This window comes from Microcaecilia unicolor, chromosome 2 (assembly GCF_901765095.1).
Source record: "Microcaecilia unicolor chromosome 2, aMicUni1.1, whole genome shotgun sequence".
NCBI lineage: Eukaryota > Metazoa > Chordata > Amphibia > Gymnophiona > Siphonopidae > Microcaecilia > Microcaecilia unicolor.
In genome coordinates, this window is record NC_044032.1 from 203,308,517 (window position 1) to 203,452,695 (window position 144,179).

Consider the following 144,179-nt stretch of genomic DNA (forward strand, 5'->3'; position numbering starts at 1 on the left):
AAGAAGCACACAAGCATCCATGCCTTTCTAAAATATTTGTACAAAAATATCCCTTGTGGAATGGCAATCAAAAACAATACCACAAAAATATATTCATTCCAAAATGCTTACGAATCTAAATATATAAGCTCTTGTAACATGCCGCTAATATAATCATGAGTCCATTTAATTTTTAAGTGCACCACAAAAATGTCTGTGATAACAAAATTGAAGGAAAGCACTACTTAGTTTTCAATCGAAAAAAATCCCCAAATCTTGAGTCACCAACACCGAGGGTTTGAATGAAGACATTGACTGGCTATCCCTTCTTTGATTGGTCAATGATGTACTTAACTTGCTCTGAATCGTGGATTGGGGCTGCAGGTTTCTATGGGGGTCTTTTTCTAAGCCACGGTAGCGTTTTTAGCTTGCGGTAGAAATCAGCTGGTGGTAAAAGCCAAGACGCCCATAGGAATCAGGAAACCAGGCAGTGTCCAAGGGCCTAGAAGCTCTAGGGGGCCCAGAAGCGCTGGCCAGATGCCCTCCGCACACTGCAGTCCTCCCCGGTCCTACCTTTAAAGGTGTGCCGCTGGTTATCTAGTGGCCTCTGCGGGGGAAGGGACATGTTCTTTCCTGCCCATTGTGCTGCTGCTATTCCCCTTGCTCGGCACTGCAGTACTTTAAGAATGTTGGCCGCGACTCCCTGAGGAAATCTCACGAGATTGTCAAGACCCACAAGACTACGGAGAGAAGTCTCGGCCACCATTCTGAAAACACGGCGGTGCCAGGAGGCAGGGGAATAATGGCAGTGCAGTGGGCAGGAAAGAACATTCTCCCCCCCCCCCCCCTGCAGAGACCAGTAGACCACCAGGACCCTTCAGTTAGGACCAGGACAGCGGGGGCTGTGGCAGTAGGAGGGCAGCAGTGTAGCGGTAGAGGATATGATGGGCAGTGGCCGAGCAGGGGGCCCAGACTACCCTCAGTGCCCAGAGGCCCAGACCACTCTCAGTCCACCCCTGATAGGAATTATCGGTGTCTCGGCACTTACCACCAGCTGATTTCTACTGTGAGCTAAAAACTCTACTGTAGCTTAGTAAAAGTCCCGCTATATGCCATGGGTTGTTTTCTTTTTCAGTTATTCAGCTAGACAATTATGGGCTAATACAAAGGCTGTGATATGTTTGAAGAACAATGGTGTACCTAGCGTATTTGACACCCGAGATAGATCATTTTAACATCCCGCTCCTCTATGTGAAAAAATATTTTTAGTAATAATCTAAAAGTCACACAGCAAGGATGTACCTAGGAAAGGCATCCTCTTAAACATTGCAGTGAGCACTACAACATCAATACATCCATTGTAAAACTAAACAAGACAGATTAGTACAGATTGATCCTGCACAGTCAATGCAAACAGAAAACCATGTCTTTTTCACACATACACACACAGAACACAGATACACCCTCATATAGGATAGAAAAAGTAACCACAAAGTAAAAATAGAAATATGTTGACAAAAATTAAACTGGATCCCCCAAAAGCCAGATTCTGCATACAATGCAACACCACAGAAACAGTGATGCATGTCCCCTAGTACCGTGCAAACTATAAAAATAGCAGATGTAAATTTGAAAAAAGATGTAACAAATATCAAGAACCATTTTACAAATTAACACATGGAAATAAAACAAAAATGGAAAATAAGATAATACCATTTTATTGGACTAATACATTGTTCAATTAGCTTTTAGAGGCCAAAACCTCCTTCCTCAGGTCAGTACAGTATACTGCTGTTACAGTATCCTGTCCTGACCTGAGGAAGGAGGTTTTGATCTCTGAAAGTTAGTCAAAAATGCATTAAATTTATTCCAATAGAAAGATCACCTTATTTCTGTTTTCTGTTTATAAACATTTATTAACACAGCTACAATACTACTTTATCCTAAAACAAAAAAACAAAAATCTTTTATCTACCTTTGTTGTCTCTGGTTTCGGCTTTCTTCATTTTCTTTTCACTTTCTTCCTTCCATCCAGTGTCTGCCCTCTTTCTCTGCCCAGTATCTGTATGTTTTCCCTTTCTGTTACAGATGCTTGGGTGCATAGGGGGAGGAATGGCCAGTAGGAAAAAGGAGGTGATGATACCCCTGTATAAGACTCTGGTGAGAGTGAGACCTCATTTAGAATATTGTGTACAATTCTGGAGACCACACCTTCAAAAAGATATAAACAGGATGGAGTCAGTCCAGAGGGCGGCTACTAAAATGGTCAGTGGTCTTTGTCATAAAGCCTATGGGGACAGAATTAAAGATCTCAAAACGTATTCTTTGGCAGAAAGGCCAGAGAGGGGAGATTTGATAGAGACATTCAAATAGCTGTGTGGCTAAATACACAGGAGGCGAGTGGCTTTCAATTGAAAGGAAGCTCTGAAATGAGTGGGCATAGGATGAAGGTGAAAGGGGATAGACTCTGAAGTAACCTGAGCAAATACTTCTAAGGGTGGTAAATTCATGGAAAGACCTCCTGGTGGAAGAGGTGGAGACAAAAACTGATGTGCATTCAAGAAAGCTTGTGTCGAGTACACAGAATCTCTACAGGAAAAGAAGGGATAGTAGATGGCATGGATGGGCAGACTGGATAGACCATCTGGTCTCTATTTATTTATTGGGATTTATCTGTCTTCATTTTTCTCTGTTTCTGAATCCTGAGTGGTGCTCCGGCATAACTTTACTGTCACAAATGATACAGCAACATTATGACCCTATTGGGGTGGGGGAGGGATTTTGGATTTAACTGCTTTTTCAGTTGTAGCTCAAGGCAAGTTACATTTAGGTACAATAGGTATTTTCCTGTTCCCAGGGAGCTGCCCCTTAGAGCCACTGAGCACAAGCCTTCCAACTCAAGCTTTCTACAAACATTTACTGCTGCGATGCTTAGCCGAGATTGGGTGGCAGAGCCAGTGGTGGGAGGCGGGGCTGGTGGTTGGGAGGCGGGGATAGTGCTGGGCAGACTTATACGGTCTATGCCGGGGCTGGTGGTTGGGAGGCGGGGAAAATGCTGGGCAGACTTATACGGTCTGTGCCAGAGCTGGTGGTGGGAGGCGGGGCTGGTGGTTGGGAGGCGGGGATAGTGCTGGGTAAACTTGTACGGTCTGTGCCCTGAAGAGGACACGTACAAATCAAGGTAGGGTATACACAAAAAGTAGCACATATGAGTTTATCTTGTTGGGCAGACTGGATGGACCGTGCAGGTCTTTTTCTGCCGTCATCTACTATGTTACTATGTTACTATGATGCAGTAATCAGTGAGCATGCAAATTACTGCCATGTTAAAAAGTGCACGCTGTCAGAAAACAACAGTTCACGCTGTGGAGTAATCTGCAGCTCATAGTTAAATGTCCCCCTTCCTGTCAGTGTGTAAGTGATGATTGGTTGCTTCAGGAGGGGTCACCTCCATCCACTAAATAAACAAATCCCTCAATCCCTCACCCCCTGAGTTAACCTCATCATCATCCAATCCCGCCACCCCTCCAAGATGACACCCGACCCCCTTAACAAATAACTTTGGTGTCTAGTGGCACCCCTGACCCCATTAAAAAAAATAAAAACAGAAAAAAAAAGCACAAGTGGACCTCTGGGAACAGGACAATGGCAGATCTTTATTGAGAAGGCCCGACATGGGCCATGTTTCGGCGATGAAATGCCTGCATCAGGGGTAGCAAAAACAAAAACTACAGTTGGTTTGGATAATAGAATATACAAACCCGCTGCAAGATTGTACTCTTTCTTGCCACAGAACTAAATGCTCCCACTTTTGTTAAAAGAAATACTCAAGTAAATGGCGTGAGCTCCTTATTCCTGTAGTGTCACTAGTCGCTGTGTATAGCTTTTTTTTTGCGACCCCTGATGCAGGATTTTCATTACCGAAATGCAGCCTGTGTTGGATCTTCTCAATAAACATCTGCCATTGTCCTGTTCTCAGAGGTCCACATGTGCTTTTTACTGTTTTGATCATTTGGTGTGCTTGGAACCCTCTCTTCTATTGACCCATTTAAAAAATAGTCATGGTATCTAGTGGCACCCTGTGAACCCCCAATCCCCCAGCCCCCCAAATGAATATTGTAGCTCTAATGTCTAGTGCACCCCATGATACCCCCTCCTGATCCCACAATCAAATAGCCTGGTGTCTTGTGATACCCACAACTACCCCCCCCCCCCCAGCCCTCTAAACCACTGACCCTGGCACACCATTAGAGGCAGGAGCTATGTTCACTTGCTCCTGCCTCCAGCTCCTGCCTCTCACTGCGTGTGGTCTGTCTGCCAAACAAGAGAATTTTTTAATTATTTGGTAGTCTCCACCCAGACTACCAAATAGAGAAAAGTTCCTTAATTGGCAGACTGACCCTATGCTGTATCTCCAAGAAGCACTGCACATGGTCAGGTACTGCTGGTTTTGAAGATGGTGGCATGGATGGCAGGAACAAGTAGACATTATTCCTGCCTCTTTTGAAGGTATCCCGGGAGGGATCTGGGAGGCCATCCACCTTATAATCGAAAGAGAAAAACGCCTAGATTTCGACCCAAATCGGGAGATAGACGTTTATCTCACAAAAACGAATAAATCGGTACAATCGAAAGCCGATTTTGGACGTTTTCAACTGCACTCCGTCGCGGGTGCGGACAAAGTTGATGGGGGCGTGTCAGAGGTGTGGCGAAGGTGGAACTGGGGCGTGGTTATCGGCCGAGGAGAGATGTACGCGTTAGGGCGATAATCGAAAAAATAAAGGCGTTTTTAGCGAACATTTAGGACACTTTTGTTGGACCCTTTTTTCACACGAACAGGTCCCAAAAAAGTGCTCTAAATGACCAGATGGCCATCGGAGGGAATCGGGGATGACCTCCCCTGACTCCCCCAGTGGTCACTAACCCCCTCCCACCACAAAAAAATGATGTTTCACAACTTTTTATTTTCACCTCCCTGGCAGCAGTATGCAGGTCCCTGGAGCAGTTGTTAGGGGGTGCAGTGGACTTCAGGCAGGTGGACCCAGGCCCATCCCCCCTACCTGTTACAATTGTGCTGCTTAATGCTTAGTCGTCCAACCCCCCCAAACCCACTGTACCCACATGTAGGTGCCCCCCTTCACCCCTTAGGGCTATAATAATGGTGTAGACTTGTGGGCAGTGGGTTTTGAGGGGGATTTGGGGGGCTCAACACACAAGGGAAGGGTGCTATGCACCTGGGAGCTCTTTTACCTTTTTTTTTTTGTTTTTGTAAAAGTGCCTCCTAGGGTGCCCGGTTGGTGTCCTGGCATGTGAGGGGGACCAGTGCACTACGAATCCTGGCCCCTCCCACGAACAAATGCCTTGGATTTATTCGTTTTTGAGCTGGGCGCTTTTATTTTCCATTATCGCTGAAAAACAAAAACGCCCAGCTCACAAATTGTCGAATAAAACATGGACGTCTATTTTTTGTGAAAATACGGTTTGGTCCGCCCCTTCACGGACCCATTCTTGGAGATAAACGCCCATGGAGATAGACGTTTTCGTTCGATTATGCCCCTCCATGTGTACTACTAGACATCAAGGTTTTTTTTTTTGTGGGGCCAGGGGAATTTTGGGGAGTGATAGTAGACATAAAGGAGCTGATATTCAGACCATGGCAGTTAGACCAGCTAACTCCCACGGTCAGCACTAATCCCAGATACTCAATGCCGGACTGTTTCCAGTGACCGGCATCGAATATCCAGTTTGGGGTTTTTTTTTTGTTGTTGTTTTTTTTTTTTACAGTTGTACCCTGCACTTTCCCCACTCATGGTAGGCTCAATGCAGCTTACATGGGGCAATGGAGGGTTAAGTGACTTGCCCAGAGTCACAAGGAGCTGCCTGTGCCTGAAGTGGGAATCAAACTCAGTTCCTCAGGACCAAAGTCCACCACCCTAACCACTAGGCCACTCCTATTTGTTACATTTGTAGCCCACATTTTCCCACCTATTTGCAGGCTCAATGTGGCTTACATAGTACCGGAGAGGCATGCGCCGACTCCGGTATGAACAACTACAAAGTGATGTTGTGGTAAAATAAGGTTCATGTGGAACAGACACATTAGGGAATCGTAGAGTGGAAGAGTTATGTTATGTCCGTTATGTGCTTTGGTTTCGTTGTGTTGTAGAGTTGAGACATTTAAGTTGGATCGGTGGGGTATGCCTTTTTAAACGGGTTAGTTTTTAGAGATTTCCGGAAGTTTAGGTGGTCATACGTTGTTTTCACGGCTTTTGGTAGTGCGTTCCACAGTTGTGTGCTTATGTAGGAAAAACTTGGCCAGTTGAAAGATAACCAGTTACGGCACTAGTCAGACAAATGGCCAAAGATATACCAGGTTTTCACGTTGCCTAATATGGCCATCAAACCCAGTTTAAAAATCAATATCAGCTGATATGGAGGAGTGGCCTAGTGGTTAGGATGGTGGACTTTGGTCCTGAGGAACTGAGTTCAATTCCCACTTCAGGCACAGGCAGCTCCTTGTGACTCTGGGCAAGTCACTTAATCCTCCATTGCCCCAAGTAAGCTGCATTGAGCCTGCCATGAGTGGGAAAGTGTGGGATACAAATGGTAACAAAAAAATAACTGATTATCTGCTAACTGGGGATATTCAAAGGGAGATAACCAGTTATCTCCTGCTGAATATCAGAGGATAGCCAGTTAAGTGCTATTTAAATGGTCAGCAGCTGTTCTGACCAGTTAAATAGCTCTGAATATTTGGGGGAGGGGGTCAGTCATTGGTCAGAATACTAAGAGGAAATTTTAAAACAATCCAGGGACATAAAACTTTTGAAGTTAAGTTGATGCAATACCTTGACACCAGCACAAGTGGTCTTGACAGTGATATGTGTTTCTCATCACATTCTAAACCATAAATTATGCTGCTTTGTAATCCTCTGATCACAGGTCCATCTCTCCCTGTTCCCCCTCCCCCATTGCACTCACTCTTATCTTTTATGTTGCACTGATATATGTCATTGTATGCTCATTTCTGACCTAAAAGAGTAATTGCCTTCAAAAACTAGTAAAAAAAAAAGTATTATTAGTCCAATAAAAAAGCATCATTGTTTTGTTTTGTGTCTGTTTTTTTACCTTTAAAGTGGACTAAAACAGCAGACACAGTATTTTATCTGAGCACACTTTATTAGATTTTGTCCTTTTTCAAATGTGGGTACTGAAATTAAACTATGGGGCCCTTTTACAAAGGCACGAAAGGGCCTACATGCTTCCAGGATGCGTCAAATTGGTATTACCGCCCGGCTATTGTGTGCCCCGGGCGGTAATTCTGAATTTGGCATGCGCCGAAAACATGCAGTAGAAAATATTTTCTATTTTCTACGGTGTGGCGCTTACCCGGCGGAAAATGGCAGTGGGTGTGCGCTGCATGCCTACTGCCCAGGTAACGGGTGAGACCTTACCACTAAGTCAATGAGTGGTGGTAAGGTCTCGGGTCAAAAATGGACATACTTTTTTTATTTTGCCGCCTGTCCATTTTTTGGCCCCTTAAAAAAAACACCCTTTTTCCAGGACGTGGTAAAACCTGGCCCGGCGCATGCCCAAAAGATGCGCTCGCACTGCTGCAGGCCACTTTTTGCCATGGCTTAGTAAAAGGACCCCTACATGAATCAAAAACATCAAACCACAGCAATCTGGTAGCTTTCCATACAATTAAAAAAAAACACACACACATCTGGAAATAAAGGCTAGAGATCACAAGGAAGACTTTCTTGTAATATTTATTTAGATTTTGCTCCCACCTTTTTAATTAGTAGCGCAAGGTGAGTTACATTCAGGTACTCTGAATATTTCTCTGTCTCAGGAGGGCTCACAATCTAAGTTTGTACCTGAGACAATGGAGGGTAAGTGACTTGCCCAAGATCACAAGGAGCAGCAGCAGGATTTGAACCAGCCATCTCTGGATTGCAAGACTGGTGCGCTAACCACCAGGCCACTGAAGGAATTCATACTATAGTCCAACCAGTAGCTCTTTAAATCAGGGTAGTGTTTTTTTTCACCGAACCATTACACCTCTTGGGGAATTTTTAAAAAAGCCTTTGATATAACAGGGCAGCCTTAAGGCAGCAGAAACAGTGATGGTGAAGGTGTATGGTATATGAGAAGGCACAGCTGTTGTGCTCTGTACCATAACCCCACCCCTCGCAGCCTGGGTGTGCTGGGCGGGGAGGAGTGACAAAGCTGAGAGATGAGAATTCACTGTCAGTTTCTCACAAAGGAACTCATATGAAGTAGAGCTGGGAGCAATGTCCTACCTACTTCCATGTGGTGCAGAGAGAAAAGAGTGTTTTCCCATTACCCTTTCATCCTCTTTCCTTTTTGTCCATGCACACCCCGAGCACGGAGTAATGTTTGCTACTTTGCAGGCAATGCAGAAGTTCGTATGAAACAGCTTTCCAGGTCCAGGAGACTCGCTTCCAGCTGAGCTGCTGTAGAGGAAGGTTCACAGCAACTTCTGGGTTCCAGGAGAATGTACTGGGGATGCAATGTTAGGTAAGGCTACGCTACAGACATGGAAATTAAAAAAAAAAAAAGTTGTGAAGGGCAAAGAGACAGGCCGATGCAGAAAGCTAGGAGGAAAATATTTTTTTCACTCAAGGAATAGTTAAGCTGTGGAACTCAATGCCAGAGGATGTGGTAACAGCGGTTATCGTAGCTGGGTTTAAAAAGGTTTGGACAAGTTCCTGGAGGAAAAGTCTAGTCTGCTATGGAGACGGATATGGGGGAAGCCACTGGTTGCCCTGGGATTGGTAGCATTGAATGTTGCTACTATTTTGGGTTTCTACCAGGTACTTGTGATCTGGACTGGCCACCTTTGGAAGCACAATACTGGGCTAGATGGACCATTGGTCTGACCCAGTATGGCTATTCTTATGTTCTTAGAAATGCGCAGCTAGTGAGAGGTCTGCACACAAGTTTCTGGGTGCAGGGTGCAGAAACAGTTTTGCACAGTAGTTAACGCTGCACAAAACCTCACATTAGATACCAGCATGAATGATAATGAGGCTATTAGCTATCTGCCCCCATTGCAGAGAATTGTGCAGAAGGCTTTAAGGTGAGCACAATGCAAGAATGCTAGATCTGAGAAGGTATAGAGAGGATTGTTCAATCTTCTGTAGTAGCATCTGTGAGGATTGAATGCCTGTTTCTTCTTTTTGCTGTGAGCATAACAGTACAGAAGATGGTTCTACACCCAGATCGAAGCAAAAAAAAAAAAAAAACTGATTCTGCGCATGTGCTGCAGTGTTGTTCTGTTCTTAAATATCTACAATTCAAGAAATGTTTGTGATGCTGATAGTTAACATTTCAGCAAATGCACAGCAAATTCTAGAAATGTTAAGTAGTAGTAGTAGTAGTAGTAAATGCTGACACTTTCATTTTATAAGGGGTAAAGGTAATGGGATTTTATATACCGCCATTCTGTGGTACAATCAAAGCAGTTTAGAATTATTATATGCAGGTAATTTTTCTGTCCCTAGTGGGCTCACAATCTAAGGGATCCTTTTACTAAGGTGTGCTAACAGATTTAGCACACTCTAATGATTAGTGTGCACTAAATGATAAGACACCCATAGGAATATAACCATTGTCTTATAATTTAGCACAAGCTAATCATTAGCGTGTGATAAATTCATTAGCACACCTTAGTAAAATGACCCCATATTTTGTCCATGCAGACAGTGCTAGCTACCTTCAGTGCAGAACCCTATGTGCATGAATCCGGCATGCTTGCCCTGATTAGTGCACAAGTTCTGTGTGCGTCAAATTAGCATATAATTTAGCTTCCTGCACTGGCAAGCAAACTTTTTACATTTTAGGTTCTAATACACGGGTTTGTGCATCAGATTGACTAATATTAAGGATTAAGGCTAGACTGAGTTTTAGGCAAAGGTAGGGTAAAAACAGATTAAAAACAAAACCTATACACCCATTTTTTGGCACGTTTGTAAATTACCACATCTTTTGCCCCAAGATTTAATTTCCTGCAGTTTCAGGAAAGGAAACAAAAATGTTTGCCAGAAAAATCTGTGCAAGAATAATCTCTTACAAGAAGATGATGGGACTTTTCCATGAACCTATAAATCCAAGTGGGAAAAAATATCGCCAAGCACATTTGCAAAGCCACATTCTCCCATATGATGATTTTGATGCGTGACTTCTGTGCCCCTTGTGAATGTTGCAGGAAATTAAATCCTTGTGCAAAGGTTACATTATTTCAACACTGTACCAGAAAACTGACAGTCGGGCCTTGTGCACTTTTTATAATTTGCTCTTCTTTTTGGCCGAAACTTAATCCTGGTTCTTAATATATACAGTTTGCATTCTGTCTTGCATTTTCTTTACCTCAAACAGTCTCCTAGTGTTTATTTCTGCTCTTGACTGCATTTGTATAACACTTGTTGCAGTTTTAATGATAAACACCTCAGCCTGACTCAGGCGCTGATGCAGAAAGCTCCTGTGGGCAGAAATGCGCAGTTACCAAGACGTCTACACACACATGACTGGGCACACAATGCCGAAAGAGGGTCAGTGCAAAAGTTAATTCACATGGTAGGCATTGGTGCACAGAATATTAGAATACATGGTAATGAGGCTATTAGTTATTCCGCTGCAATGCAGAGAAACTCACAGATTTTTAAGATGAGCATAATCCCCTTCATTCTAGAAAGTTGTGAACCCAAACTGTCGACTACCATGCAAATTTGCTCACACAACTCACAGAATGAGGTCAGTTGTATGTGTAACTTAACAGATGAATCAGATGCTAATTAGCCTTAACAGCACATTATTGGCTATAATTGGTGATAATTGACACTAATTTGCTGTTATGTCAGAAGCTAATGCTGTCACTAGAGACGATTAGCGCCGAAATAGCACCGACATTTGGGTGCGCAGAATGTTCAGAGGGCAATAACGCTGGGGACATGTGCCCCAAAGATGGCCCCAAGTGGCATTAAATTGTAGTCAACCCTGTATAAATGAGGTCCTTAGCAGTGCCCTCCCAATGCTCAGAAACAGCGCACAAACCTAACCCTGCCCTAACCGCTGGAAATCTAATGCCCAAGCTGGCGTTAGAGTGTCTGACGAGAGATTTCTCATCGGATTCGAAGGTACTACATTCCCGCAGTCTCTGACTTGGCTGCCCTGGTCACTGACTGCGGAGGTAATGGCTCCACATTATCTTGAGGTGGCAGAGGGACAGCACAAAGCACAAGAGCAAGCTGTGACTGGAACTTTCTAGATAGGGGATATATTCTCACCTGGACCTCTTTTGGAAGGCACCTCCTTTTACCCCACCAATTAGTACCGGAGAGCCGTAGAGGGAGGAAGGGGTCAGAACAATAACTTCCCAATGCTCAGCGCTAACACTGTGTATATAATTTGCATGCTATTAGTGTTGAGCATTGCAAAGCCTTTTTTGCATACACTGCCTCTATTTTATGCAAATCTAGTTCATGCATATTCACTGCGGATATCTTGAAAACCTTACTGGCAACGGGTACTCCAGGACCGACTTGGGAAACATTGCCCTATAGCACCAGAGTCCTGAGCATCAGTCCACAAATTACTGGGTGCACAACTCCAAGGAAGAGGCATGGTCATGTCAGGGGTATGTCTGGCAGTTAAAGATTACTAGCATATACGAGTCTAACTGCCTACAGTTAGGCACCAGCATTTATACCAGCCATTTGGCTGGTATGAGTGTTCACGCCTAAAGTCAGGTGCTTAAAAGCAGACTTACAGTACCATTCTACAACTGCAGTTGCCCATGTGAGAAATTTATCTCCTGGTCTGAGGAAGCATAGGAGGGTTAGTTGAGAGGATTACTTGCCATTTTCTTTCCTTATCATCTGTAAGCTAACCTGACGACGACCACCACCACCACCACACAAAGCACCCTGGTAGTCTAGCGGCCCCCTGACCCAACCACCCTCCCCCCTGACATTAAAAAAATAAATACCTAGTAGTCTATTCTATCCCCTCCCCAAATGTCCAGGAGCCTCCCCATCCACCTAAACAAGTCAAAAGGCAGGAGTGATGCCAACTTGCCCTTGCTTCTGGTACCACCATCATTCAAAATGGCAGCGCCTAACCCCTAGCAGTGCATTCTGACACACTGCTAGGAGTCAGTCTACCAAATAAGGCAATATTTGCCTTATTTGGTAAACTAACTGCAAGCAAGACATTCCATCATATCACCAGAGGCAGCTTATTGCCTTATTTGATAAAACAGTAATTAAACTCTGGAATTTGTTGCCAGAGAATGTGGTAGGGGCGGTTAGCTTAGCGGAGTTTAAAAAAGGTTTGGAAGGCTTCCTAAAGGAAAAGTCCATAGACCATTATTAAATGGACTTGGGGAAAATCCACTATTTTTGGGATAAGCAATATAAAATGTTTTGTACTTTTTTGGGATCTTGCCAGGTATTTGTGACCTGGATTGGCCACTGTTGGAAACAGGATGCTGGGCTTGATGGACCTTTGGTCTGTCCCAGTATTGCAATACTTATGTTCTTATGCACCTATGACAGAAGGCCCTGTTATGTGTCAGGTGCTACCATGTTGAATGATGGTGATGCCAGAGGCAGAAGTGAGTGGACATGGCTTCTGCCTTTTACTTTTTGAGGAAGGTGGGAAGGGTCTGAGGGTTTGGGGAAGGGATGAGCTACACCAGACTACCAAGAATGTATATTTTTTTATGTCTGGGGAAAGGGCGGTGTTTGTGTTTTATCATTTGCCAATAGTAGTGCTCACTCTTTTGAGGGAGTCACACTATTTGTAAAAAGGACACCCATTGCACATGAGTGAACTATCATGCAGGTGCTCATGGTGTATACTCTTGCAGAAAGACTGTGCCCTCTGCACTTCTATAAATGGCACGGAAATTTAGGTGCTGGGATAATGTATTCTAGAAGAATGAAATGTATTGGAATAATTGTTTTTCTGCTAACTAGGTTGTTGTATTGATTGTTGCTGATTTTTGTTATTTGCTATGTTTTAATGTTTTTTCTAATTGATTATATGTATGTTTTTTAGTTATCCACATTGGGTAAAGGCGGGATACAAATAATATAAATAAATAAAAATAAATGTACGGTAAGAATTCTGTAACAGCAATCTAAGCGGAACTGCTATTATAGAATACTAGTGATGATTTGTAGTCTTGCACCCAACTTGAGGCACGATCACCTCGCTGTTGGCAGTAAGGCACATAGGACTACATTCTATATAATGCCTGAAAAAATTAGTGCTGAAAATATTTCCACTTAGGCGTAATCTGTGAACCGTGCCTAGATTTAGGTGTGGTTTATAGAATACGCCTAGCCAGTTGATAAAATATGCCTAGCGGCTATGCCTGCGCCTAACTCAAGGTGCATCCATTTATGCCAAGTAAAACTTGGTATAAATACCGACACCTAAGTTAGGCACGGAGCAGGTGTATTTGATAATTGTGTACATAGATTTTCAGATTGCCCACGCCCATAGCTGTGCCCCCTTTATGGCAATACACATTAGAATTTACGCACAACACTTTACAGAATACACCTTGCAAGTTGTGCATGTAAATTCTAATTAATGTCAATTAGTATCAATAAGTGGCAATTATCGGCACTGATTGTCATATTAAGTCATTAAATTGCATGTGCAAATCCAGAATATGACCAGATTTGCGCTAACAATTTTGGTCGTGCTATATAGAATCCAGGGGACAACCCCCTAGTATTCTATAACATGTGCACATAACACCTAGACGTGACCCTGACCCACATATGCCCTTCCCATGGCCTTACCCCCTAGAAAATTGTGTGCGACAGAAAATGAGGGTGCAGCTTCTAGAATAGTGACTAAGGTCAGTAGCACGCACAACTGCAAAATGGCACCAGTTAACACCAACTAATACCAATTTAAGCCAATAATAGGCTAACTCCAAATAACAGCCAATTATTAAACTAAGTTGTGTGCACAACTGACCTTATTCTGTAAATTGGGTGCTCAACTTTGCACGCTTAGGGGTCCCTTTACTAAGCTGCAGGAAAAAGGGCTCTGCGCTGGCGGCAGCAGCAGCCCTTTTTCCCGCCCGCCAGGGCTCCTTTTCCCACAGCCAGTAAAAAATGGCCACGCAATAAGATAACTCTCACCGCGTGGCCATGCGGTGGAGAGCCCTTACCACCACCACTGAGGTGGCGATAAGGGCTGTGGCACTAACCCGGTGGTACGATTACTGCCAGGTTACCACCGTGCTAGTCATTTCCAGGGGTTTTCTTTTTCCACTGGAAATGGCACACACTCGGTGCGGGACTACCACCAATGGCCACATTGGGCTGGCAGTAGCCCTGAAAGAGTGAGCCCACGTTGGGCTTAGTGCCGCTCTGTAAAAGGGCCCCTAAGCTTATAATTGGACACCCATGTTTATAGAATTAGGGGATTAGTATGCCTTCTTTCAAAAAAAAAAAAAAAAGTGCGCACTCAGTGACATTGCTCCCACGACAATAAAATGGCCAAACATAAACGAATAAAACAAACATTCCTGGAAATGGCGCAGGAAACGATCAAAACCCAAACTTTTCTGGCTGCCGATCGCTACTACTGCACTCTGCACTTTTCTGACAGGGCACACTTTTTATCATTGTAGTAATTTGCATGGTTACTGCATCTAAGCAGTAAACATTTATGGGATGCTTGCATTAGAAGCCACCCGTTCAATGACTAACACATGGCTTTCTGCATGGACCCCCCCCCCCCCCCCCCTTCAGGCAGTGGACCTAAACGTGCTTTTAAGTATTTAAATTTACACAACACTTCGAAAGCTAATCAAGAAATGTATTAAGTTATGTCCAATAAAAAAGGTATCATCTTATTTTCTTTTCCATGTTTTAATTTTGTTTGATTTCTATTGATTACCTTTAAGAGTGGACTAACACGGCTAACACACCTCTTTACTGAATTTGCAGTAAACCAATAGCTTTACGCATTTATGCTGGTCAGCCGTTGGCATAACTTGGTAGCACATAGCCCATGGCTTAAAAGGACCCTAATAAATTAATAAAAGTGTGCTTTTGTTTTTTATTTTTGTTGTTTTTTTGTGATAAGACACCACCTTCTTCTTGATACTTTGACACCCTTTGGGGTTGGTGGTCTCTTTGTATATATTTTTGCTTCACCAGAAATTTGTTTGTTTTTAAAATGACCCAATCATCTGCATTCGTAGCTGTGGTGTCAGTGTTTTCCAAAACACATGATAATAAAAACATCATTTGGAGGTTATTCTCTTCTATCCTGGACTTGGTTTTCTATATTTCCTTAGAGTTTTGTCCTCAGTAGTAGACTCTAAATAGGAGCATAAAACTGAACAACTGAGTGCCAGCACAGATGTTCTGTAGAAGTAGGTACATTTTTCACAAGGGAGAAACCTGATGAACAGAAAGACCATTTTAATGACCCTAACGAATGCATCCTACACTTAGGGGCCCTTTTACTAAGCTGCATAGGCTCCTATGCGCGACCAACGCATGTCAATTTGGAATTACCACCCGGCTACCGCGTGGCCTGGGCGGTAATTTCATTTTTATTACACGCGTCCACTACATGCACCAGAAACGGACGATGCTACCGGGTGGTAAAAGACATTTGACACGCGTAGACCATTACCAGCCAGTTAACGCGTGAGACCTTACCGCTAAGGGGTCCTTTTACCAAGCCGCACTGAAAAATGGCCTGCGCTAGTGTAAGAGCATGTTTTGGATGTGTGCAGATCCATTTTTTTAGCACACCTGTAAAAATGCCTTTTTTAAAAATTTTGACCAAAAATGGAAGTGCGGCAAAATGAAAATTGGTGTGCGTCCATTTTGGGTCTGAGACCTTACTGCCACACATTGACTTAGCGGTAAGGTCTCACGTGTTAACCAGGCAGTAATGCCTTTTACCGCCCGGTAGCGCCGGGCACCAGAAAATAAAAATGATTTTCTGGCGCACATAGTGGACGCACGTAAAAAAATTAAATTGCCACACGGGCCATGCGGTTGCCAGGCAGTAATTCCAAATTGATGTGCATTGGTTGCGCTTAGGCACCTACGTGGCTTAGTAACAAGGTCCCCTAAGTCTATGAGTGGCGGTAAGGTCTCAGACCCAAAATGGTCGCGCGCCAATTTTCATTTTGCCACACATCCATTTTTGGTCAAAAATTTTAAAAGGCATTTTTACAGGTGCACTGAAAAATGGATCTGTGCGTGTCCAAAACACAAGCTTACATTAGCGCAGGCCATTTTTCAGCACACCTTAGTAAAAGGACCCCTTATTTTTGGTAAGTTGTCTATTCACAGTCCCGAAAGAATGTTTAGTTCACATATCTCATTTCATTTATTAACCACCGTTATGGCAAACACAGTCATTCACAATACTAAAATTTAAAAACAGATATCCTCTAATAAAATCTCTCTAATACAGTCATATCAAACACTCAGACACAAAGAGCCATGGTACAGACCAAGCCCTACTACACCCTTTAAAATTCGACGGCGCTTTCTTCACCTTTTATCTTACATAAACTCAGGTGAAAAGCATCGTCTTTAGCTGCTTCCAGAAAGAGGGCAGATTTTCAAAGGTGACTTATTGCCTATTTCAGGAGCTGCCACAGAAAAGGCTCCATTTCTCCACTAGCAACTAGTACATTTCATTAGTTTCAGGAAGTGTTGCCTTCATGTGAGACTGCGCCTGGCTTTTGTTTGACAATTTCACTTCCAAAACTTTTATAGACAGATATATATATATATATATATATATATATGTAGAAAATGGGAATGATTCACCTCATTTCAATTTTGGTTCTGGTTTTTTTTTTCAGGTTTGCTTCGATAGCTTTTACTTTGATGATCATTCCTCATGGAATAGGTAAGCCAGAAGGATTTTTTTTTTTCTGACAGAACAGATATTTTATTTTACATTTTCTCTTCCTCAGATATGAGTTCCAAATGCTTTATATTCCCCATGGAAAGTACAGCCAGTAGATGAAAGGATGAGAGGAGGAAAGAATTGCGTTAACTGAGAGTTTCTTTTTGTTGTTGGTGTGGTTGTTAGAGAGTTTTGTTCATACGGGGGGTTGAGAAATTCTACATTGCAGACATTATTGTAGAAATGTGTTTTCTTCTTTACAGGCAGTGAACAGGAGGATAGCCAGAGATTAGATATTACACCCAGGATGATGCAGCCCCAAAACCACAGCACTTCTTTAGAAGCTTTTAATGAGCTGCTAAGCACTTCTGAAAGCAGGAAACCGCTATTCTCCGGGGCATTTGTGCCATTCACTGGACTCACAGAGAGTAGGTAACAGAGCACAAGCTCATGCAAAGCTGCAAAGGCAATGTTTTAGAATCTGTTGCACAGTCAGGGGGTTCATAAAAAGAAATGTTTCTTTCTTTCTTTAATACATGTAGTTAAGGACATAAGAATAGTCATACTGGGTCAGACCAATGGTCCATCTAGCCCAGTATCCTGTTTCCAACAATGGCCAAGCCAGGTCACAAGTACCTGGCAGAAGCACAAATAGTAGCAACATTCCATGATACCGATCCCAGGGCGAGCAGTAGCTTCCCCCATGCCTAACTCAATAGCAGAATATAGACTTTTCCTCCAGGAACTTGTCCGAACCTTTTTTTAAACCCAGATACACTAACCGCTGCTACCACATCCTCTGGCAACGAGTTCCAGAGCGTAACTATTTATTGAATGAAAAAATATTTCCTCCTATTTGGTTTAAAAGTATTTCCATGGAACTTCATTGAGTGTCCCCTAATCTTTGTACTTTTTGAAAGAGTAAAAAAATCGATTCACTTTTACCCATTCTATACCACTCAGGATTTTGTAGACCTCAATCATATCTCCCCTCAGCCATCTCTTTTCCGAGCTGAAGAGCCCTAACCTCTTTAGCCTTTCCTCAAATGAGAGGCGTTCCATCCTCTTTATTATTTTGGTTGCTCTTCTTTGAACCTTTTCTAATTCCACTGTATTTTTAAGATACAACAACCAGAATTGATAGCAATATTCAAGGTGAATGATACAGAGGCATTATAGTATTCTTGGCCTTATTTAGCATGCCTTTCCTAATAATTCCTAGCATCCTGTTTGCTTTTTTGGCTGCCGCTGCACACTGACCACAAAGTTTCAACCTATTGTCTACAATGACATCTAGATCTTTTTCTTGGCTGCTAATTGCCAAGGTGGACCCTAGCATCAGGTAACTATGATTGAACTATTCTACCATTTGGATGCCCAGTCTTCCTACAAATTTTCATAGTTTGCATGTGTTTTAACAACTTTGAATAGTTTTGTGTCATCTGCAAATTTAATTACCTCAATTGTCATTCCAATTTCCAAATCATTATAAAAATGTTAAATAGCACTGGTCCCAGTACTGATCCCTGCAGTACTCCACTATTCACCTTCTTCCACTGAGAAAAATGGGCATTTAACCCTACCCTCTGTTTTCTGTCCAATAACCAATTCTTATTCCACAACAGAACATTGCCTCTTATCCCATGACTGTTTAATTTTCACAGGACTCTCTCAGTAAAACATTAGCCAGATTAGAGGCCCACTGAATTTCGGTTTTGGTTTCAGTGCAGAAATCTGCCCCTCCTCCCAGGCTGCCCACCACTCCACCCTCCCCAATCTCCTCCCCACCCCCACAGTAGGCCCTCCCCAGGCCTACTTTCTAAAGGCCCTGGTGGTGTAGGGGTGTTTGTGCAGGGCCGGTCCTAGGGTTTCTGGCGCCCTCCTGCAGCCTATTAGTCAGCGCCCCTACCCATCCAGGGGCGGGATTACTATGGCTCCGCCCCTACAGTAGTCACACCCCTTTTACTAGCCATGGCATCATTGAAAATATTGCACCTGTCTTCCCTTCCCTCCCCTCCATCTATGTCCAACAATTCTCTCCCTGCCCTCCCCTCCATCCACCCATGTCCAGCAACTCCCCTGCCCTCCATCCATCTATCCATCCAAATCCAGCAATTCTCCTCTCCCCGGCTGCCCCCCCTCCATCTATCCATCCATCCATATCCAGCAATTCTCCTCTTTCTCCCCTGCCCTCCCCTCCATGTCCAGCAATTTCTCCTCTCTCCCTAGGCCCTGTCCTCCCATCCATGTCCATTTTTGTCCACCGATGCTCCTCTCTCCCCTTCCCTCCTCCATCCATCCATATCCAGCAATTCTCCTCCCTCTCCTCCCCTCCATGTCCAGCAATTTCTCCTGTCTCCCTGGGCCCTGCCCTCCCATCCATGTCCATCGATCAATGCTCCTCTCTCCCCTGCCCTCCCGCTTCCATGTCCACCTGCCCGCCCTCTTCTCTGGTTTAAATCTTGTGTTTAAATTCACCTCCGACGTCGCAGCAGCTGCGCAGCGTCAGTGAAAGCGCTGCTGCCGATGTCTCCCAGCCTTCCCTTTGCTCGTTCGTTCCCTCAGTGTCCCGCCTTCTTCTGACTTCATTTCCTTGCAAGGGCGGGACACTGAGAAGGGAATGAACGAGCGAAGGGAAAGCTAGAGACGTCGGGCAGCAGCGCTTTCACTGATGCTGCGCAGCTGCTGCGACGTCGGAGGTAAATTTAAATACAAGATTTAAATGCCCTAGGGCAACGCGGGTACCGGAGCAGGAAACCGAAGGCAGGGCTGCTGTCGGGGTCCGGGAGCTGAGGTAAGCGGCGAGGGTCAACATGGCGCGGCGGCGCCCTCCAGAGGTCGGCGCCCTCCTGCTATGCTTACCTCGCTTACTGGGTTGGACCGGCCCTGTGTCTGTGGGGCAGGAGCATCCTGAATTACAAGGTAGGCCCAGGGAAGGCTAACCATGGGGGGGGGGGGGGGGGGGGGAAGCAAGTCTAGGAGGGTGGAGTGGTGTATAGCTCAGGAAGGGGGATGTGTTTTCTGTCAGGATGAGGGGGGAGGCTGACCTGCAGCAATTGTGGCAGCTGCAGGGGGCAGGGCCACATTTACAGTAACAGTTCCAGCCAGAACCAAAACAGTTGGTTTTGGTCCGCCTCTAATCTAAGTCTGCATCTCAAACACATAGTATCTGGATGACACATCAACCAAGCTGAACATTTGCTGTCAGTTTGAGCCCCAGCCCTCACATTCATCCCTTTCAACTGACCAGTGTTGATGTGCGCATATTGACAGGGCTTAGTTGATCCCACAATTCTGCTACTGCAGAGCTTGAATCATGCTAAGGAATAATGGGAAATGGCTTACCCAGAAGGCTGCCTGCTACCAGTGTTTAATCTTCTACTCCCTGCCTGCTGCTACTATCACCCACTCATGAACCAGTCATCTCCTCTAAAAGGTTATAGGGCTCTGTGTTTCTTCTTTGAGCCATCCATGGGGTAATCCTATAACCTGAGTGGCAAATACACATATAAATGGTTAGAACACCAGTGTATATGTGCACATACACATGTAAATGTCAAAATACTGCTTGAACAATATTCTGTAAATATATGCATACCTTACATAGTGGATATTTTTCAGGTGGGGCTATCCAGAGGTGAAACTCACAATTACACATGTACTAGGGCAGTGTTTCCCCAAGTCCAGTCCTGGACTACCCCTTGCCAGTCAGATTTTCAGGATATCCACAATTAATATGTGTGAAAACGATTTGCATATGATGGAGGCAGTTTATGCAAATCAAGTTCATGCATATTCATTGAGGATATCCTGAAAACCTGACTGGCAAGGGGTAGTCCAGGACTGGATTTGGGGAAACACTATACTAGGAAATTCTATATATGGTGCCTAGTATTATACACTATTGCTGCACAAAAAAATCAGCGCAGAAAAGCGTTATAACAGAATCAAGACGTTGAAATGGCCCAAAAACAGCAGATCCGCACAGAGCTACACTTACATTACCTGTTATAGAGTAGTGCCTAAGTGTTTCCACAGTGATCTGAAAAGGCAGTGCAATGATGGGAGGGACATGGACGGGTTAGGAGCGTTCTCTTAAAATGTGCGCAGCAGGGGCGTAGCTACGTGGGGCCATGAGGGCCTGGGCCCCGCAGATTTGGCCCTGGACCCCCATGCCGATGACCATCTCGACCCTCCCCCCTCCCGCCGCCAACCCGCCGTCGCCGTCTGCTACCTTTGCTGGCAGAGGATCCCAACCCTCACCAGCCGAGGTCCTCTTCTTCCTTTGTTCTGTTTCTGAGTCTGACGTCCTGCACGTCAGACTCAGAAACAGAATGAAGGAAGAAGAGGACCTCGGCTGGTGGGGGTTGTGGTCCCCCGCCAGCAAAGATAGGTGACGGCGACGGCAGGTTGGCGGCGGGAGGGGGGAGGGTCGAGAGGGTCATCGGCAGGGGGGTCCAGAGGGTCGGCGGCGGGGGGGTCAATGTTGGTGCAGGTGGTGGCTGCGGGGGGGGGTGTCGGCAATGGCGGGGGGGTCGGCGGCGCCAGGGGGGGCTAAAATGTGCCCCCTCACCTCGGGCTCTGGACTCCCTTCCCGCCGAAGTCTAGCTACACCCCTGGTGTGCAGTTATAGAATTCCAGGGATCAGCACCCAACTTGCACGCTAGGATTTACTCCTGGTTTTAGTTGGTGTAAATGCTTTGGGTGCGGATTCCGATGCTACGTGGTAATCTATAAAGGGGATCCATTCCGGAGCTGATTTTTTTTCAATGCCAGTTTTTCAGTGCCATATACTGAATCCAGTCTGTAATGTATAGAATACTATAAGCTATGGGGGAGATTTTATATATATGGCGCCTGAAAAATCAATGCGGAATAAAATGACTCCTCAGCATATTCCCTAAGGATGCCTAAATATTATAGAAGAGGCTTAAATTTCTGCGAGGTATATAGAATACACTGAGTGGCTCTCCACATGACCAAATTTAGTCACGGCCATTTACTCCAAGTAAAACCTGGTGAAAATGCCTGCTCCTAAATTATGCATGGAGCAGTTATATTCTATAACCATGTGCATAGATTTTTGGAATGTCCACAACATGTCCATTTCCCCGCCCATAGCCACGCCCCTTTTTGGATGTGCGCATTAGAATTTAAGCGCAGTGTGTTACAGAATACGCTTAGCGAGTTATGTGCTTAAATTCTAATTATTGCCAATTAGTGCTCATAATTGTTTGTTAAGCACTATTATCAATGCTGATTGGCTTGTTAAGCCAATCAAGTTACATGCATTCTTATAGACTACGCTTGGATTTTGGCACAGAATGCTGGGCACATTATATGGAATTCGGGAATATCTCTAGTATTTAATTAAATGGTCAAACACTTATGTCTGAGTGGGAGCTATAATAAATATTTCAAACAATCGCTCTACACTCTATTAAATTGAAAAGATACTGTGACATGCGTCAAAGAGGTCCGCACCCTGATGCAGCTGGGATTCAATACCCTGCGAAACATGGTCTGTGTAGGCAGCGGATCTGGAGACTCAGTATAAAAACTAAGGGCGCTGTTTACTAAGCTGTGCTGTAGGCACGCTAGCATTTTTAGCACGCGCTAAAAATGCTAGCGCATCTTAGTAAACAGGGCCCTAAGTTATTTAAATAGTTGTAATAGAGGTTGAAATAAATGAAAGTAGTGCAAAGTAGAGAAAATGAAGCCTGCTAAAAAAAGTATTTCTGACCGATGAAGAGGTGTGCAAGTCATGAGTTGTATATTCATGTGAAATGAGTCACCGCTGAGGTCATTGATAAATAACTACAAATTGTGAATAGAGTGCAGAGTGAGTGTTTGAAGTATCTCTAGTATTTAAGCATGATCTTCTGCTCCAGCTCTATGACTAGCGTAAGTGCTCATGCATATCTGCTTTCATGCGTATAGACAGGGTTTTGCTAATATTCTGTAAGGGAAAGTGGACAGGTGCTGGAGCCGACTAAACTACAGCCATTTAAGTGTGATATTCAGCACTTAGAGCCAGATGCACAAAACCTAACGAGCCCACAACTTGCGTTTTAAACTGGTTCCAGGCAGTTTAAAACGCAAGTAGTTTACCGGGGCATGCACCAAGGGCATTTTTCCTGTCATGGTAGCAGGCAACGAAAACGGAATGCAAATTGTCTAAAGGCTATTATAATGAGCTGCAGTACTGTTGCAGCTCATTATAATGAGATGCACTACCATTTTTCCGATTCCCTTACCGTGGAAACCCTAACGTGAGGTCTGCACCTCTCGTTAGGGCTCCTGTGAGGGAATCGGAAAGGAAAAGAGCCCCAAAAAAATTAAAAAAGGAAGAAAAAAAAGCAGCGAGCACACGTGAGGGGCATCCTTTAAGGACGTACTCTGCCTGCGCTTGTGAGGGACATCTTTTCGCCGTTTTTTTAAAAATTATTTTTGTCTCCCCTGCGCTGCTCACCTTCTGTAGCAGCGAGGAGAAGGGATTAGGGAATCGGGGACCTGCGACTCGAGTCGATCCGGAGTTCGGGACGTCCCTTTCCATTATGCTCCTCTTCCAGGTCTCTTCAGCCAATCAGAGTGCATGTAGCTGACACCAGCAAGCTAGATGCGCTTTGATTGGCTGAAGAGACCCAAGAAGAGGAGCATAACCGAAAGGGACGTCCCCGATTCTCCGACTGGCTACTGAGGTAATGGTGAATGCAACGGAGCTACAACGAGTAGCTCATTTGCATTCCCTTTCCTTAGTGAATTCCCGTTCCCTACCGATTCGCTATGGAATCGGTAGGGAACGGGAATTACCGACAACTTTAATGCATCTTCCTCTTAGTTGTCTATGGAACACCACATAAAGATACAACTTACTTTTATATGGTCCTATTTATGCAGTTACCCTGGCCAGTTAATTGTTGAATATCTTTTAATTGGATTTTGCTCACACCTTTTTCAGAAGTAGCTCAAGGTGAGTTACATTCAGGTATACTGGGTAATTCTCTGTCCCTGGAGGGCTCATAATCTAAGTTTGTACCTGAGGAAATGGAGGGTTAAGTGACTTGCCCGAGATCACCAGGAGCAGTAGGGGGATCTGAAACTCCGGATGTCAAGACCAGTACTCCAACCACTAGGCCACTCCTTGTATACTGGCCAACTACCAACTCACTCCCAAAATAGCTGGGTTTGAATTAGGCGCAAATCAGTTAAGTGCCGCTGAAAATGACCGGTTAGCCCCGAACAGGTGATTTAACCAGCCAGGAGACGTTTCTGGTCAGTTAAATTGCTTTGAATATCGACAGAGTTCCAAAGTAAAGCGGCATTATAACAGAAATCTACATCAAAAGACCTCTTGTAATGAAGTCATTTTAGCAACAGGAGAAATAACTTAAATAAACAAAACAAAACAGGAGTCCAATGGCCAATGTGTCATGTCTCTTACCTCAACGCAAGCGGCGTCCTCGGGCTGCGCAGGGTCCCCTCTACACGCACACTTCACTGGCACTGCCTGAGCCATGTGTGTGTAGTCCTCTCTGGGTTTGTTCAGAGAGCAGTGGTTGCATTCTCCTTAATTGCTTTGCTTCCATGCACCTGTTTCTGCTCTCTCTCTCTCTCTCTCTCTCTCTCTCTCTCTCTCTCTCTCTCTCTCTCTCTCTCTCTCTCTCTGCCTGGCTTCCAGGCTCCTTGATTGCTTTGCTTCCACCTACCTGGGACTGCTTTCCTCTGCCTGGCTTCCCTTGCTTCTCTCCTATTGGTCTTCTGGTTCCTCCTTCTCCTGCTCTTGTACTATGGCTGTGCCCCTTCTCCCTGCTGATGTCAGACGCTAGCACTTTATCAGCTGAGCTCTCCCTGGACTCCATGCTCCAGCTTCTACTTTGGTAGGTGTTTCTAACTCTGTAGTCTGCTTCTTATCTACTGGTCCCTCGTTGCTGACTTTGCCTGTACCTGGATTACCCTTCTGCATCCCGCCTACCTACTGACTTTCGCCTGTACCTGGATTACTCTCCTGCCTGCTGCCTGCCTACTGATTTTCACCTGCATCTGAATTACTCTCTTGCCTGCTGCCTGCCTACTGACTTGCCTGTACCTGGATTACTCTCTTGCCTGCCGCCTGCCTACTGACTGCCGCTTGTACCTGGCTTACTCTCTTGACCTGCTGCTTGCCTGGCCGATACATTCATCACCCCGCTTCCAGGCCGCCCGCACCTAGGGGCTCAACCTCTGGGGAATGGCGGTCAGCACAGGTGAAACCCGGGGTTGTCCAGTCGACAAGCAGAACCTGGTCCGAGTACCAAGCTCAGCAGTTCTCTACTTGGTACAAGAACTCACAAGTTGCAGAAATGTAAGAATCAAAATAATGAAATTTCTGTTACAGATATGTCTATATATAGTACTTTACAGAATGGGGGCACAGTCCTATAAAGTGCTGAACTATTCTATAACGGCAAATGTGTGTGCCAAAGTCATAGAATATTAGGGTAAGTGGAGAATGACGCAGCCATATTTACATAAGTACATAAGTACATAAGTAGTGCCATACTGGGAAAGACCAAAGGTCCATCTAGCCCAGCATCCTGTCACCGACAGTGGCCAATCCAGGTCAAGGGCACCTGGCACGCTCCCCAAACGTAAAAACATTCCAGACAAGTTATACCTAAAAATGCGGAATTTTTCCAAGTCCATTTACTAGCGGTCTATGGACTTGTCCTTTAGGAATCTATCTAACCCCTTTTTAAACTCCGTCAAGCTAACCGCCCGTACCACGTTCTCCGGCAACGAATTCCAGAGTCTAATTACACGTTGGGTGAAGAAAAATTTTCTCCGATTCGTTTTAAATTTACCACACTGTAGCTTCAACTCATGCCCTCTAGTCCTAGTATTTTTGGATAGCGTGAACAGTCGCTTCACATCCACCCGATCCATTCCACTCATTATTTTATACACTTCTATCATATCTCCCCTCAGCCGTCTCTTCTCCAAGCTGAAAAGCCCTATCCTTCTCAGCCTCTCTTCATAGGAAAGTCGTCCCATCCCCACTATCATTTTCATCGCCCTTCGCTGTACCTTTTCCAATTCTACTATATCTTTTTTGAGATACGGAGACCAGTACTGAACACAATACTCCAGGTGCGGTCGCACCATGGAGCGATACAACGGCATTATAACATCCGCACACCTGGACTCCATACCCTTCCTAATAACACCCAACATTCTATTCGCTTTCCTAGCCGCAGCAGCACACTGAGCAGAAGGTTTCAGCGTATCATCGACGACGACACCCAGATCCCTTTCTTGATCCGTAACTCCTAACGCGGAACCTTGCAAGACGTAGCTATAATTCGGGTTCCTCTTACCCACATGCATCACTTTGCACTTGTCAACATTGAACTTCATCTGCCACTTGCACGCCCATTCTCCCAGTCTCGCAAGGTCCTCCTGTAATCGTTCACATTCCTCCTGCGACTTGACGACCCTGAATAATTTTGTGTCATCGGCGAATTTAATTACCTCACTAGTTATTCCCATCTCTAGGTCATTTATAAATACATTAAAAAGCAACGGACCCAGCACAGACCCCTGCGGGACCCCACTAACTACCCTCCTCCACTGAGAATACTGGCCACGCAATCCTACTCTCTGCTTCCTATCTTTCAACCAGTTCTTAATCCATAATAATACCCTACCTCCGATTCCATGACTCTGCAATTTCTTCAGGAGTCTTTCGTGCGGCACTTTGTCAAACGCCTTCTGAAAATCCAGATATACAATATCAACCGGCTCCCCATTGTCCACATGTTTGCTTACCCCCTCAAAAAAATGCATTAGATTGGTGAGGCAAGACTTCCCTTCACTAAATCCGTGCTGACTTTGTCTCATCAGTCCATGTTTTTGTATATGCTCTGCAATTTTATTCTTAATAATAGCCTCCACCATCTTGCCCGGCACCGACGTCAGACTCACCAGTCTATAATTTCCCGGATCTCCTCTGGAACCCTTCTTAAAAATCGGAGTAACATTGGCTACCCTCCAGTCTTCCGGTACTACACTCGATTTTAGGGACAGATTGCATATTTCTAACAGTAGCTCCGCAAGTTCATTTTTTAGTTCTATTAATACTCTGGGATGAATACCATCAGGTCCCGGTGATTTACTACTCTTCAGCTTGCTGAACTGACCCATTACATCCTCCAAGGTTACAGAGAATTTGTTTAGTTTCTCTGACTCCCCCGCTTCAAATATTCTTTCCGGCACCGGTGTCCCCCCCAAATCCTCCTCGGTGAAGACCGAAGCAAAGAATTCATTTAATTTCTCCGCTACGGCTTTGTCCTCCTTGATCGCCCCTTTAACACCATTTTCGTCCAGCGGCCCAACCGACTCTTTGGCCGGTTTCCTGCTTTTAATGTATCTAAAAAAATTTTAGGCATCACATCTCTAGAAGGAATAAATGCACACTCCTAAATGTTGACACTAACAAGTGTAATTTAAAGTTATGTGCATGCTTTTCTTGCAGTTACACAAGAAGGACTAGATTCTATATATGGCACAAAAAAATTAGCGTTAACCCCTGAACTCTATATAGCGTGCTTAGAGTTCCATGCTGAAATCCATGCATATTCTCTATAACAACGTGCATAACTTAATTGGCTTAATAAGCCTTTTAGCATTTTTAATAGCACTTAGGGGCCCTTTTACTATGGCGCGTAGGCGCCTACGCATGTCCAACGCTTGTCAAATTAGCACTACCGCCCAGCTACTACGTGCTCCAGGTGGTAATTCCATTTTTGGTGCGCCCAAAACATGCGGTAGAAAATATTTTCTATTTTCTACTGTGTGGTGCTAACCCAGAGGTAATCAGTAGTTTACACACATTATACACTTACTACCTGGTTAGTGCATGAGACCTTATCCCTAAGTCAATAGGTAGTGGTAAGGTCTCAGGCCAAAAATGGACACGCGCTGGTTTTAATTTTGCCACATGTCCATTTTCTGGCGCACAAAAAAAAATGCCTTTTTTCCAGGCGCGCTGAGGAAATGGACCAGCGCACATCCATAACACGCGCCTACACCAGCGCAGGCCACTTTTAGGCGCACCTTAGTAAAAGGGCCCCTTAAGGAGCAATAAAGAGCACTAATTGACAATAATTAGAATTTAAGCGCACAACTCGCTTAGCCTATTCTGTAAAGCAGTGCACCTAACTTCTAACACACACAGGCAAAAAGGGCATGACTGTGGGTGGGGAAATGGGCATTTCATGGGTGTTCCAAAATGGACACCCACTGTTATAGAATATGGCCCTCCGCAGCTAAATCTACGTACTGGGATTTAAGCCAATGTTTTCATTGTTGTAAATGGAGGCACATGGATTTAGGTGCTACGATTTCCACCTAAGCGTATTCTATATACCATGCCTAAATCTTATAGAATACGCTTAGGCGGAAATGTTTTCAACACAGATTTTTTAGGCACTATACATAGAATCCCCCCTAAGCACTCCCCCCTTCAATCTGTTCAGAATTCCTTGGCATGTCTTATTTGCCGCCAGAGCCGATATGCTCACATCAGCCCTCTCCTGAAGTCACTTCACTGGCTTCCGATCTGTTACCGCACACAATTCAAGCTTTTCCTACTAACCTACAAATGCTCTCACTCTGCTGCCCCTCCTTACCTCTCAACCCTTATCTCCTCCTACATTCCTACCCGGAACCTCCGCTCACTGGACAAATCCCTCCTTTCTGCTCCCTTCTCCACCTTGGGTAACTCCAGACTCCGCCCTTTCTGCCTCGATTCACCCTTTGCCTGGAATAGACTTCCTGAACTGATACATCAGGCCCCATCCCTACCCATCTTCAAATCCTTGCTCAAAGCCCATCTTTTCGACTCTGTTTTTGGCACTTAACCTAACCATTACTCCTCTATTCAATACCACTACCAATCTGTCCGTATTATGCATTTGCATACCTTAATTGTCTTTAGCTGTTTAGATCTAACAGTCTGTCCCTATGAACTTTTGTGTAATCAGATGTACTATGCTGTCCTAATTTGATTGTCTCTGTTGTTGTCCTTTAGATTGTAAGCTCTTTTGAGCAGGTACTCTCTCTCTCTTCATATTTGACTGTACAGTGCTGCGTAAGTCTGGTAGCGGTTTAGAAATGTTGAGTAGTAGTATTAGTAAGCACTATACCATAAATGGCACTCTGAGTTGGGCGTCATTTATAGAATAGCATTTGCTGTGGGAATCCATGCTGAATTTCAGGTACAAGGATTTACACCAACTGAAACCTGGTGCAAATTCTCATACCTAAATTAAGCGTGGATCGGCCTTGTTTGGTAACACTGTGCGCAAATTCCAGGAACACCTTGACCTGCCCATGCCCCTCCCATTGCCAAACCCCCTTTTCAGATCCATGTGTAAAATTTTGCGTGCGCATCTTTATAGAATAGCGACTATAAAGATGTGTGCGTAAATTCCACTTATTGCCAATTAGCACCGATAATCAATTTTTACCGGCCAAACTGGGCAATCAAATGGCAGATGATGTTTAATATGAGCAAGTGCAAAGTGATACGTGTGGGAAAGAGGAACCTGAACTATAGCAACATGATGCAAGGTTCCACATTAGGAGTCGCCAACCAGAAAAAGGATCTAAGTGTCATCGTTGATAATACGTTGAAACTCTCTAATCAGTGTGCAGGACGGCTAAGAAAGCAAAGAGAATGTTAGGTATTATTAGGAAAGGAACGAAAAACAAAAATGAGAATGTTATAATGCCTTTGTATTGCTCCATGGTGCCACCTCACCTTGAATACTGAGTGCAATTCTGGTCACTGCATCTCAAAAAACATATAACGGAATTAGAAAAGGTACAAAGAAGGGTGACGAAAAAAGATGAGACAACTTCCCTATGAGGTAAGGCTAAAGAGGCTAGGGCTCCAGCCAGTGCCATAGCGAGGGCGGCTGACAACCGGGGCAGGTCGTCGCTGTGCACCCCCCCCCCCCCAGAGCGCATTCTTACTAGCATAGGAAAACGGGGAGCGGGCAAGAGGGACGATCAGCCCCGACTGCACGTAGCTGGGAGCTGTGTCGACTTCGCTGGTTCCCTGCTCTCTCTGCCCCGGAACAGGAGATAACCTGTTTCGGGGCAGAGGGAGCAGGGAACAAGTGGAGCCGACACCCCCCCAGCGGCGTGCACCTGGGGTGGACTGCCCCCCCCCCCCTTCCTACGCCACTGGCTCCAGCTTAGAGAAGAGACAGCTGAGGGGGGAAATGATGAACATCTATAAAAATACTGAGTGGAGTGGAATGGGTAGATTGGAATCGCTTGTTTACTCTTTCCAAAAATACTGGGACTAGGGGGCACACAATGAAGCTACTAAGTACTAAGTACTAAGTAGTAAATTTAAAACAAATCAGAGAAAATATTTCTTCACTCAACAAGTAATTAAACTCTGGAATTTCTTGCCAAAGAATGTGGTAAAAGCAGTTAGCTTAGCAGGTTTAAGAAGGTTTGGATAATTTCCTAAAAGAAATGTCCAGAAGCCATTATTAAGATGGACTTGGGAAAATCCATTGCTTATTTTTAGGATAAGCAGCATAAAATCTCTTTTACTCTTTTGGGATCCTGCCAGGTAGTTGTGACCTGGATTGGCCACTGTTGGAAACTGGATACTGGGCTTGATAGGCCTTTGGTCTATCCCAGTATGTTCTTATTATCGTCACTAATTGGCTTGTTAAATAATTATATTGCATGCACAATTTTTAGCGCCATATATATAGAATTAGGAGGTAATGCACCTAGGTGCTACCTTATTGAATAGCACCTTGCAGTTATGTATGTAACTGCTGTTTACCCCAATTATGACACATAACTTCTGTTTTAGCACTTAAAGTTACGTGCTAAATTGGCGTCTAATTTTTGGTGTACTATATAGAATAAGGGAGTGAGTGACAGAGCTGTTACAGGTCAGTTCTGCATAAATGGTTCACTATCTGAAGGTATGCACTTTAGCTTTTTTTCTTATTCTGAGGGGGGGGGGGGGGAAGACGTTTGGGCCAGTGTGGAAAGATGTTTAGCCTTGTAAAATCGGTTACTAGAAAAATATAAAAATTTTCTTCTCATTTTGCAGGATATTTGAAGATAGCCTCTAATAAGCAGCTATCACCAAAATGAATTTCCTCCTTCATGTGGAAAGAAAATAGTGTGTAGCATGATAAGGAATCTGCAGTGTGTCATAGGGTGACTTTTAGCTAAATCCATATAGATTTCATTACCTCATTTTTATGTTGTGAATTACAAGCTGTTCTTTGATTTTTGCGAGCACAAGGGCATTTCTTTTCATTCGTAGCAAAATTAGCTCCAGGTTTGCCACACAAGAAGATGTGAAGTGTAGAATTTGAGAGTTATTCCTTGACCAGTTTACTAATCCCAGGCAGTTTGCCTTTAATCCTTATCCAAACAAAAGGAGCTTAACTGAACAAACACTCCTAACAGGCAGCTAATTTATTACCCCCCTAGGACCATACAATTAGACCTTCTAGCCTTTGGGGAGGAGGGGGAAATCGAGAATGCTTGTCAAACATGCACTTCTGTCTTGCAAATGGTAATGGCTGATTTAGGGCTTTTATTACAACAGGCAGCAAATTAAACAGAAACTGCTGTCAAAATGGAGGAACTTGTATTCTTGGAAGTTTTTGTGCCTGTCCAAAACATTTCACCGGTCGACACTGTGAGCACGATGAAAGGAGAAAGTAAGTGAGGGCTTGGGATACAAGAGACCCCTTTTCACAATTAAAAAAAATAGACCCCTCAATGCACGATTGTTCATTTTTTTTTGCTCTCTGCTAGGAACTGCAGCAGCTACATCAAGCATGGAGATTGGATACACAAAGGTTGTCAGTTGTGTAGGTGCGGTTATGGGACCCTGCACTGTTTTTCAGCACCTGCACAGGAGAACTGCGGTAAGAAAATTGTCCTTTGAGTTAGACCGAGTTTTCTTCCAAAACAGGAGTTGTAGCAAGTGTGTTGGTCAAAGAGGAAGCTAAAGTCTTTACCCACTTTGATAGATGCCTTCTCTGAGACCTACAAAACTCCAGTTGTAATATATAACTTTTTAAGACTCCTTAATTTCTGTCTTACATCATAGTTGAAATAATTTTCTGTTAAAGGGGTCCTTTTACTAAGCTGCAGAAATCAGTAACACATGCTTACTGTAGGTTAAAATCCACTACTACAGGGTGCACTCAGGTGTCCTGTAGTAGTTTTCAGATTGGTGGACAGTTCCCACGTACTAAAAAATAGAAAGTATTTTATAGCGCTGGGGTGTGTTTGGGGGCAGAGAGTAGGCGACCCAGCGCTATTCGGTTAGCCCAGCTGAATTGCCGTGCACTAACCAATTAGTGCATGGTTAGCCTGTGAGCCCTTACTGCCTAGTAAATAGATGGCGGTAAGGGCTCTTTCGCTAATGGCCGTGCGCTAATTGGGAAATTAGCACGTGGCCATTAATGGGGGAAATAGAAAATGCATGCGGGAAACCCATGCTCTAGTCATACTGCAAGCCAGTTTTTAGCACAGCTTAGTAAAAGGACCCCTGTTCTTTCATAAACAATATCCTTTAGAAAGTAATTTTATAGCAACCTATCTAACTGATGTGTCTCATAGATGCATAACTTACAATTTTCAAACTGAAAGTATGGACATACAGTACCTTTCCTTTGAAAAATAACCCATCAGCATCACAAACACAAATACACATTTGCACCTGCAATTTAGTATACACAAAATTTTCAAAACAATTTATATTCACCCCCTCTCAGCAGCACTCAAAACCTCAATAACTGTCCCTCCCTGGTGGCACCCAAATCCCCCATGCCGCCCCCAGCAGGGAGGCCCCTCACATGAGGACAAAAGCCCAAACATGGCAGCCTCCACCAAGATAAACTGCACACCACCAGGATCAGGCCATTCAAAATTTGATCACCCTCTCCAGCAGGCACCTGTCCAACTCCTTCCCCTGACCCAGAAGTCCCTGCTGTTTAGTGGAGTGAGGGCAATGCACACTCACTCCCACCTCATGTCAGCAGCTCTTCAAAATGGCTTCCGAGACCTTTAGTGCTAACATTGTGATATTACCACTAGGGATCAGACTTCCATAGACACCTGGAAAGCCTGGGGACTGGGTTAGGGAGTAGATGATGAGGAGGGGCCTGCTGAGAGGGGTGAATTAAAGTGACTGGTCTTGGTAGAGGGTTAATTTAAAGAAAGCTGCCACATATTGAGCTCTTGTCCACATTTGGGTAGGGGGCTGCATGAAGTACTGTCCCAGAGGGTTTCGATGCTGCCAGAGATGTTGGGTGTTGTGGAAGGTTGGGTGCTGACAGAGAGTAGGGAAATCTGGAATACGGTTGGCACTGTCTATTGTGTGGGGGGGAGTAAATAACCCATGTTAACAGCACTAGTGAGTGCTGTCAGTAAATAACCCCCTTAAATTTATAATTTCTAGTTTATAGTTTATTAAAATTTGCTATACTACTTGACTTTACCAAATCATGGTGGTTTACAATTCAATACAAAATCTTAAAATAAATACAGATAAGTACACCATTAAAAACAGGAACACATCAAGCAAATAATTTAATCCTACTATCAATCCAGATTCTTGCAGGTCCCTTCAGCAATTCCCCCTGTCCCCCTGGCCCTGCAGCCCACACACACACACACACACACACACACACACACACACACATCTTTAACAAATATATAAAAAAGGAAAACACTGAATCCAACCTGCATATTTTTCAGTTCAAGTTTTAGATCCCAATAAAGCTACAACTATATTAAATTAATTTGCAGGTGTAGATGACAGTGCTGTGTTTGTGAAAATGGGTTTTCTGATGGTACAGTATTTGGAAACATCCATATGAAAAGTATACAGACAGAGCTTTTCTGCTTGAACACTTTTAAAATGTATTCCCTTCTGTTAGAGCCAGGAACTATTTATCATATTACAGTAGGTTTTTTGTTTGTGCCAGATGGTTAAAAGGAATCTATCCCCTTCCTTCTCCTGTACTTAGAGTGTAATATGTTTTCCAGTCTGTAACCTCTCTCTGAGATGATGGCAAGATGTGGGCCCCTGAGAGTTGATAAGTGCTATCAAATGTTCTCCAATGGTCATTAATGGAAGACCAAAGCACTCTAAAATGTCTTTGATTGACTTTGTGTCTGAGTTGGCTTCCTAGTTTCTCCTTTCATTAGACTAGCTCCATATTTGAAACTTGACACCCTTTTATCAGTAATATCTGGATTGTGGGAGAGCAGTGCACAGACCAGGGACAAGGAACCCATGTTTGTGAAAACTGGAGAAGAAGGGGCAAGGAAGAACACAGGGAAAGGAAAACAAACAAAAGCAAACAGTGAATGCTTCTTATCATCCAAAATCAGACACAGCCTCAGTGAAACAGAAAGTAGTTTTAAAGTATACAATTTTTAGTCCATCACCTTTCAGTGAGTAAAGCTGCCACCGAGGCCTTATGATCACTGCTTTCTTAAATAGTAGTATTTATAAACAAGAATTAATTATATTGGGCCCAGTATTCAGAAAATGCAGGTCTACTAAAAATTTAGCCTCCTAAATTTGTGTCCTATTTTCAGCCAAACTTATGAGCATAAGTTTTTAGCTGAAAATTCACCTATATCTAGGAGCTTCGTGACCTAAGTTGCACATGCAAATCCAGTGTATTCTGGATTTCTGCACGCAACTTAATTTGTTAACAAGCCAATCGGTGCCGATAAATGCCACTTAACAAGCAATTATTGACACTAATTGGCATTAATTTGAATTTACACACAGAACTGTTTTAGCGCTTTCTATAACGTGATGCTCATAAATTCTAAGTTGCATAGTTGAAAAGAGGATATGACCATGAAAACGTAAAGAGCGGGTCGTGGGCATTTCTAAAATCTATGCGTGTTGTTATAGAATATACCCGACCCGCGTGCAATTTAGGGGTCAGTATTTACATCAAGTTTTACTTGGTGTAACTACCTGCAACTAAATTTAGTCGTGCAGATGGGTGCTCAGTGTATTCTATAAACCGCATGGAAATTTAGGGTTATTCTTAAAGTACGTCTAAATTTAGGCATATTTTATAGAATACGCCTAGTCATATTTATTTTGGCACCAAATTTTTAGGCGTCATATATAAAATCTAGTCCTATGCTCATAAATTTAGGCCTGCTATTTGTTTGTGTCAATTCATGAGCCTAATTTAGCGCTAAAATCACTGCTAAGCTCCTAACTTCTTTACCCCCTTCAATCTGCCACCAACTTTTTATGCTCATAGTCCTGGTATTCAACCAGTGGTGCTAAGCCCAGAAATTAGGAAAGGGGATGGAATTTGATATACCACCTTTCTGTGGTTTCAATCAAAGTGGTTTACATATTATATACAGATACTCATTTTCTATCTGGGGCAATGGAGGGTTCGATGACTTGCCCAGAGTCACAAGGAGCTGCAGTGGGAATAAAACCCAGTTACTACTACTACTACTTAACACTTCTAAAGCGCTACTAGGGTTACGCAGCGCTGTACAGTGTATGGGCTCAGGAAGTTTATTCCAAGCATAGGGAGAGGCGGGCAGAAAGGGCGGAGCCTGGAATTGGCGGTGGTGGAGAAGGGTACAGAGAGGAAGGATTTGTCTTGTGAGCGGAGGTTTCGGGTTGGAGCGTAAGGGGAGATGAGGGTAGAGAGGTAATGAGGGGCAGCAGATTGAGAGCATTTATAGGTTAGTAGGAGAAGCTTGAACTGTATGCGGTACCTGATCGGAAGCCTGTGAAGTGACTTGAGGAGAAGGGTGATATGAGCATATCGGTCCAGGCAGAAAATAAGATGTGCAGTAGAGCTGAAGGGGGGATAGATGGCTAAGTGGGAGGCCAGTGAGGAGTAGGTTGCAGTAGTCAAGGCGAGAGGTAATGAGAGAGTGGACGAGAGTTCGGGTGGTATGCTCAGAGAGGAAAGGGCGAATTTTGCTGATGTTATAGAGAAAGAAGCGACAGGTCTTGGCTATCTGCTGGATATGCGCAGAGAAGGAGAGGGAGGAGTCGAAGATGACTCCGAGGTTGCGGGCAGATGAGACAGGGAGGATGAGGGTGCCATCGACTGAGATAGAGAGTGGAGGGAGAGGAGAAGTGGGTTTGGGTGGAAAGACAATAAGCTCTGTCTTGGCCATGTTCAGCTTCAGGTGGCTGTTCCCCAGTTTCTCAGGCCACTGCACTAACCATTAGGATACATGTAATGCCAGGCCATGTCAACATCACTGGCATTGAATTTCTGGGTTTGCAGAGCCAGCTAACATAGCCAGTTAAGTGTGATATTTAGCACTTAAGTGTGATATTCAGCTATAGCTTACTGCATAAAGCTAGAACCAAGTTTTATTTGCTCCTCTTTGACCGAGTGCTAACTCTGCCCCTGGAATGCCCCCAAAATAGCTGGTTTAGAGGTCTGCATTAATAGGTTATTTTCAGTGGCGTAAACTGGTTAAGTGCCTCGAAAACTATCAGTTAGCCCCCCCCCCCCCCCCCCGACAGACAATTTAACTGGCCAGGAGCCATTTCTAGCTGGTTAAATCACGTTGAATATCCACCCCTTAGTGAAATTTAGAGTAAAAATGTATGCCCTCAGCCCTAGTAAATTTTCAATGAGACTAATTTATGAGCATAACTCTCAAAGGGGTCCTTTTACGAAGCTGCAGCAAAGGGAGGCCTGAGTTTGTGTCGGCACGTGTTTTTGATGTGCACCGAGGCCCTCTTTTTCTGCAGTGGGTAAAAGGCAGGTTTCCCTTTTCTTAAAGAAATGGCTATGCTGCAAGTGAACCACTTGCTGCTTGGCCATTTTGGGGGAGAGCGCTTACCGCCACCCATTGAGGTGGCAATAAGTGCTCCCGCACTAACCCAGTGATAACCAGGCAGCAGAATTACCATCAGGCAGGGGCGTAGCTACTATGGGGCCATAGGGGTCTGGGCCCCCGTAGATTTGGCCCTGGACCCCCCCTGCCACGACCCTCTCGAAACCCCCTTCATGCCGCCAACCCTCCCCCGCCAACGCCGTGTACCTTTGCTGGTGGGGGCCCCAAACCCCGCCAGCCAAAGTTCTCTCCTTGGCCGCGCGGCATTGCTTGCTGAATGATCTGATCAAGTTTCTGTGCGTGCGTCTGACATCCTGCATGGGAAAGGGGGGTCGAGAGGGTTGCGGCAGTGGCGGGGCGGTTGGGGTGAAAGTTGGTGGTGGCGGCGGGCGGGTGGGTCAGCAGCGCCGGAGAGGGGCTAAAATGTGCCCCCTCACCTCGCACTCTGGACCCCCTCCCGTTGAAGTCTGGCTACGCCCCTACCATTGGGTACACACCTGCGCTACAAAAATTGAAATATTTATGCAGAGCCGGAAATGGCGATCAGTGGGGGAGGGAACTACTGCTGGGCTGCTGTGCTAGCCCAGCAGTACTTCCCTTTTAACGAGCGGTAAGCCCGTATTGGGCTTACTGCTACTTCATAAAAGGGCCCCAAAGTTAGGAGCATAAATCCATCGAATATCAGGCCCGTTATTTTTTTTTTTAATAGAAGAGTGAATGTTACACATTATAAACATTTCATCATGTCTCTGAAATGGGTCTTTTTCATTTGATGAGTCTATCATGAAAGGGTTATGCATACCAAAATGAAGCATATTTTACTTGTTTTAAAGCAAACTTGGTGTCTCAATTGAACAGAAACTAGGCGTCTCTTTGAGGTGCCAAGCTGGGAGGATACGAGTCTTGTGCAATGGAAAAACAGGCTTTTAGGGTCACAGGCCCAGAAAGTTGGAATTGTGTCTCCCCCCCCCCCCCCCCCCCCCCCCCCCCACCAGGAACTAAAAACTCAACAGCCATTATTATCTTTTAGGAAGGGACTGAAAACGATATTTATTCAAGGCCATAGGGTTTTGAATTGATGTATATTTTATGCCTTCTATCCACTTTCTGCCAGATTCTGTCTAAGTCGCTCAAAGGTTAGCGCACAATTCTGGGTGTGGATCACAGATGTGTATACAAATTACTTGACCAATTAGGTGCTAACAATCAATTATTGGCGTTAACAGGCACTTCGGGGGGTCTTTTACTAAGCCACAGTAGCGCTTTTAGCTCACGGTAGATATCAGCTGGTGGTCAATGCCAAGACGCCCATAGGAATATAATGGGTGTCTCAGCATTTACCATCAGCTGATTTCTACTGTGAGCTAAAAATGCTACTGCGGCTTAGTAAAAGACTCCCTTCATTGGCAGTTATTAGTACTTGTGTTAATCAGCCCTGTGCGCTATTCTATATCAAATGCACCTAAATTTCATAGCACACAACTCTAAAAGGTAGTGTGGCCATGAGAGGGGCATGGGCAGGTCAGGAGCGTTCCCAGAAATTAGGTGCAATGTTATAGAATACCTGTACTTGCACACCCAACTGCCATTAGTTGGGTGCAAAGATTTACACCAGCCTTTAACAAGCATAATTGCTTGCACCCAAAGATTGGCACGAAATGCGAGCTAAGCTAGTATATTATAAAGGCCATTCCATACAGATCACCCCTTATAGAATACTAGCTTAGCATGGATCATCCCGGTGACCAACTGTGGGCACCATTTATTAAATCTACCCATTTCTACATTCCTTGATTCTTGCTTTGTTGATTTATATTTATTGTAAAATCATTTTGAATGGATATTTTTTTTCATAACAATGGTATAAAAAGTTTTAGAAATAGATAAATAATCATCACAAAGTCATTGTATAGCTTCATGCATTGTGTTCTAGAAAAATCAATCCAGACAGTCCCTCCTTTTTTTTTTTTTTTTTTTTTTTTTTTTAGATTTGGACCAACATTATGGCATAAACAGGGACTTCTGCTATATGTACTGGTGGAAGTGAGAAGTCAGAATTCAGGGTAGTATTATATGCAGATAAGGAAGGGGATTTTTCCTTTATAGTAAGCACTTTGTCTTAGGAAACTAAGAAGGACTAAATATCTTTGAACCATCTCCTCAGCTGAGATCCTACGTGCCTCTCCTTTAGGTGTGTTCTGAAAGGTTGAATCAGGTCTTCTGGAGTTGATTCACAGTAATTGTGTGGTTCACAAAAAACTGGACAATCGCTAGATATGATAAAATGAGTCACTTCCACCAGAGAGGACCAAGGTTCCATCTCCTACGTAACAGCTAAGCAAACAGCAAAAATCAGTCTGCTAGGGAATGGGGCCAAAAGCAGCAAAGACAAAATGGAATATCATGTCTTTTGAAAGAAAACAAAAGAAAAACATAAAGGGTGAAAGAAAATGTTCCAAGGCAATCAAACAAAAAAGAAGTCCATGCTTCTGAAAACACTATTCTTCAGTAAGTAATCAAACAGGTGTACAGTCTTGACCTGCCAAAGGTGTAGACAGTAATGACTCAACACGGACCATGTTTCAGCATAAAGCCTTCCTCAGGGGTCACCTTATATAAAATACAAGTGAATCGTGACTCTACAAAGCGCCAGACTGAAGATAGATAAGATATCAGAGTGCACCAAAGTGAACTGTAAATTAATATGTGACTGACAAGCTGTGTCTTTAGGTTAAACGGCAAGCACACCTGTTTGAATATGGACTTCCTTTTTGTCTGATTGCCTTGGAACATTTTCTTCCACCCTTTTTGTTTTCCTTTGACTTTCTGTGGAGGTTGTGTCTCTCCCCCCCCCCCTTTTTTTTTGGGGGGGGGTTTTGATATCATATCTTCTACCACTAATAACCTTCTTTTCTGGGGCTTCATTTTGCTATAGATCCAAAAGAGAAAGAAGAATATAGAATGGTGTATTCTCCTGCATCCCGTTTATGTCCAGCAGCATGTCTTCTCATGGCCACTTTATTCCTTGCTCATGGACTTATTAACCACGAATGCTGATAGTAAATCTTCTTCACAACTCAAATGACTTGATTTGGACCACATGAAGGTTTGTCATATGAAGTTCTAATGCATAAGAAGCAAAGTGTTGCAGCTGCTCAGGATGCAAAGTGCCCGCTGAGCTGCTTGTCCTGAAGGACTGCCTCTTCCAGTGGAAGTACAGAGTAATTATTTTATTCTTCTATCTTAAATATTTAAAATCTAAATTGTATCTATTCAGTATTTTATTTGTGCATGTGATATGGATTTTTTTTGCCATTTTCAATAAAGCTCCTGTTTTAAGGGGAATTCGTTAGCTGGAATAAATCAAGACCCTCTTTAAGAAATCTTGACACATTATGACAAGAATGCTTTAGAGGCTGTGTCTGTCCATCTGTCTGTCTGTCTGCGGTCTCATGTCAGAGGGAAAGTGACAGAGGGCAGGAGCTTGTGCTTTGGTGCGATGTAAGATGCTGCTTTACCATTTCCGAGTTTCATGCCGTAGAAGCCAACTTTCCAAAATGATTGGGGATACCAAGCTCAATGAAATTACCATCCCTGGACTCAGTGAAGGTTCGATATTGGGGGTTCTCATATACCCACTGTACCCACAGAGCTGGCACCTATGTTTCTTGCTGGTCAGTTTGGTGACTCTGGTCACAAGAATGCTGTATATAGTCTCTTGGGGGTATTCTTCTTGTGTTTATTAGTCTCCTGTAGACACACAGTTTCTTACTTGGGTTCTGATTAAATCTAATCTTGAAAGGTCAACCTTGCTCAATATGTGCAAAGTTTCCTTAAACCTAAAGGATATTTATGGAGAGGAAGGTTTGAATTTGGATGTTAAAATATAGATCATCAAAGGAGTCAATATTCAGCCTGCAGTAGTCAGTGTTTTTTTGGCTGCAGAATCTTTAAATATTCAATGCCAGGTCATGTCTGGGCACAGGTATTGAATATCCGGTAATACATAGGCAGATAACATTTATCTTTCTAAGTGCGGTATTCGAAACTTGGATATGTTAAACCAAATAAAGATAGGACTGTGTTTTATCCAGTCCTATTTATCTGGTTAATTGGCATTTAATTGGATAAGTGCAGGGCCGGCAGAAAGCGGTAAGCATGGTGTGCAGGGCAGGGGGGGGGGGGCGCCAACATTTGGGGGCACCTGGCTTTAGCCCTCCCCAGCTGCCCTTCTCTTTTTCACTGCCGGTGCTCTGCTTTTAGTCAAATGGTCAGGTGTGCTGGCACTGTGTACTCCTCTGAGTCACAAAATTAACTACTTCCGGTTTCTTGAAACCGGAAGTAGTTAATCTGTGGCTCAGAGGAGTGCGCATTGCCGGCGCGACAGACCCATTTGACTAGAGGCAGAGCTGGAGGTGGGAGAGAGAATGGAACTGGAGCTGAAAAGGGGGGCAGGTGGGAGAAGGGGGAAGGGAGAAGAGAGAGAAAGGAGATGCTGGACTGGGCTGAGCTTGACAGGGGCAGGGTGGGGATAACTTATAGTTTGCAGGGGGGCACCAGAGACCCTAGCACCAGCCCTGGATAAGTGCTGACTCTGTGTGTGTGTGTGTCCCCCCCCCCCCCCCCCCCCCCGGACCACCCACAAAATAGCCAGCGCTAACCGGTTCCATTCAGTGGCGCTATCTGGTTTAGTGCTGTTGTGCACAAGCCCTCTGAAAGGTAATTGTAAACCTGGGTGATGTGGCTGGGGTACAGCACTGGATTCGTTCTCTAAGTTTTTATTAATGACACCTGTTAATGTAAGTGTCTCCTAGGGAGCCAAGCCAGACCCAACCATCATGAATGGATCTATTACTGGGTTCTTGAAGACGTATGTGGAAGGCTATACAGAAGGAAGGGTAATGTCTTATGTGCAGATTGATATAGGCTTTTATAAAGATGCAGAATTGCTATCCATTTAAGGGATCCTTTTACTAAGCTGCAGTAATAAATGACTTTAGCGCACCCTGATACTGGTCATTCCCGCACGCTAAGGCCTTTTTAACCATGGCCATACAAGTCCCAATTTTCTATTTATTTTCTTTAATGGCCATGCACTGATGTTGCCACTAAAATGCGAGCATACGCTGCCCTGCTGCCACCGGTACCCGCCTCTTCCCTTTACTGCGGCTGCCTGAGCCTCTGACGAAACATGACGTTACTTCAGAGAGGCGGCTGCAGTAAAGGGAATAGGTGTTTGCCAGCAGAAGAAGGACAACGTATGGCAATTGCTACCAGGTTTGGAACGTCACCGTGATGAGGTAAAATGCTGCTAAACCGTGCCCCAAGATGCTACTCCTGAAGAGTGCCGTTTGAGGCCCCCACCTCAGGTGGCCTAATGGTCGGGCCACTCCTGGCTCCCATTGTAACCCAGCAGTAACCGGGCAGCAAGTGGTGATGCCCGATTACAGCTGGGTTAGCGTTGCGCTATAAAATAAAATAAAAATTTCTGGTGCAGCAGAAATGGCGTGCACTCGAGACAGAACTATGCTGGTGGTTGAATTGGTCCAGCGGTAGATGTACTAACTGGTTTGCGCAGTAACACCAACTCTCTACTCCTTATATGCTCCCTAAAAAAGATCCCAAAATATACTTACCGCGCGGTTAGCACATGCACATGCAAAAACTAACATGTTCCATTTTTTTGCAACCCACGTCAGGCCATTTTTGCTGCATTAGACATGTGTTAGCATCTAAAGCAGATTAGTAAAAGGATCCTTAAGTTATGTGCACAAATCCTGTACATGCATAACTATCTGGATTGAGCAGAAGCTTTTCTGAGGTGGGTCTGGAGAGAAGTTTGCACTTATTTACACACTTTTGAAACTTTGTCCTTATGCGAGTAAATAGACCCAGAAACTTTGTGCTTGCTAAAGAGTAGCTGTAAGCACTTAAACTCCTTGGGATAACTGACAAAATGGAAATGCATGCATGCCCTTGCTTTAAACATTTGCCAAAGCGCACACAGGGAGACATATTTATTTAGTTGGATTTTGCTCTCACCTTTTCAGTGGTAGCTCAAAGTGAATTACATTCAGGTACATTGGATATTTCCCTGTCTGACTAACTGTCGCTGGGAAAAGGTGACTAAGGTCTCAGATCCAAAATTTTGCTAATGACTGATTTTTCATGTCATGGGTCCATAAGCAGTCTGAAAAAGTTACATGTTTGAACTGCCATAACTTATTTATTTTTTCACATAAAAGGATGGGATTTGGACTGTTGCACTTAGGGAGTAGAAATCCAAGAGAGGCGTATGTGTTAGGCGGTGAGAGTCTGCTAGGTACGGATGGGGAGAGGGATCTTGGGGTGATAGTATCTGAGGATCTGAAGGTGATGAAACAGTGTGACAAGGCGGTGGCCGTAGCTAGAAGGTTACTAAGCTGTATAGAGAGAGGTGTGACCAGCAGAAGAAAAGAGGTGTTGATGCCCCTGTACAAGTCGTTGGTGAGGCCCCACCTGGAGTATTGTGTTCAGTTTTGGAGGCCTTATCTTGCTAAGGATGTAAAAAGAATTGAAGCGGTGCAAAGAAAAGCTACGAGGATGGTATGGGATTTGCGTTACAAGACGTATAAGGAGAGACTTGCGGACCTGAACATGTATACCCTGGAGGAAAGAAGAAACAGGGGTGATATGATACAGACATTCAAATATTTGAAAGGTATTAATCCGCAAACGAACCTTTTCCGGAGATGGGAAGGCAGTAGAACGAGACGGCATGAAATGAGATTGAAGGGGGGCAGACTCAAGAAGAATGTCAGGAAGTATTTTTTCACGGAGAGGGTGGTGGATGCTTGGAATGCCCTCCTGCGGGAGATGGTGGAGATGAAAACGGTAACGGAATTCAAACATGCGTGGGATAAACATAAAGGAATCCTGTGCAGAAGGAAGGGATCCTCAGGAGCTTAGCCTAGAATGGGTGGCAGAGCTGGTGGTTGGGAGGCGGGGCTAGTGCTGGGCAGACTTATACGGTCTGTGCTGGGACTGGTGGTTGGGAGGCGGGACTAGTGCTGGGCAGACTTATACGGTCTGTGCCAGAGCCGGTGGTGGGAGGTAGGGATAGTGCTGGGCAGACTTATACGGTCTGTGCCAGAGCTGGTGGTAGAAGGTGGGACTGGTAGTTGGGAGGCAGGGATAGGGCTGGTCAGACTTATATGGTCAGTGCACTGAAGAGGACAGTACAAATAAAAAAGTAGCACATATGAATTTATCTTCTTGGGCAGACTGGATGGACCGTGCAGGTCTTTTTCTGCCATCATCTACTATGTTTACTATGTTTAAATTGTTCTAACAGAATTCATTAAAATCTCATCTTTTGACTTGAGTCACCTTTTCCCAGAAATGGTCACAAATAGGAGCAAACATTTATGTGTGTATGAGGCTATAAAATGACTTCCTTAATATCAACAAGTTGTGCAGTTGGCCATGTCAGTTAATCCATCTTACCTTTGAAAGCTAGAGAAACAATATATTAAGTTAGCCCAATTTTTTAAAAAGTACCTTCTTTTTTTATATATATTTTGTTTTATTTCTATTTATTATCAAAAAGTTGTCACCACCAGGACTCATGTTTTGGCTGAGCTATGATTAAAAAAACAAAATTCCAGCTCTTGGAGTTGCAAATTAATTATTTGTTATGCATGTACCACTTTCAGACCACGGTGTCATATGTAAATGAACCAGTAGGAACATGGGTATCACTTGTAGGAGACAGAATAAAGGCATCAATGGATTGCACTAAGAAGCATTCATGTTTTTATTCCATCAATTAGGGTCCTGAGGGAAACTGGAGTCTTTGTTGGCTGTGATGCCTTTTAATGGGCCATGAAAAGGATGTGATGTATGCATGGCAAATCTAAATTAAAAAAATCTTTGTGTCATGGTCTATGAATAGATGATGCAACCTACCAAGGGGCTGAGGTATCAAGTCTTCTCATGCTAAAGGAAGCAATAAATGTACAATATTTTCTTAGTGCTTTAAATTGCATTTCTTTTCCTTTAAAAAGGTTAACATTTTTTTGAACATTTGCTATCTTTTCAGACAGCTAAGTTGGGGAACGGAATTTCAACCAGAATTAGATCATCTGGTTCCTATATGGAATTTTGTCGCAATATAAAAACATTTTTATGTTTTAAGTTTTTTGTAATTCCTGGGTATAGAGACCAGAATCTTACTGAAAGGCTAATGTGGATTATAAATTTTGGTATTAGTGGAGGAGTAGCCTAGTGGTTAGTGTAATGAACTTTAGTCCTGGGGGACTGGGTTCAATTCCTACTGCAGCTCCTTGTGACTCTGGACATGTCAGTTAACCTTCCATTGCCCCAGGTACCTTTAAGTACTATGTAAACCATTTTGAATGTAGTGGCAACCACCCCATTTCCACTACTACTACTACTACTACTGCTACTACTACTACTACTACTACTCCTCCTCCTCCTCCCTCTGCCCCGGAACAGGTTACTTCCTGTTCCGGGCCAGAGTGGGAGCATGGAACAAATGAAGGACAGGCGTGCGCAGCACCACCCCAGCGGCGTGCACCCGGGGGGGTTCTTTTGCGGGGGGGTGTCCTTTAGCCGGGGGGGTTGCTGCACCCGGGGGGCGGGGCGCATCGGCGATCCGCCCCGGGTGTCATCCCCCCTAGGAACGCCACTGCATGGAAGAGGCAGTAAGGGCTCCCGCACTACCCCACTACTCGATTACCGCTGAGAAAGCCCCTGGCACTAGAAAATAAAAATGTATTTTTAGCATCAGAGTTAGTACACGGCAGAGGCCAGGACTACCGTTAGGCTTCTGCAGTCTAGCAGTAGACCCGATTTCCAGAGCGTCAATGCAGTAGTAGCCCTGCTGCCCTTGGGTAAAAGGGTCCCTTAGTTTTTGTTTTTTTTAAAGTTTACTTTCTTTTATTGATTTTCAATACAAAGGTAAGACAAGAGCTCTCAACCTAATGACAAGCAACAATTTACAATACAAGGCAAAATAGGAACTCACAGTCAAGAAACAGGAAACAATTCCAAAATTAGGATAGAGAAAGGAGGGCGGGAAAAGGAAGAGGAAAAAAAAAGGAGGAGGATAAACAGCAGAACATGAAGCATGCATAAGCCATAAGATACACCAAGTTTAGTAATCATCACTTTACATCGTTAAAATAGGATACAAGTGGAAGCCATTTTTCCCTATACAAGGCAAAACGAGATGATTTCTTTGCAAGGTATGTTTCGTATTTATAAGCTTGAAACAACAAGTTTCACCATTTTTGGTAAGTGACTTGATATAAAGACTTCCAATGCGAAAAGATTACTTTCAAGCCGAAGATATCGTGGTGTTAACAAGGATACATTCATTGGGATTCAGTAAGCTTTTAAAGCACTGATCTTTAAGTATCACAAATTTAAAAGTTATTGAGCCAGGAAGGTGGAAAATGTCTACCAGTTGTGACCAAATTTCTTTCCAATCATTTTGAATACACACACAGTCAAATATAAGGTGCTTAATATTACCTATTTGAGATTGACAGGACCAGCAAAAGCTAGAGTTAGAGGGAACAATAACATGCATCCTATAAGGTGTCCACAAAGTTCTATGCAGAAAGAAACACAAAAACTGTATCGTTGAAGAAGAGTTAGAGCATCTGAAGAGGGAATTCCATAACTGCTCCCGTAATTTATCTGAAATAAGCTGCTGAATGTCTTCCTCCCAGCATTTACGTAAACTTATACATTTAGTAGGAGATTTACTTAGTAAAATATTTATAAATGTGGGAAGCAGCGTGGCCAGAATGTTGAAGCCTCAAATTGAAATCAATAAGCTCTGGGGTTTGAGACAGTAGCTGAATTTGTAATTTACTTTTTTTTAACATGGAGCTAATCTGTAGCCATTGATAAAATTGAGTGTCTGGTAGCAAAAATTACGCTTTCAAATCTGAGAAAGATTTCCATGTCTGGTTACTCGAATCAAATCTTTCAGGGTCCAAATTCCTATACGTTGCCACTGAGCCCAAGAGACTTGTTTTTTTTATCAATTTTAAAGTTGGGATTATTCCATATAGGCACAGATGACGTAACAGACCAAGGAATACCTAAAGATTTATCCAAAGATAACATTAATTTATGGGTAGTGTTAATGATCGGGTTGGAGATAACGTTTTTAAGACGGTGAATGCCAATTAAATGGGAATGCACTAGCGGAATCATACTAGGGGAATCATACTCATAGTATGTGTGATTTTAGGGACTATCATCATCTTGATGGTATCTAGCCTTCCCCACCAAGTGAGATTTAATGGGAACCATGCTACTAAAGAGGACTCAATCTGTGCAAGTATTTTGTCAGAGTTAATTTTAATAGTGGTAACAAGATCCCTGTTAAAGAAGACACCAAGATATTTAATAGAGGAGAATACCCATTTAAGGAGGCAAGGGTCCCTTAGTTTTTAGTTTATAATGTAAATCTGATGTGGTCACCAGGGAAGATTTGTTATTCCTTATTTTTCTTTTGGACATTATTCTAATCATTTACATGCATAATCAGAACATAAATGTTAGCACCCACTCTATAGAGTTACCTACTAAGGAAATCAACTCTGTTGCCATTTAACTTTCAAAAGGACAACTATGATACAATGAGGAAAATGGTAAGAAGATAACCTAAAAAGAGCAGCTGCAAAGATTAAGGGCCCAATATTCAGACCATGGGAGTTAGCCTGGCTAACGCCCGCGGTTGGCGCTGAGCTGGGATATTCAATGTTTGGCCGTTGCTGGTGACCAGCATTGAATATTCAGTTTATTTTTGGCCAAGCTGATATTCAGTGCTGACCAGTTAAGTTTGAATTGGCCAAAGATAGGACTAGCATTCACGCCGCCAAATATGGCCACCAAAATTGTACTGAAAATTGGCAGATAGACGGTTATATCGTGCAATATAACTGGCATATTTTCAGCGGGTCATTGCCAGCTATGTCCTGCTGAAACTTCAAGAATACATTTAACTAGTCAGGTGCCAATCCTGCCCAGTTAAATGCTTTTGAATATCGGGGGGGGGGGGGGGAGTTTAAATCATGTGTGGACGTTGTTTAAAAATACCATCTTGGAACCCAAGACCAGATGTATTCCAGATATTTAAAAAGGTGGAAGGAATCAAATGACTGCTGGCATGATTAAAAGGTGAGGTGAAAGAGGCTACTAAAGCCAAAAGAACATCTTTCAAAAAATGGGAAAAGGAATTCAATAAAGAAAACAGGAAGCAGCATAAGCACTGGCAAGTTAGATGCAAATTATTTGATAAGGAAAGCAAAAAGAGAATGTGAAAAGAAGCTTGCTGTAGAGGCAAAAACTCACAATAAATTCTTTTTCAGGTATATTAGAAATTGGAAGCCTGCAAGGGAGTTAGTTGGACTTTTAGATCATCACAGTCAAAAAGGGGCATTCAAGGAGAACAAGGCAATAGTGGAGACTAAATAAATTCTTTGCTTTGATACATGCTCTGGTCAATTGAGAGAGAATCTGATTCTTCACCTTGCTCAACAACTTTCATCTGCAGAAGTGTTATTCTGACACATTGAATAAGTTGTATGTCCAAGCTGAAAAGTTTACATTCAAACAGGACAGTTTTATGAGCACAGTTATCTGTAATACATTTTCAATTTATACTCCAATGGGATGTGCCTAAAAGGCAAGTTTTATTTAAATTTGTGATTGAAGTGTTGATATGGAGTTGATATTGGATGCAGGAGCAACAGTTCAAAATACTTTCACTTTGATGCTATGATTGACAACTGGGAGCATTGGTGAAATTGGCTGAATTTTAACCATAGGCTCTGTCTCTAAGGATCATTTTCTATTATTTAGGTAGAAGTGTCAGTTTTTTGTGATTTGATATTTTTTTGATGGCAAGAATAAACAAGTAGGATAAAGGTGAGCCCGCTCATGTAGTATATCTAGATTTTCATAAAGCATTTGACAAATTCTCATATGAGAGACTCTTGAGGTAATGAAAAAAACCATGTCCTATTGTGGACCAGGAACGGTTAACAGATAGAAAACAGACAGTAGGGTTAAATGGCCAATTCTCTCAGGGAGTCTTTTACCAAAGATTATCTTGAGTTATCTGCAGCAGGGCCCACGGGAATAAAATGGGCCCTGCTACAGATAACTCAAGCTAATCTTTAGTAAAAGACCCCCTCAATGGAGGAAAGTGAATGCGTTTTAATATATTTGTAAATGATCTGGAAATAGGAACGACAAGTGAGGTGAGAAATGCAGGAGGACCCTAGAAGACTGGACATCCAAATGGCAGATGAAATTTAATCTGGGTAAGTGCAAAATTCTGCACATTGGGAAGAATAATCCAAATTATAGCTGTATAATGCTAGCTTCCATTAGGAGTCACAACCTAGGAAAAGATTTGTGTCCTCATGGACAACACATGAAATTTTTTGCTCAGTGTACAGCAGCAACCAGAAAAACCAGAATGTTAGAAATTATTAGGAAAGGTATAGAGAATAAAACAAAATATCATCATGCCTCTATATCGCTCCATGGTGTTACTGTACCTTGAATATTGTGTGCGATTCTGGACAGCACATCTCAAAATAAAAGATACAGCAGAATTAGCATGCAAAATGAGAGAAGGGCATACAGTTAGCTTAGCAGGGTTTAAAAAAGGTTTGGATGGCTTCCTAAAGGAAAATTCCATAGACCATTATTAAAATGGACGGGGGAAATCCACTGCTTATTTCTAGGATAAGCAGCATAAAATGTACTTTTTTGGGATCTTGCCAGGTACTTGTGACCTGAATTGGCCACTGTTAGAAACAGGATGCTGGGCTTGATAGACCTTCGGTCTGCCCCAGTATGACAATACTAATGTACTTATGTAGTTATGCAAAATGGCACCTAGGGACAGGGCCGATCTTAGGCATGGGCGACAGGGGCGGTCGCACAGGGCCTTGCGCTTCCAGGGGCCCCATGGTAGCCGTTCCCTGCTATTGCCATCTCCTGGAATGCACAGCGATCTGACTGCTTTGCATCTCCTCCCCCAAGCTGCAGGGTGCCCTCCCAGCATATACCTGAAGCCACACTGGTAGTCTAGTGGATTCTTCAGGGCAGGAAAGGTCCCCAGTCTTTTCTGCCTGCTGCCGCCAACCCTTTTGCTGCCGCATCACTTTTTAAAAATGGCTGCTGAGACTTCCAGTGGTGGTCTCGCGAGACTTCCATTGAAGTCTTGCAAGACCACCATTGGAAGTCTCGGCAGCCATTTTAAAGATCTGGCAAGTGGAAGTCCCCGGGCTGTCCCAGCTACACTGGTTAACTGCCTGTGTAATAGTGCTTTCTTCAGATGCCCTTCTCCCCCTGATTCCAACTTGCTAACTATATCTACAGTGCTCTCCTGTGATGGTACTTTACAGGCTTCCTTTCTGGATGCTTCCACAAGTGTGCTATGATTCTATAGGTGTTCTAGTCCATTCATCAAGCCCTTTGCCTGGGTTGTCCATAACTTAAAGAATACTATAAGTTACACGCATATGTCTGGAATGTGGGTTCATACTTTTATGCCAGCTCTATCGCTGGCGTATGTGTTCATGCCTAAGGGCATAAGCACATGCCTACCCAGTGGTGCCAGTATTCTATAAAGGAAACTAGGTGCCTACTTTCCTTTATAGAACAAGCTCCAAACAGGTGTCTTCTAAGCGCCTACATATATAGGTGCATTGTTATAGAATTAATCCTTTATGGGGGAATTCAGTGAATGGTGCCCAAAATTAGGCTCTGTTATGATCTGCACTAAGGAGCCCTTTTACTAAGCTGCGGTAGGGCTACCACCCACTAAATCGACACAACAGCCAGGGTAGCATGGGTGCCTGGTGATAATTCTGAGGTTGGCATGTGCTGTTTCCCGTGGTAGAAAATAATCTTCTATTTTACTACTACTACTATTTAGCATTTCTATAGCGCTACAAGGCATACGCAGCGCTGCACAAACATAGAAGAAAGACAGTCCCTGCTCAAAGAGCTTACAATCTAATAGACAAAAAATAAATAAAGTAAGCAAATCAAATCAATTAATGTGAACGGGAAGGAAGAGAGGAGGGTAGGTGGAGGCGAGTGGTTACAAGTGGTTACGAGTCAAAAGCAATGTTAAAGAGGTGGGCTTTCAGTCTAGATTTAAAGGTGGCCAAGGATGGGGCAAGACGTAGGGGCTCAGGAAGTTTATTCCAGGCGTAGGGTGCAGCGAGACAGCGGGGGGCATTTCTGGAGGTAATTGGTAGCGCAGCCACATTGCTGCACACTGCCTGATTACCACATGAGTAGCGTGTGAGCCCTTACTGCCAAGCAAATAGGTGATGGTAAGGGCTCAGGCAGTAAATAGCCATGTGCTACTTTTAATATTAGTACACAGCCATGTACTGCTCCATTTTAAAAAAAGGGTCTTTTTACCCACCACGGTAAAAAAAATGGCCCAGTGTGCATCAATTTCATGCGCCTTTACTAGCGCAGGCCACTTTTTGCCACAGTTTAGCAAAAGGGTCCCTAAGATTGTATTCAGTAAAGGCAGTCTGCGCAGATCGCACTTTACAGAATACTATCTTAGCATGGATCTCATGCCTAACTTTGGACGCAAGCACTTACACCTGCTGAACCCTGGTGTAAATGCTGTTGCACAACTAATGGTGGTTTGGCACGTAGTTGAGGTCTAAATTCCATGCCCCTCCCCTGGCCACACCCCCTTTTGAGTTGCATGCCATACAATGCAGGCACGCATATTATAGAATAGGGTGGAGGGCAGCTCCATGTATAAAACTCCAAATGAGTGACAATTATTGATTGTTAATAGCTTATTAACTAATTAGTTTGTGCACAGATCTGAGATCTGTACCCAGATTTGCATGCCTAACCTTGAATGACCTATAAAGAATCAAGGGGATAATAAGTACACTATCATTCAAACTGGTCATCTAGATTGATCAGTTATCTGGCAATAAAATGTTTCACCAATTTGGCTAAGAAAGCCGTATTTCCACTGATCTACCAACAGCACACATTTTCTGAGCCCTCCACAGAACCTTTCTTCAAAACAGGAGGTAATAAACCAGATTTCAAGGATGAGAGTGGAAGGAGGGAACCTCTTTACATGCCTGTAAAGCACCATCACAGTAAGTCAATCAAGTACACCCTCCGATGGGTCACTCAGAAAGTTCCATGGGCATGGATCCAGAACACAGTTTGCTTAGAAGTTCTGTGAATTTTTTTTTCTTTCTTGTCGTGAGTGCACCAAATTTTGGATACTTGAGTGTCTTGGCTATCTATGCATTTGCTTGAATTTTACCTCCTTAGAAGTGATGAGTCTACACCAAGCCACACTAGAATTCTTGTAACGGCATCAAGAAAGGAAACATTGCCATGTTATAGGTGCTAATTAATAAAATGATAATGACACATATGTTTGGAAAATGTATTGATTGCCAAGCAGGAAATAGTAATTTTATATATTTTTTAATCAGAGCTTTGTATTTTATAGAGTCAGGTACTAAAGAAATATATTTAACTATAATAGTTAGAAATAACTCCATGATTCCAGTTGTAGAGTTTCTCAGACCAAGTCATACACTTTTCAAGTACTTCACTGAACACAGTCACATCCTAAGCACCAAGAAAGCAGGACTTTTAAGAAAAAGGAAATTATTTAGTGCACACCATTCAAACTATAACTTTCAATGGTCTCTTCCTGATGAAACTACTGAAATTTGCATTAAAAGTTTCCATTTAGTCAAAGCGTATTTGCCAAGAAACACATTTCGTCTGCTAAATATTTGCTGGCAGAAACAGCTATTTGTTATTCAAAAGTGACTTCTCAGTAAATATTTGTCAACAAGGCTGTGTTTTCTTGGCAAATCCTACATTTTTGTGGTAAGATGCTAGGTAGGCTTTTCAGATAGCATGTGACTATGACTAGTGTTAAATCAATATTGATATATTCAGTTTAATAATCTGTTAATCCTTGCACTTAGTACTATTGTATTAAAACAATTGTATTCTCTTTCTCTGTTTGCTTAATTAAGTTGTAAGCCACATTGAACTCAACATGTTTTGGGATAATGTGGGATATAAGTGTCACAATTAATTAAATAAATAAATGATGTTGTTTTTTAACTAATCTGCCCCTCCCCCTTTTACAACAAAGAAGGAGGGTGGGACCTAACACAGGGTGAAGCAATGGCACCACTATGGAGGATTGAACATTCACACTGCTGGTTGGACCCAGGGCCAGGCTGGCTTGGAAATTGGAGGAGAGGCTACTCAGCAAGAAATCAAGATGGGAGGAGCAGTTAGCAAACAGGACTCAACTCAGGAGAGGATCATGGCTGCTGGGCTGCTGGGGGAGGGGGGAGCTCAGCTGTGCCAGTAAAACAGACTAGTTTTCCTTCATTGCTGTGCTGCGCTGTGCAAACCAATGTGCCTACCAAGTACTGTGGCTGTTGTCCCCTACAATTGTACCTCCCTAGGTGGTTGCCTAGCCTGTCTAGTGGTAGGGGTAGTGCCAGGATCTAAACTCCATTACTGAGCTGCTAGCCTGTAATATGTGTAGTACAAGCAAAAGCTCCTCCAAAAAGTGCCAGGGGACTTCAACCTAAGGCTGCCAACTGGATCCATAGTTGCAAGACAGAGATAATCCAGTCCTGGGTTTACCCTGTTGCATGGAGAGACTTGTAGTTCTGATTTCCCCACTGTATGCCCTAAGAACAGCTAGACTACAAGTCCCAGCATGCACTGGGGTAAACCCAGGACTAGATCAATCTTGTCCTGTGAATATTTATTTATTTATTAGGATTTATTTACCGCCTTTTTGAAGGAATTCACTCAAGGTGGTGTACAACAAGAATAAGACAAAGATGCAATATACAACTACAACAGTAAAAATATTCAAATAACAGAACAAAATATGGCGTGGAGGGGCATAATTGAACGAAAAACGTCTATCTCCATGGGCGTTTATCTCCGAGAACGGGTCCATGAAGGGGCGGACCGAACCGTATTTTCGAAAAAAATAGACGTCCATGTTTTATTCGACAATTTGTGAGCTGGGCGTTTTTGTTTTTCAGTGATAATGGAAAATGAAAGCACCCAGCTCAAAAACGAATAAATCCAAGGCATTTGTTCGTGGGAGGGGCCAGGATTCGTAGTGCACTGGTCCCCCTCACATGCCAGGACACCAACCGGGCACCCTAGGGGGCACTTTTACAAAAACAAAAAAAAAGGTAAAAGAGCTCCCAGGTGCATAGCACCCTTCCCTTGTGTGTTGAGCCCCCCAAATCCCCCTCAAACCCCACTGCCCACAATACACCATTACTATAGCCCTAAGGGGTGAAGGGGGGCACCTACATGTGGGTACAGTGGGTTTGGGGGGGTTGGACGACTATGCATTAAGCAGCACAATTGTAACAAGTAGGGGGGATGGGCCTGGGTCCACCTGCCTGAAGTCCACTGCACCCCCTAACAACTGCTCCAGGGACCTGCATACTGCTGCCAGGGAGGTGGGTATGACATTTGAGGGTGAAAATAAAAAGTTGTGAAACATCATTTTTTTGTGGTGGGAGGGGGTTAGTGACCACTGGGGGAGTCAGGGGAGGTCATCCCCGATTCCCTCTGGTTGTAATCTGGTCATTTAGGGCACTTTTTGGGGCCTTATTCGTGAAAAAACAGGGTCCAGGAAAAGTGCCCTAAATTGTAGCTACAAACGCATACTTTTTTTCCATTATCGGCGAAAGGCGCCCATCTCTTCTCGGCCGATAACCACGCCCCAGTTCCACCTTCGCCACGCCTCCGACACGCCCCCGTCAACTTTGTACGCTTCCGCGATGGAGTGCAGTTGAAAACGTCCAAAATCGGCTTTCCATTATACCGATTTATTCGTTTTTGTGAGATAAACGTCTATCTCCCGATTTGGGTCGAAATCTAGGCGTTTTTCTCTTTCAATTCTAAGGTGGATAGTATGCTACATTACAATGTCAACACAATACAATACACAATAAAAGATTATAATAGACAATATGGATCCAGTTGGGAGCCTAGCTTTAATCCTCACTCCCCCCCCCCCCCCCCCCAAAAAAAAATTAATTTAAGAATCAGGCAAAAGTTCAACTTTTCTAATGTATTTGTGTTCTCATGAGTTTTATTATATGATGATGATGATGATAATTCCTTCATGTCTAATCAGTGGCATAGCTACGGGGGAGGGCCACAGGGGCCTGAGAGTGGAGGAGTGGCCTAGTGGTTAGTGCAGCAGACCTTGATCCTAGGGAACTGGGTTCAATTCCCACTGCAGGTCCTTGTGACTGTGGGCAAGTCACTTAACCCTCCTTTGCCCCAGGTACAAAATAAGTACCTGTATATGTGTAAACCACTTTGAATGTAGTTGCAAAATATCACAGAAAGGCAGTATATCAAGTCCCATTTCCCTCAAACTGGCTCTGGGGTCCCCAGTTTACCTGGCAGGGGTCCCCAACCTCCACCAGCCAAGGCATCTGTCCCAGCCTGGTCTTATATTGCTGGCACCCTCTCCTGTTTTTCAGCACCATGCATGCTCATTTTAATGAAACTGAGCTTAGGGTTTGCTGCAGGAGGAGTGCCCCTGTTTGGCCTGCTGCCCGCTGAGCAATGGAGAGGAATGCTGGAGGCCCTCTTTTGCATGCATTTGCATGATCATTGCGCCCAGAGCTGGTAACCTCGTTGTTTGATGCGCTGATCAGCTCTGAGCATTCGGCGGGAGCAGATGAGGGTGCCAATAGCCCCTAACACCCGCATTTGCTTCTGAGCATCGCGACCTTACTGTGTGTTACCGTGATATTTAGAACCTTAGAATCTTGAAACTTAGGATCTTGAATAGATATGTATGTACTGGAGTGTAAATTTTAAGGGCCTGCGACGTTAGCTTCAGAACGTTTAGTACAGGAACAGTGCTGGGCAAGACCTTTACGGTCTGTGCCTTGAGAAAGACAAGGGCAAATCAAACTCGGGTATACATATAAAGTATCACATACCATGTAAAATGAGTTTATCTTGTTGGGCAGACTGGATGGCCGTTCAGGTCTTTATCTGCTGTCATTTACTATTTAACCATGTTACTTGAAACTTACAATCCAAAATAGGCACCAGATCCTCTTTTTTTTAGCCCAGTAAAGTAGGATACAGGTCACACATGGCACCATTTGGTTATTCTGGAACAAATTGCATGGAGTGAGAGATCTGATGACCTGTGGAGCTGTGAAGAGTGTGATAAATAGATCTCTCTGGTCTTGGTGCCTCCCCTCTGTGCAGAGGAAGGAATCTGTGGAAACAGATGCAGGGTTGGTAGGGTGTGCCAGGGTTGCAGGTTTAGTTGTGTGTGAGGAGAGAGAAGCTACAGAGTAAACCTGACTATTTGCTGTAAACACTCTGGAATAAAGCCTTTGTGTCTGCTATTACAAAAATCACTGTTCTAATTAAGGAAGGGGGAGGGCAGGCGATCCCTCTCTTTTATCTGCTTTGAACAGTTAGATAAGGTGGGACTTTGTGCATTCCTTTGCTGCTCCCTTTTTGTTTCTGGTTTTCACCCTTGCACAGATCCTGGGAATTGTTAATACCGTCATTACATTTTGATATGCGTTGTAAATGTTGATCTGTAAAGCACAGGAGCCAACTTTTGAAAATGATTGGGGGTGGTGAACTCATGAACTCAACACAAATTGCCTGCAAAAAAAAAAAAAAAAAAGTTACTGCTGGTTGTGAGTGGCCAGTCTGTACAGAAATGTCAAGAACAGGGCAGGTAATGTGGGCATGAGGAAAACTCATATGGCCGAATTAAAAACTAGGGTCCTGCTAGCCTTGCTTCCCCCTTGCCCCCTCCAGCCTGTCCACATCATACTCTCTCTCTCTCTCCCTTTAGTCCATCCACATTAGGGTTACCATATTTTGTCCCCCAAAAGGAGGACACATGCCCCGCCCTCCTTTCACACCCCAGTCCGCCCCCTTTCACACCCACCCCGTCCCCTTTCATGCCCTCACTCCACCCCCTGTCACATTTTCCCCTCCCCCCTGTCACACACCCCATCACTCACTCCCCCTCCCTGTCACCCCCCTCCCCTTACCTTACTAGTGCCCTGGTAGTCTAGTGACCTCTTCGGGGCAGGAAAAAGCCCCCTCTTTCCTGCCCGGAGCGCTGCCCTGCATGCATCCTTCCTGTTCGTGATCTCGGCGCCGATTCAAAATGGCCACCGAGAGTTGAAGTCTCGCGAGGTCACTTCAACTCTCGGCAGCCATTTTGAATTGGCGCCAAAATCATGAACAGGAAGGATGCATGCAGGGCAGTGCTCCGGGCAGGAAAGAGGGGGCTCTTTCCTGCCCCGAAGAGGTCACTAGACCACCAGGGCAGTAGTAAGTATGGGGAGGGGAGGCTAGCAATCTGCCCATTTGTCCAGAAATCCACGCCCCCTCCCCCCCCCCCAACTACTTCAGGCATATTCTGGGATTGGCTCCCAATTCCCTGCACTCTTGGTACTCATAAATTCTAGGCAAATGGCAGCCCTCTGCCTGCAGAGTCCACATGAGATTTTCTGCACATACCTACCATGTGCCCTGGAAACCCAGCAAGGATTACAGCATAAAGTGTCAGACATGCTGAGTGAGAGAGCATGTTCCAGCAGCCCAAGGTGCCTGGCCTGTGTGCATGACACTACTCCAGTGGCCAAGGAACAAGTATCCAGCTCAGGGAGTCAAGTTGAGATCTGAGAGGTGGCTGCAGAGCTTTTACCAAGAGGGAAGCGAGGATTCGGCAATTCAGTAGGAAGAAAGCCACGGAGTCAAACCAGGAAACACATAGCATCTGTGAGGCAATATATGCCCCTTGCTCTCCCCATACTCTACCAATGATCTCCTGTCACCTCTTCCTACTGCTGCTGCTGTGCTACTTCTTTAGGTCCTGGTTTACCATTTCTACCTCCTGTGAGATATAATGGGGAAATAATATTTTTTTATTTTTTGTGAAGAGTGTCAATAGTGCTACTCTCCATTCCCCCTCAGTTTAATCTGTGGCCACAGCCCCTCTCAGTATCAGAGCTGCTATGGGGGGGAGACACACACACACATACCACATACTATAGCAGGACATGTTTATCCATTCCTACCCTAGCTAAGACAATGTTCAAGCACCTTTCTGATCTCATTTGCAACTTTTAAAGAAAGTTAGCCCCTTATTTTCTTTCTCCTTTTACTCTATCTTATCTAACTATATGTTCCATCTTTGCTTACACCATATGCTGTCTATTAAAATGTTTTATTATAAATATTTTTATTAGCATTACCAAACAGTCATAACAGATAATAAGAGTGTACCACAGTATATAAAGCAAATGAGCCACAAGACATCAAGTAGAAAAACTGTTCCATCAAACTGCAAAGAAGAGGGGGGAAGGGTTTGTTCTTAAACCCCCCCCCCCCAAACCAGCCACCGAATTAGTCAATACAGAGAGTAAAACAAACCTCATTCCCCCCCACCATCCACCAACATGCAGCATCATTAAAGGACAGACTTTTAAATGTCCCGTTGGGTATATATGCTAATCTCAACTGAATTCTATTATTCTATCTCACTGTATTTCCAAATGTAAGCCACATTGAACCCGTCTCAATCTAACCTCCAAGTTTACAACAGTAACTAGGAGGCTGGAAAATAAAAGAACAGGTACCAGCTGCCACTACACAACTGAACCAGTCCAATTAGCAATATTATATCTCTGTCCCAGTGATACTTAGGTTTGCTCAGTTGTGGGAAGAAGCTAATAATTTTCAAATTGTTGGGCTTATGGCTCAAATCTATCCTCTTTCTCTACTTTTTCTTGACTCTCTTTTCTTAGTCTCACCCCTCCTGCCACTTCCATCCATCTCTTCACCCTCTAGTGCTTGTACCCCTCCACCATGATCCTCTGTCTTCTCAGAGTTTCTTTCTCAGCCTATTTCCCCTATCAGCTAATGCTCAGAACTCCTGCACTAAAGTCAACAGTGCACACCCCATACCACTGGAACAGCCAATGATCGAAGGAAATGATATTCAAATTATATGCATGCTGTAAAAGCGAAAGCAAGGAGGAATGTGCTTGGCACCTGCGCAGAAGCGTTTCACAGTAAGCGCACCTCTTGTGTGTATGAGTCAGGCAAATCCAAAAGTGAAGTACACATCAGTGCCGCTCTTTTACACCTTTAAATATAGGCTTTTCAATTTTTAACTTGGAAGGTTTATATTTAAGCACAAAAAAAAAAAAGCTGCAATGTGTGCTTTCACTTTCGAGTTTGCTCGGACTCGTAAACATTTCTTTTTCAGTACAGGCACTTAGAGGCTTGCACAGGCTTTCTTCCACTTCCAAAAAAAAAAAAAAAAAAATCAAACCCAGCAGGTTTTAAACTGAAAATCTCCAGTGCCAGTCTGAGCTGGTGGTAGGTTTCCAGCAGTAAGAGCTGGGTTTGTTTGTGTGCTGTTCTCTGAGCATTGGGAGAGCAGAGCAAATGACCTCAATAATCTCAGTTTAACTACGTTTTAATACAATTTGCAGCCATCTCTGGTATGCACGTTGTTTCCTGCGCTAAAGCCTTCTGAGTATTCTGCACAGATTAATATGCATGCTATTCTGGCACTAACCGGCCTTAACGCTGGTGCTAGGTTTTGAGAATTGACCCCTTTAAGTCCAGCAAAATTCATCTCACCCTCCTCTTCAATTCACTGCTTCTATTTTTTCAGCCAACCCCTTATCCACTTCTCTTTGTGCCCCACCCCCAGCTTGCATTCACTTCAGCTATGTTCTCCCTTTCACAGCCCATATCTCTTCTCTCAGCCTCTCTTGCCCTCACAACCCATGTCTTCCAGCTCTCGCTACCTGAATCTATTCTTCTTCCTCTCCCTCTGTCCGCCATCAGACTCTTTTTTCCTCCTTTCTCAGCCATGATTTCCTCACAGCAGTATTGTATCTCCTAGCCAGTACTCTCTTTTACAGCTTGCATCCCTTCTCCCAGCTCCTCTGCCTGCAGCTCTCTCACACTCCTCATAGGTACTCTGGCCCTATCTAAGTCCATCCTTTCTTTCCTCTGCCTCTTATCAACTTCTCATTTAGACCTGCCAAGGGAGACTCTGGCTTTGGCAGGTTATCTCTTGCACTCCTGCTGCAGAAGCTGAAACTCCCATTGAGGAGCAGAGCAAAGCACGGTTCTGCCCATCTTTCTTTCCTCTGTCTTCCACATGGTCCAGCATCTTTCCTTCTTAACACTCTCCTGTGGCCTGCCCCCTCCTCTCACTACCGGGTCCAGCCCCCTCTTTACTGGTTAAACCTAGCCAGCTCTCCCTTTCTGTTGCAAGGTCTAGCTAAGCTGACCATGAAGAGAGAAGATTTGCTGACCCCCCCCCCCCCCCCCCCAAGTTAACATAAAAAAATTTACTAGATCTCAAGGAACTGAGAGTCCCAGCTGGCCAAAACCCTCTCTGAGTGTAGAAGGAGCCATATGACAGCTAAAGTACTTCTCCACCCTGGTGAATATAGACCCTGCTGCAATCCAAGCAATGCACCTTCTCCAATACCTCCACTCCAGTTAGCATCCCTCCTATACTTTGTGCCTTCTCTTCCACCACCCCTAAGATCCTTCAAGTAGCTCTAAGCTGAAATGACCACCTTCTTCACTAAGATCAGTCAAGGGGCTTCAAGTTCCATGTCCCCTATCCCCCATACCTGAAATCAGTGCACTGCCAGAGAGCATTTGGTAAGTCAAATGGAGATCTGTCCTGCCCCTAACACCATTTTTGCTTATTCTTATGTTGTATGCAGGGGAACTGTGGGATGGGCAGGACTGATCTAAGGGGAGGGAAGAGAGGCTATCATTGCTTGGAGATACATGGGTGTTTCAGGGAAGGAAGAGTGAAGTGTGTAGGTCACAGCCTACATTCTTTTCTGCAGAATGGAGAGACTGGTGGTGGTGGGATGAAGTGGCTTCAGACATATGAATCTTTATGCAGAAAGCACACTGGAAGAGGCTCTGCCTCATTATTCTGGACAGTAATGTAATCCCAAAAGCAATAATGCAGATGCCTAGCCATCACTTGTAAAAGCACATTAATGCACAGATCAAGGACTGGTGGCACCTAGAACAAATGCCAACACCCTGTGACAAAGACCATACATCAGGAAAAAAATTCACCTCCTGCTACCATGGTTTGGTGACACCAAGGTCTCACCCTCCCTCAAAAATACAAATTGAAAAATGCATAAGCACACTTACCATACAGACGCATTTTCAATTTCCACTAAAATGCTATATTCCAACCCCCCCCCCCCCCCCCCCCCCCCCCCCCCGTTCTACGGAGAAAACTGAATAATTTATCAGCTCTGAACCCTGGCCACTTCTCTCAGACACTCACTCATTCAATTCAGTCATTGCTTCTGTTAATAAAGATAGTCTAGTTGATAACTTTTTAAATTACAGTGCCCATAATATCAAATTCTAAACAGTATCTCCAGGAGATGGGGAAGTATTTTAACAATAAGGTGTAACACTATCCTATTCAACAATTCTGTAAATGCTCAACACTGCCATCCAGTGTTCCATGTTGGCATTTACCAATAATGTTAATGAATATTATTCAACATTTTTAAATAACACTTTTTGTAGGCATATTTACTCAGCAAAACATATAATGTTATCTTCTTCACTCATGGGAGCTAACATAAAAACCTAACATACTAAAGCACGTAATGGACATAACTCAACCCTTCCGCAGTACGACTCCCATTTGTGGCTGTGCCACATGAACTTTATCTTACCATAGCACTACTTTGTATTTGTTCTCAACGGAGTCTGCAAACACCTCTCCAGTACCATGTAAGCCACATTGAGCCTACAAATATGCGGGAAAATTTGGGATTCAAATGTTATAAATAAATATATTTAGAAATAATATATTTCAGCTTTTCCTTCAGGGTGCTACCATTATACCTAATAGTAAAATCATTCAATAACACATTGTCCAGTTGTTATTCTACAATGGTTCTGCTCCAAGGTATGCTGGTCCATCTACAATCAAGCAAAGACAAAAGACAAACAACAATCAATAACACAGAGAGAAGGGTAGAGGAAGGTCTATTCTTTTCTTTCACAGCAACAGAAAAAAAAGGATCCAAATACCATATAAAAATAAAGAACAATTCTAAATACAAACTATAGTAAGTGCATAGGAAATACAGGAGTCACGCAATAACTTATTCTCAAAAATGAGGAGGAAAAGACTTCATCAAGACCAAGATCAGCAATATCGGAGCTCAAATCTGTTGTAGCCACCTATGTGATTGGTCAAAAAGTCATCATCAGTCTAGAAAAACCTCCCAAAAATGGTTAGGTAGATCTAGTAAATATCAAAACTTTAATTATTCTTCATAATGTCTATCAAACAAAAGAACATCAAAAAATAATTAAAAAATAATTTAAAATAGCACTTAGCTTGCACAACACAAAATAACATTGCCGTATGTGGGGTTGTCATCTTCACAGGATCAAAGTCTTTAAAGAACCTGATCTGCAGACGTTTTCAGGCAATTCATTGAGTAGCACCAAGACTGTTTCATAAAGTAGACAAAGGTCCCACTCGAGCTCTACTTCCTCTACTTCACCCTTGTGGCTGTACCAATCTTGGTGTGGCTTGTACCCACCCAGTCATTTCTTTCGGTAATACTTCTAAGTCTATGTGCACTTGAGAAGTTCCATCCTTGTGGCAGATGCGAACTTCAAGCACACTAGTACTTCTTCCCCATTTCTACATGGAGGGGCATAATTGAGAGGGGCACCCAAGTTTTCCTGAGGACATCCTCGCCAAACGTCCCGGTGAAGGGGCGGAGAAACCCGTATTATCGAAACAAGATGGGCATCCATCTTTCGTTTCGATAATATGGTCGGGGATGACCAAATCTTGAAATTTTGATTGTCCTTAGAGATGGTCATCCCTAGACTTGGTCATTTCTGATTTTCAGTGATGATGGAAACCGAGGATGCCTATCTCAGAAACGACCAAATCCAAACCATTTGGTCGTGGGAGGAGCCAGCATTCATAGTGCACTGGTCCCCCTCACATGCCAGGACACCAACCAGGCACCCTAGGGGGCACTGCAGTGGACTTCAGAAATTGCTCCCAGGTGCATAGCTCCCTTACCTTGTGTGCTGAGCCCCCAACCCCCCACCCAAAACCTACTCCCCACAACTGTACACCACTACCATAGCCCTTATGGGTAAAGGGGGGCACCTAGATATGGGTACAGTGGGTTTCTGGTGGGTTTTGAAGGGCTCACATTTACTACCACAAGTGTAACAGGTGGGGGGGGGATGGGCCTGGGTCCGCCTGCCTGAAGTGCACTGCAGTACCCACTAAAACTGCTCCAGGGACCTGCATACTGCTGTCATGGAGCTGGGTATGACATTTGAGGCTGGCATAGAGGCTGGCAAAAAATATTTTTTTAAGTTTTTTTTTTTTAGGGTGTAAGGGGGTTAGTGACCACTTGGGGAGTAAGAGGAGGTCATCCCCGATTCCCTCCAGTGGTCATGTGGTCAGTTCAGGCACCTTTTCATGGCTTGGTCGTAACACAAAAAAGGACCAAGTAAAGTCATCCAAGTGCTTGTCAGGGTCACCCTTTTTTTTTATTATGGGTCGAGGACACCCATGTGTTAGACACGCCCAAGTCCCGCCTTCGCTATGCCTCCAACACGCCCCTGGGAACTTTGGTTGTCCCCGCGACGGAAAGCAGAAGGGGACGCCCAAAATCGGCTTTCGATTATACCCATTTGGGCAACCCTGTGAGAAGGATGCTCATCTTCTGATTTGTGTCGAAAGATGGGCGTCCTTCTTTTTCGAAAATAAGTCTGATAGTAGTGTAGGTCCTGCACTTGGATATGGCTTTTGGTAGAACGTTTGAAAAATTTGTCACTGTAGACTTTCTGCAGCAACCTTTGACAAAGCCATTCATGCCCACGTGTCTCTATGTAATACATAAGCTTCAAGGACAAATATAGATGCCTCATGTTAAAACACTCCTAGACATATGGGTTTTTTTACCATAAATTTGGACCTTGATCACTAAGGGGTCCTTTTACCAAGCCATGGGTAAAAGGCCTTTAAAAAATGGCCATGTGGTAATTTAACTATTTGCAATGTGGCTAATTCTCGGAGGATCCCTTACTGACACCTATTTAGGAGGCAGTAAGGGCACCTGTGCTAACCCAGTGGTATCTGGGCAGCACATGGTGCAGCCCGATTACCTCCAGGTAAGCTCCTGGTGCTACTCTCCCCCCAAAATATTCCAGCGTGCCAGAAATGGTGTGCAGTGGAGGAATGCACTACCACTGGGCTCCTGTAGTAGCCTGGCAGTAGTGCCGGATCGTCGTACGGCAAACCCACAGTGGGTTTGCTGCACTTTAGTAAAAGGGCCCCCAAGTAAATTTCTTCTGACTCAGCCTTCCTGGAGCACACTATAGTCAGACTCTCAGCTTGTGTGAAATTTTAGCAAATCCTCTCTTTCCCAAATTAACAAGATGCTGGATGGTCTTAATCCTTTATATGTTCTATTTTGAGCCACTACTTGCTGACCTTTCATCCCAAGACAAAGAATTAGATCTATCCTCTGGTTCACAGATACCGTGGCAAATGCTAATGACAGTTTGCATTGCCAGTAATATGTTTAAACAATTTTATTGAATAAAACAATTCAACAGAACAGCAAAATAATTGGCATGTTTAACAAATGGGACATATCAACAAAGTAAGCATCATTTTTTGTATAAACCTTACAAACAATAATACCCACTGCTCCACCCCACTCCCCAGGCCCAAATTACTCCTTCCCTTCTTCACCCTTCCACAGAATAGTACCCAAATATCCACAAAGGCTCTATATTCTTATGACCCTCTGAACCATAATCAAAAAAAGTAACATGCTACCCCACCCCACCCCTCCCCTCACACCTTCATTAAATGAAAAAAAACATCATGCATAAACCAGAACTAGATAGAACATAGGATTATAGGCTATTAATGATCAAGCCTTGACCCCTTGGGTGGAGAGTTTGCAAATAAGGCTCCCAGATCAACAAAAATTGCTTTTTACATTTGAGAAAGCCCCTTGCATCGCTAGCTTCCCAGATAACTAACAAATGTAATTGGCTTCTCCAGTTCCAACAATTCGGGGGCTCAGAAGATGTCCAATATTGGAGAATACATTTACGCGCCACCAAATACTTTTTATAAAATAGCATGGTATGTCCCTTTTGCCTACCTCTGTATCCCCTAAACTTACCTAATAAGAAATGTTCCACTGTGCCCGATACCCCACCCCCAACAACAGATATTATACATCTTCTAAGTTTTGCACAAAAACCCTGTACCTTAGTGCAAAGCCAAAATGAGTGGTAAAAGAAATTGCCATCCTGCCCTCATTTAGGGCATAAAGAAGTCTGTATTCTCCCCATATGATGCAATTGTACTTGAACAAAGTAAGCTTGGTGGATAACCCTAAAATAGCATTCCTGAAGTCTCAAATTAGTAGTGAGACCTGGAGTACTTCGTAGACTTTTTGAGATCTCCCAGTCAGGTAGGGGGGTACCCAAGTCCCTTTCCCAGTAATGTTTCAAATCCTCTAAATTCTTTGGGGGTTCCCATTGACTCAGAGCCTATTGCAGGCCCAAAACTGATACAATTTCAGATATATCATTTTAAAAATCCATGTATATGGTCACCTATTCTCTGAATAGCCCACTGTCTAAGAAGGTGAAGTAGGGTTTGATCTGACAATAAGCAAATCTATTCCCCTAGGTCACCCCTATACAAGACTGTAACTCCTCAAAGGAGTTGAGGTCTCATGCCCTAACAATCAAATGTTCCAACAAATAGATTCCCTTTTGATCCCGCAATGCAAATGTATTATTGTCTAACCCTGGCTCAAAAGCCACATTCCCCTTAAGAAAATTTGGTCCAGTACAGAAGGATCCTCTCTCAAATGTTTAACAAGGACACTCAACACAGTCCGCAGTGAGCCAAGCAACTTGCTCTGGTTAAAATCCCAAGGAAGCTGAATAGACTGGTTATGCAACAGAGAGAAGAATACACTCTCTTGAGGTCTAAAGGGGTGTGAAATGGAACGTGGAAGAATCAATCTCTTAAATGTCTCAACAAACATGCCTGATTATATAACTTGACATTAGGAAGTCCAAACTCCCCTTGTTGCCATCCCCCCATCAGAAAAGAGAATCACATATTTGGTTTATTGTGAGCCCAACAATAATGAGATATAAGATTATTAAGACTTTTAGATCCCTCTGTAATAGACGCAAAGGTAGTGTCTGCAAAAACTAAAACCTATAAAATTTGGAAAGATCAACATTTTCACCAAGGCTATCTTGCCTAACAGCATGAGGGGTAGGTCTCTCTAGCTCTCCAGTTGACACCAAATAGAGTCCATCAGAATAGGGACATTCAACCAATATAATGCTGAAACATCCACCACCAACTGAATACCTAAGGACTTAAAGAAGCGTTCCGCCTAGTGCAGAGGAAACCCTGGGCCACAGGATCTCCACAAGTGTGCAGAAGATGGCAGAGCTTCTGATTTAGTTAAGTTTAATCAGAATTCTGCATAATCGCCATATTCTTTAAACATCTCCAAAAGCACCAGAAGAAATTCTCGATGATCAAGAAGATGAACCAGCAGGTCGTCAGCAATGCTGCCACCTTAAAACAAACCTACCCCACCAACACTCCATGAATGGCCAGATTAGCTATGATGTCCCATAGCAAAGGATCTAATGTCAAAACAAAAAAAAACAAAGAGGTAAGTGGACAGCCCTGCCTCGTCCCACACAAAATTAAAAACTCAGGCGAGTCTATGTCATTGACCAATAACCTAGCTTGAGGAGCCACATACAAGGCCCTTATACCCAACACAAAGGGGCCAGCAAAGCCATATTTAGCTAATGAGTCAAAAGTAAAATCCCAATGAACCCAATCAAAGGCTTTTTCTGCATCAAAACTGATTAGAAGGGAATAAAGGTCCTTCCAATTTCGAAACTCCAACATAGCCAAAATTATCTGAAGATTCATAGCTACCGAATGACCTCAAACAAAACCGACCTAGGACTCATGGAGAAGGGATGAAAGATGTCGAGCTAGACGATTCGCCAGAATCTTGGCCAACAACTTCACCTCATAATTGGGATAGTAAGATTCCACAGAGTAGGGTCCTGCCCCCGGCTTAGGTAATACAACAATTTGTGCTATATTAAGTGGTGCTGATAGGGATTCAGAAGCTACTACCTCATTAAACATATTCGTGAGAAAGAGGGTACTATCTCTTCCCCTAATAATTTATAAAATTCCGCTGGAAAGCCATCCACACCAGGTGCCTTCAATAGAAGACTGTGTTGGATCGCTGAATGTACTTCATCAGCTTGAATAGGCTTATTCAAAAAAATCTCTATCTGGCTGGGTTAAGGCAGGCAGAGAGAGACATTATCTAAACATAAACTGTTGGACAGCCCTTCATCAGGCAGGGCAGCAAAACATTGCCTATAATAAGAATAAAAATATCACAAATATCCTCATTGCTAGTAATACAACCTCTCAACCCATCATACATGGTTAAGATTGACGGCCCCCTCTCACCGATACCATATGAGCTAACCATCGACCTGCCTTATTGCCATAGTGATACAACATATATGTATAGTAAGGTTAGGACTTGACCATTCGTTGGTGCAGAAGTTCATTCAATGTCTAAAGATTTAGAACCTGCTGTTTATGTTTGATCGAGTGTGTAGCCCCAGTCACTGATAGACAAATCGCAAGCGACTCCCCAATCTCAGTTTTTCCCTATATCTAGTCTTCCAGACATGAAAAGAGTAGCTGATGATCCCCCCGTAATACCGCTTTCACAGCTTCACAATAGAGGACTGACTGAGGCTTACGTACAGCAATGTGGGTTTTATAATTCCACAAACATGTAAGTAGTCTGTCTTTGAAACGGGATCTTTGTAAAGGTCCAAGAGAAAGACCCAGTGTTGGCTAGAATGCGTAGCCACCCTAAGGTTCCAATCCATCCACATCCAAGCATGGTCAGAGATGACATAAGTCCCTATTTCAACCTTGACCACGGAGCCAATAGTTAGAAACTAACAAGTAATCAATACACGACTGCATGGAATGTGCCCTAGACAAGTGGATGTAATCCCTTTCCAAAGGGTGTAGCACCCGCCACATATCTATAAGATCTAAAACTGTGCACAAATTGGGCAGGCCCCGACTGGTGCTATTGGGGACAGAAATAGTGAGAGAGGATTTATCTTGAGAGGGATCCCACACAGAATAAAAATCATCCCCCACAATTATAGGTTTGGCATTATGGTTAAGAAGTAAAGTAGTCACTGCTTGGTAAAACTTGAGATCAAATTGGTTGGGTGCATAAACATTACAAAAAAATATCCTGCTGCCCCTTTGCTTCCCCATATAAGATATATCTGCCAGCAAAGTCAATAAAGAAAGTACAAATTTGTGCTGCTATCCCTTTCCTAAACAAAATGGCCACTCCTCCCTTTTTGCCCTGGGCCACCATCGCCACACAATCGCCCACCCACCAGGTCCTGAGCTTAGCATGTTCATTATCATTAAGATGCATTTCTTGCAAAAAAGCAATATCAATTCTGTTGCGCTGTAAATGCTATAATATTTTAGTGTAACAATTTTCACTGTAATGAACCAATAGAAGACACAATCCCAGCAACATATTTAAGATCCACTGCCGAAGAGGTCATTGCAGCCAGCCACCCCCCAGGAACATTAGGACTCCAATATTAGGCTCTCCACCACTGATCAGCCTCACGGCTCGGCTCACTCCCAACCAAAAGATAAAGCAACTTCAGTCAATGCAGCTATCACAAAGGTAACGGTCCAACCATCCCTCCCCTTCATTAATCTAGAGCATACGCTTATCTCCCAAGCCTCTACCACTGTCGCAAAATATGCTCGCTGAGCATGTGGGAAGAATATGGGATGACCTCTTTAGCATACAATTGTATGTTCATTGTGCTCAGAGTCAGCAAGCTTGTTGTTTCACATGCTCAGCATTCAGCACTCTTATATGCGAGCACTAGTCTGGCGCTAATGGCCTCAAGCACTCACATTTGCTTCTGAGCATCAGGCCATAAGTGAGTTGAGTCCTGAGGTTACCTATTTAATTCTAAGTCTTCCTTTCCCCACATTTAAAAACAATTTCACAGCAAATTCTCACCAATGAAGATCTCTCCCTCTCTGGAAGTCTTCTCACAGCACCTCTTCTGGAGGTGCTGACCACATAAATCATTTTTTCAAAATATGCCTTCGTTCTGTGCATGATTTTATGCATAGACCACACCATTGCAGGTTTTATGCCAACCCCCCCCCCCCCCCCCCCCCATACCTACCTCTGCTAATGTGTGCGGAAAACAGCAGCACTGAATGTGGAAGCTGCATTCACTTCACACTCATCCACAGCATACGCAGCCTGTACTTTCTCCTTAGACCCCCAACCAACACTTCTCCCTTTCCTCCTCCAAAAGACCCTAGCATACAGTGTTTTACCTCAGCCTCTAACTCTGTTTGCCTATGATACTTAAATGCTTCCTCCATGTTGCTGACACTATTTGCTCTTGTGTGCCATACAGGCGTAGCCAGACTTCGGCGGGAGAGGGGTCCAGAGCCCGAGGTGAGGGGACAAATTTTAGCCCTCCCACTGCCACCACCACCACCAACAACAACAACAAATTTGACCCCCCCCCCCCACCGCCGATGTCCTCTCGACCCCCCCTTCCGCTGCCAACACGCCGTCGCCTACCTTTGCTACAACGTGCCAGACGTAAGACTCAGAAACAGAATGAAGCCTTGCACCGGAAGAAGAGGACCTCGGCTGGTGGGGGCTGGGGCCCCCCGCCAGCAAAGGACGGCGACGGCGGGTTGGCGGTGGGAGGGGGGTCGAGAGGGTCATCGGCAGGGGGGTCCAGGGCCAAATCTATGGGGGCCTAGGCCCCCATGGCCCCACATAGCTACACCACTGGTGCCATATGGGCTAGCATGATGCTGCCTCTTTCTTTTGTCTCACATGGGCACACATATGGTTGATGAACCTCCCCTTCTTTCAGGTGAGCAATTATGCATCTGATGATAGCACCCCTTCATCCATGCTGCGTGCGCCAATGTGCATCTGATTATAGCCCCCCTTCCTACTTGTCACATATGCAAATTTGCAGCTAGTGATGCCACCTCTTCCCGCAGTCAATATATTGCTAAAAGTCATATTGTTGGGGCCCCCACAGCGCAGGGCCTTGGACAGCCATCTTGATTCCCACCAAGGAAAGCCCTGGCTGTACCTTAAGTGGTGTAATAAAAAATAAGATTATATTTATCTTACATATCGGTCTTGCAATCCAGAGGTGGCCGGTTCAAATCCCACTGCTGCTCCTTGTGATCTTGGGCAAGTCACTTAACCCTCCATTGCCTCAGGTGCAAGCTTAGATTGTGAACCCTCCTGGGACAGAGAAATATCCAGTGTACCTAAATGAAACTCACCTTGAGCTACTACTGAAAAAGGTGTGAGCAAAATCTAATAAAATAAATAAATCATTGTATAAATGTATAAAATACACTACTTGATGCTGAAGTGCAATTTCAAATATAATGGTACTGAATGCAATTGCGCTGCAATAAATTGGGAAAGCATTTGTTTTCATGATGCAATATTAAATTTATCTGAAGAGACTATTTCTGACACTGTTATCCTAGTCGGAACAGTTCGCAATGCATTATAATCAAGCACTGATAGCTAGATTAGCAGGTCGAAAGAACAACATGCTTCCTTAAGTCACCCTGTAATGGAATCTCAAAATGTGATTGACGCACAGTTCCAGGTTTCATTCCACTGAGGGGTTAACGCATTAAGGTTTATAGAGTTCATGCAAGTAACAACAAAATGGGTAATGAGTATTTCACAGAATACCTCTCCGCTTCTAACAAGTCATGGAATGTCTACTATTAATGCTACTTTGCAGAGTGTCATTTCATGCTCATCCCAGATGGTATGCTGCAAAGTTCATGGAATGAGAAGGGTCTTAGCCTGCTGCTAATTCTGTTTGATAGTCTTGATATGATGAAAGATTTACATTACCGCATACCAAATTAAAAAGGGGCGTGAAGACAATGCATTTTCACTGTGCTTCCTGCTGCCCTGCACCATTCTTTTGCAGCAGGAAAATCAAGACACACAGCTCTAACACACAACACCTACCTACTTCCAGCAGTCTTTGCATTCATAAAGGAAAGAATTAATTTTTAAGGTAAGTTTCTTCTGATTTCATTTTGAGTTAATTCTTTTTCATTTTTAGTGAACTTTGGTAGCAGCATTACAAGACAGAAGAAGAGAGGTGTGGTAGCCATGTTAGTCCACTCTTAAAGGTTATCAATAGAAATCAAACAAAATAAAAGATGGAAAAGAAAATAAGATGATACCTTTTTTATTGGACATAACTTAATACATGTCTTGATTAGCTTTGTTAGACTGTCAATGAAATGCTTGGATGTTTCACTTATAAATATACTGTCATCTACCACATTTGTTTATTTCCGACCTGACGAAGAAGGGCAACCTTCGAAAGCTAATCAAGAAATGTATTAAGTCCAATAAAAAAGGTATCATCTTATTATCTTTTCCATGTTTTATTTTGTTTGATTTCTATTGATAACCAACAAGGCAGAAGAAATCATTTCCTAGTATGCTGGGGTCAGCTTCAGGATACTATCATGACCTGCAGTTAATGGATTAAAGTAATATGAAAAGTTGGAGATAAAATACAAAGCTACAGTACCTGCTTAAACTCTGCAGGTCATGTTTTAGATGTAGTCTTACATAGTAGATGATGACAGATAAGGACCTGCATGGTCCATCCAGTCCGCCCAACAAGATAAACGCTTAGTATATGATATGATAGCATGCATACTTGATCTTAAACTGTCCTTGCCATTTTCAGAGGACAGACTGTAGAAATTTGCCTGGTACTGGCTTAACTTTCAACTACTGGAGTTGCCATTGAAACCCACTGCAGCCCAACTAGATTGATCTAGCCATAATCCAGGCACAGACTGTAGAAGTCTGCCTGGTACTAGCCTTATTTTTCAACTACTGGACTGGTTGCTTAAGCATGGCTAAGTTCTTTTGGTTCCATGCTCTTTCCATATAGGAATTCTTTATGCCTTTCCCATGAATTTGTGAATTCAGTTACCATTTTCATCTCCACCACCTCCTGCGGGAGGGTATTCCAGGTGTCCACCATCTTCTCCATAAAAAAGCACTTCCTAACATTACTCTTAAGTTGATCCCCCTGTAACCTCAATTCATGTTCTCTAGTTCTACCTCATACTCTTCTCTGGAAAAGGTTTGTTTGCATATTAATACCTTTCAAATATTTAAACATCTGTATCATATCACCTCTATCCCTTCTTTCCTCTAGGGTATACATATTCAGGTCCTTAAGTCTGTTCTCATAGGTCTTTTGACAGAAACCCCAAATCATTTTTGTCACTTTTCTCTGAACCGTTGCAAGTTATATCCTTAGCATGATATGGCCTCCAAAACTGAACACAATACTCCAAATGAGACCTCACCAACACTTTCTTTCTTCTGCTGGTTAGACCTCTCTCTTTGCAGCCTAGCATCCTTCTGCTACTGAAAAGAATATAGAATCCTGATTTCATAACTTAGTTGCCAAAGTAGATTGCTTGATACTTTTCTAGATGACTAAAGTGTTTGAGTTGCACAAAATGATCCAGGATATGATTTAGCAGATACATTTTCTGATAAGACATGATATATTTATTTTATTACAGTACTAGCTAACAAACCCAGATTTGTACAGGTTGTAGTAAGCCAAGTCAATGATAAATTTGGGCCTGATTGCTAGCAGCCACAGCCATGTCCGTTGCCACAGCCCCTGGATAAAATAAAATGCCAGCAGTGGTGTATTAGTTTATTTGATATCCGGCAGGGCTGCCGAGAGGGCGGGGGCAGAGGGGGACAAGAGGGGGGGGGGCAGCACTGGCAAGGCTTCCAGAGGCAGGCAGAAGGTTCTGCTCCCTCGGTCTGTCTCTCTCCTGCTCCTGTGTGTTGGGACCCAGGTGATTGCATGAATGCAAAAACCTGGGTCCAGGCACACAGGAACAGGAGAGTGACAAATCAAGGGAGGAATAAACACAGGAAGGAAAGGGAATGGGGACAGCAATGGCCTGAGTGGGGGGCGGCAGTGGTCAAGATGGGGAAGGTTGCAGCAGCGGTGACTGTGGCTCAAGTGGGAGGGCAGCAGTCTGGCTCTGTCTCTCAGCGGCCCTGATATCCAGTGAAAGCAGCTACCATGTTGCTTCTTTGCATAAGTGAGACCTACTTTTTTTATGCTGGCCTAACATGTGCATTGAAACATAGGAAGCAACTCTGTGAGTGCCAGTGGGTGCTGAGCGCAATGTGTTTGACAACCCCAGTCATTTCGAAATGTTGGCACATATGTATTGAAGCTTTACACAAAGCTGCTGAATTTTTCCATGTTGTGAATAACTTTACTGCCTATCCCAGGCCACCTCAAATCCCAGCCTTGAGGTCTATACATAACTTTTATGCATAGGACCTGCAACGGTGTGATCTACCCTTAAAATTATGCATAGAATGGAGGCAAAGTTTTAAAAATGATTTATGCTGGTCGGCATTGAAACTGACTGCATAGGTCAGCAATTCCCAGTCCAGTTCTCAGGGCACATCTAGTCTCATCGGGTTTTCAGACTATCCAAAATGAATATGCATGAGAGCGATTTGCATGCACTGAAATGGCTGGTATAAGTCTTTTTAAATAGCAGGCCTTATGTGTAGCAGAGCTGCCAAGTTTCACAATTCCAGGCAGGAGACTTTTTGTCCAGTCCCTGGTTTTAAACGCGCACTCCAAAGCAGTGCATTTGCAATCCTGGACTCTAGCCATTGAAGTAAGTGCTGCAGGTCCCATAACACACCAGGATGAGATTGTCAGACGTCCAAGACTGGCCTAAAATCTATCTCCTGGAGCTGGGTAACCTGGAAGCTCTGGTGTAGTTATATAGCACTTACTGTATTTTGATTGCGTGGTAGAGTTCTAAAACCTGGAACTGTTGATCAAAGGAAAAAGCAGTGGAAGTGGATCATTTAAGTATATTACAAAGTTTAATCAGGAACAAAAAAATATACATTTATTATTTATTTATATTGGAGTACTTATTACATCACATTGTATTACAGTACTTGACAATAGTGTATTCATGTAGAGCTTCAGAGCAGACGGTGTTGCATATTTTTGTAGTTGAGGCCATGATGAAGCATTTTTGCCATTACTAATTCTGAACAACTAACTTAGATTTGGCTATAAGAAAGGCACTGGCTTTACAGGTTCAGACCAAAAATATTTGAATGACTGCCCTCCTGCCTGTTTCATGGTTATAGCCAAGCTTTGACATATGGGAACCTAGAGCCATTTAAACTGAAATGGAAAGTCAGGGGAGATGATCAGAATGTATGGAATGAAAACATCCTGACCTCCTGAGGTGGCTTTAGTAATATCAGACATCTGCTTCTTGGCAGGCAATCATGTTCCATTACAAAGTATTGGTGGGTCCAGATTCCTATGAACCATGTCCATAGTTCCTGTCTCTTCCCCATCCTATCTGTGTCCCCCACAAGCACTGCTCCTCTCTTCCAACTGTTCTCCTCCAACCCCGTGACCTCATTTGCTCAGTTTCCACAAGCCCCCCAAGATGCCTCAGCTCCCAGAGTCATGTGTCGGTCTGTCAGCTGCACAGTCCCTTTACCACTTCTCAGCAGCAGTGCTGTCTATTCCCTGTTTCATTCCTGTAGATCTCTGCCCTTATCCTCTAGTGTCTCAGAGGCCACCAAGGCTTTGCATACAGTACAGCCACTAGACATATCATGCATAGACCCATCTTAACTCCCAGCCTACACAAGCAGGACTATGGGCATAAGCAAACACCCTAGGGAAGAAACAGCACCCATCCAGCCAAAATGCATCTGAGTTAAGATGGGTCCATGCATGGTGCTTGTCAGACCCTAGGGTGTCTGATAAATAAACCAGTAGACCTTATGATATTCTAATAATAATAATAATAGTCCAAGTTCTACCCTATGCATTTTTTATGGGAAAATTACCAAATTTATCCCCTTCCTATGCCCCCAAATCACTCAACAGCTTTGAAAAGTGGAGGTCTGATATCCCCCCAAGAACGTACAGTAGTGAGTCCCAGCCTTTTTACTATGGCGGAATCCCTAAAATACTTTTTCATACTCCGAGGGATCCTCAATTTCTAAACATACATATGTTCATACAAATTGTGGGGCCCTTTTACTAAGGTGCATAGGCGCCTACGCGCATCCAACATGCATCAAATTGGAACTACTCCCCAGCTACCGCGTGCCCCGGACAGTAATTCCATTTTTGACGCATATCCAAAACACGCAGTAGAAATTTTCTACACGTGGCGCTTACCCGGGAGTAATCGGCAGTGTACGTGTGCTGACGATTACTGCCTGGTTAACGCATGAGACCTTACCACTAAGTCAATGGGTGGTGGTAAGGTCTCAGGCCGAAAATGGACGTGCACGGTTTTTAATTTTGCCACACGTCCATTTTCAGCCCCCCCCCCCCCCCCCCCCCCCACACACACACACACACAAACACAAAAAAAGACTATTTTTGCATGCACGCTGATACCCCTGAAGAGAGTTCAAGGAACCAGTTTGGGAATCACTGATGTCCAGCATGCATACATATAACAGTATATTATAGTGGTTATTTTAAAGCCTTATTCACAATTTAAACCAGCATTTAGATGTGTATATTGCATACATGTCTAAATGCATTTAGACATGTAAATGCATTTAGATTTTAGAAATCTGGGATATACACGTCTAAAACGTAAGTACGTGCATATTGCAAGGGGGCATTATACAAGCATGTTATGGCTGGGGCTAAAAAAATACATGTGCATTCCCTATTTCCGAAGGAAAATGCACATTTACCTCCCAAGAGATCAATGGCAATATTTACATCTGCTCCTGGGGACAACTATGTTCTATAAAAGTGCTTGATTTTTGCACGTTTACTGGCGGTTTAGAGGAGGTTACCGCCTAATTCCACAGGGGTCCTTTTACTAAGGTGCTCTGAAAAATGGCCTGCAGTAGTGTAGATCCATTTTTCAGCATGCCTGCAAAAAATACCTTTCTTTTATTTTTGCCGAAAATGGACATGCGTCTGAGACCTTACTGCCAGCCATTGACCTAGCGGAAAGGTCTTTCACATTAACCGGGTGGTAATTACCTATGCAAGTAAAATGCCACTTGTTGCACGTAGTTACTGTGGGATCTGTAATTTTAGCAGAGGATCAGTTGGCGGTATTAAATTTAGGTTTGGGGTTTGTGCCAACCGAGAGGCAACAGCCTTTTAACACTCATATAGCATTATACAAATTTTTTAGAAAGCTTCAATTGAAGATTTATTTTTTGGAGAACACCCCATCCATTGATATCTCTATCTGTAAACCGTCATCCAAGTGGTACTCATTAGGAGCCATGAACACCTGTGGTGTCGACATTCAAGGATTTGATATTACAAAATGTAAACAATACAGAAGCATATAGAGGGGCATAATCAAATGGGGCACCCACGTTTTCCTGAGGGCGTCCTCGCAGGGCGTCCTGTGAAGGGGCGGGGAAACCCTATTATCGAAACAAGATGGGTGGCGATCTTTCGTTTCGATAATACGGTCAGGAACGACTAGGGTTACCATTTTGTGTCCTCTGAAAAAGAGGACACATGCCACGCCCCCGCCTGCACCCGCCACGCCCACTGCCACGCCCCTTTTGGATCGTAATTCCGCCCCCTTTCCCCTCCCCTCTTCACATAGTCCCCTCCCCCGCACCCCCCCATCACATACTCCCCTCCCCCTGTCACATGCTCCCCTCCCCTTCCTTACCATCTTCCCTGGTGGTCTAGTGACGTCTTCGGGGCAGGAAAGAGTCCCCTCTTTCCTGCCCGGAGCGCTGCCTGCCCTTGCCTACATCCTTCTCGGTCTCGGCTGAGGATTCAAAATGGCCGCCGAGAGTTGAAGCGGCCTCGCGAGACTTCAACTCTCGGTGGCCATTTTGAATCACCAGCAGAGACCGAGAAGGAGGATGGGCAAGGCAGAGCTCCGGGCAGGAAAGAGGGGGCTCTTTCCTGCCCCGAAAGACGTCACTAGACCACCAGGGAAGATGGTAAGGAAGGTGAGGGGAGACCCACGGCGCCGATGGATCGCGCAACTGCACGCACGCGCGCCCTCCCGCACGCACGTTTGTCCAGAAATCCGGACAAACGTGCATGCAGGCAAAACCCGCCGGACGCCCCGGACATGCCCTCAAAAAGAGGACATGTCCGGGGAAATCCGGACAAATGGTAACCCTAGGAACGACCAAATCTCAACATTTAGGTCAACCTTAGAGATGGTCATCCCTAGAGATGGTCGTCCATGATTTTTGGCGATAATGGAAACCAAGGATGCCCATCTCAGAAATGACCAAATGCAAGCCATTTGGTCGTGGGAGGAGCCAGCATTCGTAGTGCATTGATCCCCCTCACATGCCAGGATACCAACCGGGCACCCTAGGGGGCACTGCAGTGGACTTCGGAAAAAGCTCCCAGGTGCATAATTCCCTTACCTTGTGTGCTGAGCCCCACAACCCCCCCCCCCCAAAGCCCACTCCCCACAACTGTACACCACTACCATAGCCCTTAGGGATGATGGGGGGCATCTATATGTGGGTACAGTGGGTTTGTGGTGGGTTTTGGAGGGCTTACATTTACCACCACAAGTTTAACAGGTGGGGGGGGGATGGGCTTGGGTCCACCTGCCTGAAGTGCACTGCAATACCCACTAAAACTGCTCTAGGGGCCTGCATACTGCTGTCATAGAGCTGGGTATGATATTTAAGGCTGGCATAGAGGCTGGAAAAAATATTTAATTTTTTTTAGGGTGGGAGGGAGTTAGTGACCACTGGGGGAGTAGGGTGAGGTCATCCCCGATTCCCTCCGGTGGTCATCTGGTCATTTAGGGTACATTTTTGTGACTCGGTCATTAAAAAAAAAGGACCAAGTAAAGTCGGCCAAGTGTTCATCAGGGACGCTCTTCTTTTTTCCATTATCGGCCGAGGACGCCCATGTGTTAAGCACGCCCCAGTACCGCCTTCACTATGCTTCCGACACGTCCCCGTGACGGAAAGCAGTTGAGGACGCCCAAAATCAGCTTTCGATTATGCCGATTTGGGCGACCTTGGAAGAAGGACGCCCATCTCCCGATTTGTGTCGAAAGATGGGCGCCCTTCTCTTTCAAAAATAAGCCTGATAATGGTTTACAGAAATGCTGCAGCAATCTTACACAGTCACTATGTGAATTAAAACACATAGTGACTGTGAATTCACTGTGAATTAAAACACTCTAACGTATTATGAATCATATGAGCGGACAAAGGAAGGATGATAGTGGTGCAATCTAGGCAAAGTTACAATGCACTCAAGGCAGTGTACAGTAAGAATAGATCAATCATGAGCAATAGGCAATTACAGTAGTCAAAATATTCAAATAACAATACAAAGTATGGCATAGTATACTACTTACAATGTCAACACAATACGTAATAGAACATTATCATTGATAGTGAAGGGTAAAGCAAAGATGTAACATATAGATAGGTAAGAGAGTAAGAAGAGTTAAAAAAATAGGTGACTGATTTAGAGAAAGTTTCACATGAGATCAGAGAGATGGTTAAATATTATCTCAGCTACGGTAGGAGTGGATAAACATGTCCTGCTGCAGTATGTGCAGCCCAAGTCACTCCTTGTGTATGTGAGTGAGACTAACACTTTAGTTACTTCTTCCATTAAAGGCCTGGTTGAACAGTCAAGCTTTCACCTGACTCCTATAGAGATAGTCTTGTGTTAAGTGGAGCCTTTCAGGCAGTGCATTCCAGAGTGTGGGGGCTACTCCAGGTATCGCATCGTGTAATGTCTTTTGGAGAGGGTGTGGTTAGTGATAGTCCTTGAGAGGACCTTAGTGTCCTTGGCAATGTGTGGAGGATCATCCTATTCTTCAGGTACTCAGGGCCATTTCTTTTCAGGGCCTTGAAGATCAGACATAGAGTTTTAAATTTAGCCCTGTATTGTACTGGTAACCAATGAAGTTTTTGCAAAAATGGTGTAATGTGGTCACGTCGCTTGTAACCTTCTTTGAGTCTTGCTGCTGCATTCTGAATCAACTGGAGCTGGTGCAGGCCCTTTGTAGTCAGACCACTGTATAGTGCATTGCAGTAATCCAATCTTGATGTTCTCATAGCATGGGATAAGATTTCGCTTCTCGATGTAAGGAGAGAGGCAGCATAGCTGTCGCAAATAGTAGAAGCAACTCTTGAAGGTTGCTTGGATTTGGGGAGGCAGAGTAAGTGTTGAGTCTAAGTGTATTCCAAGGTTCCTGACTTGTGATTTGAGGGGGAGTTTGTACTTCCCAAAAATGGATTTTGATGTCAGGTATGTAGCCACTTGTGTTAGGTACCCAGAGAAGCTCTTATTAATTATTATTTATCTCTTATTAATGCATAAGCAAATATTGTTGTGCGTGTTCTATCATACCAACATGTATGTATATGTTGATGTGTTGACCCTGTTGATATTTTAGATGTCGATGGGCTAGAGGCAGTGAGGAGCAGGGTGAATGGCTCATTAAATCAGTTATGGTTCCTTTGATTGCTCCGTTACTTGGATAACTGTGGTAATTCTAGAGCTAATACATGCTAATGAGAACTGACCTCCCGGGATGCATGCATTTATCAGACCAAAACCAATCTGTGCTCGCCCCACCACTTTAGGTGACCTCAGCCAATTGCACATCCCCATGATGGCTACCACATCCAAGGAAAGCATCAGGCATGCAAATTACCCACTCCCGACGTGGAGAGGTAGGAACAAAAAATAACAATACAGGAATCTTTCAAGGCCCTGTAACTGGAATGAGTACACTTTTTAATCTAGAGTAGTGCTCTGGAAGTCCTAAAGGAGGTGTTCCATCCCCTTTATCATTTTTGTTGCCCTTTTCTGAATCTTTTCTAGTTGCACTCTGTCCTTTTTGAGACAGAGCAAACAGAAATGCACAAGTCCAACCAGCATCTGAAACTGAACATGGCTAAGACTGAGCTCCTTGTCTTTTCACCCAAACCCTCTTCTCCTCTTCCCCCACTGTCCATCTCTGTTGACAACGCCCTCATCCTCCCCGTCGCTTCAGCCCGCAATCTCGGAGTCATCTTTGACTCCTCCCTCTCCTTCTCTGCCCATATCCAGCAGACAGCTAAGACCTGTCACTTCTTCCTCTATAATATTAGCAAAATTCGCCCATTCCTCTCTGAACAGACCACCCAAACCCTCATCCACTCGCTCGTCACCTCTCGTCTTGACTATTGCAACCTTCTTCTCACTGGCCTCCTGCTTAACCATCTATCCCCCCTTCAATCTGTCCAAAATTCTGCCGCACGTCTTATCTACCGCGTGAACCGATACTCTCATATCACCCCTCTCCTCAAGTCACTTCACTGGCTCCCGATCTGCTAACGTATACAGTTCAAGCTTCTCCTTTTAACCTTCAAATGCACTCAATCTGCAGCCCCCCATTACCTCTCTACCCTCCTCTCCCCGTATGTTCCCACCTGTAACCTCCGCTCTCAGGACAAATCACTCCTATCTGTACCCTTCTCCACCACCACTAACTCCAGACTCCGCCCATTCTGCCTCGCATCACCATATGCCTGGAACAGCCTTCCCGAGCCCATACGTCATGCGCCCTCCCTGCCCATCTTCAAGTCCTTACTCAAAACCCATCTCTTCTCCCTTGCTTTTGGCGCATAACCACCTTCCCCACTCATGATACCTACACTGACTACATAGTTTGTAACCTTTAGATTGTAAGCTCTCATGAGCAGGGACGGTCCTTCCCCATGTTAAACTTGTACAGCGCTGCGTAACCCTGGCAGCGCTTTAGAAATGCTAAGTAGTAGTAGTACAAAGTACTCAAGGAAACAGGCCTCTACAAAAGTCCAAAACAAAAACCAGAGAAGTAGAGGATAACACACATGCTTCACCACAGGGAATGTCAAAAGAAGTTCTTAATTAGGCACTCTCTGTAGTGAAGGTATGTGTTATCCTCTACTCCTCTGGTTTTTCTAAAGTACTCAAGGTACACACACCAGGAATATATACAAAGGCATAACGACATTATCAGTTTTGTTCTCCATCCCTTTTTAGATAATTTTATTTTGGCATTTATAACCTGCTTAACCATCAAGTTCAAGGAAGAGAACTATCACACATTATAAGCAAGTACTTTCTCTGTCCTTAGAGGGCTCATAATCTTGGTTTTTGTACCTGAGGCAATGGAGGGTTAAGTGACTTGCCCAAGGTCACAATGAGCTGAAGTGGGAATTGAACCCAGGACACCTAGGATCAAAGCCTGCTGCACTAAACATTAGGCAACACCTCCACTCCATACTTGCTACCCTTCTGAGATTTATTTATTTATTTATTTTTCCTCTTTTTCTTTTTAAACAGCCATGGCATACTAGATTGAAAATTTCAACCTATTATCCATAATGACTCACACCAATCAATATTTAGCCTGCAGCGGTCAGTGATTTTTTAAAATGCTGATTGACAAGGGCAGAATTAACCTTGGATATTCAGCACCAGGCCATGAGTGGGCACCAGCACTGAATATTCTGGGCTAATTGTAACTACACTGGCCGCCATAGCATATGCAGGTCCCAGCCAATGTTTAGCTGGAACCCAAATAAAACACTTATAATGGCCTCAGCTGAATATCGGCCAGGACCTCTGCCCCTGTGATACTCTCCCATCCCAATCCCCCTCCCTCCCCACTGAAGATGACACAAGTCAGGGCCCGAGCCCCCCACCCCACCACACTCTACCCCCATAGACCCTCCCAGGCCTACCTAGAAAGTTCCTGGTGTTCTAGGGAGGTCATAGGAAAAGGATCAATGCCCACTTCTTCCTGTCCATTGTGGGTCAAGCTTCAAAATAGCTACTGCAACCCCTAGCAGCTGTCTCGTGGTACTCGCAGGTCCATTAAAATATTTTGTGATACTTTGCCTCTTAGCACACGCTACCTCACACATTAGATATATTTTTAAAAATATTTTTTCAAGGGGGCACGCCATGGGTGGAGAATATGTAACGCCTATTTTTAAAAAAGGATCCAGAGGAGATGTGGGAAATTATAGACCGGTGAGTCTGACGTCGGTGCCGAGCAAAATGGTAGAGACTATTATTAAGAACAAAATTACAGAGCATATTCAAAAGCATGGATTAATGAGACAAAGTCAACATGGATTTAGTGAAGGGAAATCTTGCCTCACCATTTCTTTGAAGGGGTGAACAAACATGTGGATAAAGCTGAGCCGGTTGATATTGTGAATCTGGATTTTCAGAAGGCATTTGACAAAGTGCCTCATGAAAGACTGTACAGGAAATTGGAGAATCATGGGATAGGAGGTAGTGTTCTATTGTGGATTAAAAACTGGTTAAAAGATAGAAAACAGAGAGTAGGGTTAAATGGTCAGTATTCTCAATGGAGAAGGGTAGTTAGTGGGGCTACCCAGGGGTCTGTGCTCAGACCGCTGCTTTTTAACATGTTTATAAATGACCTAGAGATGGAAGTAACTAGTGAGGTAATTAAATTTGCTGATGACACAAAGTTATTCAAAGTCGTTAAATCACGGGAGGATAGTGAAAAATTACAAGAGGACCTTACAAGACTGGGAGACTGGGCGTCTAAATGGAAGATGACGTTTAATGTGAGCAAGTGCAAAGTGATGCATGTGGGAAAGAGGAACCCGAATTATAGCTACGTCATGCAAGGTTCCACGTTAGGAGTCACTGACCAAGAAAGAGATCTAGGTGTTGTCGTTGATGATATGTTGAAACCTTCTGCTCAGTGTGCTGCTGCAGCTAAGAAAGCAAATAGAACGTTAGGTATTATTAGGAAAGGAATGGAAAACAAAAATGAGGATGTTATAATGCCTTTGTATTGCTCCATGGTGCGACCGCACCTTGAATATTGTGTTCAATTCTGGTCGCCGTATCTCAAAAAAGATATAGTGGAATTAGAAAAGGTGCAAAGAAGGGCGACGAAAATGATAAAGGGGATGGAACGACTTCCCTATGAGGAAAGGCTAAAGCGGCTAGGGCTCTTCAGCTTGGAGAAAAGGCAGCTGAAGGGAGATATGATAGAGGTCTATAAAATAATGAGTGGAGTTGAATGGGTAGATGTGAAGCATCTGTTTACGCTTTCCAAAAATACTAGGACTAGGGGGCATGCGATGAAACTACAATGTAGTAAATTTAAAAGAAATCAGAAAAAGGTTTTCTTCACTCAACGTGTAATTAAACTCTGGAATTTGTTGCCAGAGAATGTGGTAAAGGCGGTTAGCTTAGCGGAGTTTAAAAAAGGTTTGGACGGCTTCCTAAAGGAAAAGTCCATAGACCGTTATTAAATGGACTTGGGGAAAATCCTCTATTTCTGGGATAAGCAGTATAAAATGTTTTGTACTTTTTTGGGATCTTGCTAGGTATTTGCTACCTGGATTGGCCACTGTTGGAAACAGGATGCTGGGCTTGATGAACCTTTGGTCTTTCCCAGTATGGCAATACTTATGTACTTATGTAATAGGCCTGGAAGCATTAACCAGCTAATGCATTCACACTGGTGCACGCTTAAATAGGAGGCAATAGGTGCTTCTCAGTTAACTTTTTTTTTTCAGGTACCACGTGCTAATGCATTGCAAACATTAGTGCACAACCTGAAAAAAATTGGAAAAATGCCTTTTATGCTGCTGCATTAGAAATGGGCTCGAAATGCAGGAAACTCTTGTGTGTCCATTTGTGCTGGATGCACTTTGTGAAGGTGCAATGACAATACCTTGAGCAATCCTAGCTCTTGTTTGTTCTAGTCTAATATTCAAGACTCAGAAGTCCCTGATAGGGACTTTGTGAAAGAATGAACCAGCCAAAGTAAAGGTCCTGAAAGACTGACTCAGTCACCTATATAAAAAAGCTGATAGAAGAGCTCAGTTAAATCTGTGTTTAACCCAAAAGGACAGGAAAACCCCTGAAATGTCAGATTTCTTTCTAGTGTTGTTTAATTTCAGCATTTTCCCGACTGTTTACAGCTACTATGCATAAGCCTTATTTGTCCTGTTTGTCCTGATTAGGTTGTAAGCTCTGTCAAGCAGGGACTGTCTCTTCATGTTCAAGTGTACAGTGCTGTGTACATCTAGTAGTGTTAGCAATGATAAGTAGTAGTAGTAGTAGCAAGCCAACCTTGAACCTGTGATCTTTGGGTTGGAAAGCAGCTTCTTGCCAAAAGGAGCTACCTTCCAGCAGGAACTAGTTTGATACTTAAAAGTCTGCAGTAGCCAGCCCATCCTTCAGTGTCTTGTATTTCTGGTAATCTTGGTCAAGCAGGAACAACTCTGAGAAAGCTGGAGTATTTCTGCCCCACTTCTGAATATGTTTCCTGATGCTTCAGTGTTATTCTTGTCCACTTGTGCCCTAAATAAAATTATAAAAACAAAATGAAGCAAAGCAAAAATTTATAAAAACAGAGAGGTCCTTTTACTAAGCGGCGCTAAAAAGTCGCCAGTGCTGTCCCCAGTGCGGGTCTTTCCCGCATGCTGAGGCAACTTTTGGTGTGGTGGTAAAATGGCCCCGTTTTCCATTTTTCCTATTAATGACCATACACTAATTTCCCCACTGCCACCTATTTTGTAGGTGGTAAGGATTCATGCGCTAACCATGTGCTAATCGGTTAGCCCGTGGCATTGTAGCTGTGCTAATTGATTAGCACAGAACATGCCTACTCTCTGCCCCCATACACACCCCCAGAAGCATGTGCCGATCCCAAAACTACTGTAGGGTGACTAAGCGTGTCCCACGGTTGTGCTTTTTAACCTGTGGTAAGCATGCATTAGTGCTTACCGCAGCTTAATAAAAGGGCCCCATAATGATGCAAAATGATAAAGCCTGTAAATTACACAGGAAACCAACTAAAAACCTTTTTTTTTTTTGCCTGCAGATCCCTAGTACACGGTATTATGTAAGCCACAATGAGCCTGCAAAAAGGTGGGAAAATGTGGGGTACAAATGTAACAAATAAATAAATTTAAAAAAAAAATATATATATACTAGTATTCTAAACAATTAGAATTGTTAAATTTACTTATGCGCTAACCCCATTAATGTTGCGTTTACCACAAATTGTATATTCTTCTTACGACTTTGTAATTATTTATATTGTTACTATGTAAGCCGCATTGAGCCTGCCATATGTGGGAAAGCGCGGGGTATAAATGTAATTAATTAATTAATTACGCATGTAATACAAATGCAGATGTTAGAGTCTATTTTATAGAATTCCCCCTTAGGTCTGTATTGCCTTAGGTACAAGTTTGTGACCTTATTTGCTAACTTGTGTTAACATGCTAATGTGATTTAACAGATGTTAAGTAATGCATACCCCATTATTCTCACTGGGACAGTGGTTCCCAAAACTGGTCCTGGAGGCACCCCAGCCAATCAGATTTTCAGGCTATCCACAATGAATATTCATGAAACAGATTTGCATGTACTGCCTCCACCTCACCAATTTGCTTCGTTTCTTTGAAGGCATGAATAAACATGTAGATAAAGGTGAGCAGGTTGATGTAGTGTATCTAGATTTTCAGAAAGCTTTTGACAAAGTTCCTCATGAGAGACTCCTGAGAAAATTAAAGAGACATGGGATAGGAGGCAATGCTCTGTTGTGGATTAAGAATTGGGTATTGGACAGAAAACAAAGGGTAAGGTTAAGTGTTCATTTCTCTCAATCAGGGGTGTAGCTACATGGGGCCACAGGGGTCTGGGCCCCCGTAGATTTGGCCCTGGACCCCCTACCAATGACCCTCTTGACCCCCCCTCCCGCCGCCATCCCGCCGTCAACCCGCCGTCACCGTCTGCTACCTTTGCTGGTGGGGGACCCCAACCCCCTCCAGCTGAGGTCCTCTTCTTCCTTCATTGTTTCTGACGTCCTGCATGTACAACGTGCAGGACGTCAGACTCACAGAAACAGACCAAAGCCCTGCAGATCGCAAGGCTTGGTTCTGTTTCTGTGAGTCTGACGTCCTGCACATACAACGTGCAGGACGTCAGACTCAGAAACAGAACGAAGGAAGAAGAGGACCTCAGCTGGTGGGGGTTGGGGTCCCCCGCCAGCAAAGGTAGGCGACGGCTATGGCGGGGGAGGGTTGGCGATGGGAGGGGGGGTCGAGAGGGTCATTGGCAGGGGGGGGTCAAACTTTGACTGTCAAAGTTTGTGGTGTGGTGGTGGTGGCGGCGGCGGGGGGGTGTCGGCAATGGCGGGGGGGGTGTCGGCAATGGCAGGGGGTCAGCGACGCCGGGAGGGGTGTCGGCAATGGCAGGGGTCAGTGACGCTGGGGGGGGGGCTAAAATGTGCCCCTTCACCTCGGGCTCCGGACCCTCCTCCCACCAAAGTCTGGCTACGCCCCTGCTCTCAATGGAAGAGGGTGAATAGTGGAGTGTCACAGGGATCTGTACTGGGACCAACGCTATTTAACATATTTATAAATGATCTGGAAATTGGAACCATGAGTGAGGTGATTAAATTTGCAGATGACACAAAACTATTCAAGGTTGTTAAAACAAATGCAGACTGTGAAAAATTGCAAGAAGACTCAGTATCTAAATGGCAGATGTAACTTGATGTGGATAAATGCAAAGTGATGCAGATTGGGATTAATAATCCGATTCATAGTTACCTGATGCTAGGGTCCACCTTGGAGATCAGCACCCAAGAAAAAGATCTAGATGTCATAGACAAAGCCAAAAAAGCAAACAGGATGCTAGGAATTATTAGGAAAGGGATGGTAAATAAGACCAAGAATATTATAATGCTTCTGTATCACTCTTTGGTGCGAACTCACCTTGATTATTACATTCAGTTTTGGTCACTATATCTCAAAAGAGATGTGGAGGGGCATAATCGAAAGGGGCGCCCAAAATTTCCTGAGAACGTCCTCGCAGAACGTCCCGGCAAAGGGGCGGGGAAACCCGTATTATCGAAACAAGATGGGCGTCCATCTTTCGTTTCGATAATACGGTCAGGGACGCCAAAATCGCGAAATTTAGGTCGACCTTAGAAATGGTCGTCCTTAGAGGTGGTCGTCCCCGATATTCGCCAATAATGGAAACGGAGTATGCCTATCTGAGAAACGACCAAATGCAAGCCCTTTGGTCATGGGAGGAGCCAGCATTCGTAGTGCACTGGTCCCCCTCACATGCCCGGACACCAACCGGGCACCCTAGGGGGCACTGCAGTGGACTTCACAAATTGCTCCCAGGTGCATAGCTCCCTTATCTTGTGTGCTGAGCCCCCCCAAATTCCACTCCCTACAACTGTACACCACTACCATAGCCCTTAGGGATGAAGGGGGGCACCTAGATGTGGATACAGTGGGTTTGTGGTGGGTTTTGAAGGGCTCACATTTACCACCAGAAGTGTAACAGGTAGGGGAGGGGATGGGACTGGGTCCACCTGCCTGAAGTGCACTGCACCCACTAAAACTACTCCAGGGACCTGCATACTGCTGTCATGGAGCTGGGTATGACATTTGAGGCTGGCATAGAGGCTGGAAAAAATATTTTAAAAAAAATCTTTTGAGGATGGGAGGGGGTTAGTGACCACTTGGGGAGTAAGGGGAGGTCATCCCAGATTCCCTCCGGTAGTCATCGGGTCATTTAGGGCACATTTTTTGGCTTGGTCATAAGAAAAAAAGGACCAGTTAAAGTCGTCCGTCAGGAACACCCTTCTTTTTTCCATTATCGGTCGAGGATGCCCATGTGTTAGGCACACCTCAGTCCTGCCTTCGCTACACCTCTGACATGCCCCCGAGAACTTTGGTCGTCCCCGCGACGGAAAACAGTTGGGGACGCCCAAAATCAGCTTTCGATTATGCTGATTTGGGCGACCCTGGGAGAAACACGCCCATCTTCCGATTTGTGTCGAAAGATGGGTGCCCTCCTCTTTCGAAAATAAGCCTTCTAGTGGAATTAGAAAAGGTTCAAAGGAGAACAACCAAAATGATATAGGAAATGGAACTCCTCTCATATGAGAAAAGGCTAAAGAGGTTAGGGCTCTTCTGTTTGGAAAGGAGACAGTTGAGGGGAGATATGATTGAGGTCTGCAAAATCCAGAGTGGTGTAGAATGAGTAGAAGTGAATCAATTTTTTACTCATTCAAAAAGTACAAAGACTGGGGACACTCAATGAAGATACATGGAAATAATTTTAAAACAAATAGGAGGAAATATTTTTCACTCAACAAATGGTTAAGCTCTGGAACTCTTTGTTGAATGATGTAGTAACAGTGGTTAGCATACTTTGGTTTTAAAAAAATTGGACAAGTTCCTGGAGGAAAAGTCTATAGTCTGCTATTGAGACAGATATGGAAACGCCACTGCTTGCCCTTGGATTGGTAGCACGGAATGTTGCTTCTATTTGGGTTTCTGCCAGGTACTTGTGACCTAGATTGGCCACTGTCACAGGATACTGAGCTAGATAGACCATTGGTCTGACTCAGTATGGCTATTCTTATGTTCAAAGGTAGAAAAATGTTTATTTTACATTTTACATTTTTAATTTGCAAGTTACCTTTGGAAAATGAAATTACGTGCAAAATCAAAACCTCCACCAATTCAAAAATAACGTCTCTAATTTCTTTTTTTCAACCCGATTATGACATCAGGGGAGAGGAGGAGCAGAGGCCCCACTGCCTCATGGGAGCAGCAGTCACAAGAGCCAGAATGAGCTCAGCCATGCCCCATCCTATAACCCAGAAATGAAATCAACTGCAAAATATTTTTGTTTATATTTTGTTACTGTTCTCTCTAAATGCACCTTTTGTATTTGCATTAGCAATGTTTCACACCGTCAAAGGGGTTTTTAAAGCTATACTCAACACATGTTTGTAAAGTCTAAATATCAGACATATCATTTTGTATGTCATAGCCAATAACAGATTGTACAATTTTTTTCTCCACAGAAAATGAATAATAAGAATATACGCTATGAAATGCTTATTATTGAAACCAGTGACCTGAAACGCTTTTGGGAACAGCAAATTGAAAAACAAACTGAACAAACAGAAGAAGAAAAATCTAGGCAGCAGAAAAGTGCACTGGAAAAGTGAGTACTTCATCTCCCTCCAGTCCTCTAAAATACCTTACCATGAGCAATGATCATTACTTAAGGGATGGTCTCTACATCAGCAGGGTTTGCAGCAAGATAATTACCTACCCCTGAAGTTAGATGTTCTGCACCAAATGTGAGCGCAATTATCTTTACAGTAGAGCCCAGTGCCAAAGGGAATAGTGCTTTTAGATAAAAAAAGATTTGGCTTTAATAATTTTAAGCACTGTTTCTGTAGCATGCATCAGCAGGCTTCTGCTCTCAGACAATGCTCACGGGATCTCAACCCTGATCGACCAACAGAAACTTTCCATTTTATGATACAGCTCCAAACTACCAGCACTTTTATACTTTTGTGATCACAAGGGCCGGCTTTAAGGGGTGGCAAGCAGGGTGCCTGCCCTGGACCCCAATGCCATAGAGGTGCCCCATGATAGCCTCAAACTGAAAAAGGCATAGCCTGCAGGTAGGCTTTGGAGTCTTCCTCAATTTCTGCCCTGGCCAAAAAAAGTAACCCCCTAGAGTTTTTTGCAATTTTCTCAGCAATTGCTTTGAATTTCAACAAGAAATTGTATGTACGTAGAGTAGAAGTCCTAAATCTGGACTGCTCGGGGATGGGGTCAGTCCGAAATTCTGGATTTTCTGGATTCTCAGGCAATACTTTTAAAATTCAAATTTAAGGAAGAATAAAGAGCTGACCAGGCAAATTTTGTTGATCATGTTGATTTATTCAATAACAAATACAAAAAACAGGAAAAATACTATAAAATCTCAATTAAAAATAATGGGTTCAGTATATAATGTTTATTTGCTCATTTCCACATCTTCTGCTGTACTGCTTGTCAATGGAATACTGGTTTGATCGACTTTCCTTTAATACTTTTGTATATCAGCTTACTTATGAATTTGTAATTTCTTTGTGATAAGAATATTCTGCACCATATGCACATACTTAATGTCTTGAAGGCTAAAGTTATAGCGTCCATGTGGTCCATGTTGATGGTTGTGACTGCTGACTGCTCGATGCCAACTGGCATCCGTGTGGTCCATGTTATCACTTGTGACCACAGGCTGCCTCTGGCATTCACCGAGCATTTCCCCTCTGACCCATCTCACCCCTTCCAATGCAAAGACTTCAGGAAAGGTGAAAGTGAGACAGAGCCACATGCAGGACCAGGTGTGAGGAGAAAGATGCCGTACCGGGGAGGGAGGGAGGGAGGGAGGAGGGAAGGAAGGGGGAGGCGTATCCACGGGGGCCTTGAAGACCAAGAAAATCAAGTGGAGGGGAGGGAGTCTGGATTCTTGTGCAGTCCAACATTAAATGCAAAAATTATTTTAAAACATTTTAACCATGGGAATCCCTCACCCCCACCCAGAAACACACTAACATCACCGAGTGCATCCCCGCCCAGAAGTCTTCCAACATTAAATATAAAACTTTCTCTTTTAACCCTTGGTACCTCAGCTCCACCCAGAAACCCACCAACATTAAATACAAAACTTTTTTTTTTTTTTAACCCTGGGCACCCTCACCCCCACCCAAAAATCCACCAATATCAAATACAGTAATATACCTAAGTAATACTAAGATTGAGTTAAAAAAATTATTGAGTATAAGAAAGTTTTTAAAATTGAGTAAAATTCATAGGAAAAATGTGGATCAATGACGATTTGCACATCGCTGCTTTATGAAGATGCAATCAGAAACGTTGACGCAGTGCATTCTGACCATCTCAGGAAAATGAATTGAGATTAGTATAGCGTTATAAACACTGCTATAAATTATAAACCCTGCTATATTATAATTACTGTAAATTAACATCTTTGGGAGTTTGAGCCTACTCTGCTAGTGTACAATATAAAAGTACTGAGTGCCTGGGACTGACTGTGCTTTTATTTGTCCCTGCCTTTAAGAGGAGTTGAATGCCAGGGAATGGGAGTCATAGGAGAGTGGCTTATGGTTTGGGAGAGGTTGAGGGTGAGTACAGAAGATTGCAATGAACTACTAGATGGGGGAGTTAGGAAGTTGAAGGAGATGGAGGACAGTGGGAGACGAGGATTAGAAAGGAGAATGAGAGAGAAAATCTAACTGGGTCTATGGATCGGTAGTGATCCTGCTTGTTCTGTTCTCCCAATAGTAGATATACTGGTGCTCTGGGCCTGATGTATGTGGGAGTTAGAGCTGTTATGGTAAGTTTGCTGGTTAGGTTCTGCTTAAATTTTTGCAGTCTTTTGTGTTATTTTGCAAAGTGTCTGGTAGTAGAAAGAGAGTTACTGATCCTGAGATGACACCATAATTTGATTAGCTGTAAAAGAGAAACACCTTAGTTCCACCGTTGAGGAACGTATCATGTGCATTAGAGAACTGGAGATGCAGGGATTTTTTTTTTCAATTGAGATTTTTTTTATTATACAATGCCATAGTTTATATGGTTATCTAACTATTTTTACTGCTGTATTTGTCTATTGCTTATGTTTGATTTATTCTTACTGTATACTGCTATGAGTGAATTCCTTCAAAAAGGTGATAAATAGATCCTAATAAATTACATATTGGCACAGCAAAAACCCCTCAACTAACATGATTCCTTCTATGCACCTGCCTACAAACCCCACCCCAGAAGATCACAGGCATAACCACGCCACCCTTCCCAATTTAGCCCTGCCCCTCCCCCTAAGGAAATCCCTTCCTTAAACGTCCATCAAAGCAGCAGCTAGACCGAGTTATCCCTCTGCCCAGGGGCATAGCTATGGGTGGGCCTGGGTGGCCCTGAGTCCCCCATGGCCACAAACAGACACAGGAGCCAGCACAGTGTGTGCATACTCATGACCAGGTAAAATAAAGGTTTTTATGTGTAGTGCTGGAACAGACTTCCCGAGCCCATACGCCATGCGCCCTCCCTGCCCATCTTCAAGTCCTAACTCAAAGCCCATCTCTTCTCCCTTGCCTTTGGCACCTAACCACCTTCCCCATTCATGTTACCTACACTGACTACATAGTTTGTAACCTCTAGATTGTAAGCTACTTAGTTATAACCTTTAGATTGTAAGCTACCTACACTGACTACATAGTTTGTAACCTTTAGATTGTAAGCTCTTTCGAGCAGGGACTGTCCTTCCCCATGTTAAACTTGTACAGCGCTGCGTAACCCTGGCAGCGCTATAGAAATGCTAAGTAGTAGTAGTAGTAGTGGTGGGCTTCTGGGTGGGGGTGGACTCTTCACTGCCTGGGGGGGGGGAGGTACCTGTATTTGATATTGGTGGGTTTCTGAGTGGAGGTGAAGGTACCCATGGTTAAAATTTGTTTTAAATAAGTTTTGTATTTAATGTTGTTTGGTTTCTGGGTTGGGATGGGCTCAGTGTTGTTGGTGGGTTTCTGGGTGAAGGTGAGGTACCAAGGATTAAAATTTAAAAAAAAAAAAAAGAGAAAATTTTATATTGAATATTGGCGGGCGGAGATGGGGTCAGTGATGTTGGTGGTTTTCTGGGTGGAGATGATGGTACCCAGGGTTAAAATACAAAAAACCCCCAGTTTTGTATTTAATATTGGTGATCTTCTGGGCGGGGATGGGCTCAGTGATGATGGTGGGTTTCTGAGTGGGGGTGACAGTGCCCAGGGTTAAAATAAAAAAATAAAAGAAAAAGTTTTATATTTAAGAAATGTTAAGTAGTAGTAATGTTTGTGGGTTTCTGGGCAGGGATGGGCTCAGTGGTTATATATTTCGTTGTTGGTAGGTTTTTTGGTGGGGTTGGTCTCTGCAGTGCTCAGGTTAAAAAAAAAATAGTTTGCTCCTTTCTAAGGAGAAGGGGGTGAAAGGAACACTGTCAGGACCACCGGGGACTCGGACTGGTGACTGATCTCAGAAGGGAGAGAAAGCAGTAGAGCCAGAGGAAGGAAAAATAAGTCTTCACAGCTATACCTGTTTGATTAATGTAGCTTAATAAGGCATATATATTTATTATAAAACAAAGTTGAAGGATATGTGCCAAATTGTGGTCATTTTATATTGTCAGCATCAGAAGGGAGAGAAAGCAGTAGACTTCAAAGGTATTTACCTGTTTTATGAATACAGCTTAATCGGGCATTTGCATTTGTTATAAAGTAAAGTTTGAAGGATATATATACAATTGCTGTAATTATATTGCAGGATCCTGTCATATGTGTTGAGATGTTTGGCATTATAGTAGACTTATGCCTTGTCAAGTTTAAAATATAGGATAATGTAACTATATTTAAAAATATTGGGTTTTCAATTAAATGTGGTTTATGTTGATGCAGTGCAGCTGTTTGGCAGACTACTTAGAAATCCATCAGCAAGTGTATTCTAAGGCATTATTTTGTAGTATCCCAAGAAACACTACTCATACCTATATACAAAGTGCCCACCCATATTAGCTCTGGGCCCACCCCAAATGTCAGATCTGGCTACGTCACTGTATCACTCCAAGATCCATCTCCCTGTCTGTGCACATCAGCCTCTCACCGCCTAACATATACATCTCCCTTGGATTTCCACTCCCTAAGTGCATCACATTGCACTTCTTTGCATTCAATTTTAATTGCCAAACATTAACCATTCTTCCAACTTTTGCAGATCCTTTTTCATGTTTTCCACTCCCTTTGGGGTGTCCACTCTGTTACAAATCTTGGTATCATCCGCAAAAAGGCAAACCTTACCTTCTAACCCTTCGGCAATGTCGTTCACAAATATATTGAACAGAATCGGCCCCAGCACCAATCCTTGAGGCAATCCACTACTCACCTTTCCTTCCTCCGAGTGAATTCCATTAACCACCACCCTCTGGCATATGTCTGTCAACCAGTTCCTAATCCAGTTCATTTGGATCCTAACTTCAGCCTGTCAAGTTTATTCAAGAGCCTCCTATGAGGAACCGTGTCAAAGGCTTTGCTGAAATCTAAGTAGATTACATAGATTTCAGCAAAGCCTTACATCTAGTGCACATCCTCGATCAAATTCTCTGGTAACCCAGTCAAATAATTCAATCACGATTTACCTTTGGTAAAAACCATGTTGTCTTGGATCTTGTAACCCATTGGATTCCAGGATATTTACTATCCTTTCCTTCAGCATCGCTTCCATTACTTTTCTACTCACCGAGTGATGCTTACCAGCCTGTAATTTCCAGCTTATTCTCTGTCACCACTTTTGTGAAGAGGCACCACATCCGCTCTTCTCCAATCCCACAGAACCTCTGCTGTCTCCAAGGATTTATTAGATAAATCTTTAATCTCTCTGAGCTCCCTCAGTATCCTGGGATGAATCCTGTCCAGTCCCATTGCTTTGTCCACCTTCAAATTTTCAAGTTGTTCAAAAACACTTTCTTCTGTGAACAGTGCTATATCCACTCCATTCTCATATGTACCTTTGCCAGTCAATTGTGGTCCTTCTCCAGGATTTTCTTTCGTGAACACAGAGCAGAAGTATTTGTTTAGCACATTTGCTTTTTCCTCATCATTATCCACATAGCGGTTCACAGTACCTTTCAGTCTCACAATTCCATTTTTAGTCTTCCTCCTTTCGCTAATGTACCTGAAAAAATTCTTGCCGCCCCTCCTTACATTTATAGCCATTTGTTCTTCCGCAAGCGCTGTTGCCAGATGCATCTCTCTCTTGGCTTCTTTCAGTTTCATCCGGTATTCCTCCTCGTGTTCCTTTTCTTGAGTTTTTTTTTGTATTTCTGGAACGCCAACTCTTTAGCCTTTATTTTCTCAGCCACTTGCCTGGAGAACCATATCGGTTTCCGTTTTCTCTTGCTTTTATTTACTCTCCTTATATTAAGGTCAGTAGCTATATTTATAGCTCCTTCAGCCTGGACCACTACCTTTCCACTTCTTGTATGTCCTCCCAGCCCATCAGCTCTTTCTTCAGGTATTCCCCCATTTTACTAAAGTCAGCTTGTTTGAAATCCAGGACTTTGAGTTTTGAGTGGCTGCCCTCCACTTTAGCTGTTATATCAAACCAAACTGTTTGATGATCACTGCTGCCCAGGTGGGCACCCACTTGGACATTAGACACACCTTCCCCATTTGTGAGCACCAGATCCAGTGTCAGTCCTTCCCTCGTGGGTTCCATCACCATTTGTCTGAACAGAGCACTTTGAAAAGCATACACGATCTCTCTCTCTCCGCAGATGGAACTTTCCAATCCGCATCCAACAGGTTGAAATCCCCCAGCAACAGCACCTCTCTTTTCTTTCCCAACTTCTGGATATCTGTAACCAGATCTTTATCTAGTTCCTCTGTGTTGGAGGTCTGTAGACAACACCCATTTGGACAGAGGTTCCATCATCTCTTTTCAAGGTGATCCATATTGCTTCTTCCTTTCCCCAGGCTCCTTGTATTTCAGTCGCTGTGATATCATTTCTCACATACAGAACTACTCCTCCACCTTTACAACCATCTGTATCCTTCCTAAATAGATTGTAGCCCGGTATGTTTGCATCCCATTCATAGGAGCCATTGAATCATGTCTCTGTGACAGCAACAATATCTAAGTCTGCCTCTAACACCAAGGCTTGCAGATCATGAACTTCGTTGCTTAAACTGTGATCATTTGTGGTCATCGCTTTCCAGCTACATTTCAGTGGTAGTCTCATCTTCTGTTTAGTTTTTCTTTAGTCTCACTTCCTGCTGTGTTGGTAAGAAGTGATTTACTAATATTGTTGTTTTCATTGCTTTCTTTGCTATTGTCATATCTTGTCTTTAGCTGGGGGTGACCACTGGAAATGACCTGCTTCCATATGCCAGCCCCACCTTCTAGTTTAAATGCCTAGAAACATATTGTCTGAATTTCTCACAAGGATTCTTTTTCCTGCATAGGTACAAAGGTGCACTGAAAAATGACCTGCGGTAGTATAGGCATGGGTTTTAGGCACACGCAGAATCATTTTTCAGTGCTCCTGTAAAAAGATCCTTCCCCCCCCCCCCCCCCCCCCCCCCCCCGAAAATGGATGTGCGGTAAAATCAAAATTGCCGCACATCCATTTTGGGTATGAGACCTTACCGCCAGCCATAGACCTAGTGGTAAAGAATTTGGGTGGTAATGGCCTACGTGCGTCAGATGCCACTTGGCGTGCATCCACTACGCGTGCCAGAAAATAATAAATATTTTACAGACGCCCGCTAAAATTGAAATTACCACAAGGGCCACACGGTAGCCAGGCGGTAACTCTAATTTGGCACACGTTGGCTGCGTGTAGGTGCCTACTTGGCTTAGTAAAAGGGGCCCATAGTGAGGTGGAGCCCATTGTTACAATATAGTCTTGTTTTTCCATGTATTGCCCCATCCTCCTATGTACCTAAAACCTTCTTGATGACACCAGACTTTGAGCCACCTATTGAAATTCTTAGTATTTTGTTAACATTTCTCTCCCTTTCCAAATGTAGGTAGTACTTCAGAAAAAGCTACTGTTTGTACCAAAGGTTTTAACCCCTCCCCCAGTTTCTGAAAAGCTGTGCGTTACAAGTGGGGTATTATTGGCCAGGTCATTTGTTCCCAGGTAGATGATAACATCAGTGTGTTAGACTCTAGTTTCTTCTCTGATTATAGTCACTATTTGCCTGGTACTCCTGGCAGCGGCAGAGACTGGAAGGCATGTTACTTTGCTGGGCTCCTTGAACTGTGTTCCAAAGTTAATGCCTCTGATTATGGAATCCCCTAGCAGCAACAGCTTTCCGGTATGAGATTCTTTATTAGTGCTTTGGGGTGTCTTTTCTCTTGGGACACCTTCATTGCTTTTTGTTCCGCCTCAGTTCTATTTTCTGGAGCATCACAGTGCTGTAATAGAGCAAAATAATTCTGTAGGTGCAACAATTGTGAGGGCGGATGTGCTTGACTTGAACCATAAGGGTCATCCTCATGCTTGCAGGAAATATCCAGTTGTACCTGTGTGGCAGTAAGTTCCAACTGACAAGGTCTATCCTCCCTAGCATCCAAACCACTTACAGGCATGTTAAGTAGTGCAGTATCCACAGAAGGTCTCATCTGAGACAATATAGGAAAAACCCACTCCCAGAAGGGTCACACTACCGCACACTCCCACCATATATGCATAAACTCCACATCTATGCCAACAGCCAGCATCCCCACTCTCCAGCATTCTACTACACTGCACAGAAGTATAATACCATCACATCAGCTCCTTGTAACCGTTCTATACTATAGTGGTAGCCATTTCCAAGGTCTTCCCCCTCTGCCAAAACCACAGACCCTCCGCAAATCCTCCGTCTGTGCCTTCATGTACTGCAATTTCACCACCCTACACTATTTAAACATTTATAGATCTGGGATGTCACTCCTTTCTGCAATTGAAGTCCCAACAATTGTTCAAAAGCTGTCCTAAATTCACTTGCTTATTTTAAGTGAGCTGTGGTTGAATATTGGGCTGGGATCCACATAAAAAAAGTATTTTCCCTTCCCGATATGCAGCACCCTCTCCTGACATCAGCACCTTCCTATCTCCACTTCTCACCTCTCAATCAGAATAAACCCCCCCTCCCCAGGGCCTACCTGACCTCCCTGGTAGTCCACTCCTGCCCCCAATGCCTCGCTGAACCCCCTTGCTTCTGTCCCTAACAGTAGCGTATTCAAAATGGCTGCTGCAACCTCTCATGGTACTGTGAGCTGCCGCGAGAGGTCATGGCAGAAGTGAGGGGGGTTTGCTCCTGCCCCCAATGCCCGCTGGACCACCATGGAGGTCAGGTAGGCCCTGGGGGTCCTATCCTGACTGGGAGGTGGGGAGTGGGAAGTAGGATGCTGCCCATGTGGGGCTATTATTGGAGGGATGCTGTTGGGGGCAGAAATCACAACCACATATTGGTGAGCTGGGAAGGGGGAAAAGAGTTTTTTAATGTGGGTCCCAGCCCGATATTCAGCTGAGGCCCACATAACTTTCCATGTGGGCTTGGCTGAATACTGACTGGGCCCACATATGGCAGCCAGCCCGCCCTCTTTTAGCCACCTATATTCAGTGCCAATGCCCGGACATGGCCCGGCACTGAATATTGGGGGCTAAACTAGCCGATGATGGTAGGCATTAAAAAAAATGCTCACTGCCACTGACTGAATATTGGGAGGTAGTTTAAATATATTGATGATGGTCCAAAGAACCTGGTGAATTTATATTATACGTATGTAAGTACTTAAGCACCACCATACCGGGAAAAGACCAAGGGTCCATCAAGCCCAGCATCCGGTCTCCGACAATGGCCAATCCAGGCTTCAAGAACCCGGCAACCCCCCCCCCCCCCAAAAAAAAAAAAAAAAAACTTAATTCTTAATGTTCAATGGACGTTTGCCTCAGGAATCTGTCCAAACCCCCTTTAAATTCCGTAAGGCCAGCTGCTGTCACTACATTTTCCAGCAATGAGTTCCAGAATCTGTCTACACGCTGAGTAAAGAAAAACTTTCTCCTGTTTGTTTGTTTTAAATCTACCATATTCTAGCTTCATCTTGTGTCCACTGATTTTGTTGTTGTTTGAAAGTGTAAACAAATGCTTCACATCTGTCCAGTCTATTCCGCTCATTATCTTGTAGACTTCTATCATATCATCCCTCAGCCGCCTTTTCTCCAAGCTGAAGAGCCCTAACCTTCTCAGCCTTTCCTCATAGGGAAGTCGTTCCATTCCCTTTATCATTTTCGTCGCCCTTCTCTGCACCTTCTCTAATTCCTTTATATCTTTTTTGAGATGCGGCAACCAAAAATGGACACTATTCTAGGTGCGGTCGCACCATGGAGCGATACAACAGCATTATAACATCCTTGTGTTTGTTTTCCATCCCTTTCCTAATAATACTCAACATTCTGTGTGCTTTCTTAGCCGTCGCAGCACACTGAGCAGATGTTTTTAATGTCTTATCAACAATGACTCCCAGATCCCTTTCTAGGTCTGTGACTCCTAACGTGGAACCTTGCATGACATAGCTGTAATTCGGGTTCCTTTTACCCACATGCATCACTTTGCACTTATCAACATTGAACTTCATCTGCCACTTGGACGCTCAATCTCCCAGTCTCGCGAGGTCCTCCTGTAATCTTTCACACTCCTCCTGCGACTTGACGACCCTGAATAATTTTGTGTCATCTGCAAATTTAATTACCTCACTAGTTACTCCCATCTCTAGGTCATTTATAAATATGTTAAAAAGCAGCGGTCTCAGCAAAGACCCCTGTGGGACCCCACTAACTACCCTTCTCCACTGAGAATACTGACCATTCAGTCCTACTCTCTGCTTCCTATCTTTCAACCAGTTCTTAATCCATAGTGATACCTTACCTCCGATCCCATGACTCTCCAGTTTCCTCTGGAGTCTTTCATGAGGCACTTTGTCAAACGCCTTTTGAAAATCAAGCTACACAATATCCACCAGCTCCCATTGTCCACATGTTTGTTCACCCCCTCAAAAAAATGCAGTAGATTGGTAAGGCAAGACTTCCCTTCACTAAATCCATGCTGACTTTGTCTTATCAGCCCATGTTTTTGTATGTGCTCTGTAATTTTATTCTTAATAATAGCCTCTACCATTTTGACCGGTACCGACGTCAGATTCACCGGTCTATAATTTCCCGGATCTCCTCTGGAACCTTTTTTTAAAAATCGGCGTAACATTGGCTACCCTCCAGTCTTCCGATACCACACTTGATTTAAGGGATAGATTGCATATTACTAACAGTAGCTCTACAAGTTCATTTTTCAGTTCTATTAATACTCTGGGATGAATGCCATCAGGTATTGTACTAAAGACCGGTCAAAACCATTAACTTTAGAATCAAGGAACACTTTGAGCTGCAAAGTTCTTATGAACTGCTCAAAGTCTATATGAAATTGAAAAAGATCAAAGGGACTAAATGGTACAAAAGATAAGAAGTTTTATGTTAAACTGCACCTGCTGTACACCGCCTTGGGTGAATCTTTTCATAAAGGGCACTTAGAGAAGATAAGGCCACAGGGGAGAGATTAAATGAATTTTTTGCTTCGGTTTTCACTGAGGAAGATGTGGAAGAGATACCAGTGCCAGAAATGGTATTCAATGCTGATGAGTCAGAGAAACTGAAACAAATCTCTGTAAACTTGGAAGATATAATGGGACAGTTTGACAAATTGAAGAGTAGCAAAACACCTGGACTTGATGGAATAGATCCCAAAGTACTGATAAAATTGAAAAATGAACTTGCAGAGCTATTAGTAATATGTAATTTATCTTTAAAATCAAGCATATACCGGAGGATTGGAGGGTGGACAATGTAACACCAATTTTTAAAAAGGGTTCCAGAGGTAGGTGATCCGGGAAATTATAGACCAGTAAGCCTGACGTCAGTGCTAGGCAAAATGGTAGAGACTATTATAAAGAACAAAATTACAGAGCATATACATAAGTATGGATTAATGAGACAAAGCCAACATGGACTTAGTTAAGGGAAATGCAGTCTCACCAATCTACTACATTTCTTTGAAGGGGTGGATACAGGTGAGCTGGTCAATATTGTGTATGCGGATTTTCAAAAGGCATTTGACAAAGTACCTCATGAAAGACACCTGAGGAAATTAGAAAGTCATGGGATTGGAGATAATATATTAAGGATTAAAAACTGGTCAAATAGAAAACAGTGAGTAGGACCCTGTGTACCCATCCCCCCCTTTCCAGTATTATCCCATCCATGTCTCTATTTCCCCCATATATCCATCTCCCCCCTTTCCAGCATTCTGTCCATCGTCCATCATCCCCCTTTCCAGGATTGCTCCTTTATTTTTCTATCTCACCCCTTTTCCAGCATTGTCCCCTGTATCCTTATCTCCCCACCTTTAAAGCATTGCTCCTCTGTGTCCCTATCTCACTCCTTTTCCAGCATTGTACCCTATATCTCCATCTCCACCCTTTCCAGTAGTATCCGTGTCTCTATATTCCCCCTTTCCAGCACTGCCTTTTTGCATTCCACTGTCCTTACCCTCTCCCTGTTCACCACTGACCTTCTGCATCCTTGTACCTCCCTGCCCAGCATTTATTTTCTATGCCCTTATCTGTCCCCTTGTTTAGCTTCTCCTCTTACTGTGTTCCCCAATCCCCACTCCACCTCAGGACCACATATCTCCCCAGCCTGCTCCTGTGGTCCGGCATCTATCACCTTCTCTTTCTCCCTTCTCCACACCCCATTCTTCCTTCCATCCACTCTCTCCCATCCCCGCAGTCCTCCGTAGTACTTTGGCAATGGTGTTTAACACAGTCAACCTTCTGCCAGCATCAGGGCCTTTTCTCAGGTACATCTCACCTATGTGGAAAACAAGAAGTTTCATCAGAGTAGGCAGGACGCACCTGAGAAGAGGCCCCCGATGCCGGCAGAAGGTTGACTGTGTAAATCGCCGGTGCCAAAGTACTACATAGGACCGCATATTATATACAGGTACTTATTTTGTCCCTGGGCAATGGAGGGTTGGGTGACTTGCCTACAGTCACAAGGAGCCACAGTGGGACTTAAACCTAGTTCCCCAGGTTCTCAGGCTACTGCATTAACCATTAGGCTACAGTGGGTGGCTGGGAGGGAGAAGTAGAAAATGGATGGGGCTAAGGGCTGTGGGTGGTGGGGAAGGAGCAGAAGATAGATGGGGCTAGGGGTCATGTGTGGGGTGAGGGGAACAGATCAGAATATGGATGGGGCTAGTGGTATCGGGAGGGGAAAGGAGAACAGAGCAGAAACTGGATGGGACTAGGGGTGGGGAAGAAGAGGAATAGAGCAGAAGATGGCTAAGGGGAGGACAGATCAGAAGATTGATATGACTAGGGTGGGGTAGATTGAGAGAAAATGGGAACAGAGCAGAAGATGACTGGGACTTGGTGATTGAATGATAGAGTGTTGGGGAGCAGAGCAGGGAATTATGGATAGGAGAGATGGATTGTGAATTTTGAATGGATAGTGAATGCTTGGCAGATTTAGGTATGAGTGGGGGTATATTGATAGGTTGAGAGAATGAGCAATGGTGTGAAATGAGGGATAAGAGAATAGGGGCAAGAAAAAGGGGTGACGTGGGGAAAATTGAGATATAGTGTGAATGACCTGGAAGACTGGAAAGAGGATGAGAGACATTGAAAAGGAATGGGGGTACTGGGGAGAGGTTGTGGGAGGAAATGGATCGATATCTGAAAGGGTTGAGTAAGAGTTGAAATGAGGTTAAAAAGATGGTTAAAGAGAGGAAAAGATATATAAGAATGGACTTGAAGGCAAGGGAAGGAAGGAAGGAGAGACAGGGATGGAGCTGGGACGGATAGGGTAATGAGATGCAGTGAAGGGTAGATGAGGGCTAAAAGTGTGAATGCATGGGATGGGAATAGGGGACTAAGGAAGTGGGTGAATGATGGGGGAGGGGTTTAGGAGACTGGGGAAGAGAGAGACAGAGGGGGCAATAGAAGTTCTGGATATGGAATGAGAGGGAGATGGTAAAAGTCAGTAGGTAGATGAGAAATGAAAAGGAGACTAACGACTAGAGGGTGAGAGAAAGGGAGATAAATGCAGAGAAGAGAAAAATGGGGGAAAAAAACATAAAACAAAAGATTAGTGCCAGACAGATATAGAGAAGGAAAGGATGAAGACAAGAGGTGAAAGACGAAATAGAAAGGCCAACCTGGAAAAGAATTTAGGAGAAGACTGACACGTGTAAAGTGGAAGAGATTGGAACCAGCCCAATTTTATTTATTTATTTGTATCCCACATTTTCCCACCTATTTGCAGGCTCAATGTGGCTTACATAGTACTGTAGAGGCGTTCGCCAAGTCCAGTAATGAAACAAATACAGGCAGTATTGTTGTTGAATAAGGAACATGTGTTTCAGTTACAATGGGGATCAAGGAGGGGAATGATTAGGTAGTGTCCATTATGAGCTTTGGTTATGTTGTGTTGCAGAGTGCAGGCATTTATGTTGGGTCAGCGGGGTATGCCTTTTTGAACAGGTAGGTTTTTAATGATTTCCTGAAGTTTAAGTGGTCGCAGGCTGTCTTCACAACTTTTGGCAGTACATTTCATAATTGTGGAGGAGTGGCCTAGTGGTTAGAGTGGTGGACTTTGGTCCTGGGGACCTGGGTTTGAATCCCACTGCAGGCATAGGCAGCTCCTTGTGACTCTGGGCAAGTCACTTAACCCTCCATTGCCCCAGGTACAAATAAATACCTAAGCCACATTGAGCCTGCCATGAGTGGGAAAGCATGGGGTACAAATAAAAAAAAAATTGTGTATTTATATAGGAGAAGCTGGATGCATAGGTTGCTTTGTATTTAAGTACTTTGCAGAAAAATGAAATACTCAAACAACAAAGGTAGAAAAGAAAAAAATATATTTTTATTTAATACTTTTTAAGGATTGAGATGTGCCTGCTTTGTGAAATGTACATTTTTTTCTATTTTTGTATTTTGCAGAGTACAGAAGAAAATACATTTCTGTTTCTCTTTTACCAGTATTTGAACTGCTTATAAAGTCTGGCTTTTTTTGGGGGGGGGGGTCTCCATTTCAGTTTTTATCTGCATGTTTTTTGTGGTTCCCTATTTTCTATCAAAAGTTCATACATTGAAGAACCCACTGATTTAAATCATAATGTCTGTTTGAAACACTTTAATACAACATGAGCAAAAGACCTCAAACACCCAAATGCTTACTATTATTTCAGCATTGGACACTCGGGTTGTGTGTCTCACCATCGGTCAGAAAAACCTTGTGATTGTTTAATTTTTATTTATTTTTTTCTCTTAATTTATATTTTTGAAAAATCTGGTTTATTTACTTATCATATTTAAAATACAATCCTTAACTTGATTTAAATATACAATCTTCAATGCAGCATTCGATGTAGCATACTCCTTTTGAGCAGCATTTCAAACTCAAATGAATGAAAGAGTCAAGCACTTAACTGACACTCGACAATGGCCAGACCCGTTTCACATTAACAGCTTCCTCAGGGGTTGTGCCTCAACAACTTGATAACAACCAGAGGTTTCATTCTTGCAAATGAAAACTTGCGACTGAGCTTGCTGCTGTTGCATTAACCTGTGTCTTCACGGTATTTCATAGGTTTGAGGGCTGATATGAAGTGTTAAGTTTTCTGTATAGGTTTTGAGTGTCTTTTTGCAGGGTTTTGTGCTATTTCATAAAGTGTCTGGCCCTATTTGAAAGTAGGCTTTGGGGTAAGGGCCACCAAAGGCAGACCTAGTTGTCACCCAAAATAATGATGCTCAACACCAGTGGTCTTCACATCTTGTATGTAGAGTAATGATGCAAACAAAAACCTGTCTGCTTTAAACATGTGTCTGGCAGTGGAAGGAACACATGCTGTTCCTGGCATGATGATCACAATTTGAATATTTTTGTATGGTAAGTTTTAAGGGGGATAAAATATTAAGGCGCCCCTTTACCAAGCTGCGGGGGAAAAGGACTTGAGTTGATGGTGAGGGCCATTTTTCCTGCACATCAGGGCCCTTTTTACTGCAGAGGATAAAAAGACCCCAGGCAGGCCATACGGTAAGAGAACTCTTACCACATGGCCATGCAACAGGGAGCCCTTTACTCCCACACTAAACCAATGGTAACCAGGTAGCATGCGGCGATGCCCGATTACCGCTGGGTTACCGCTGTGTAAGCCATTTCCGGAAATGGTGTGCGCTCGGGGCGGAACTACCACCGGTGGTCGCATTGGGCTGGCAGTAGTCCCAAAACAGCGAGTGGTAAGCCCACATTGGCAGGCCCCTTAACCGGCTATTATAACCACATAAATAGGACCACATAAAACGCAGTCCTATCTTCATGCGGTTCATCCTAGCCAGTTAAGAGCTGAATAGCGGAGGAGTGACCTAGTGGTTAGGTTGGTGGACGCTGGTCCTGGGGAACTGGGGAACTGAGTTTGATTCCCACTTCAGGCACGGGCAGCTCCTTGTGACTCTGGGCAAGTCACTTAACCCTCCATTGCCCCAGGTACAAATAAGTACCTGTATATATAAGCCGCATTGAGTCTGCCATGAGTGGGAAAGTGCGGGGTACAAATGTAACAAAAAAAAATAACAAAATATCACACTTAACCAGCTATGTTTTATCCAGCCGCATATGCCTGGATATTCAGTGCTGCTGCCTGGACATGGCCTGGCATTGAATATCTGGGAATAAAGCTGGCAGTGGTCAGCAAAACATTGACTGCTGCCGTCTAAATATTGGGCCCAATATGTCTGCTACTGGAGAAGGATTAGGTTGGTCATACTGAGATGAAACCAGAATCAGATTTTATTTTGTATGGTGAATTCTATGGGGAAATACTCTAGTTCAGCTCTGTACCCATTGTTGCATGAGGAAGGCTCCTGTGGATGGAATGTTAGAGGGGGCATAATGAGAGAAATTTCCCATGGTGCTGGCTCATTTGAGTTTAAAAAAATATGTCTTCACTGTTTTGATATGTTGGCTTCATATTCATTATTTTAGCCTGGAGTGTGTGTTTTTTTGTTTTGTTTTTTTTGGAATAACTATAATATGTATGAGATTCGTGTATGCAAATGATATGCTAAAGTGTCAAGCCCCACCCATTGCCCCTCAAATGAATCAGTCAGATTAAGCCCATGCTGTCCTTCCTATTTCCCCCTTTGGTGTCCAGAATCTCTCTCCTTCCTTATTCACCCCATGGTGTCCAACATTGCCCCCATCTCCCCTCCCCCTCCCCCAAAGTGTTCAGCTGCTTTTTTTCCCTGTCATAGCTCCTCCATGGCAGCACCAGCATCTCAGTCAGCTTGCCAATACTGCACTCATTTGTCACAGAACTTTGAGTTTCTGGGCATGATTAAGGCCCAGGATGTTTGGAGGGAGTGGGACCCATCAGGCCCTGAACAAGTGCAGAAGCTCAAGGTCCCATGCCTTGCATAACAATTGTATTGGCAACCTATATAAGTACGCAACTCTGGAATGCACTACCAAAAGCCGTAAAGACAACGTACGACCACCTCAGCTTCCGGAAATCATTAAAGACCAACTTATTCGAAAAGGCATACCCTACTGATTGAACTTAAAGGCTTAACTCAGCAATACAACAAACAAAAACCTATAATGAGCACTACATAACCCCTCTTCTCTACGATTCCCTACTGTGTTTCTAACATATTTATTTCACTGACTATAACATTATTCTTTATTTGTTTCATCACCGGAGGTAGATACCACCTCACAGTATTATGTAAGCCACATTGAGCCTGCAAATAGGTGGGAAAATGTGGGATACAAATGTAACAAATAAATAAATAAACCTGACTGACATGCTGGTGCCACCACAGAGGTGGGGAGGGAAGGGAAGCTGCTGAACACCTTGGAGGGAGGGTGGGGAGATGCCACAATTGAATCTTCCCCCTCATTCCAAATTGTAGGTGGATCCTTAGTCTGCCAAGTGGTCAGACTGGCTCTGTTGATAGACCACAATATCTTCTCCCAGTAGAAGGATGAATCAACTTTAACCATATTGTGGGTTACATTAGAATTTTGCCATACCTTTCTACTAAATATTTTTAATCCATGTTCATCCAAATTTAGATGATATGGATAAATGAAGACAAATGGATCAATTTGCTGCCAAACATTAGAAAGAAATTCTGAAAGAAGCAAGCAAACAACCTGTTTACATGGGATACTATCCTGTAATATAAAGAGCCATGAACTTTAAACAGATGTAACTTCAACACTGATGTATTACGCTGCTTGAATTTTAAATTTTATTTTAGATTCTTATATACTGTGAAGGTGTTTTTCTTGATTACTATCCCTATAGGCATTAAATACATGTTCTATTTTCTAGAATTGTTCAAGTATCTATACCTTACCATCAATTTTCCACTAACTCTTTCCTTGTCATGTTCCGCAATAAAAAGCACTGATGGATTTGTAACAACACACATAAAATTATGACACTGGTTGTTTTCAAGCATAAAATCATGATGAATATATAGATTTTATGGTTACAAAGTGTTGTTGCTTTACTTGTCATTCAACAAATGTTGGCATTTTATAACAGAAAACAGGTACTGCATAATTCGATCCTTTATCAGATTGTCATAGGCTGGGTTATCTCACATTCAGAGCAGGGCAAAAACAACACACATTTCTATATCATTATTACATAGAAACATAGTGTGACACTTAGGGGGTCCCCAGAGGGTATGGGCCCTATGTGTTCCCCAAAACCCCTAGGAGTCAGCCCAAGATCAAGCCGAAGCCCTAGCAAAATCGAAGCACTAAGCATGGGAGGAGCCCTAAAGAAATGGATACCAAACCAGCTCATACATCCAGTTTTACCTAGACATGTCCTCTTTTGAGGACACAGCCAGGCAACCAAGCAGGTTTTGCCAGCCTGCCAGTTTATTCACTGAAGTAAAAAGGGCCTCAGCACTTGGTAAAAGGACCCCAAAAAGCATTGATCAGAAGTTGTGTCAGGGGAATACAAGGAGAGCATTTGCACCAAGGCTGGTCTACCCTTCACAATAGTTAGAAGGATAGTCTCAATCACGGGTAGCATCCTTTCTAGCAGAAAGAGCTCCTAGGGTGTAGATTCCTGCAAGATCTGCAGGCTCTCTCAGAGCTTTCCCCTATTGTACTCAAATGTATATCTACAACCTCTTGAGCATAGGCGCCCCGTATAAGAGGCTTTGAGCCCAACCGTGACCTTCCCCACCTGCCTCCTCCTCCTCCTCCTCCTAGAATTCAGTCCCGGATCAGCCATTAACAAGATTGTATCTTCTGCTGGTGCCTACCCCCCATTGAGCCCGCTCACTTCTTTTCTCAGCAGAGCCTGGGGCTGTGACTGTGAGCCTGAGTGTTGCAGCATGCGGCTCTTTTCAGTCAGTCAGGAACCAAGCCAGGGAGGGAGGTGGAGGATTGAGCAAGCTGGTAAGTGTTGGAGGGAGGAGGAGCGGGAGGAGTATTTGGGTCTCATTTGCTTTGCTTTGCTGAACAGGAGAGGGTGGTTGTAAACGAGAGTCCTAGGAGGAGATTTAGCAATGCATTAACACATGGTACTGCCTGGTCACCCGATTATGAAAATATATAGATGCTTCATTCAGCAATTCTTAAGACTTTTTTTGTGAAATAGGAAATGATAGTGACTGGTGAGGGAGGAGAAACAGAGGGGTGATGATGCAGTGGATGATGAAGGGAGGAGAGAAAGATGGGGAGAGATGTTGGATGGTGATGTGGAGCAAGACAGTGGGGCAGTGTTGGATTGGGGCAGAGAGAGAGGTTTTATAAGTTAAAATAAAAATAAATATTTTGTTTCATTCAGATCTCTTTTGTTCGAACATAACTAAATGGGCTATAAGCCCCTAATGCAGTCCATTGGTTTTCTTATATTTTGTTCTTGTGATGACTTATACTGTGCCAAAATTGAAAACTCTTATCTCTAACTGGTCATTAATAAAAGGAGCTCATTGTGAACACTATCCACCCTAAAAGGTTGTTTTGTGGCTGTACATGAGGAATTGTGATAGTATGATCCCTTGTTTCAAATTGTTGACGGTCTGTGTTTTCCGTATGGGTGGCATATTGGTGTATTAAGGTCTTCCCAGTGTAATATTTACAGTGCTGCCTTTTCATGCATAATGTTCTTGCTCTTTGAGTCCTCGGAGTTAGTGCTGTTATGGTACAGTAAGGTTCTGAGTGTGTTTTTGCACGTTTGTGCATAATGTTTGTGGTTGAGGGATTGTGTGTTGGCCTTACTGAAATGGATGGAAATAGCAATGTTTAATAATTGATAACATTTTTCAATAGTATACATTGGTTAATATATGCTTTGAGCAACCACTTTATTCTTTGGCATACTACTACTACTACTTAACATTTCTAGAGCACTACTAGGGTTACACAGCGCTGTACAGATTACAAAAAAGGACAGTCCCTGCTCCAAGGAGCTTACAATCTAAAGGGAGAAATGTCAAGTAGGGGCAGTCCAGATTTCCTGAATAGAGGTATGATGGTTAGGTGCCGAAGGCAACATTGAAGAGGTGGGCTTTGAGCAAGGCTTTAAAGATGGGCAGGGAGGGGGCCTGGCGTATGGGCTCAGGGAGTTTATTCCAGGCATGGGGGTGAGGCGAGGCAGAAAGGACGGAGCCTGGAGTTGGCGGTGGTGGAGAAGGGTACTGACAGGAGGGATTTGTCTCGAGAACGGAGGTTACGAGTAGGAATGTAAGGGGAGATGAGGGTAAAGAGGTAGGGAGGGGCTGTAGATCGAGTGCATTTGTAGGTTAAAAGGAGAAGCTTAAACTGTATGCGGTACCTGATCGGAAGCCAGTGAAGTGACTTGAGGAGAGGGGGTGATATGAGTGTACTGGTTCAGGCGGAAGATAAGACTTGCAGCAGAGTTTTGAATGGACTGAAGGGGAGATAGATGGCAAAGTGGGAGGCCAGTGAGGAGTAGGTTGCAGTAGTCAAGGCGAGAGGTAATGAGAGAATGGATGAGAGTTCGGGTGGAGTGCTCAGACAGGAAGGGGTGAATTTTGCTGATGTTATAGAGGAAGAAGCGACAGGTCTTGGCTATCTGCTGGATATGCACAGAGAAGGAGAGGGAGGAGTCAAAGATGATCCCGAGGTTGCGGACAGATGAGATGGGGACGATGAGGGTGTTATCAACAGAGATAGAGAGTGGAGGGAGAGGAGAAGTGGGTTTGGGAGGGAAGACAATAAGCTTGGTCTTGGCCATGTTCAGTTTCAAGTGGCGGTTGGACATCCAGGTCGCAATGTCGGCTAAGCAGGCCGATACTTTAGCCTGGGTTTCTGCAGTGATGTCTGGTGTGGAGAGATAAAGCTGGGTGTCATTAGCATAAAGATGATATTGGAACCCATGGGAAGATATTAGGGAACCCAGGGAGGAGGTGTAGATTGAGAAAAAAAGGGGTCCAAGGACAGATCCCTGAGGAACTCCAACAGAGAGCGGGATGGGGGTGGAGGAAGAACCCTGAGAATGTACTCTGAAGGTACGGTGGGAGCGATAAGAGGAGAACCAGGAGAGGACAGAGCCCTGGAACCCAAGTGGGGACAGTGTGGCGAGAAGTAAGTTATGATTGACAGTGTCAAAAGCGGCGGATAGGTCGAAGAGGATAAGGATTGAGTAGTAACCTTTGGATTTGGCAAGAACAGGTCATTGCAGACTTTAGATAGTGCCGTTTCCGTCGAGTGTAGGGGGCGAAAGCCGGATTGAAGTGGATCGAGGATGGCGTGAGAGGATAGAAAATCAAGGCATTGGCTGTGAACGTCGCGTTCAAGTAATTTGGAGAGGAAGGGTAGGAGGGAAATGGGGCGGTAGTTGGAGGGACAGGTAGGGTCAAGTGATGGTTTTTTGAGGAGTGGTGTGACCACAGCATGCTTGAAGGTGTCAGGGACAGTTGCAGTGGAGAGAGAGAGGTTAAGGATATGACAGGTGGGGGGGGGGGTGACAGTAGGAGTGATGGTGTTAAGTAAGTTGGTGGGGATGGGGTCTGAGGAACAGGTGGTGCATTTCAAAGAGGAGAGAAGATAGGCGGTTTCCTCTTCGGTGATATCAGGAAAAGAGGAGAAGGAGGCCTGGGTTGGTTGGTTGAGGGAGTGTGTTATAGGGTGAGGGGGAGGAGAAGATGGTTTGGAGGTGAATTTGAGGTTGATTTTCTGCACCTTGTCGCGAAAGTAGTCCGCCAGTGATTGAGGAGAGAGTGAGGGGGGATGGGAGCAGAGGGCACTTTGAGGAGGGAGTTAAGGGTGGCGAAGAGATGACGGGGTTAGAACTGAGGGAGTTAGTCATGTGGTACATATCTAATATCTAAATTTAATAAAAGGTATTAATTGTGACTATTTTACTTTTACTTTTTTTTCTGTGTGTTGTCTAATTATAGATGTAAGCCCCATCCCTGGCACCACCCCTAACCCCGCCCCCTTTAGCCTCCCCAAGCCGTTGGGCCACCGACCGCCTATGCTCTTGAGCAACTTATCAGAAACTTTTGACCTGAGCTACTTCCTTTCCTCACATTTTGCTATGGAATTGTAGGTGTCTCAATATGTAAAGGTCCAAAAGTTCCTTGCTAAAGTGGTCATGGAGTTATCCTGATAGATGTTCAAATCTCTTAATAGAAAGAAAGAAAGAAGTGGAGATTAGGTATATAGGGCCTTATTCTATAAAGGTTATGCTCCTAAATGTATGCTCCTAAAATTTATGCTCCTAATTTATTAGCATATTTTTAGGAGTGTAAATTTAGGAGCTTAACCTTTATAAGATAAGCCTCATAGAGGGTAATTCCAGAACGGGGCCAAAACATAAATACAATAAGGGCTCCTTTTACTATGGCACGCTAGCAGATTTAGTGTGCGCTAAAAATTAGTATGCACTAAATGCTAAGATGCCCATAGGAATATAATGGGCATCTTAGCATTTAGGGCATCCTAAATCTGCTATTAAACGAGGTAAACATATGCACACACACACACACACACACACACACACATATATATATATATATATATATATAATTTAATTTTGGTGTTCATATTCTGCTTAACCATAAAGTTCAAGGTGGAGAACAATCACAAGTTTTCTCTCTGTTCTTAGTGGGCTCCTAATCTTGGTTTTTGTACCTGAGGCAATGGAGGGTTAGGTGACTTGCCCAAGGTCACAAGGAGCTGCAGTGGGAATTGAACCCAGAACACTGGAATCAAAGCCTGCTGTACTAACCATTAGGCCACTCCTCCACTTACTATAAAGTTGAGTGGAGGAGTGGCCTAATGTTTAGTGAAGTAGTCCCAGCATCCTGGAGCTGTTTGCTTTAATTGATTAGTGGCTAACACATTCTTTAATTAAATTACATTAGATGCAAAGAGAGTGCTGTACTTTCTACATTCATTTCACTGCACATACAGGTACATAATTTTTGAACTATTTAATCATCCACCTTCTCCCTGCAGCCACCAATCTCTCTCCCTTCTTTTATTAAATTAAAACTAACATAAAAAAAGAAACATACCCCATATATCAGACAATCCCAGGTTATCAGTCCCCCATTCCTGCCAGTCAGTCATTCACCCATCTGTGCAATAAATATTTCCCACAGCTTTCTTCTGTACTTTCTTCTGTTCTCTGGCAATGTGATTCATACTGATTTGATAGCTATCCACCTCCTCCCACAGCCTTCAGCCTCTCTCCCTGTCAGCCCCTCTACTCTTATCCCAGTGGTGTTCATTTTCAGTTCTTCAGGTCCACAAGCAGATTGGGTCTTCAGGCTAGCATAAGATATATTTCTTTACAGTGGAGGTAGTATGCACATCATTTTTTCATACGATATCCTGAAATCTTGACTTGTTTTTGGCATGTGAGGGGCTAGGGCCATTAGTGAATACCACTGGCCTACCCCATCACCTCTCAGCAATTAGCCAGCCCTAGCTGCTTGACAGCACCACAGATCTCTTGACCCACCTGGATGGCTGTTGCTCCTGTCCTACTGTATTATCTTTGATCTCTTGGGTTGCTGCTCCTTCTTCCCTGTGCTCTTGTCTCAGCCTGCTTCTCCTCCTTCCCTGATGCTTATGTCTTGACCCTCTGATTTTATTGCCTGCCATTCACTAGCTTGGCAGTTGGTGGGAAGAAACATTGTGCAAAGGTGGGGGGCCATCCACCTCCATTGCAAGGGCAGGCAAAAATGCTGCCAGTTTGTGAACTAGCAGTAGAGAAACACTTTTGTAGACTTTCCTATCACAGTTTCCTTTCTGTTGTTCCATTTTGCTCCTCTAACCATCATCCACCTGCCACTTTCTCTTCTTCAGCTGCTTTGCTTCCCTCTAACAACCACCGCTGATGTTTATTCTACAAAAATAATGGGACTAATATCATAAAACAAGCACAGTAATCTTTAAAAATGACTTGCTTGTATCACTTTGAAATGTTTCAACCAAGTTTCTCTTTTGCTTTTTCAATTTAAGCAAAACTTTCAAGTGCACCATTCACATGATTGCTCTCAACTAACTGGCCCATGGAAGCTGCTGAGAGCTCTAATAATAGCTCACCAGCTGTTATGGTTGGAGCAAAACAAAAGTGCAGCAACTGACTTTGATCTGCTGGCTCTAGAGTATTTCTGGTGCATGCTGCACCCATAGGATTCAGCCAGACTGACTGAATACCTCTCAAATTCCTATGGAAATGCTTTGAAAGGTGAGAGCTATGTGGTAGTTTTGAAGGTACATACAGATCTTAATACCCTGGAAAAGACCTTTTGGCCTAACAAGCCTCCCTCTTTCAGGATGAATTCTCTTTACCACTTAGAAGCACCAGGATTATCCCTCAGAGATGTTTCACCTTCTAGAAGCTGTGATTTCTTTTTTGTTTTTTAACATAAACAACTATTCCATTCCTGTTGTGACCCTGTTACTTAATATATGTGCTTCAGTGTTAATCCAGTACCGATGGCCTGTTCTGTTGTGATCCAGGAGTACCACTTACTCTAGCATATATATGATGTTCTGATATGGGAGTGATTTTTCTAACTGACCTTCTCTACTGAAATAGCCAGGAAGGGGGTAAATGTTACTGAAAGTATAAACTGAAAAGTTTACAATGGAAAATTTGTCTTCCCCTCATGCCAGCTGGGAGCACAGGGTTTCCGAGTTGCTGGATCCCACAATATCTCCTGATTGAGAGTTAACGAGCAAGCCCCATCTGCAATGAATACAGCAAGTATAGAGTGTGATCCATGAATGCAAGACTATAAGAAGTGTCTATGATGACGTACAACAAGCCCAAGTGAGCTACTTAAAGAGTCACGATTGCTAGCTAAAACTCTCTGTGCCACAGCGGGAGTGCACCAAGACGACTGTATTGCAAACCCAAGAGTCAAAAGGCCTGATGTGAACCTTCCAGTTATGTTACAGATTTTGCCGGCCTAAGTGATCAGTCCACCACACTCCTCTTGTCATCAGCTTCCAGAAATTCTGATGAGCCCAATCTGCCCTTGAGTATTTCAAGTGGCCAACAGATAACAGGGGGAATGCAAGCATGATGCCTTAGGAAACTAAAGGAGAGATAGTCATAGAGGAGTTTCCATTGTTCTTCAAGGATTCCCCAATGTAAAAGAGATGGATATTCCTAGCATGCCAAGGTTTTTGTGCTGAATCTGACAAAATCATCATTAGAGGGTATGGTTCCAAGACTCCTGGGGAAATTCCAGTGAGTATAGCCCTCTGAGCCCTACTCAACTGAATATAAGGCTCAAAAGATGTAAGGCAGTAAAGACCCCAGCTTGTGTAGAAATGCAAAGACCTGTGTTTCTCATTTGTCTCACAAGGTGACTGTTGGAAGACTGGAATGCTATTAAAGATCTGGGCATGGGCTGTAGATGTCAGAAAAAGAGCATTAGCTCTAGCAGTAGAGACTGACAAGGCACAGGTTGAGTTTGAGGAGCCCAAGAATTCCACAGCAGTAAACAAAACAAGCAAATTCATTCAGATCCATTTTGCTATCAAATGAAGATGTTACTGGCTCACTTCAAGAGACAGAGCAGGCATTTCATGAGTCCTGTAATGTTTCCATCAGGTACTTGTGACCTGGATTGGCCACTGTTGGAAATAGGATACTGGGCTAGATGGACCATTAGTCTGACCCAGTATGGCTATTCTTATGTTCATGGTCGCAACTGGAACTGGGAGAGCACAGTCAGTACCTTTGTCCTGGGCCAAGAAGGCCATGGTATGGGAAGAGATTAGAAAAGATCCAGAAAATGAATTGGAATATGACCCTATGTAACCAGGGTTTTTAAAAAAAACCCTACCAGGTTTCTCTCTGTTCCTTCATGCTATCCAGTCTTTTGCATTCAGTGTTACATGAATGATTTATCTCCCAGTTGGTGAGAGGTTATATGTGTGTTCGATGCAAAGAGCTCCTAGCTCTCAGAGAACGAGTCCATTCTCTTGAGGCTAGAGTACCAGACTTGGAGAAGCTGAGGGAGACAGAGAAACTTTAAAAACCTCTGGAAAGGTAACATTTGAGGTGTGGAGTGAGTAACTAAGTGGAAATCGTAAAGGGCTAATGTGGGCTGAGAAGATTAGGGATTTATAATTATTCATTTATTTAAAAAAATAGCAAACACAAACTGTAACATGCTAAGGTAGAACATATTTTAAAATAGGCACAAACTAGGGAGACAGATTTTATTTGTTGAGTTGTTAAGAAAAGGACAGTAGGGAGAAGACGTCCTGACATTGATGCTGGCCAACACAAAAAAGAGAAGACTTCATGCAAACCAAACTTTGGACTAAAGTAAAGTGATTCCTACACAAAAGACTGTGGCATTAGAGACATGCAGAAAAGAAAAGTTAAACTTACCTGGTTCCGCAGTTATTGTTCTTGAGGTGGATCCAAAGTTTCTGGAAAACAAAATTTGTTCACAAAGAATCAATTTCAGAAAAGAAGGGGTTAATTTATAAACTTACTTATTGCATTATACTGTTAGAAATGATCTAATGTTGATTCTGAAATGTTGAATATGTCTTTGCGATGTGCCTGAATGTTATGCTGTAGAAAGAAAAGTGGGTAAATCTTGTTGTTAGCATGCATAGATGTTATAAAATAAAACTTATTTTAAATGTTAAATTCCCTGGTTTGGCATAGAGATTATTTTGGGGAAACATTGTGACATATTTTTAACATCAGTGTAACACCTTGCTCTGCTGCAAGAGGGATTACATTTGGCATCACAAACAGGATAAATCACCCCACATAGCACCTACAGGGTGAACTTACCTGTAAACTTTTAAAGGGTACTGTGAAATGTGTGTTTTGTGGGATGTTTCTAGCTAATTTTTAGATCTCCCTGAGTGTCTGAGTTCACTCTTAGCCACAGTAATGCAGAGTCATGGAAGATGTTGGCATCAAGGAGCCATTCCAGACCAAGAAGATGCTGGGTAAAGCAAGAAGAGTACTGGCATTGGAGTGAGGAGGATCGATACCAGAGGCAGCAGTATGAGAAGATTGGGAGCTTCTCATACTAAGAAGACCGGAAGAAGGGGTTTATAGTCTGTTATAGGTGGGGACAAGTGGGACACATCCAACAATTCTGCTGGGCTGAGTTGAAAGTGGAGGACCGCCACTATGAGTGACTGCAGAGGTCTGAGGCACCTAGGTGGTTTGAGCCCAGCCAGAACATTGAAGACAGATGAGTCTTGGCCCAGAAAGGGATTGGCGATCAAGTCCCAGTACAGTGTGGAGGTACTGAGTCTTCCAAACTATTGTGTGCCCAATTCCCTAGTGGGAGAAGTTAACACAGGGTGAAGGAGAAGCACAGCTATTGGCATTGATGCAAGAGAAATTAGTTAAAATAGAAGAAACATTCAAGAAGCTGGTTGAGGAAAAGAAAAGGAAGAAGCTGCAGAAAGTCAGAGCATCCAGATGGATATGGCATCACAGGTTTCAATACCAGAAGAAATATGTTCAGTGGTGGAGGAGGATGCAGATGAAAAAACCTTGGATCCTGGGATGGAGAAGTTACCAGAGCCGAGATTATCCTTGGGGTTTTCTAATGAAGAAGTCTAGCTGCCAGAAAGGGAACTGGAGGCTGAGGAGTCTCCAGCTATACAAACACACAGGGAAATGCTCATGCAAGAAGGCACAGCAGGGCCTAGTTCAGTCCTCATTCCCACCCTCCCTCCCCGGCTCCCACCCACCCCTAGTTCAACTTTTTATTTATAGTCAATTATTCTAATTAGGACAACAAGAGGATAGTTTTCATTAGAGTTTTAATTATATTTAATTAGTTTCTGAGAAACAAACACTAAGTAAAATACATATTACACCACATAATCTTAAGGCTCTTTATATTCATCTGATACCCCTAGTACCTTAAGAAGTTTTAATTAAACAACTCTATAATACTAAGATGCAGACAGCAGACCAGCAGCGAGAGGGGTGCTATCCAGTCTTTTGCGTTCAGTGTTACATGAATGATTTATCTCCCAGTTGGTGAGAGGTTATATGTGTATGTTCGATGCAAAGAGCTCCTAGCTCTCAGAGAAAAGTGTCCATTCTCTTGAGGCTAGAGTACCAGACTTGGAGAAGCTGAGGGAGACAGAGAGGTACATAGAGGAGGCCTACAGGGATGTTGAAGAGAAGTCCCACCTCCATCTGGCAGCCCCTGTGCTGCCTTGGAGGAGGAAGGACTTCTAAAAAGATAGCATCACCCTGGTGCAACTGGAAGTAATCCTGTAGCCAGGACCAGTCCACCAGGGATGCAATATCTTCTCACACCAAGGATGTGTCTCCAGGAGCTTCTGCCCAGGAGGGAAGGGTTAGGACAGCTGTTTTAGTTGGTGATTCAATTATTAGGCATGTAGATAGCTGGGTGGCTGGTGGACGTAAGGATTTCCTGGTCACTTGCCTGTCTGGTGCGAAGGTGCTGGACCTCATGCATCACCTAGATAGGGTTTTAGATAGTGCTGGGGAGGATCTGGCTGCCTTGGTGCATGTGGATACCAGTGACATTGGAAAATGTGGGAGAGAGGTTCTGGAAGCCAAATTTAGGCTCTTAGGTAGAAAGCTCAAATCCAGAATCTGTAGAGTAGCATTTTCCAAAATGCTTCCTGTTCCATGCGCAGGCCAAGAGACAGGCAGAGCTCCAGAGTTTCAATGCGTGGATGAGGAAATAGTGCAGGGAGGAGGGTATTAGATTTGTAAGGAAGTAGGCAACAATCTTGGGAAGGAAGAACCTATTCCAGAGTGATGGGCTCCACCTTAACCAGGGTGGGACCAGGCTGTTGGCATTGGCATTTAAAAATGAGATAAAGCAGCTTTTAAACTAGAACCTGGGAGAAGGTTGACAGTTATTAAGTGCATGGTTTGGAACAAGGTATCTTTCAAAACAGGGAAGATAGCAAGGATGCAATAGAGACCATAGTAGACCAGGTGTCTTTAAATAAAAAGCAGACAAAAGATTTCAAATTAACACTGTCAACTGCGGAGCAAGATTTAAATACGAACAACAAACAAAGTTTGAAATGTCTATATGTGAATGCCAGAAGCCTAAGAAATAAGATGGGAGAGTTAGAATATATTGCACTAAAAGAAAAATTAGATACAATAGGCATCTCTGAGATCTGCCATACCAGGGTACAAATTATATCGTAGTGAAAGGGGGGATTGAATTGGTGGAGGGGTAGCATTGTATGTTAAGGAGGGCCTTGAATCAAATAGATTGAAAATTCTGCAGGAAACAAAACACATCTTGGAATCCCTATGGATTGAAATTCCATGTGTAAAGGGGAAACAAAACACATCTTGGAATTCCTATGCACTGGAATTCCATGTGTAAAGGAGAAAAGGATAGTGATAGGAGTGTACTACTCTCCACCCAGCCAGGATGAACAGACATGTAGAAATATTATCAGAAATTAGGGAGGCTAACAAACTGAGGAACATAATAATACCCAATATTAACTGGGTAATTATAACATCAGGGCATGCTAGGGAGGTAAAATTCCTTGACGAAATCAAGTACTGATCTATGGAGCTGCTGGTACAGGAGCCAACAAGAGGAGGAAAAATTCTAGACCTAGTCCATAGTGGAGAGCATGATCTGGTGCAGAAGGTAATGGTGCTGGGGCCACTTGATAACAGTGATCATAATATGATCAGATTTGATATCAGCTTTGGAGTAAGTACACACAGGAAATCCAATATGTTAGTATTTAACGTTCAAAAAGGAGACTATGATAAAATGAGGAGACGGGTGAAAAAAAAACTTAGAGGAGCAGCTGCAAAAGTCAAAAATTTACTTCAGGCGTGGATGCTGTTCAAAAATATCATCCTGGAAGCCCAGGCCAAATATATTCCATCTATGAAAAAAGGAGGAAGGAAGACCAAATGACTGCCAGCATGATTAAAAAGTGAGGTGAAGGACGGGGAGAATCAAGATAACGTCAGGAACGGTTGTGTGTTCCCAGAGCTCCTGAGTCTTAATAGCGAGCGACCGAGAGAATTTCTATCCCCGACTCTACAGATGGGGAAAAGAAAGGGAAAAACGCTGGTTCCTACCTCCGCGGTTCCACCATCGACCCCAACCTCTCGGCAAGCGACACTAGAGAGCTTTGGAGTCGGGATCCTTGGCGAACAGATGCCTACCTCGACAGGCTCAACTCCCTCTGGAGCAGAGCACAGCACTAAGGGGGCGACGCTGAGCCCCCCGCTCTCACCGTGCCTCCATAACCTGGAAGTATATTGTTGCCGTCGGGACCACAACAGTTTGAAGCTAGTGCTTCATTGTTTGTGGAAGGAGGACCCTCGAGCACATCGACCCCGGGGAAGGAAACAGCAGATCAGGGACAAACACAGGTCGGTGTCCCTGCTACCCGAGGCCTAACTTCTGAGAGTAATGGAGGATTGAAAAGACCAACTCAGGTGACTATGAATATGTTATGGGACGCAATTCAGGAGGTGACTAAAACACTACTCCAAATGAATGTTTCTATTAAAGGCGAAATTACGGAGTTAAAACAAACTAGTCAAGACCTGTCTAAAAATGTTCAGAAACATAAAGAAAAAATGCTGACAATGGAAAATGAAGTTAAAAAATTACAAAATCTAATGGTGACATTGATCAAAGAAAAAGAAATCCAGGAAAGAAAATTAGAATACTTGGAAAATAACGGACGAAAAAATAACCTGTGTATTGAATTTTCCTAAATCACCTCTAATTATGGCAGCTGATATGCTCAAAAAATATTTTGGTGATGTATTGGGAATCCCAAAAGAGGGGTATCCCCCTGTAACACGGGGCCAATACATCTCTGGTGTAGTGAGAGAGCAACCTCAGGCTATTTCAAATTTAAACTTTACTGAATTTCTTGAGACTTCTTTGGATCGTATTACAGAGAGGACAACGTTAATTGTGACCTTTGCTCTTGAACTGGACAAAAATAATATTTTAAGACTATATTTTCGCCGTCTAAATAACATGTTCTTGGGGCAAAAGATTCAGATTTTTCCAGACATAGCAAGGAATATGCAAAAGAGGAGAAAAGAATTTCTACTATATAAATCCACAGTGCTTAACTTAGGTGCTACTTTTTTGTTAAAATTTCCTTGCAAATGTTATGTTACTTTTGAATTGAATAGCTATATATGCTTTACTCCCTCGAAGTGGTTAGAATTTATTATATCGAAGGAAAGTGTTAATTCTCCTAATGTTTTGCCTCCCTAATTAGAGCGCTGTTAAGTCGCCTGTAAACATCTGTTTTGTCCCTAACTTTATAATAATTTAGTTTATTATTATAGGGTTTTTCTTTTTTTCAATATTACCTAGTATCTTGATTCAACTAATTGAGGACAAATTTAAATTATGCTTTCTCTTTTATACCAGCATTGGTTATAAGTAAATTTTTTTTCTTTTCCCAATTGTATTTTCTGATATTACCTATATTTATGTCATTGGATGTAAATGTAAATCTATAAATGGGGGAAAAAAAAGTGAGGTGAAGGAAGCTACTAGAGCTAAAAGAAAACCCTTCAGAATATGGAAGAAGGATCTGACTGAAAATAATAAGAAATAGCATAAGGAATGGCAAGTCAAATGCAAAGTGCTGATAAGGAAGGCAAAGAAGGACTTTGAAAAAAAGATTGCGTTGGAGGCAAAAACATATAGTAAAAAATTTTTTTAGGTATATTAAAAACAAAAATCCGGCAAAAGAATCAGTTAGACCGCTAGATGACTGAGGGGTAAAAGGGGCACTCCGGGAAGACAAAGCCATAGCGGAGAGATTAAGTTAATTCTTTGCTTCGGTTTTCACTGAGGAAGATTTGGGATAGATACCAGTGCCAGAAATGATATTCAAAGCTGACAAGTCAGAGAAACTGAATAAAATCTCTATAAACCTAGAAGATGTAATGGCGCAATTTGACAAATTGAAGAGTAACAAATCGCCTGAGTGGTAAAGTCACATGGAAGTGGACCTGGATTAAATATGGACATTTTTCAGTGTGTACTGATTTGATCCTGCCTGCGCTTCATTGCAAATTGCCCAGATAAGATGGCTTCCGTCTCACGGCTGCTAACTATAGACTCATGTGAAATACACATCTATATTTGCTCGACACTTGCTAAATAAGTCGTAACAAGGTAGAGAATGCTGCTAGCTAATGAAGATGTTGAAAACTACTTAATTATAAAGACAGATTAATTGAATAGTCTAATGTGAAAATGGAGATTCTAATTTCCTTGTGTTGCCAGTACAAGTCCTGTCCTTTCCTTTATATGTTTGATATAAAACAGTCATTCTTGATGTGTAGCTATCTACCTCAATATTTTCAACAAAGAACACTTTTTGAATGCTTGATAAATTTTAAAATGGTTACACGTAGATTTTCAAAAGGCATTTGACAAAGTACCTCATGAAAAACTCCTGAGGAAATTTGAAAGGAGGTAATGTCCTATTGTGGATTAAAAACTGGTTAAAAGGGAGAAAACAGAAAGTAGGGTTAAAAGGTCAGTATTCTCAATGGAGAAGGGTAAATAGTGGGGTACCCCAGGGGTCTGTGCTAGGACTGCTGCTTTTTAACATATTTATAAATGATCTATACAGTGGGGGAAATAAGTATTTGATCCCTTGCTGATTTTGTAAGTTTGCCCACTGACAAAGACATGAGCAGCCCATAATTGAAGGGTAGGTTATTGGTAACAGTGAGAGATAGCACATCACAAATTAAATCCGGAAAATCACATTGTGGAAAGTATATGAATTTATTTGCATTCTGCAGAGGGAAATAAGTATTTGATCCCCCACCAACCAGTAAGAGATCTGGCCCCTACAGACCAGGTAGATGCTCCAAATCAACTCGTTACCTGCATGACAGACAGCTGTCGGCAATGGTCACCTGTATGAAAGACACCTGTCCACAGACTCAGTGAATCAGTCAGACTCTAACCTCTACAAAATGGCCAAGAGCAAGGAGCTGTCTAAGGATGTCAGGGACAAGATCATACACCTGCACAAGGCTGGAATGGGCTACAAAACCATCAGTAAGACGCTGGGCGAGAAGGAGACAACTGTTGGTGCCATAGTAAGAAAATGGAAGAAGTACAAAATGACTGTCAATCGACAAAGATCTGGGGCTCCACGCAAAATCTCACCTCGTGGGGTATCCTTGATCATGAGGAAGGTTAGAAATCAGCCTACAACTACAAGGGGGGAACTTGTCAATGATCTCAAGGCAGCTGGGACCACTGTCACCCACGAAAACCATTGGTAACACATTACGACATAACGGATTGCAATCCTGCAGTGCCCGCAAGGTCCCCCTGCTCCGGAAGGCACATGTGACGGCCCGTCTGAAGTTTGCCAGTGAACACCTGGATGATGCCGAGAGTGATTGGGAGAAGGTGCTGTGGTCAGATGAGACAAAAATTGAGCTCTTTGGCATGAACTCAACTCGCCGTGTTTGGAGGAAGAGAAATGCTGCCTATGACCCAAAGAACACCGTCCCCACTGTCAAGCATGGAGGTGGAAATGTTATGTTTTGGGGGTGTTTCTCTGCTAAGGGCACAGGACTACTTCACCGCATCAATGGGAGAATGGATGGGGCCATGTACCGTACAATTCTGAGTGACAACCTCCTTCCCTCCGCCAGGGCCTTAAAAATGGGTCGTGGCTGGGTCTTCCAGCACGACAATGACCCAAAACATACAGCCAAGGCAACAAAGGAGTGGCTCAGGAAGAAGCACATTAGGGTCATGGAGTGGCCTAGCCAGTCACCAGACCTTAATCCCATTGAAAACTTATGGAGGGAGCTGAAGCTGCGAGTTGCCAAGCGACAGCCCAGAACTCTTAATGATTTAGAGATGATCTGCAAAGAGGAGTGGACCAAAATTCCTCCTGACATGTGTGCAAACCTCATCATCAACTACAGAAGACGTCTGACCGCTGTGCTTGCCAACAAGGGTTTTGCCACCAAGTATTAGGTCTTGTTTGCCAGAGGGATCAAATACTTATTTCCCTCTGCAGAATGCAAATAAATTCATATACTTTCCACAATGTGATTTTCCGGATTTAATTTGTGATGTGCTATCTCTCACTGTTACCAATAACCTACCCTTCAATTATGGGCTGCTCATGTCTTTGTCAGTGGGCAAACTTACAAAATCAGCAAGGGATCAAATACTTATTTCCCCCACTGTATATGGGAGTAATTAGTGAGGTAATTACATTTGCTGGTAACACAAAGTTATTCAAAGTTGTTAAATCGCAAAAGGATTGTGAAAAATTGCAAGAGGACCTTATGAGACTGGGTATCTAAATGGCAGATGACGTTTAATGTGAGCAAGAGCAAAGTGATGCATATGGGAAAGAGGAACCCAAACCATATCTATGTGATGCACGGTTTCACATTAGGAGTCACCGCCCAGGAAAAGGATCTAGGTGTCATCGTTAATGATACGTTGAAAACCTCTGCTCAGTATGCAGCGGCAGCTAAGAAAGCAAATGGAATGTTAGGAATTATTAGGAAAAGAATGGAAAACAAAAATGGGAATGTTATATTACCCTTGTATCACTTCATGGTGTGACTGCACCTCAATTACTGTGTGTAATTCAGGTCACCACATCCCAAAAAATATATAGCTGAATTAGAAAAGGTGCACAGAAGGGTAGTAAAAATGATAAAGGGGATGGGATGACTTCCCTAAGAGGAAAGGCTAAAGTGGCTAGTGCTTTTCAGCTTGGAGTAAAGACAGCTGAGGGGACATATGACAAAGGTCTATAAAATACTGAGGCCCTCATGATCCAAAGCCCCGCGCTGTTCCAAATAGCGCTTTAAAAATAGCGCTGGAACAGCGCAGGGCTTTTCTGCATAGATGATCAAAGATAATGCATGCAAATCTAAGCAGCGCAATTATCTTTGATTATCATGTAGAAGTGCGGGAGAATTGTGCCTGAACATGCACTCAGCACAATCCTCCTGCACTTGTTTGACAGATCTGGGCTGTCAAAAGCCCAAACCTGTCAAACAGCCTGCCCCAAGGCCCAAACAACGGGGGCTAGAGGTCCGGTGGGTCTCCAGCCCCCCCCCCCCCAAACCCCCAGAAAATGTCGTGGCTGCCGCCGGCCAAACCCTCTCCCACCCAGTGATGGGGGGGAGGGGCTGGAGGTCCAGTGGACCTCCGGTCCCCCCGACGATCCCACCCCCTCCATGTTCAGGGAGGGCTGGAGATCTGGTGGGTCTCCAGCCCCCCCAAACCCCCAGAAATTGTGAAGTGGTTGCCTCCGGCCAAACGCTCTCCCACCCTCCCACCCAGCGAGAGGGGGTGGGGGCTGGAGGTCTGGTGGACCTCCAGCCCACCCCAACTCCTCCCCCCCCCAGCATTCTCCTTTCAATCTCTGGTGGTCCGTGGTGACAACCCCCCTCCTGGCCCCCCTACCTTTCGTTGGAGGAGGGACGCAGCCTGCCTCCATCCTCTTCCAGTCGATGCTGCTGCAAAATGGCGGCGCTCCCTTACATGGTCTGAAGCCCCGCTGCGTCCCTCCTCCAATGAAAGGTAGGGGGCCGGGAGGGGGGTTGTCACCACAGACCACCAGGGATTGAAAAGAGAACACTGGGGGGGGGGAGGAGTTGGGGAGGGCTGGAGGTCCACCGGACCTCCAGCCCCCCCCCCCCCCCCCCCCGTCACTGGGTGGGAGAGCGTTTGGCAGGAGGCGGCCACTTCACAATTTCTGGGGGTTTGGGGGGGGCTGGAGACCCATCAGACCTCCAGCCCCCCCCCCCCCCCCCCGTTGCTGGGTGGGAGGGTGGGAGAGCGTTTGGCCGGAGGCGGCCACTTCACAATATTGCTGGGGGTTTGGGGGGGGCTGGAGACCTACCGGATCTCCAGCCCTCCCTGAACATGGGGGGGGGGGTGGGATCGTCGGGGGGACCGGAGGTCCATCGGACCTCCAGCCCCCTGTTTGCGTTTGCTTTGGGGGGGAACGGGGGCCTGCCAGCATGCAACTGCATGCTGGACATGGCTCACCATTCCTCCCCAATGATCCGCAAAGTCTAATGCCAGCTCGGAGCTGGCATTGATTTTGCTGTGGCCAGCGACCCAATCTTTGGCGCGCTGGACGCTGAGCATTGGGGATGAATGCATTAAGCACTGATTAGCATGCATTTGCAAGCTAATTGCGCTAAGAGCCCTGTTTAGCATACACTTGCATGCTACTTGCGCTAAGAGCCCTTGAGTGCATTGATTCAGGTGCTCAAGGGCTCTGATCATGGGTCGGCAGCAAACTCCGGCGCTAGTATGGCGTTAATAGCCTCTAGCGCCGGAGTTTGCTTTTGAACATGAGGGCCTGAGTGAAGTGTTTATCTTGTTGGGCAGACTGGATGGATCGTTCAGGTCTTTATCTGCCATCATTTACTATGTTACTCTGAGTGGAATGGTTAGACATGAATCACTTGCTTACTCTTCCCAAAAAATGCTGGGACTAGGGGGCATACAATGAAGCTACTAAGTAGTAAATATAAAACAAATCAGAGAAAATATTTCTTCACTCAACGAGTAATTAAACTCTGGAATTTGTTGCCAGAAAATTTAGTAAAAGCAATTAGCTTGGCAGGATTTTTAAAAAGTTTTGGATAATTTCCTAAAAGAAAAGTCCAAAAGCCATTATTAGGATAGACTTGGGAAAATCCACTGCTTATTACTAGGATAAGCATCATAAAATCTGTTTTACTGTTTTGGGATCTTGCCAGTTGTGACATCAATCAGTTGTGACCTCAATTGGCCACTGTTGGAAACAGGTTACTGGGTTTGATGGGCCTTTGGCCTGCCCCAATATGGCAACACTTAAGTTCTTATGTTATGTTATATTAATATTATCACTTATGCATATAAGTGCTAGCATGGTGCCTAAGTGATATTCTGCAAATACCTGATTAATTTATGTAGTGGGCTGGGTTCAGTTATGATCCATGCTAAAATAGTATTCTGTAAAGGACGCTCCATGCAGAGTGCCCTTTACAGAATAGTACCTTGGTGTGCTTCTTGTGTCTAACTTTGGATATGAGGACTTATGTCTGCCAAAGCCTGGTATAAATCTTCACGCTCAACTGACAACAGTTAGGCACGCAAATCCAAGTATTCTAAAACGTCATGCCTAATTTATGGGAATGCCCCTGACCCACACATGCCCCCCCATGACCATACCCCCTTTTCAGTTACACACTATGAAATTTAGGCACATGTGTTATAAAACAGGGCACAGGACAGATCAGCATGCAACCGCAAATGAGTGCCTCATTAATTAGCTTGCGTGTGGCTCTGAGATCCACCCCCAACTTTGGGCAACCTCTACAGAATCCAGGGAGAGTATGTGTTTGCAAAGGGGGTGCAAACAAGGGCTCAGCATGAGCATGGGTGAGACATTGATGTTTCCTATGTTATTTAATTAACAGCCCATCCCTACCTCCTTGATATATTTGTTATAGAAGGTGGTATAGCAGCTTCCAGAATGAACTAAATTAAACTAAACCTAGAATCATATAGTTAAAGTTTGTTGTTATTCTTCCCTATGTGCATCACTTTACACTTGTCTATATTAAATTTTATCTGCCATCTGGATGCCCAGTCCGCCGATCTTACAAGGTCCTCCTGCAATTCTTACAATCTGCTTGCGATTTAACAACTATGAATAATTTTGGACATTCTGTTAGAAACATATCCACCTGCAAGGAGTAGCCTTTACATGTGTATTTCACATAATATGTAAATACTGATTTCAGAAAGCCTCTATTTGCACATGGAGATCAACACCATGCAGAGATTTCAAGGGGGTGTAGTTCTGATGTGGCTTGGGGGGGACTAAAATCCACATCTGTTTTTCCCATTTAACAAACGGAATAGGAATGTATGGGGAAAAAATTCCACGTCTGGTTTTGCACCAGCTAAAAGGCATGCATAGTTTTTTTTTTTTAAGGTGCTCATTTTGGCAAGGGCTTTACACAAGGAATTAAGGGAGTTGTTCTCTTCAATCACATGTGGTTTATTTCCTCCTCCATAATGAAACCATATTAAAATTGCAGCCTTTCTACTTAATTATTAGCACTTACACATATAAATTTGTAGAATGTAGCAGCTACAAGTGGATGTGGTGCCCAATGCACGTGGAAGTTGTCAAATTGTCGCTTATATGTTTAAGTGCCAACAACTGGTGTATGTCATTCATTGTTTGAGAGTGTATAATTATAAAATCGAAATGGTTATTCCCATGACATTTTTACAGCTCTACTGATCAAGCCATGCCATACTGAACCAGGATTTACAAAAGGTACTGTCTCTGATGAGCTAGGTACAGGCAAGGGCCAGGCTGGGATAATTCCCGTTAGGCCAGGGGGTTTTCTGCCATCACCTTTGTAGCATAGACACACAGCCCCCCCCCCCCCCCCCAAGAGAATCCACTCTCACACCCAGATTGTTTTTGTATAAACGTGAACTTTACTAACAGGAATGTAATAAAAAATACTCCAACATCAGGTCTGATTAATAGCCTTCAGAACTGGACCCCCCCCCCCCCCCCCCCAGGAAGGTACAAGCACATGGTTCTGAACAAAAATCATTCTTTCAGTGTCAGTCTTATGAAATGTCCACTTTGTACTTAACACTCAAGCACTTCCCACCTGGCAGCAGTGTTGCCAGGTGGGTGGTTTTACCGCCCAATTGGGCGGTTTTCCGCGACCCGCCGCGGGAAATTTTTGCCCGCGGCGGGTTGCGGTTTTTTGGGCTGGTTTTTGGGCTTCAGGGCGGTTCTTTGGGCGGCTTTTTGCCTTTTTCGGCCGCGGGGGGCGGGGTTAGTGACGTTTTTGGGCGGGGTTAGTGACATTTTGGGCGGGGCCGATGACGTGGGAGGCGGGGCCGATGACGGGGAGGCGGGGCCGATGACGGGGAGGCGGGCCGATGATGTGGGAGGCGGGGCCGGTGACGTGGGAGGCGGGGCCGGTGACGGCGGGGGCGGGGTTGATGATGGCGGGGGCGGGGGTGATGACACGGGGGTGGGGGTGTCAGGGGCGGGGTTTGTGTTTGGGCGGGTTTTGGGCTGTTTTTTGGGCTGGATTGGGCTGGAAAAAAATTTTCCACCTGGCAACCCTGCCTGGCAGGACAACAAGGGGCTGCAGCTGCTCGCTAAGCAAGCATCACACTGGGCTTTCCCCCAGCTGCTAGACTGCATCCAAGGCTAGACCACCCTGTCCATCCTTCTCCCTCAGAGGTGTGGTTTCCCTCACCCACCTCTGAACCAAACAGGTCTCTTCCCTGTTCCACTCTCAGAGAGGGTATTCTGTCTCCCTCTCCTGGAGCCTTCTCACTTCAGCCCCTGCTCCCCAGCAGAGGTCAACTTGCTACAGCAGCCCCTGCTTCTGATTCTGGCTAAGATACCCCCTCAGATCCACAGATCCTGCAGGGGTTTGGGCAAACAAAGACCTTGTGTACCCCTGCACAGACAGTTTTATTCCCATCACAACTCTCAGAACACAACTCTCCCGATGTATGATTCCCAAATGTTGCTGTGCCACATGAACTTTATCTTACCACAATATCACTTTGTATTTGTTTACACCGGAGTCGGCAAACGCCGCTCCGGCACTATGTAAGCCACATAGTAACAAATAATAATAATAATAATAATAATCAATCCACCCCTCAAGTATAACCATCCATCATAAAACATCATAATTTTACATAACACCAACAGCATATTGCAACATTGAACATTTTAGCTCTGTCCCTTACTGTAGAGTGCTAAGGGCACTTTTTTCCACTGGGTCCTTCCCTTCCCCCCCAACACTCCCAGCAGACTGTCACTCCCAACCACCCTCCCTGCCTTTTCTCCATGACAGACAATTTCTCCCCTAGTAATCCCCTTGGGAAAATGCACCCAGTACTCTCTCTCTCATTACCAGTTTCCCCAGGGGATTACCCACACATTCTACACATGAATCCAGCATCAAATAGCAACACGTAAATGTGGATGGCACCATTAGACACCAGCTCTTACTCATATATCAGGAGATGTACATGTATCCTGATCTTCCACCAGCTTACGAGTGTTGTTCTCAGCCACCCTATATGTGTACCTGTCACAGTTTTGAAACACTTTCTCGTGGATCTAGCAGTGTCAAGTTTATCTTTTCCATATCCTTCTTGGGTACTTGATATGCATAAATTTTATACTGTCCTCAATGTTCACCACTGCTTTTGTAAAATGATGCCTTCAGCCTCTACACCTCTTCCCTAGGCTCACTGATCTCATCTCATGGCTTCCAGTATCATCTTTACGCTGATGACACCCAGCTCTATCTCTCCACACCAGACATCACCGCAGAGACCCAGGCCAAGGTATCAGCCTGCCTATCCGACATTGCTGCCTGGATGTCCAACCACCACCTGAACCTGAACATGTCCAAGACCGAGCTCCTCGTCTTTCCACCTAAGCCCACTTCTCCTCTTCCCCCACTCTCTATCTCAGTTGATGGCACCCTCATCCTCCCCGTCTCATCTGCCCGCAACCTCAGGGTCATCTTCGACTCCTCCCTCTCCTTCTCTGCGCATATCCAGCAGACTGCCAAAACCTGTCGCTTCTTCCTTTTCAACATCAACAAAATTCGCCCTTTCCTCACTGAGCACACCACCCGAACTCTCGTCCACGCTCTCATTACCTCTCGCCTCGACTACTGCAACTTGCTCCTCACTGGCCTCCCACTCAGCCATCTATCCCCCCTTCAATCCATTCAGAACTCTGCCACACGTCTTATATTCTGCCAGAACTGATATACTCATATCACCCCTCTCCTGAAGTCGCTTCACTGGCTTCCGATCAGATACCGCATCCAATTCAAGCTTCTCCTCCTTTCTTACAAATGCACTCACTCTGCTGCTCCTCACTACCTCTCTACCCTCATCTCCCCCTAAGTTCCTGCCTGTAACCTCCGCTCACATGACAAATCCCTCCTCTCAGTACCCTTCTCCACCATTGCCAACTCCAGGCTCCGCTCATTTTGCCTTGCCTCACCCTATGCCTGGAACAATCTTCCTGAATCCCTACGCCAAGCCCCCTCCCTACCCATCTTCAAATTCTTGCTTAAAGCTCACCTCTTCAATGCTGCATTCGGAACCTAACCTTTCGAACATATAGGTTGCCCCAATCTGTCTGACCTATCAGATTAACTGTACATTTGTCTTTTAGATTGTAAGCTCTTCGAGCAGGGACTATCTTTCCATGTTAAATTGTACAGCGCTGCATAACCCTAGTAGCGCTTTAGAAATGTTAAGTAGTAGTAGTAGTAGACACAAATGTCTCTGTGCTCACATATAGGTTCTTTCTTAAATAGGGCATATTGGCATATTACACTTTCAAGACAGCAGAGGGCATAAAAGATCCATTAGAGCCCCTTCAATTCTTTGCTGTCCTGCATAGAAAGAGTTAGTTGCTCCTGCGTTACTCAACATAACACAGACCAAATTCACGTTCCAATATTTCCACTTTGCAGTATGATGATTTATTTATAAAATCTATTCCATTTGTGAATGCTTTGTCTTCAAAGGCAATGATTAAAATGATCAGATGTTTGGCTGAGTCTTCAAACCCCAAGGTTTGTGCATCTAAATAGGAATTTAGATGCATAAAGTTGTGTGCATAAGAAATCATTCCCATTTTCAGGCTGAAATACATGCTTAAAATTCCATCTGGAAATTAGAAGAATTCCTAAATACTATAAATATTTAAGTATCAAAATCCTTGTGGCAGTAAGCTGTGGGCAAATTTGACACCAAGCATTTTGAAAATTAACACGGCTTTGTCTAAATTGAAGTCAGATAGCTACCACATCTATGTAGCTTAGTTTAACTAAGGCATATACTACAATTGGCTAAGACACCAAACTAACCAGCTAATTTATGGCTAAACTTTTTTTAAATGTTGTTTTTATTTCAATATGTAAACATAAATTACAAGAATCTTCCTAACAGAAACTGGTTGAAAACAGGAAAATAAAAAGAAGCATTAATTCTGAATCAATCAGTCTGTCATTAGTCCACAATTTAGAAGAAATCCAACAGATCAAACAGCCTAAGAAACAAGATGTAATTAAATATATGAAATAATAAAAAGAGAACAAATCGTAGAGGGACTACAAAGCTATTTACTTCTTAATAAGGGTTCAACCAGACCAACACATTTTATTCTGTCTCACTTTCCTGAGGCTAGAATGTCCCTGCTTGTACAGTTTTGTTACATAAGAACATAAAAGTAGGCATACTGGGTCAGACTAATGGCCTATCTATCCCAGTATCCTGTTTTCCAAACAGTAGCCAAGCCAGGTCACAAGTATCTAGCAGAAACCAAAACCATGGCAACACTCCATACTACAAATTCCAGGGCAAGCAGTTGCTTCCCATGTCTGTCTCAATAGCAGACTATGGACTTTTCCTCCAGGAATTTGTCCAAACCTTTTTTAAACCCAGATACACTAACCGCTATTACCACATCCTCCGGCAAAGAGTTCCAGAGCTTAACTATTCGTTGAGTGAAAAAACATTTCCTCCTATTTGTTTTTAAAGTATTTCCATGTAACTTCCTAGTCTTTGTGCTTTTGGAATGAGTAAAAAATTGATTTACTTCTACTTGTTCTACACCATTCAGGATTTTGTAGGCCTCAATCATATCTCCCCTCATCTGTCTCTTTTCCAAGCTGAAGAGCCCTAACCTCTTTAGCCTTTCCTCATATGAGAGGAGTTCCATCCCCTTTATCATTTTGGTCGCTGTACTTTGGACCTTTTCTAATTCTGCTATATCATTTTTGAGATACGGTGACAAGAACTGAACGCAATACTCAAGGTGCGAACACACCATGGAGCAATACAAAGGCATTATAGTATTTTCAGTCTTATTCACCATCCCTTTCCGAATAATTCCTAGCATATTGTTTGCTTTTTTGGCCGCTACCACACACTGAGCAGAAGATTTCAGCGTATTATCTACAACAACACCTAGTGCATTGCAGTAATCCAGTCTTGATGTTACCATGGTATGCACAACTGGGATAAGGTTTACCTTCTCGATGTAAGGAGAGAGGCAGCGTAGCTGTCGCAAATAGTAGAAGCAGTTCTTGAAGGTTGCTTGGATTTGGGAAATGAGAGTAAGTGTTGAATCTAACTGTAATCCAAGGTTCCTGACTTGTGATTTGAGGGGGAGTTCATACTTCCCAAAAGGGATTTTCATGTCAGGTATGTATCCACTTGTGTTAGGGACCCAGAGAAGCTCGGTTCTTATGCCAGCTATGCGTTAATATTCAGAGTCAGATAGCCAACTGTCGGGGAGTTCATTTGTTGGGGGCAAAATTGTAGGCAGGCCCTTTTGTCAGGGGCTTTCTTGTTTGGTTTGTTTGGTTTCTTGTCAGTGTTATTTTGTGTTTGGGCCCTTTGTCAGGGCTATTTTGACCAGGTACCCTCATTCTATAATCAGTCGCTTAAATAAGGGCACCATGTGCACATTTACATTTATAGAATACTGTCATTCATGTGAATAAGTGTACACTGATGCATGTAAATGGCAGCCACATGCTCAGCGCTGTTCTATAATGTAGGTGCACAACTGGCTTAGTGCATAAATGAAAAGGGGGAAAGTTCACAGAGGAGGAGCATGGACAGGCCATAGGCATGTCTAATAGTTACAGGTGCAATGTACAGAATACTGTTAGTTGAATACCTATATAGAAAATTGTACTTGCTAATCGCTCTGGGCCTTATTCTATAAAGGTTATGCTCCTAAATTTACACTCCTACAATTTATGCTCCTAATTTATGAGCATAATTTACGCTTCTAAATTTATGCTCCTATATTACAAGCATAATCTATTTTGGAGCATAGAGTATGCTCGTAATTTAGGAGCATAAATTTAGGAGCATAACCTTTATAGAATAAGGCCCTGTATGCCTATGTGAAGGCCTCAGCGGCACATCAGATGCACCAAAGTAAATAAAAACCGTCATATTTAGTCATGCCTATTTATACCTGCCACAGACCTGTGTTGTGTCTACATTTAGGTGTGCTGATGCCAACTTACTCTATTATTCTATAATGGCTCTTTGGTGCACAGAAGCCAGTGTAGAATTGACACTCAGCATGCCTAAATTGTGGTGCTCAATTATAGAATAGAATTGCCCTCTATAGTTTTCACAGGAGCTAAGGGAAGAGAAGTCTCATTGAGGGCTCTAGGGAGAGGATTGCAAGTGGATTGGTATGTTTTTATTTTGGAACAGTGTAATTGCTGAAGACTGAGTCTGTGGAATAGACAGTTTTGCACTCCTGTAATTTATATCTGTGTTTTCCTATTGTTTATGCAGATTCTTTTTTTCAGTAATCTTGGGGTAAATATTCAGCCAGTGGACACCAGCATTATACCTGGATATTCAATGCCGAGCAATGTCCAGGCACCTGCATTGAATATCCGGTTATGGGGTCCTTTTACCAAGCTGCGGAATAAAGGACCCTGCGCTAGCAACGGGTAAAAAGACCCCAGGCACACATGGCCATGTGGTAGGAGAACTCTTACTACATGGCCATGCGACGGGGAGCCACTGAGGTGGCGATAAGGGATCCCATGCTAACCTGGCGGTAACCGGGCAGCACACAGCAATGCCCTATTACCGCCGGGTTACCGCCGTGCAAGCCATTTCCAGGGGTTTTCTTTTTTCCGATCTGATGAAGAAGGGCAACCTTCGAAAGCTAATCAAGAAATGTATTAAGTTATGTCCAATAAAAAAGGTATCATCTTATTTTCTTTTCCATGTTTTATTTTGTTTTATATCTATTGATTACCTTTTTTCCCTCGAGTACTCCATTCTGTGGATAAATCTCTCTTGTCTGTCCCCTTCTCCTCTACTGCTAATTCCAGACTCCGTTCCTTTTATCTCGCTGCACCTCACGCCTGGAATAAACTTCACGAGCCTGTACGTCTAGCCCCATCTTTGGCCGTTTTCAAATCCAGGCTAAAAGCCCGCCTCTTTAACGTTGCTTTTGATTCCTAACCACTACTCACTTGCCCTGTCCCTTTATCCCCACCTCTCTTTAATTCTCTTACCTCTTAGTTGTCTGTCTGTATGTTTGTCCTATTTAGATTGTGAGCTCTTTGAGCAGGGACTGTCTTTTTCATGTATGGTGTACAGCGCTGCGTATGCCTTGTAGCGCTATAGAAGTGATAAGTAGTAGTAGTAAATAGGGCACGCTTGGGGCGGGACTGCAGCTTTGGGCTTACCGCCGCACTGTAAAAGGTCCTCTATGTGCAGCCACCTATCTCTTATGCAGTTAATTGCGGTATTCAGCATGTAGCCACCTAAGTGAAACAGGACACAGGACTGAGTTTTATACAGTCCAATTTGTCTGGTTAACTTAGGCAGTTAAGTGATTCCAACTCCACCCCTGGACCACCCACAAGATAGTTGACTATGCCATGAGTGGTTAGTGCTGATATCCAGTGGCTCTAACCAGTTAAGTGCCACTGAATACCAGTGGATATCCCTGCACAAGTGATTTAACTGGCCAGAAGCCTCTCCTGGCCAGTTAAATCGCTTTGAATATCAGCCTCCTTAATTTTAGGTACGGACTATTTTTGGGTCTCTCATCACTCAGGTATTCAGAATGTCTGCAATGAATAGGCATGAGATATATTTGCATGCGCTACTTACATTGTAACATAGTAGATGACGGCAGAAAAATACCTGCACGGTCCATCCAGTCTGCCCAACAAGATAAACTCATATGTGCTACTTTTTGTGTATACCTTACCTTGATTTGTACCTGTCCTTTTCAGGGCACAGACCGTATAAGTCTGCCCAGCACCATCCCCGCCTCCCAACCACCAGCCCCGACTCCCACCACCGGTTCTGGCACAGACCGTATAAGTCTGCCCAGCACTATCCCCGCCTCCCAACCACCAGTCCCGCCTCCCACCACCGGCTCTGGCACAGACCGTATAAGTCTGCCCAGCACCATCCCCGCCTCCTGCCACCGGCTCTGCCACCCAATCTCGGCTAAGCTCCTTAGGATCCATTCCTTCTGAACAGGATTCCTTTATGTTTATCCCACGCATGATTGAATTCCGTTACTGTTTTCGTTTCCACTACCTGCAAATATATCTCATGAATATTCACTGCATATTCATGCATGCATGGGGGTCCTTGACTGGCTAAGGTTCTCACAACTGTTGCTGCTCCCCATTCAAGAGCCTGAGTTCCAGGCTGTGAAGTCAATGCTCTTTCCACTATGAATGACCCTGGAGGTGGTCCTCTGGTCTTTAAAGAAGTGCCCTGGCAAAGGGAGTTAGTCATTCATGCAAAACTAAGCTGCTTTTAACCTTCATTTTAAGTCTTATACTTAAGTCTTGGATCAGTCTCAAGCCTACTTCGCAATCAGAGATTGTTAATGAGTAATTATTTTTTCAATGCTGAATGCTATTAGACCTTCTGCTATGTTTCAGCTTGTTATGTGTGCAGTACTCAGGGTTTAGGATTCTGTGCTCAAATGTGCTATAGTATAAATATTTGAACAGACATGATTGATTTAAATTGGTAATTGCATGCATTGTAAACATTTATATAATCTTGCTTCTGCAAGTTTGCAGTTTGTCTTTTTGCTTTCCTTGTGGAATTTAGATGTGCGACTTGGGAATTGTTGAGCCAGATCAGTTTCTGACCTTTATCATTTATCTGTGGCGCTGTATGTGTTGTACTGAGTGATGTGCTGAACTGGTGAGGTCAATGCATTACAAATAAACAGGCAGATGTACTAATGCATGCAAAAATATATACACTATTAATGTTTTTCTACAAGGACTTATATGCAAATAAGCTGGCTGACAAAGTGTATGTGAAATGCTGCAACAGGAAAAGTCACAAAAGCCCTTGCACCACACAGAGGTGTATGTGGGATTGTTATGCAAAATTTTCTGTGTGAAACTAATTTGCATATAGTTTAAGTGTGTGCTAATAGAGACACAAAAATAACTTGCTGGAGCCATAAGGGTCTCTATACTTGGAAGATGGAACAGAAACATCACAGCTACGCTATGAGCCTTCCTCCCAAAAATAATGTTTTGAACTTCATACACAAACATAAGGGATCTGATTTGTTTACAGAGGTTTGGGTTTCCTCTTTCAAACAGCAGTTTTCTCATATAGTTCCTGTTGTAAAAGGGAATGTTTATTCACTAATTATTGTGCTGATTGAAACTCTAAAACTTTTGTGGCCAGGCCACTAACATGTGTCCCTAAATTTATTGAGGTATACTATAGTACTGAGTATAGGATTGGAGTGTAGGATCAGTCTTTGCTTTTGTGCTAAGTTTATGTACTAAAAAAAGAGAAAAATTAAGGCAGATAAAGACCATATGGCCTACCCAGTCTGCCCATCCATGACATCTACTTTCCCTCCCTCCCCTTAGAGATCCTGTATACTTGTCCCAAGCTTTCTTGCATTCAGATACAAACTTCATCTCCACCACCTCCATCGGGAGACTGGTCCACAAATTCACCACCCTTTCATTCCCATTTACTAGAAGGCAGGGGCGTAGCTACGGGTGCACCCAATTTCAGCTCAGGTCCGCCCGGCTGCCCGCCCACCCAAGCATACACACACTGCAGCAGAAATGGTACCCGCTCTGGCTCATCTGATCGCTCCAGACTCGCAGCGGCAAACTGGCGCGGGCGGTGCCAGTAAAAGCATAAAGCAGCCAGGCTCTTCGACTCCGTCTGTCCTTCGCTTCTCTGCCCTCTCAGCGCGTCCTGCCTTCCTCTGATGTCATTTCCTTTCGGGTGGGCGGGACACGCTGAGAGGGCAGGGAAGCGAAGGACGGACGGAGTCGAAGAGCCTGGCTGCTTTATGCTTTTACTGGCCGCCCGCGCCAGTTCGCCGCTGCAACTAGAGAAGGAGGGAAGGAACTGGAAGCCATTTAGAAAATCTTTTTCTACTCCCCCGCGCAGCCGTCGCCGTTCACTGAAATCACAGGAAGCAAACCTGTGAGCTGCTGCCTGCGTCCATGTTGTCGTTCTTTATTGTTGGTGAGCAGAGGGAAGGATGGGATTGGGAGGGGTGGTGAGTACAGAGTATCGGGAATGGGGGACTAATGAAGTGGGTGAAAGATGGGGGGAGGAATTTAGGAGACTGGGTAAGGGAGAGACAGAGGGGGGACTAGGAGTGCTGGAAAGGGAATGAGAGGGAGATGGTCAAAGGGGAGAGAGAAGCATCGATGGACATGGATGGGAGGACAGGGCCCAGGGAGAGAGGAGAAATTGCTGGACATGGAGGGGAGGGCAGGGGAGAGAGGAGGGTTGCTGGACATGGGTGGATGGAGGAGAGGGCAGGGAGAGAATTGTTGGTCTGGGATGGACGTGAAGGAAGGGAAGACAGGAAGGAGATAGAAGAAATTCTGGACATGGATGGAGGGGAGGAAAGACAGAGAAAGGAGATGCACATGGATGGAGCGGAAGGGAGAGAGAAGAAATGCTGACATGGATGGAGGGGAGGGAAGAGAGAGGAAGGAGATGATATGAGGGGAAAAGAAGAGAGGAGAGGAGAAAAACTGCACATGGATGGAGAAAATAGGCAGAAGCTGGATCCACTGGACAGTCAAGTCTGCGGAGGACCAGAAATGAAGAAGAAAGGAGGAAAGGAAAGAAATAAATGGAAAGGAAGCCCTGGAAACGGAGTTAAGAGGACATATAGCAGCAGAATCGGATACTGGGCCAGCATGATCAGAAAAACAAAGTCACCAGACAACAAAGGTAGAAAAAAATCATTTTATTTTCATTATAGTGTTTGGAATATGTCCACTTTGAGAATCAGGTGCTCAACATTAAAAGTTTATATTTATTTACTTATGTATGGCATTTTAACCCACATTAAACATGAATTAGATTGGCACCTGGGATCATTTAATTTTTTTTCCTGGAGAGAGTAATGCATTGCCTCCACCCCCCAGGCTCTCTCCCCGGCTATAGCCAGCTCTGCAATTTTGAGGGGAGGTGGACTGGGGAGGGGGGCGCAGAGGTGGACCAGGGAGAGAGCCTGTTGTTAAACATTTACCAGCAAACCACTGTCTAGTGCCCACCCATCCAACCTGCTGGCCCACCCAAAAATTGACTTCTGGCTAGGCCACTGCTAGAAGGGGAGTAAGTTTTACTACTTGGCTGTCCTCACTGGGAGGTGCCAAGGATGGAGAGGAGATAATAAATACAGAGGTCTAGGAGGGATATTTGTCTTTTACCCTCCCTTCTGCTAAGTTATCTATGTGGAGTGCAGAGCTCTCTAGTCAGTGGAGTCCTGGGTGCTGACTTAAATCCAGGACAAAGTAAAGAGTGGATTCAAAAGATTTTTCCAGGCTTTCACCTGGAAGAGAAGTAGAGTGAGACACTGCACCAGGGGCATAGCCAGACCTCAAGGTGAGAGGGATCCAGAACCCAAAGTGGGTGGGGCAAAGCCAGTCAAACCAGGGGCCCAGAGCAATTTGGGGGCTCAGGCCCCCGTGGCCCCGCATAGCTATGCCACTGCACTGCACAGCATGTATGACAGCTAGAGGAGAGCTTGGAGAGAGGAATGGCAATCGGAAAGTAGTGCTGAAAACCTATGACCAGTTAGAGGAGAGTGAGGGGGGAGGACTTTTATCTAGAAGCTTTTGCTGATAAGCTAATGACTAGCTGTGAGAACTAGCAAGGTTTTTGCATCAACGGAGTTCCTGGTATCTAGAAAATATTTTTTGTTAGGGGAGGGGGAATATGTCCAATTAGGCTTACCCCTGGGTTATTAGAGCCCACCATTTGTTGAAGTGTTGCAGATCTCAGAGAAGAGAGTGGAGTCATTATGTGAGGCATACACAGTTATACTCTTTCTGGAGTGTAAGTGGGAATGTGACAGTAATGATTACAGAAAAACATGACACTGCCACGTTTTAGTACTAGGCAATGTAGTGTCTGAAAAGTGATTGTTTCTTTTATCTATAGACCAGAATTCATAACGCCCAAATAACAGCAGAACTAACTCCACACTCAAGGGCATTGTAAAAATATATTGCTTCTTTATTTATAGTAGTAGCAAGAACAAAATGAAAAGCAATAATAAAGACAACAAAGGTCTTATCATAAAATAGGTCAGAGTAAATGCACATGAACCCTACGGTTGGCTTCTAGTTCAGCCAGCTCCTAATCCAAAGCAATACACAGCATTTACATGGCAACCATACAATTGTAGATGGCATCAGATGTCTAGCAGGTGGCATAGCGTTCCTCAGACAGGTCATTCAGATGACAGAGCAGGGTTGCACTTCAGATGGAATACAAACAGTGCTTTTCAGCCTCTTTATCACAAGCTGCAGCTGGGTTGGTGATATGTACTCCAACCCTATTGTCCATACACAGATCCTGATTGGTTCGTTTCAAATGTTGTGGCTTGAGGGGCCACAGCACTGTCCCACTGGCACCATGTTGAAGAGCTTTTAACCATGAGGTCATTATTCAAGTAAATGAGGTGCTTTTCTTGGATGAAAAGGAGCCTCAACATCTGCAACCACTAGTCTGTGAATTGCCCTTTGAGGTGATGTAATCTCCTCATCCAACGGCAGCAGAGTTGTTCTGACCCTGAGGTCACTGTTCCAGTATACAACATTGTTGCTGTTATCACTCTCAGTTCTATAGCCTTGGCCATATTTATCTAGGTCCTTCTATATGCAAGCTAAGGCCTATGAGGGAACAGGCCTTGGCAGTGAAAGATGAAGCTAGCCAAAATCTGTATTTAAATATCAGATTGGTAATGCTGGAATGTGCCATGTATTAATTCTGTATAACTTTGTTATATAGTGGCAAGTAGTGCTGCATATAGTGCCTTTTGCTCCTACATTCCCCCTATTTAAAGGGGTTCATCTCTAAAAAGGAGCTGAGCTGCTTGAAACACTAACAATAGTGTACATTTACTCACTTACGTTGATGAAACTTGAAGCTAAGAATGACAGCTACATTCATGCATCTAGGCTTAACTAATGAATAGCAGATAATAATGTAATCAAGCTTCAAACAATAGCCTAAAATAGTAACAGATATACAAGCATGAAAATGTATTATACTTGAACATATGATTATGCAACAAAACAAAGCCCATTAACTTGCATGTGATAACATTGTTTTGAAATACAGTTAAGTGACTTAAAGTATCAGTGAATGTCCATGTAAGTCAAATGTCTTTGTCTCTTCAAGTCAAGGCTTACGTATCAATGACTTGTAAGTTCATGAAAGAAAATTCACTTTGATAAAGCATGGTTGCAAATGATTTATGAATCACAGAGTTGGAGGTGATTTTTGACACACCACACCAACTATCTTTAATGTTCATGACAAGGTGATTTGTAGGCTGTTCTTGGCTGAGGCACAGTCCATGTAAAAGTATACAACACATATAAGATGATGAAACAAACAATGCTATAAACTTGATTAAATGTGGAATACAACACACTACTCTGGATGTATTGGGAAGTCCATGACATGGAAAACCCACTATGAGTTATGCTTATGAGTCCATTGAGAAAAAGTATGCTATATTATATAAACATTATAATAAACAAAAGCAATAATGGAAATGTATTAATCAATACAGGTGCAATAAAATCAACAATGCATAAGTATTGCAAGTAAAGCTATTACCAATACTATATAAGTGTTGGAAAAACCTATTCATGGAAAAAAGTTTGTTTGCACTATAATGGCAATGAATATCATTGGGATGTAGTAACTTAGCCTAATTATGTATCTTATAACAATGTAGATAAAATGAAAGCAATACATGTAATAGTAATATTTGGTCAAACCTATAAGATATAGATAAAACTGCACTGCACTATACCAGGTGCATAAGTATTGTAAGTAAAACTATAAAAATGGGAAAACCTTACTTAAATCTTATCATATCAGATAACAACAACACGCTAGCCAAGCATAAAACTTAAGATAAATGTATCAATTAAAATATATAACACTGTCAGTAAAATGTCACAATCAGTGTGAAATTATGCGTAACTGTTAAAAGTGTTAATATAAGTGCTGAAACAAGTGTTGGTATCAATGAGCATATACAGTACAATGAGATATGGAAACATTCATATGTGTGTGATATGAAAGTAAATTAAGCCTTTCTACTACCTGATAATGACTACATATATATGACCCAATGGCTAAAACAAAAAAAACCTTTATTTAGGAAAAAACAAAATATCTCAGCATAGGTAAAGACATATATGTAATGGAAGAGAGCCTGTATAATACCTAAGACAGACAGGTGTTAAGGTTTGTGTACCTAAGCTAAACCTGTTGTGATGGTATATACAACTAATGTAGAAAGGAAACCGGTATCTTATGTCCTTCTGTACTTAGGAAGGTATCCATGTACACACATTTATAATAGTAGAAATATTTCCATAGAGTCCAGTATGTGAAACCAAACTTGAAATACCTGCATATGATTTTGAAATTGAATTGGAATTTGAATTTCTAAAGGTGCACCATACCTTTCATACTCTCCATAGTAAAGCCTGTTGCATTGTGCTCACATCTCCTCTTTCTGAGGGCACCTGAACAGTGCAGTTCTAACAGTACTATTCTTTCTTTTGAATATTCAGTTTTCTCCTCTTTCTTCTTATGTTGCCTTTACAATCAGTAAGGGTCTCCGACTCTGGCTCTGGACCAGTGGCATAGCTACGTGGGGCCAAGGGGGCCTGGGCCCTCGTAGATTTGGCCCTGGACCTCCCTGCCAATGACCCTCTCGACCCCCCCCCCCCACCAACCCTCCCCTGCCATCGCCATCAGCGGCGGGGGAGGGTTGGTGGTGAGAGGGGGGTCGAGAGGGTCATCAGCAGGGGGGGTCAAAGTCGGTGGTGGTGGTGGCGGGGAGTGGTCGGCGGCGGCGGGGGGGGGGCTAAAATGTGCCCTCTCACCTCTGGCTCTGTACCCTCCTCCCACCGAAGTCTGGCTACGCCCCTGCTCTGGACTGGACTGATGTGTGCTGTGTGTGTTCTGTGTGAGTGTAGATGTTTGATGTGCATGGACTTTGGTGTGTGGTTGTGTGGTATTGAGGAATAGGTGTATGCATGGGTGAGTAGGGTTGTGGGGTAAATTGTCTAACTAAAATCTTGGAGGGTACTGGAGGTTTCTTCCATAGGTTTTGAATAGTGTTCTTTTTTGTACTTTATCTGATTGGGATGTTTTTCTGTATTCTGGATACTATTATTTACTCATGTATTAATGTTGTTTACAATCTTGGGAGTTACTCCTGTCTGTGGTCTCTTCATTCTTATCCTGTGTAGGGAGTGGTGGACCACTCCTCAGGCCCATCAGGATCTAGAAGAGATGTCACTGTTTCTTTTCATGATCAGCATAACATACCCAGTCACAGGTAGATTAATTGAAAGGCATGTACTTGTAAACCCATCCCATGTTATAAGGAACTGCAAAGGGAAAAATTATTTTCTTTTATTATTGGTGGGCCATATCACATTGTGAGCTCTAGTCATTAATCTTTTAACAAAGATAATAGTTCTTTTGTGTCTTCAACATATCCCATATCTACCCACTCATCTATGTTGCTTCAGGCTGTGAGTTTAGACAGCAATGCCCATGTTAATTTACCACAGTTATTTTCTTACTCAGGGATCCTAGTAGTAGCTTGCATAATTACCACTTCAATATAGAAATATTATCTTTTAGGTCAACGAAACTTTGAAGGGGTAGTTGGGACTCACATAAGACCCTCACCTTCTTAAGCTCCATATCAAGCTTTATTTATAGGGATTGCCATAAATCATAGTATGTGACAGGGTCTGGGAATTCTAAAATTTGTTCACAAAGTGTTATTGCCTCATCCATCCTGTCCCTTACATTCGATGTTTCCCTAGCTCTCAGTACTTGAAGCACTGCCCATATTCCCTGCACCTAGGGCCATATGTAATCTTGACCACCTGCATCATAGCAGGAAGGAAAAGTAAGGGTGAATAATAAACATGCACCATCACCTTTGCCATCCCGAATGTCCACTTGTTCAAAGTTAAATTAAACAGATATGTTGCTACTCAGAGCTAAGCTTTGGAATTAACCTTTTGGTACCACTAATTCAAACAGTAAAATAAAGTCAGAAGCACTGTTTCATTCCTGAACACAAAGGTTTAACAATGTGCTTTTACTCTGTGCTTACAGAAATTAAACACCTTTTCTTTTTGCTGCTATCATTCAGTGGTCTTTAATTCAGCTAAAGACTTCTCAGTATTAACTTGGCAAATGTAATTAATTGCTCTGGTAGAGAGGAACTCTAACACTTGCAATTTATTATTTACAGTTCTTATACAGTAAATAGACACCCATGCTTAAAGAAGTATGAAGCAGTGCTGTCTCAGGGTGCTTTCTGCTTTTAGGGCTTCCCAGATTCTCTTTCCAGGAGAACTGCCAAAGCAGAATTGTTTGCCAAATATGTTCTCAGTGTACTACCAACAAAGATAACACAGCCTAGGAAGAGTTCCAAACCTTCCCTGAAGCTAAAAACTTCCTGAATAGAGAAATACACGTGAGCTTAAACCCCCCAAACCCTAAGAATTTAATACCAGGGTGCAGATAGTTCATACTATGTAAGCCACATTGAGCCTGCAAAAAGGTGGGGTACAAATGTAACAAATAAATAAATATCTGTAAGAGATCTAATCTTATCTCTTATATCAGAAGAACCTCCAAACTGCGAGGCATACATAGTTACACTCTTTCTGGGGTGTAAGTATGAACATGACATTTAGCAAAGATTAC

The 144,179-nt window shown here is 43.7% G+C and overlaps 1 pseudogene; it reads left to right on the top strand.

Moving 5' to 3' along the window:
• Positions 1 to 9,020: 9,020 nt before the first annotated feature.
• Positions 9,021 to 116,343, top strand: LOC115461909 (annotated as a pseudogene).
• The last annotated feature ends 27,836 nt before the right edge of the window (positions 116,344 to 144,179 follow it).